This window comes from Pristiophorus japonicus, chromosome 2 (genome assembly GCF_044704955.1).
Source record: "Pristiophorus japonicus isolate sPriJap1 chromosome 2, sPriJap1.hap1, whole genome shotgun sequence".
In the NCBI taxonomy this organism is placed as follows: Eukaryota; Metazoa; Chordata; class Chondrichthyes; family Pristiophoridae; genus Pristiophorus; species Pristiophorus japonicus.
This window is the reverse complement of record NC_091978.1, coordinates 313,726,940-313,840,889: the sequence shown is the minus strand read 5'-3', so window position 1 is coordinate 313,840,889 and position 113,950 is coordinate 313,726,940. Positions and strand designations below refer to the sequence as shown.

The window sequence follows — 113,950 nt, the reverse complement described above, 5'->3', positions numbered from 1 at the left end:
GAGAAAGGGCGGGGGAGTGGGACTAGTTGATGTGCTCTTGCAGAGAGCCGGGAGGGGCCAAATGGCCTCCTGTGCTGTAACCATTCTATATCATTTCAACACTGGGTCGTTGGGGTATAAGTTTTTTGGGAGGTGGTGCAAAACCTGGTGATAACGAATTGACAGCCTGTTCTGACTTAAAGGAAAAGATGATCAAGCAGAGTGTAAAATGCTGTTCAGATTCACTATTGCCTGTTTAGCGTTACTCCACAAGACACTTTCATACCACTTCTGTCTTTGATAACGCTGCCTCAAAACAGTGTTTCCGTTTTGGGCTGGCAACCAATTTTGCTCTTCTACCTCCAATAGCTTTGGAGAAGATATTTACCTTTTGTGTTTTGTGCTCTGATGCTCACAAGTCTAGTATTCACCTATCTTCTGAATTAATTAGGCTGTATTACATTGGATGGTTAGTTAAGGGACATTGAGAAGATTATGACTTCATTTCATTGACATTGGAACACTTTCTTGCAAGAGGTCAGGTCTTGCAATTAGAAGTTGTCTAGAAAGAAAAGTAATGCCAACAACAAGTCAGTCAGTCCATAAAAGGAACAGGATATGTGTTTTTTTTTCTGAGGAGAAAAGTAAGATTAAGTTAAGTAAGTGCAATTGCTTTGACTGTTACTCCGTGGACAGAATTTCTTGAAAGGACAAAATTCATTAATGTAACTTCTGGTTTGCAAATGGGATTATCCAGACTCTGATTTCATAACTTTTCAGAAAACAATCCTTCCAGTTTTTTTATAAGATCTGGGGCAGTTGAGATACTGCGAAAGACAGTTTCTCAATCTTCTTGACTGAAGTTTCTAAATGGATTTGCACTGTGTCATCGGTCACAATTAATGAGGAAGACTACTTGAACAGAGTACTGACTGCAACAACACTTGCATTTATATGACTGTTTGATAGGGTAGCTGTAGCGAAGATTTTTCCACTTGTGTGGAGTCCAAAACTAGGGCCCATAATATAAGATAGTCACTAATCAATCCAATAGGCAATTCAGGCGAAACTTCTTGATCCAGAGAGTGGTTTGAATGTTGAATTCGCTACCACCAATAGCAGTTGAGGCGGATAGTATAGTTGCATTTAAAAGGGAAGCTAGATAAACATGAGGGAGAAAGGGATAGAAGGTTATGCTGATAGATGAAGAGGGGTGGGCATAAGCACCGGCATGGACCAGTTGGGCTGAATGGCCTGGTTTTGTGCTATACATTCTACATAATTGTATATAGTAGCTTTTATATGAATAAAACACCTCATGGTGCTGCACACAGTAAAAAGGAATATATGCTGAACCTTTTGAGTTGAGAGAAGTGACTGGTGGATCTACTGTGACCCAAGGAGTTTCTTGACCTGGAAAACCCCAGATCCAATGTGTGACAGACAGTACCCCACAGAGGCGAGGAAACAGCTGGTAATAACAAAAACTCAGCTTCTCCCATCCATGTTGCCCAGAGAAACCATCAAGAAGCAGATTACTGCTCCCAAACTGTGTGGTAACCCCAAGCATGCTATTCTAGGCTTCTGCACCGAACTATGAGATACTCTGGAAAAACCCTCCTGCTGCCTTCCTATTCAGCTCTCCACACAAACAAGATCAGCAATTGTAACGGCTGATTTTCTTGCTTTCTCATTCCTGTCTAGCTACTGCAACTAATTAAGATAGTCCCCAAGGACATTGACAGCAGAGCTGACTGAAGTGCTAATAGTACCTGCTGACTTAACTGCTGCAGCTGGTACCAATACTTCCAGCTATAGAAGTGAGCACTAGGGCTGAAATGCACTCACTTCTTAGTATCCAAACAGCACTGTCAGCATTTCTTTCTCTCACCAGGAACAATATTCAAAGGACTGAACATGTTTTCCCCCAATACCCCTTCACATAAAGAAGATAGGAGCAGAATTCTACTGCCACCTTTAGCAACACCCCTAGGAAAGACAGGGAAATGGAGCACTACACTATTTAACTCTTCTGTCTGCTAGCTACAAGCGCTTGTGTGAAATGAGTTTCTGTCATCCCAACCCAGTTTCTATGGGGAAGAACCCACAGCACAAAACTGCCTCCATTTGTTACTCATTTGTCAGATCCCAACAGCGACCTGGTACAATGTCAAATGTGATCCTGTTATCAAATTGGCAGGTCATGTGTTCAGATGGAACAAATGAAACAAACTATCAGTTCCTATAAGAAGTAAATGCTGTACATAGAAATACATGGAAGTTAAAGCTCGGAAACAGACTATTTGGCCCAATCAGTTTTCCCTCTATGCAGTATATTTTGTTGTATATAGATAGATGTTGAATATAACCTGGCATAATGTCTGCTTTGAAACACATTTTGACCCCAGGATTTCATTTTAAGAATTAAATCTTGCTTAGTTCTGGGAATATTAATGTGACTCACCCTTTACAAGCGCAATTTGAGAGTAGGAACTTACAACTTAAACTACCAAAGCCACAATATGTTGGGGGTTTATATGCTGTACAATGAACTACCCTCAAATTTCGATCTTAAATTTGAACTTCGTGGCCTAGAAAGTCGATGGCACCATGACGTTTTTGAGACCTTCAGCAGGCCGGTGCCATTAGATGGAGCAGCGTGCGGTGGTGCCGCTGCAGGAGGGCGATGGCTGACTGCAGTGTGGGCAGGAGCAGTGAGGTCGGGACGAAGGAGTGGCAAGAGTTCGTAGAGGGATGTGGTGAGGGCCTAGGGGCAGCATAGGCCAGCCCACACTGATATGTGTGCGCATTAGGTCCGCGCAGCAGAGCTGGTCTCCTGTCGTCTTGGTTAATTCTTGCCACTGGACCAAGACCTAGCTCTGTCAAGCCCGTGTGGTGGCTGGGGTGCAACGGCCACCACACGTTTTTAAAAAAAATCCACGCACAGGCATCTTCCACGCTTCAGGATGTAGTTCGGGATCCGGAATATGGTTGAAACACCTGTGAACTCATCCATTTTTGGCATGGAAGCAAGTCATCCTCATTTCGAGGGACTGCCTATGATGATGATAACACAAGAGACTTAGCAAAAATGAAATAGCATAGAATGGAGGAACCTTTTGACATGGATAGAGAATTGATGGTGAGGTAGGAGGTAGAGAGTAGGGATATTGGGTACGTACTCCAATTGACAGCATTTGCATCTGTACTGAGGCCTCGGCTTTTCACTAGATTTATCAATGCCTTTGATGAAAGAATAGAGAGCCGTATATCCAAATTTGCCAATGATACTAAGGTGGCACAGTAAGCAGTGTAGATGGGAGCAGAAAGTTGCAATGGGGCATTGATAGATTAAGTGAGTGGGCAAAACTGTGGCAAATAGAGTTCAGTGTGGGGAAGCAAGAGGTCATCCACTTTGAACCTCAGAAATATTTTCTATATGGTGGAAGAGCAGAGAGATTTAGAGGTGCATGTATGGAAATCATTGAAATCTAGTGAACAGTTACAAAAAAATAATCAAAAAGGCTAATGGAATGTAGGCCTTTATCTCAAGGGGACTGGAATACAAAGCGGTGGAAATTATGTTGGTTATATAAAGCTCTGGTTAGACCCCATTTAGAGTACTGCACCTCAGGAAGATATATTGACCTTGGAGGGGGTGCAGTGTAGTTTCAACAGAATGATACCTGGACTAAAAGAGTTAAATAACGAGGACAGCTTTATATAGACTAGCCTTGTATTCATTTGCGTATAGCGAATTAAGGAATGAATTAATTGAGGGGTTTAAGATGATGATAGGGTAGATAGAAAGAAACTATTTGCTCTGGCGGTAGAGTTCAGAACAAGAGGGCATAACCTTAAAATTAGAGCTCGGTCATTCAGGGGGGATGTCAGACAGTACTTCTTCATGCAAAGGTAATGAAAATCTGAGACTCTCTTCCCCCCCCTCCCCCCCCCCCCCCCCCCCCAAAGCTGTTGAGGCTAGGTCAATTGAACATTTCAAACCTGAGATTGATAGGTTTTTGTTAGGTATGGGTATTAAGTGTTACAGAACCAAGGCAGGTAGATGCAGTTAAGAGACAGATCAGCCACAATCTGTAATTGAAAGGTGGAACAGGCTCAAGGAGCTGAAGGGCCTGCTCCTGTTCCTATGATCCCAGGTGCCACCCGAGGGCCACGATCGCAGGAAGTGGTTGTCTGCTCCTTCTCCACAGAAGATTCCTGAATCTGCAGTGGCCTCCGTGTCATGTCAGCTTGCTGTCACTTCCCACATTCCATTGGTGTAGTGTAGTGAAGGGGATGACTGGAAAGCTGGCATGTGCTGCTTTCCTGATAGACAGCAATAGAATGCATCTGCGACTCCTGGGTGGCTTAGTACTCATCCTCCTCTTCACAACTATCATCTTCCTCCTCCTGTGCCACTTGTTGCTGTGGTGGATCAGCAGGAAAGGAAGGTAAAAGCTAAGAATGGGTGAGCATCACCCTTTTGGATTAAGGAGAAAGAGAAGGTGCTGAAATGTTGTGTCTATGTGCTGCTTCACAGGGACGCAAGGGCGACAATGGAGGTGCTCAGTCAATAACCTAGGGTGAGGTATTTAAAGGTAGGAATGCCCCTTCCTTTGACGGGCATTGTGTGGCAATCTGTCCTTAAAAAAAAAATAGAACGAATGAAGGTAAGACTGGGAGTTTGCGGCAAGTGGTGTGGGCGAGGTGAAGTAAAACACATGGAGGAGGGGTGGGTCTAAGGATGTTTAATGGAGGAAAGGGTTTTAGGGTTATGCATGTAAATAATTGCTGTGTTTGGAGCTGGGTACTCCTAATGCAAGATGCTGAGATGGAGCCCCTCCCCCATCCACCTCCTTGTGTTGCTTTGAGAGGGTGAAGAGTGTGATGGTAGTCAGGGTGGGTAAGGAAGAGGTATGGAGATCTCTTCTGGAGATCTTCCCTCCACAGTTGTCAACCTCATAATCCCCCAACCCCGCACATCCTGCTTCTATCTCCTTCCCAAGATCCGCAAACAGCACTGCCCTGGTAGTCCCATTGTTTCAGCCGGTTCTTGCCCCACGGTACTGTTTTCTTCCTATCCCAATGCTATTTTTTCTCCCCATGTCCTGTCTCTTCTCACCTACATCCGTGACTCCCTTCCAACGCCCTCTGCCACTTTAGCAGGTTGCAGTTTCCTGGCCCCAACCATTTCCTTTTCACGATGGACATCCAATCTCTCTACACATCCATCTCCCACCAGGGCAGCCTGAGGGTGCTCCGCTTCTTCCTTGAAGGAGGCCCAACCAGTTCCCAGCCATCACCACCCTCCTCTGCGGGGCTGAACTTGTTCTCGCATTGAACAACTTCTCCTTTGACTCCACTCACTTCCTCCAAATTTAAGGTGTTGCTATGCGAACCTGCATGGGTCCTAGCTATGCCTGTCCTTTTTGTGGGATATGTGGAACATTCTTTGTTCCAGTCCAACTCAGATCCCCTCTCTCGCCTCTTTTTCTGGTACATTGACGACAGTATCGGTGCCGTCTCCTGCTCTCGTCCTGAACTAGAAAATTTTATTCACTTTCCTTTCAATTTACACCTTTCCCTCACCTTCAAATGTTCCATCCCCGATTCTTCCCTTCCTCAACTTCTCTCTCACCATTTCTGGGGATAGGCTAGCAACAAACATCCATTACAAGCCCACTGACTCTCACAGCTACATGGACTATACTTCCTCCCAACCCATTTCCTGTAAGGACTCTATTCCATTCTCCAAGTTTCTTCGTTTCTGTCACATCTATTCTGACGACGCCACCTTCCATACTCGTGCTTCTGATATGTCTTCCTTTTTCCTCAACCGAGGATTCCTCTCCACCGTGGTTAACACAGCCCTCGACCGTGTCTGTTCCATTTCCTGCACTTCTGTTCTCACCCCTTCCCCTCCTTCCCTCCTAGAACCGCAATAGGGTTTCCCTTGTCCTCATTTTCCACCCTCCACATTCAACAGATCATAAGAACATAAGAAATAGGAGCAGGAGTCGGCCATTTGGCCCTTCGAGCCTGCTCCGCCATTCAATAAGATCATAGCTAATCTGATCTTGGCCTCAACTCCACTTCCCTGCCCGCTGCCCATAACCCTTGACTCCCTTATCATTCAAAAATCTGTCTACCTCCACCTTAAATATATTTATCCTCCGTCATTTCCCCCACCTTCAGAGTGATCCCACCACCAAACACATCTTCCCTTTCAGCATTCCAAAGGGATCGTTCCTTCCGAGACACCCTGGTCCATTCCTCAATCACCCCAGTACCCCCTCCCCTTCCCAACGCACCTTCCCGTGCAAGCGCAATAGATGCAACACCTGCCCTTTTACCTCCTCCCTTTCCACTGTACAGGACCCCAAACTCCTTCCAGGTGAAACAGCGATTTACTTGTACTTCTTGCCATTTAGTATATATACGCTGCGATTTCCCCTACATTGAGGAGACTAAACGGTGACCGCTTTGTAGAACACCTCAGTTCAGTCCGTAAGCGTGACCCCGAGTGTCCGGTCGCCTGTCACTTTAATTCTCCGCTCCATTCCCACTCTGACCTTTCTGTGCCCGGCCTCTTACACTGTTTCAACGAAGCTCAAAGAACAGCAACCTCGCCTTTCGATTAGGCACTTTACAAGCTTTCTGGACTCAACATAGAGTTCAACAATTTCAGACCATTTATTCACATGGCAGCCGTTGATGTTTTTGCCATTCCCATTTACATCTTTTCTAGACTCATCTTTTGTTTCTTAATTTGTCTTATTACCATCTCCTTTTGCTTTGTACTAGCATACCTTTTTTCATTCAATTTCTCCTGCCTTCCACCCGATCACAGACCTTCCTTTTTGTTCTTTCCTCCCCTCTTCCCTTTCCCTGCCTCTGCACTTGCTTAAAATCTGTCACATCTCTAACTTTTTGCAGTTCTCACAAAATGTCATCATCCTGATACATTAACTCTGTTTCTCTCTCCACAGATGCTGCCTGACCTGCTGAATATTTCCAGCATTTTCTGTTTCTATTTCCGATTTCTAGCATCCGCAGTATTTTGCTGTTGTGGAGTGTTACCTTGCCTGCTCTGCTGAGAATGTGGAATTTTCCAGCAGTTCTGGGATGAGAGAATTGGCAGTGCTAGTGCCACATCCATCAAGGTGGCATAAGTGCTAATTCTAGATGACAACTTCAATTCACATCTTAGCAATATTTTTATTATGAGAGTAAAGTGCAAGAATCAAGCACGGTTTTTTTCTTACCTGTTTGTCTCCCAGTTTGCTGCTGAAAAGTGCTGGCTGAACTGCTTTTTTAAAGTCTGTATAGACGTTTCCAGATAGTTTTAACACCAATGCAAATGAACTCTCAGTAAACTTGTGCGTATCTCCCTCTGGAGGCCACTGGTTCATGCAACACTTTGTTTTAAAAAGGAGCAACAGTGGTGCAAGTCATTTGAGGAAGTTCAAACCAAATACTTTTTAGCAAATTAAAAAAAATTGCATACAACCTTTGAAGCTGCAGAATGTGAGAGTTTGTGGATAGCGAGATTGTCCCAGATTGTCACATCTGCAGGAAACATCTCTCTACCTTGACTCAAGACTCTTTGAGCTGGAGTGCGAGTTCGAGACACATTGACACATATGGGAGGGGGAGGAATTTCTGTATAGTTTGCTCCAGAGTACAGTCACACCTCGGAGGAGAGCACAGGTGCAGCAAGGGGAGAGTGTGACCATCAGTCAGCAGGGTAGGGAGAACCTAGGGGAGGCAGAGGAGGTCCCGCAGACACTGGTTCTATCCAATAGGTGCTTGCTACTTGTGAGGATAAGGATGAAGGCTGCATTGAGGATAGCTAGAATGCTAACCATGGCATTAAGGAGCAGGGGGCTGTTAAAGATGGGGTGGGGGAAGAAGTGAAGTAGTAACAGAAAGGTTGTAGTGATAGGGGATTCAATAATTAGGGGATAGAGGAACGGTTAATATAAATGAATTAAATTACTGTACAGTAATAATGTGCACAGCATCCATAATAAAACACGGGAACTGGAGGCAATAATTCTCAGCAAGAAGTGAGATGTAGTAGGGATATAGCTGCAAAAAGAACAGGACTGGCAGTTAAATACTGCAAGATACACGTAATTAGAATTAGAAAGGATAGGGGAAGGAATGGCGTGGGGTAGCTGTGCTAATTGGAGATAGCATAATGGCAGTAGAAAAAAAGAACATAACTAACAGTAAGATAGAAGCCGAATTCATATGGATTGACAAAGGATAAGAAGGGATCGATCATGTTAATAGGGGTATTCTGCAGACCACTTAACAGTGGAAGGGAAGGGGAGGAAGACATATGTAAGGAAATCTATGAAATGAGAAAAAGACAGAATAATAATCATGGAAGATTTCAACTACTCCCAAATAAACTGGAAACGAGGTAGGGAAAGGGGAAATGGAATGGACTTTTTACAATGTGTTCAGGACTCCTTTCTTACCATGTATGTAAAAATCCTGACCACGGAGTAACTGCTGCTGGATCTAGTACTGGCAAATGAATCGGAGCAGATAAGAGAAGTAAGCATAGCGAACATCTAGGGAATAGCAATCATAAAATAGGTTTAAAATAATGATTGAGAAAGATGCAAGTAAATCAAGGATTAAAGTAGTAGATTTTAAAATAGCTAATTTTGAGGGGGCTGAGAAAGGAACTTGGAAAGATAAACTTGAAAACAAAACAGGAGTGGGAAGTATTTTATTATTTGATCAACAGAGTTCAGGAGAAATATATTCTGCTAAAAACAAACTAACCAAAATGAAACCCCATAGATTAATAAAGAGACATGGGTAACATTAAAACTGAAGGAAAAGGCATACACTAAGTACATAGACGATAAAGGAGAAGACGACAAATGGGAATACAAAGTAAAAAAAAAATTAGGAAAACAAAGAGGAACAATGAAATTAAATTATATATGGTTTCAGGATGGTATGTAGCCTCCCTGGTGCCAGGGTCAAGGGTATCACTGAGCAGCTGCAGGATATCTGAGGGGGGAGGCTGAACAGCCAGAAGTTGTGGTCCATGTAGGTACCAGTGACATAGGTAGAAAGAGGGATGAGATCCTGCAGGCAGATTTTAGGGAGCTAGGAAAGAGATTAATAAGCAGGACATCAAAGGTAGTAATTTCTGGTGCTTAATTAAGAATTTGTGTGTCTTCACAAAAGAGGGAGATGATGCAAACATTGTAGTTAAGGAGGAGCATGAAATATTAGATGAGATAAACATAGTGAGAGAGATATTAAGGGATTTAATATCTTTGGAAGTAGATAAATTGCCAGGCCTGGATGTATCTGTCCCACCTGTGACAGAGTCTGTGGCTCTCGTATTGGACTGTTCAGCCACCAAAGAATTCACTTCAGGAGTGGAAGCAAGTCTTCCTCGATTCCGAGGGACTGCCTATGATGATGATTTGTAGAACAGTAGTCCTCCTGTTGAACTGGTCAGCAGAAACAGTCGTTTATTAATTTGCTGATTGTGGAATTGAGTGTTATGCAAATTAGCTGCACATATACATATTAAAAAAGAGGCTGCATTCTAAATGTATTAAAGTACTTTGGGAGTCCTGACACAAATGCAAATCCTCTTTATGTATTTCCTCCTTTCCCTCTTTCATGCTTTCTTTCTCCTTCAATGTGTTGTGACTTTCTACAAAGCTGTTAGTTTTCTGAAGGACTCTGCTCTCTGATGCCTGTGAATGTTGGTTTCCAAGTGAACAGAAGCTTTTTTAAACTAATGATTGCTCCTTTAAGCCCAGCGCTGTATCCTCATCCTTTAGGGTGCTAGCGGTTATCATTCCTGCACCTCATGACTATCGGAGAGGAGGAATGTTTCTCCTGGACAAGGACTGGCCTTTTAATGAGAAGGAAAATTCTGTGACTGAAATGATCCATCCTGTGTTCCAATCCAGGGACAGTGAGCCACTCTCCCTGGGGGGCAATGTGTGAGCAATAACCAGACCAATATTTGAGCATAGTCCCTCAGAGTTAGGGTAACACACTGCACCATCACACAAGCCGGTGCCAGCAGCCTATGTTTGCAGGTTTGAGAGCTGATGGTTGATCCCATATTATAAAACCCAATATCCAGAGGATCAATTGCCAGAACCTTCTGTTGACCGGTCTTATCTGTTCCTCTTTTGTGAAATGAACTCATCCATGAAAGGGTTTTAAATTGAACAGATAATGAATAATACTTGGCAAAGATTCAACTGATTGATACAATCCAATCCATTGAAAGAGAGAGTCTGAGTAAATAAACTATCATCTGCTTGTAAATGTTAAAAAGAGACCCATTCATTAATAAATTGTATTTAAACATACTTTTCAACTTGTAAATTACTTCAAAGATCCATGAAGTAATAAATTGAGATGCTAGTATCTGAACAGCAGCAAACAGTCTCGGTTCCGAGATTAATTGGCATTAACCGAGGCTCCTGGTGCACCAGGAGGGGGAGGCACAGACTGACTGAACAACAGGCAAGTCTGGAGTGAGCTGGGCCAGTGTTATGAGCAGGAATATCAATCCTGTTGCACTGTTGGGCAGAAAGCATTCTTTTTGTTGTGTCCTAGTTTTGATAAACCTGTATCGAACCCTGGTTAGACCACACTTGGAGCACTGTGCACATTTCTGGTCTGGTTAGACCACACTTGGAGCACTGAGCACATTTCTAGTCTGGTTAGACCACACTTGGAGCACTGTGCGCAGTTCTAGTCTGATTAGACCATACTTGGAGCACTGTGCACAGTTCTGGTCTCCATATTATAAAAAAGGAAATGGAGCAAAAAAGATTTATTAGAATGATACTGAGAGGTTCTACTTATCAGGAAAGATTGAACAGGCTGGAGCTCTTTTCTCTAGAAAAGAGAAGGCTGAGGGGTGACCTGACAGAGGTCTTTACGATTGTGGAAGGGTTTGATAGGGTAGATGGGGAGGGGTTTCCACTTGTGGGGGAGACCAGAATTATGGGCTATAAATGTAAGAGAGTCACTAATAAATCCAATGGGGAATTCAGGCGATGCATCTTTACTCAGAGTGGTGAGAATGTGGAACTCATTCCCACAGGGAGTGGTTGAGGCAAATAGTATCAATGCATTTAAGGATATCATGGTACATCAGTCATTGAAGGTTGGCATGCAGGTGCAGCAGGCGGTTAAGAAAGCAAATGGCATGTTGGCCTTCATAGCAAGGGGATTTGAGTACAGGGGCAGGGAGGTGTTGCTACAGTTGTACAGGGCATTGGTGAGGCCACACCTGGAGTATTGTGTACAGTTTTGGTCTCCTAACCTGAGGAAGGACATTCTTGCTATTGAGGGAGTGCAGCGAAGGTTCACCAGACTGATTCCCGGGATGGCGGGACTGACCTATCAAGAAAGACTGGATCAACTGGGCTTGTATTCACTGGAGTTCAGAAGAATGAGAGGGGACCTCATAGAAACATTTAAAATTCTGACGGGGTTAAACAGGTTAGATGCAGGAAGAATGTTCCCAATGTTGGGGAAGTCCAGAACCAGAGGTCACAGTCTAAGGATAAGGGGTAAGCCATTTAGGACCGAGATGCGGAGGAACTTCTTCACCCAGAGAGTGGTGAACCTGTGGAATTCTCTACCACAGAAAGTTGTTGAGGCCAATTCACTAAATATATTCAAAAAGGAGTTAGATGAGGTCCTTACTACTAGGGGGATCAAGGGGTATGGCGAGAAAGCAGGAATGGGGTACTGAAGTTGAATGTTCAGCCATGAACTCATTGAATGGCGGTGCAGGCTAGAAGGGCCGAATGGCCTACTCCTGCACCTAGTTTCTATGTTTTTAAAGCTTGATAAGCACATGAGTGAGAAAGCAATAGAAGGATAAGTTGATGGGGTGAGAGGAAGAGGGGTGCGAGGAGGCTCGTGTGGAGCATGAACACCAGCATGGACCTGTTGGGCCAAATGGCCTGTTTTTGTGCTGTAAATACCATGTAAATGTATCCCAGCCTGTTAAGAGAAGCAAGGGAGGACATAGTGGAGGCTCTGGCCATTTTCCAACTCTCTCTGGCTACAGGTATGGTGGCGGAGGACTGCTAATGTATCATTGTTTATAAAGAAAGGGATGGACCAAGTAATTACAGACCAGTCAGCCTAACCTTGGTAGTGGGCAAATTATTGGAAAAAATTCTGAGGAATTATATGAATCGTCATTTGGAAAGACATGGATTAATCAATGGCTTTGTTAAGGGAAGGTCATGTCTGATTAACTTGATTCAATTTTTTGAGGAGTAACAAGGAGAGTTGATGATGGTAATGCGTTTGATGTAGCCTACGTGGATTTTAGCATGGCTTTTGACAAGGTCCCAAATGGCAGCCTAGTCAGCAAAGTAAAAGCTCATGGGATCTAAGGGAAAGTGACAAGTTGAATCCAAAATTGACTGAAGGTCAGGAAGCAAAGGGTACTGGTTGACAGGTGTTTTTGTGACAAAGGCTCAGTACTAGGTCCCTTGCTTTTCGTGATTATATATCAACGAGTTGGACTTCAATGGTGGGACATGATTAAGAAGTCTGTAGATGATACAAAATTGGCTTTGTGGTTGATAGTGAGAAATAAAGTTGTAGACTGCAGGAAGAGATCAATGAACTGGTTAGGTGGGCAGAAAAGTGGCAAATGGAATTCAATCTGGAGAAATGTGAGGCAAGGCATTTGGGGAGGGCTAACAAGGCAATTGGGGAGGGCTAACAAGGCACGGAATAAATGGTAGGATACGGAAAAGTGTAAAGGAACAGAAGGACCTTGGAGTGCATGGCCACAGATCCCTGAAGATAGCAGGACAGGTAGATAAGACAGTTAAGGCGGCATATGGGAAGCTTTCCTTTATTAGTCAAGGCATAGAATATAAGAGCAGGGAGGTTATGCTAGCACTGTATAAAGCACAAATTAGGCCACAGCTAGAGTACTGTGTACAGTTCTGGTCACATTACAGGAAATATGTGATTGCATCAGAGATTTACAAGGATGTTGCTAGGACTGGAGAATTTTGGCTATGGAGGAAAGATTGGATAGGCTGGGGTTGTTTTCTTTGGAACAGAGGAGGCGGAGGGGAGATTTAATGAGGTATAAAATTATGAGGGGCCTAGATAGAGTGGATATGAAGGACCTATTTCCCTTAGCAAAGGCGGCAATAACCTGGGGGCATAGATTTAAAGTAATTGGTAGAAGGATTAGAGGGGAGTTGAGCAGAATTATTTTCACCTAGAGGGTGGTGGGGGTCTGGAACTCTGCCTGAAAGGGTGGTGGAGGCATAAGCCCTCATTGCATTTAAAAAGTACTTGGATTTGCACTTGAACCTACAAGGCTACGGACCAAGAGCTGGAAAGTGGGATTAGGCTGGATAGCTCCTTCAGCTGGCACAGACTTGATGGGCTGAATGGTCTCCTGTGCTATAAAAACCTCTGATAATATTGTACAGACACATGAATAACAAAAGATAAGCTAGGCTAGGACAGGGCCACTAATAGATGCGACAAACTACAAGACATTAATAAACTTGCAGAATGGGCATGTAATTGCCAAATTAATTTCAGTATAGAAACTCATGAGGTGGTGCATTTTGGTAGAAAGGTGGCCACATAATGCTTGGATAAGAAGTCTAAATGGGGTAGAGGAGCAAAGGCAGCTTGGAGTACAGATACACAAATCAAAGTAGTGATACAGGTTAATAAGGCCAAAACAAAAGCAAATCAAGTACTTGGGTTCATTTCTAGAGGGATAGAATTGAAAAGCAGAGAACCTATGTTAAACTTGCTGTAACATACACAGTTTTGGCCTCCGTATAATAAAAAGGATGTAGAGGCACCAGAAAAGGTGTGAAATAGAAGATTCACAAGGATGATATGCTGTAGGAAAGATTGAACCAGCCGAGATTGAACAGGCTGGGGCTCTTTTCTAAAGGGATATAGAGGTCTTTAAGATTATGAAAGAGTTTGATGGGGTAGATGTAGAGAAAATGTTTCCACTTGTGGGGAAGTTCAAAACTAGAGGTCATAAATACAAGTTAGTCAATAATAAATCCAATAGGGTATTCAGGAGAAACTTCTTTACCCAAAGACCGGGAAGAATGTGGAACACAGTATTACAAGGAGTAGTTGAGGCATTTAATGGGAAGCTAGATTATTACATGAGGGAGAAAGGAATAGAAAGATATGCTGATAGGGTTAGAGGACGAAGGGTGAAAGGAGTCTCAAACGGAGCATAACCAGTTCGTGTTGTAGACTGGAATATCGTGTAAGCAGATCTTTCATACCATCATTAAAATAAAATTCCCAAACTGAGGAAGAAAATCTACTCCTCGACACTTCCCAACAGTCCTTTTGAATGGGTGACTTGTCTGCCCTTGATCATGACGCATAGGAACCTAAATTCCAGGGAGGGAGAGAATTTACAACATTTTAAACATAGGTCTATTCTGTACACTTTACAGAAAAATTCATATTAATACAAATATGGCACAAATAATTACTTTAATTTTTATTACAGAAACTTAACATTTACAAGTTTTTATTTACAAATGAATAAAATAATCAGATTACATCATAACCAATTATTTTCATATTGAAGTAACCATCAATTTTGGTAATTAAAAGATGCTCTCATCTGTTCCTCCCATCTCCCAATAAGGCTTTGGATTAGTTTACTATTCATTGTTTTTATACTTCATATTTTGTTAAAGGAAGTTCATATTAAATGTAATTTTTTTTGCTAAACAAAATAATAGCTTACAATAATATTTCAACTCAAATATCAGCTGGTCAAAGTTACATGCAAGTATAATGTTATCATCTCGTGTACAGCTGAAGGGTAGCACTGAGCTGAAGGGTAGCACTGTGGGTAAAGGCATGAAGGAACTGTAATTCAAAAGAAAGTTTATGTTCTACTTTTCCTTGTTTATTTGTATTTAGTGTTAAAGTATTTTTACAGCAGCAGTTCCTGTACAAGAATCACTTTTCAATGTTACACAGCAGTCCACTCAAGATCAATTTTGAACAAACAAATGTACAAAGCAATCCCCATTCACTACAATACATGGCTAAAATCAATTTTGAAACCAGAATTTTAATTTGCAGTAGTTTACCAAAAAAAAACATATTCTCATTCTCAATGTGCACATTATTTTTAATTGTAAAAATATTTTATAAGTAGTGAACTGACTAAATTAAAGGTTTCATATTTTGAGGTGCCAATTAACGGTCACTAGATGTCTTCAGCAAATACACAGCTGATCCAGCAACAACAAAAAGGGCAAAGGTTGGGCACAGTTTTATTTTGATCTGTTTGACTGACATTTCTTCCAACTGAACAATTTATTCCAATTTATACAGAGCTGGTGAAATCAGAAATTAATTGCAAAAATGTAATCCTTCAACTTTAGATTTGCAATTGAACACGATTTTTAAAATTCAGTTCTGACCCAACAATGTTGGTACAAGAATACAATTTGTCAGTGCTTAATGTTGTAGCTGCAGTTTAGGACTGGTTGGTTGTTTACATTCCATTATAAGCAGGGCCACCACCTCCTTCAGGTACGACCCAGTTGATATTCTGGCTGGGATCCTTAATATCACACGTCTTGCAATGGACACAGTTTTGGGCATTAATCTGCAACCTCATCCCATTACCAGTTTCCAAAGGAACATACTCATAAACACCTAAGAGGGGGGAAAAAATAAATGATTCATGTGACAAGATATCCACAGGGATGGTGATATGGGAAGTTAAATAATAATATTTGTAGGCACTAAAGTGCAGAAAAATCTCCCAGAACAACAGGATCATCAACAGAGTCACAGAAAGAAAAAAAGTCAAGAGGTTCACCATTGGAATTCTCATATGCATTCTCTTCTTCCACTGCTGAAGAAGGGAGGCGGGGGAAAAATAACTTGCATTTATGTAGTACCTTTCAAGACCTCAGGACATCTCAAAGCGCTTTACAGCCAATGAAGTAATTTTGAATTGTAGTCACTGTTGTAACGTAGGAAATGCTGCAGACAAATTTATGCACACAAACAGCAATAAGAAAATGAACAGATGATCTCGTTTATTGATGTTGGTTGATGGGATAAATATTGTCTAGGACACAGGAGATATTCCACTGTTCTTCTTCGAAATAATGCCTTGGTATCTTTTACCTCCACCCAAGAGGGCGGACAAGGTCTTGGATTAATGTCTCATTCGAAAGACAGCATGTCTGACAGTGCAACACTCATTCAGTACGGTCAGCCTAGATTTTGTGCTCATGCCTCTGGAGTGGGATTTGATTCCTCAACCTTCTGACTCAGAGGCAGGAGTGCTACTAATGGAACCACAGAAGCTCATCGGTGAATTACCCCAGCTCAGCCTGTTTACTCCTTAGTGGGCTACTCAAAAATCTCAGAAGAGGCAGTTGCTGGACCTTCCTTTCATTTACAAAATGCATTCATAACAGAATTAAGATTTTTACATATGTTTGAGTTTTAAAATGAGCAATATCAACCATACAACTTATCATTTCAGAAACCAAATCGGAGGTTGATTTTTAAACTGTTGGTTGTTTTAACAAACCAGTGCAAAATCGAAACATACCTGAGACAGTGCAGCTTTGACATCTCCCATTCCTCTGAACTTAGGAGCAGTAGAGACTTTTACAAGTGTAGCTAACCGAGTTGTGTATGACTCAAGAGAATAACATACCCCCTCCCCACCCCACACCACGTACAAGAGATATATTTTTTTAAGTTGATCTCAGATCTTAACTGAGATAGTGGTTGGTGGTTCAATTAGCCTCAACATCTCTAGGTTAGAAAAAGTAAAATGAACAAAAACAAAGTACTCGAGTTCCTACACAGGATTGTTCATCAGTGACACCTGCTGATGTGCATGTATGGCAAGAACAGGGTCGAATTTGGTTGCAATACTCCTGTGGTTCTATGGTTCACGATGCCCAGACTCATGTATGAAAAATGACAAATTGAGCAAAACACCAAGGAACTTCCATCATTGTGTTCATGAAAAAGAGGCAAGGGGAGAACATTGTATTGGGAGTAGGAAAAAGGAAGGGAGAATAGTTTTTGTTATTCCTCAATTATATAAAGTTTGAATAGAATGAATCATACATGTCATCCTTCGGTACAACTGAAATACCTACATTTTGAGCCCTGAGCCCGAAGAAGTGCTATTTCATATGAACAATAATAGCTTTTACAGGAATTGATTCAAGGTTATTAACCCAGATAGGTTAAAAAGATGAATTTATCAGGCAATTGAAATAATGAGATCACCAAAGCACCCTGGGTTGTGATGAATTCATCTTGTTAACAACTTCAGTAACTCGAGATAACTAGTTCCATTCCCTCCTTGACCCCAGAAATTGGCACAGGACTTCTTACATTCACTTCAATAAAAGCCAAAAATAAAAGGAATACTAATTACAATTCTTTACAATGGTTTGATTTTTCAAAAGGTAAAAAAATAAGCCTATTTAATAACTGCAAGCCATTCAGATTATGATGCAAGGTTTTGCCTATATCTTTATGCAATGACAACACTTTCCGAAAACAGATTAGTTAACAAAAATACCTGCAGGACAGAATCGTTGCTCTGGTCCATCAAACTCAGCTAAGTTCGTGTTTACTGGTATATTATCATCCAATAGGGTCAAGTGTGCTGGTTGATCATGTTCATGATTGGTCCCACTAAGGGCCACAGAGGACAGAAGGTCAAAGCTGATTTTTCCATCTGGCTTGGGGTATTCAATGGGTGTGCAGTCCTTGGCTGGCTTTAATTGAAAATAATCTGCTCCTGTAATTTGATAGAAATATTTTTAGACAAACACTGCATCATCCAAGGTTTTACATTGCATGCGAGAACAAGGGGAGCAAGGAGCTTCTCATTGAAAGTCGCAACTTAGTTTCAATGAGACAAGATAGCTGATCTGCTGGAATTTCTGCCTGAAAGTCATGTCTTGGATCAGATTGGGATTGAGTCCGTAACAGATTGGCCCAGAATTTTGCGGCCGGAGGCTTACATCCGGAATACGCCTCTGACTCACTAATATCTGCACGTACCTTCAGGCACCCAGGCTCCAGAGACTTGGGGTCGAGCCTGCAGGCGTATGCCTGCGTAAAGGCCCATGAATCCCAGGAATGCAAGCAGTTCGGAAGCATCCCTGGGATCATATGGACCAGGTCCTCCAATCAAAAAGGAGGATTCCCAATATGCTTATGGGGATTCCATTTATGAACAGAATCCCCATAATCATAAGGTATCCCCAATAATGAAATAATTTACACAACTGGAATAAAATAAATGTTTCTATTTTCAAATTTAATTAAAAGTCCCATCAATAAAGCATATACAATAAAAACATTTTTGGAAAAATAATTTAAAACATTTTAATCTGGGCCAATATTTGCATAAACTAATTTTAAGTGTTTGTGCATGATTTTTTCTTTCAAATTTTTAATTTAAGATTTATATTAACCCTTACACTAGTGCAAGCAGGCCCTACGCCTGGTTTTACCCAGACGCAAGAGTTTCGTGGGCATTTGCTGGGCAGTAGTTGGGATCTTTGCCAGTGAAAATGAATTTTCAGTCGGTGCAGTAGATGTCAAGGCAAACCATGACAGATCGCAAGTTCTGGGTTTTCGCACGTATGAAACCTGGAACTAGTGGGGCCTTTTAGAAGCCTTACGATGACGTACGCTATGCGTAGACAGTCATCGGCACCACAAATTCTGAGCCAATATGAGCAAACTAGTGATACTGCCAGTCCTGTGATACTGCTCCCAGGCTAAGGAGATTATATACTGTGTATCTGGATGGGCCAAGTGTTGGGCAAGTGAATCTGGGTGGAGACCGGATGCAAGTTGAGGTTCATGGTGTGTGGATGGCAAGTTTGGAGAGGTAGATTGAGTTAGGAGGGGTAGATTGAGTTACAAAAGAAACACAAATTTATATCACATAAAAGTTAAGCTCTGGAAAAGAAAAAAGATAGGTGCTTTTGCAGAGTAGGCCAAGAGCTCCTTAAAATCGAATCTAGAGCTGTGTATCACGGAGACATGGCATCACAGAGACATGGCTCCAGGGTGACCAATGCTGAGAACTCAACATCCAGGGGTATTCAACATTTAGGAAGGATAGACAGAAAGGAAAAGGAGGTGGGGTGGCATTGCTGGTTAAAGAGGAAATTAATGCAATAGTGAGAGAAAGGACATTAGCTTGGATGATGTGGAATCTGTATGGGTGGAGCTACGGAATTCCAAAGGGCAGAAAACGCTAGTGGGAGTTGTGTACAGTAGTAGTGAGGACGGGGACAGCATCAAAGAAGAAATTAAGGTACAGCAATTATCATGGGCGACTTTAATCTACATATTGACTGGGCTAACCAAACTGGTAGCAATGCAGTGGAGGAGGATTTCCTGGAGTGTATTAGGGATGGTTTTCTAGACCAATATGTCGAGCAACCAACTAGAGGGCTGGCCATCCTAGACTGGGTGATGTATAATGAGAAAGGACTAATTAACAATCTTGTTGTGCAAGGCCCCTTGGGGAAGAGTGACCATAATATGGTAGAATTCTTTAAGATGGAGAGTAACACAGTTAATTCAGAGACGAGGGTCCTGAACTTGGGGAAAGGTAACTTCGATGGTATGAGACGTGAATTGGCTAGAATAGACTGGCGAGTGATGCTTAAAGGGTTGACGGTGGATAGGCAATGGCAAACATTTAAAGATCACATGGATATGAACTTCAACAATTGTACATCTCGGTCTGTGGAGTAAAAATAAAACGGGGAAGGTGGCTAACAAGGGAAATTAAGGATAGTGTTAAATCCAAGGAAGAGGCACATAAATTGGCCAGAAAAAGCAGCAAACCTGAGGACTGGGAGAAACATAGAAAATAGGTGCAGGAGTAGGCCATTCGGCCCTTCGAGCCTGCACCGCCATTCAATAAGATCATGGCTGATCATTCCCTCAGTACCCCTTTCCTGCTTTCTCTCCATACCCCTTGATCCCCTTAGCCGTAAGAGCCATATCCAACTCCCTCTTGAAAAGATCCAATGAACTGGCATCAACACTCTGCGGCAGGAAATTCCATAGGTTAACAACTCTGAGTGAAGAAGTTTCTCCTCATCTTAGTCCTAAATGGCCTACCCCTTATCCTAAGACTATGTCCCCTGGTTCTGGACTTCCCCAACATCGGGAACATTCTTCCCGCATCTAACCTATCCAGTCCTGTCAGTATTTTATATGTTTCTATGAGATCCCCTCTCATTCTTCTAAACTCCAGTGAATACAGGCCCAGTTGATCCAGTCTCTCCTCATATGTCAGTCCTGCCATCCCGGGAATCAGTCTGGTGAACCTTCGCTGCACTGCCTCAATAGCAAGAATGTCCTTCCTCAGATTAGGAGACCAAAACTGAACACAATATTCCAGGTGAGGCCTCACCAAGGCCCTGTACAACTGCAGTAAGACCTCCCTGCTCCTATACTCAAATCCCTTAGCTATGAACGGCAACATGCCATTTGCCTTCTTCACCGCCTGCTGTATCTGCATGCCAACTTTCAATGACTGATGTATCATGACACCCAGGTCTCGTTGCACCTCCCCTTTTCCTAATCTGCCACCTTTCAGATAATATTCTGCCTTCCTGTTTTTTCCCCCAAAGTGGATAACCTCACATTTATCCATATTATACTGCATCTGTCATGCATCTGCCCACTCACCTAACCTGTCCATGTCACCCTGCAGCCTCTTAGCATCCTCTGAGTAGGCCATTTGGCCCCTTGAGCCTGCTCCATCATTCAATAAGATCATGGCTGATCTGATCTTGGCCTTAACGCCACTTCCCTGCCTTCTCCCCATAACTCTTGACTCCCTTATCATTCAAAAATCTATTTATCTCCACCTTAAATATATTCAGTGACCCAGCCACCACAGCTCTTTGGAGTAGAGAATCCAAAGATTCATGATCCTCAGAAGAAATTCCTCCTCATTTCCATTTTAAATGAGACATCCCTTATTCTGAAACTATGCACTCTCATTCTCGATTCACCCACAAGGGGAAACATCCTCTCTGCATCTACCCTGTCAAGCCTCTTTAGAATCTAATACGTTTCAATAAGATTACCTCTCATCCTTCTAAACTCCAGTGAGTATAGGCACAACCTGCTCAACCTTTTTTCATAAGACAACCCCTTCATCTCAGGAATCAACCTCGTGAACCTTCTCTGAACTGTCTCCAATGTAAGTATATCCCTCCTAAATAAGGGGACCAAAACTGTACGCAGTACTCCAGATGTGGTCTCCCCAATGCCTTGTGCAGTTGTAGCAAGACTTCCCTATTTTACTCCATCCCTTTGCAATAAAGGCCAACATTCCATTTGTCTTCCTAATTACTTACTGTACCTGCATGCTAACTTCATGTACAAGGACCCCCAGATCCCTCATTTTGTAATCTCTCCCCATTTAAATAATAATTTGCTTTTTTATTTTTCCTACCAAAGTGGATAACCTCACATTTTCCCACATTATGGGCCCAAGTTTCCACATGATTCGCACCTGATTTTTAGGAGCAACTGGTGGAGAACGGACTATTTTAGAAATCGCAATTCTCCACATTTTTTTTTCTGCAGTTCTAGTCAGGTAGAACAGTTCTAGTTTAGAACAGAATTTTTTCTTCAAAAGGGGGCCACTGACGCCTGATTTGAAAGTTTCCACAGTGAAAACGTACTCCAAACTAAAGTAGAATGGCGCCAGTGAAGATTTTTGTAGAACTGAAAAAACCTGTTCTACACATTAAAAAATCAGGCGCAGGTTACAAATTAGGCGTCCAGAACGAGGTGGGGGGGAGCGGGGGGAAGGGAACTCATTAAATTCGACAATAAATCCTTATTTATACTTCTACAAATATTATACAAATAAATCCAACCTGAATAAACATTTATAAACCAAGAAAAGATTAAATAAACCATCTTCCTACCTGTGTGAAAGTGCTTCAGCCAGGGAGAATTCTGCAGCTGTTCGTGCCGCTGAGCGAGAGGGAGGGAGAGAGAGAAGGGGAGAGGGAGAGAGGGAGGGAGAAAGGGAGAGGGAGGGGGGAGAGATGGAGGGGGAGGAGGGGAGAAGAGAGAGGGGAGGGAGGGAGAAGAGAGAGGGGGGGGGGAAGAGAGGGGGAGGTCGGGGAACAGGAGCGGGTGTCGGGAGGGGCGGGGGGAGAGCGGGTGTCGGGTCGGGGGGGGAACGGGTGTCGGGTCGGGGGGGGGGGGGGAACGGGTGTCGGGTCGGGGGGGGAACGGGTGTCGGGTCGGGGGGGGGGGGGGAAAGCGGGTGTCGGGTCGGGGGGGGGTGGGGGAGCGGGTGTCGGGTCGGGAGTGGGTGTTGGGTCGGGGGGGGGGGGGGGGAAACGGGTGTCGGGTCGGGGGGGGAGCGGGAACGGGCCTCGGGTCGGGGAGGGGGGGGCGGGTCTCGGGAGGGGAGCGGGTGTCGGGTCTCGGTCGGGGCGGGGGGGAGCGGGTGTCGGGTCGGGGGCGGGGAGCGAGTGTCGGGTCTGGTCGGGCGGGGAGCAGGAGCTGGCCGTGGGAAGAGCCTTATTCACGCAGCCCCAGTGAGGCCATTGGGCCAGGGCTAGGGGCTGCATGCTTCAGGCCCCTCCCACACAGTTCGGCGCCTGGAGCTACTGCACTTGCGTGCCCACTGTAGCGCGCATGTGCAGAGGTCCCGGCACTGTTTTCAGCCCCGGGACCTGGCTCCGCCCCCCCACAGCTCGTGCTGGCTGCGCCGAGTGCCACAGGACCTGTAAGTCGGTGGAGAATACCGAGGATTTTTTTAGGCGCCGTTTTAGGCGCGAAAAACGGGCGCCCAGCTCGGAGGGGCGCCCGTTTTTTTTCTTGTGGAAACTTGGGCCCTATACTCCATCTGCCAAATTTTTGCCCACTCATTTAGCCTATCTAGATCCCTTTGCAGATTCTTTGCGTCCTCCTCACAACTTGCTTTCCCACCTATCTTTGTATCATCAGCAAATTTGGTTACATCACACTTGATCCCTTCATCCAAGTCATTAATATAGATTGTAAATAGTTGAGGCCCCAGCACGGATCCCTGGTGCACCCCACTAGTTAGTTTGGCAACCTGAAAATTACCCATTTAACCCGACTCTCTGTTCGTTAACCAATCCTCTATCCGTGCTAATATATTACCCCCAACCCCGTGAACTTTCATCTTGTGCAGTAACCTTTTATGTGGCACATTATCGAATGCCTTCTGTAAATCCAAATACACGAGAGCTACTGGTTCCCCTTTATCCATCCTGCTGGTTACATCCTCAAAGACCTCCAGCAAATTTGTCAAACGTGATTTCCCTTTCATAAAACCATGCTGACAGCTTTACTATATTATGATTTTCTAAATGCCCTGCTACTACTTCCTTAATAATGGACTCCAGCATTTTCCCAATGACAGATGTTAGGTTAACTGGTCTATAGTTTCCGACTTTCTGTCTCCCTCTTTTCTTAAATAGGGGCGTTACATTTACAGTTTTCCAATCCACTGGGACCTCTCCAGAATCCAGGGAATTTTGGTAGATTACAATGCATCCACTATCTCTGCAGCCACTTCTTTTAAGACCCTATGATGCATGCCATCAGGTTCAGGGGACTTGTCCACCTTTAGTACCATTAGTTTGCCGAGTACCTTTTCTCTAATGATAGAGATTGTTTTAACTTCCCTCCCCTCCCAATAGCTTCTTGATTATCAATTATTGGGATGCTTTTAGTGTCTTCTACTGTGAAGACTGATACAAAATATTTGTTCAAAGACTCTGCCATTTCCCGGTTTCCCATTATTAATTCCCCAGTTTCATCCTCTAAGAGACCAACGTTTACTTTAGCTACTCTCTTCCCAGACTGTTCGCAACCTTGGGTCATATTTGACCCTGAAATGAGCTTTTGGCCACATAGCCGCAGCATAATTAAGACCACCTATTTCCACCTTCGCAACATCGTTGGATGGGCACTTAAAGTGCCATAACCTGCAGAGTTTCGGATCTACAGCTGGTAATTGGGATTAGACTGGATAACTTCTTGTGGCCGGCACAGATATGATGGTAAGTATTGCATGGAATCGAATACAGCCAGGGTGATCTCCTGGACTAGTTTCGATTGCCTGGATGGGTCGAAGAGGAATTTTGCAAGTTTTTTTCTCCCCAAATTGGCCTGGGTTTTTAAATCTCCCAGGAGATTACATGGCTCCGGTTGGGGTGGAGTGTAGAATGTTTCAGTGTAAGGGGTGTCGCCTTTGTGTGGGGCGGACTGGTTGGATTGGGTACTCTTTACCTTTCCACCATGGTTCATAGATTTATATGAAACCTTCAGGACTGCTAACCGAAGACCGTGCAGTTCTTTGTCGGCCGGCGAGGACACGATGGGCCAAAATGGCCTCCTTCTGCGCTGTAAATTTCTATGTTTCTATCACCCGTCTCCACCCTTGCTTCAGCTCATCTGCGCCTTTGTTACCTCTAGACTTGACTATTCCAACGCACTCCTAGCTGGCCTCCCACATTCTACCCTACATAAACTAGAGGTAATCTAAAACTCGGCTACCCGCGTTCTAACTCGCACCAAGTCCCGCTCATCCTTCATCCCTGTGCTTGCTGACCTGCATTGGCTCCTGGTTAAGCAACGCCTCGATTTACAAATTTTCATCTTGGTTTTCAAATCCGTCCATGGCCTCGCCCCTCCAGATCTCTGTAATCTCCTCCAGCCGCACAACTCCAACACCCCCCCCCCCCAAAGATGTCTGCACTCCTCTAATTCTACCCTCTTGTGCATCCCTCATTATAATCGCTCAACATTGGTGGCCATGCCTTCTGTTGCCTCAGCCCCAAGCTCTGGAATTCCCTGCCTAAATTTCTCCACCTCTCAACCTCTCTTCCCTCCTTCAAGACGTTCCTTAAAACCTACCTCTTTGACCAAGTTTTTGGTCACCTACCCTAATTTCTCTTTATGTAGCTCAGTGTCAATTTTTAAAATCTCAATACTCCTGTGAAGCGCCTTGGGACTTTTCACTACGGTAAAGACGCTATATAAATACAAGTGGTTGTTTTTTTTTTGTACATGATTCCAGATCCATATGCAGTTGGCTCTTAACTGCCCTCTGAAATGGCCTAGCAAGCCACTCAGTTGTACCAAACCACTATGAAAATCAATAAAACTGGACAGACCATCTAGCATCAAGCTCAGCACCGGCTTTGGACATGACAAAGCCACACCCAGCCCAGTCGACCCTGCAAAGTCATCCTCTAGTGACGAGTGCCAAAACTGGGAGAGTTGTTCCACAGACTAAATCAAGCAATAGCCTGACAATCATACTCACAGAATCATACCTTTCAGCCAACGTCCCAAACTCCATCACCAAACCTGGGTACATCCTGTCCCATCGGCAGGACAGACCGTGGGACAGGACAGACCCACTAGAGGTCGCAGCACAGTAGGGAGGGAGTGGTCCTGGGAGTTCTCAACATTGATTCTGGACCAGATGAATTCTCATGGCATTGGGTCAAACAAGGCAAAAAACCCTGCTGATTACCAGCTACCACCCTCCCTCAGCTGATGAACCAGTACTCCATGTTGAACACCACTTCGAAGAAGCACTGCGGGTAGCAAGGGCAGTGAATCTGGGTCGGGGACTTCAATGTCCATCACCAAGAGTGGCTCGGTAGCACCACTATTGACCGAGCTGGCCAAGTGCTGAAGGACATAGCTACCATACTGGGCCTGCGGCAGGTGGCGAGAGTGCCAACACAAGGGAAAAACCTACTTGACTTCATCTTCACCAATCTACCTGTTGCAGATGCAACATCCTTGACAGTATTGGTAGCAGTGACCATCGCACAGTTTTTGTTGAAATAAAGTCCCGTTTTCACACGGAGGACACCTTCCGTTGTGTTGTTTGGCATGACCACCGTGCTAAATGGAAGAGATTCATAACAGATCTAGCAGTTCAAAACTGGCCATTCATGAGGCGCTGTGAGCCATCAGCAGCAACAGATTTGTATTCCACCACTATCTGTAACTTCATGGCCTGGCATATCCCTCACTCTACCAATACCATCAAGCTAGGAGACCAACCCTGGTTTAATGAGTGTAGAAGAAGAACATGTCAAGAGCAGCACCAGGCGTACCTAAAAAAAATATATATATAAATTGCTGGAAACACTCAGCAAATCAGGCAGCAATTATGGAAAGAGAAACCGAGTTAATGTTTTACATTCTGATAAAAGGTCATCGACCTGAAACATTAACTCTGCTTCTCTCTTCTCAGATGCTGCCTGACTTGCTGAGCATTTCCAGCACTTTATGTTCTATCACTCAACTGATGGAGGGCAGGCCGTACATAGTTGTTGGAGAGCTATCTTGCTTTTCTAGGTGATCCTCCACATTAACAGGTAGATGCCACCGTCATGGCTGCACTGGAGCAGCTTGGCTCAGGGAGCCAGCATGCGACGATGTCTGGATCAAATTACACATTCCACACAAACTATTGGGTGTGTCTTGTCCTCCAAGGAGACCAATCAGAAATCTGGTTCAACCCACTTCTGGTGCAAATAAACACAGTCAAATAGGAATGACAATCCCAACCATGTCAGGGTGGTGTGAATCGAACATGCTGTTTAATTCTAATGTTTTTCTAGTGTATAATAAATTATGAGTTTTGGTTTATGCTTGAAGTTAGGAAAGAGATTGCATTAAGTTTCTGCGGTGATAAAAAGTCATTTATCCAAATCTTATCTCTGCACAAATACCCCTGCAGCTCACTGCACTTTAAGTTCTGACACATTGCTAAATCACCTTTATGTTTCAGTGTCCAGGGCTCAAATCCTCGAAATAGCCAGTAAAATATTCCAGTGTAAATCATTCCACCATAAATACCAAATGGTCCATGGCAGGAGGGTCGGATATTCCTCACAGAATAAAGTTCCTTCCAAACCCAGGAGTTTCGCATGTTCACATCATATTCTGGTACATGAAGGCCTAAGTTCAGAAAAAAAAAATTCAATTTCGGAAAAGGAAACAATTTAAAAACCTTTTGATAAAAACCTTTTGAGCAAAAATAAACTAATAGGAGTTGAAGAGTTGTCAAAAAAAAAGTTAAAATCCATTTAATTAAAAAAATAAAGGAATAAAAATCTAAAATCTATATGTAATATGTTTCCACCTCCATAACATCGCCCGTCTCCGCCCTTGCGTCCGCTTATCCGCTGCTGAAATTCTCATCCACTATCTAGACTCGACTATTCCAAAGCACTCCTGGCTGGCCTCCCATATTCTATTCTACGTAAACTTGGTGATCCAAAACTCAGCTGCCGTGTCCTAATTCGTACCAAGTTCCACTCATTCATCACCCCTGTGCTCGCTGACCTACATTGGCTCCCGGTTAAGCAACACCTCGCTTTAAAAATTCTCATCCTGGTTTTCAAATCCCTCCCTATCTCTAATCTCCTCCAGCAACCGCCCCCCACCCCCCCCCCGCCCCATGATGTCTGCGCTTCTCTAATTCTGCCCTCTAGCATCGCTGATTATAATCGCTCAACCATTGGTGGCCATGTCTTCTATTGCCTAGACTCTAGGCTCTGGAATTCTCTGCCTAAACCTCTCCATCTCTCCTTCCTCCTTGAAGACGCTCCTTAAAACCTACCTCTTTGACCGAGCTTTTGCTCACCTGCCCTAATTTCTCCTTCTGCGGCTCGGTGTCAAATGTTTTGTCTCATAACACTCCTGAAGTGCCTTGGGATGTTTCATTATGTTAAATGCGCTATATAAATGCAAGTTGTTGTGGTTATACCTTGTGTGCCATGTATATTGTGAGGAGGGTTTGTAAGGAAATTTGAGTCAAAAGACGATTTGATCCATACCTTGAGTCACAGGCTGGCAATTATCTTCCATTAGTTTCTTAAAGATGGCCTCTGCAGCAATTATGCCACTCTTCATAGCAGTATGTGTTCCTTTAATTTTAGGGACATTCATCAATCCTGGGCTGCAACCAATCAGCAGTCCTCCAGGGAAGGAGAGTCTAGGTATAGACTGTGGAACAATATTGCTTCAGGTCACTAACTTCCTAAAAAATATATTAACATGATCCATACAGATCGGTGACATTATTCTACTCTATCAATAATCTTGCTAAAAAATATTGATAACCAACATGGCCCAATGCAGCAACATTACTAAAGGGAAATACTATGAAGAGGTCAGCTGTGGCTCAGTGGGGAGTACTCTCGCCTCGGAGTCAGAAGGTTGTGGGTTCAAATCCCACTCCAGAGACTTGAAGACAAAAATCTAGGCCGACACTCCAATCCAGTGCTGTACTGTCGGAGTGGCTGTCTTTCGGAGGAGACGTAAACCGAGGCCCCATCAGCTCTCTCAGGTGGATGTAAAAGATTCCATGGCACTATTTCGAAGGGCAATGAAATTACCCCCGCTGAACTGGCCAATATTTATCTCTTAAATCAACACATTACTGTTTGTGGGAGCTTTGTGTGCGCAAATTGGCTGCCGCATTTCCTACGTTACAACAGTGATTACACTTCAAAAGTACTTCAATGGCTATAAATTGCTTTGGGACTTCCTGGGCGTGGAATGTGCTATATAAATGCAAGTCCTTCTATCATCCCCAGAAGATTTTAATATAACCAAAATACTTATTTTCAGAGTTCTACTTTAACCTTCTCCATAATAATGGAGCTTGAGCTGTAACTATTTTCCATGGGGTGGGGAAAACAGTTTGTAATAGCTTATAATGATTTGATGATGATTTTATTTTCTCACTTCCATGTTGATGTTACTTATTTTAATTGGAGAGAGGCAAGGATTACCTAACTATCACTGATCACATTAAGAACCACTGACTGCTCGCAATAATGAAGGCCAGCCTCACCAGAAAACTATCTACATAATATAAGTTAATCCATCATCATCATAGGCAGTGTAATAAGTTATTACACACAATGCAGATATTAGAATGGCACAGTATATTTTACAATACCTGCAAACCACCCTCATTTAAGGCACGGGCTCCATAGGCAATCCTTTTCCCACCAACTAAGGTCGGTGCTACTGAAGAATGGTGCTTCCATCTCTGGAATTCTTTGAATGGGTTCAGATATGGATTTTGATAATCCAAACCTACCTACAGAGAAAAACAAAACCACCAAATATAAACTTCCATATCCAAATCTTTGAGAAATAAAAAATTCAAGTGCAAATAGGAACCAAAAAAAAAATCTTGAACAGCTGACAGTGCTACAGGTAAAAGTGAAATAAATTTAACTATGAGGTGATGTGTTTATTCTATGTGCTTTTTGGAATAAGCATTGGTTTTTCTATTTGGTACAAGTAAATGATGCAAGCATCATCAAAAAATGATTATTGCACACATATAAATACATTTCAGTTATTCTTTGTGTGAAATCATTTCTTCTGAGCTGTGAATTATGATCCACACCCATAGAATAAACACAAGTCACATTTCTGTTTGAACAGGATCGGTTCAAAGGGAATGGACTTATAGATCTGAAAGTCTCCTCCTTTTCCAAATAACATTTTATAATTAACCCAATATCAGTTCCTACCTGTCCTACTTTTTCCAAAATACACACCAGCAGGAAACTGGGTGCAACTAATTATCACACTATCCTTTCAACTATGGTAAATCAGATTGTACAGGTGTGCAGATGATGCCAAAGGGCAGCATGTACATGAGGAAGAGCAGGGAGCAATGGAGAGATCCTTGGGGAAGTCTGGATATAATGGTGCAGTGGCAGGAAGAGAACCCATTGCTAGAGATGCTTCGGCTACGATCGAATAGGTAAGGATGGAAACAAGGGAGGACAAACCCACTGAGCTGGAAAACAGAGGAAAGTCATTAGAGTAGGTCACCTCTTTCAAAGACTGCAGCCAGGTTGAGGAGAGATAATGTACCACACTCAGTCACACGATGTCAATTGTGATTTTAATTATGGCTGTTTTAGTGCTGTGGCAGGGACAGAAGCCAGACTGGAGAGATTCAAACATGCAGTTACATAAATATAGGCATGGATTGAGAGGAAACAACGTTTTCAAAGACTTTTGGGGGCCAGGAAGGGAAGCTGGATGGTCAGAAGTTTAGTGGAAATGGGGTCAGGGAACAGGAGGTTGGTCTCATGGACACAATGAGCTCAAAGAGGGCATGATGGGTCAAATAGAAAGAAACTAGATATGTGGGTTCAGGGCTAAGACAGGGAGAGGTTTGGCTTGGTGAGCAAGGGGAAAGAGGGAAGCAGAAGAGGCAGCTGAATAAGTGGTCTCAACATTAGTGATAAAGAAGTTTATGCTTGTTGGAAGAAAGGCGGAGCAGGCAGGGGAAGAGGGGTTTAAGGAGATAGTTGGTAGTGGAAAAAAGTTTGGGGTTATATTTATTCTGGAGTAATGGACAGCCCGATATCACTTGATGCAGTCCACCAGATCTGATGATGGATAGTTAAACTAGCTGTGCACCAGATACACTAAAGTTTGTGCTCCTTGGACTTCATGGAGGGCAGCAGGGGTATGGGAATACCATCACCTGCAAGTTCCCCTCCAAGTTACACACCATCCTGACTTAGAAGTATATCGCCGTTCCTTCATTGTCGCCGGGTCAATATCATGGAACTCCCTCCGTAACAGCATTGTGGGAGTACCTCCACCACACAGATTGCAGCGGCTCACCACCTCCTTCTCAAGTGCAACAAGGTTGGGCAATAAATGCTGGCCTTTACCAGGGACGTCCACATCCCATGAACGAATTTTAAAAAAAGATGGGGGCCTTACCAAGAAGCTAGACCAGGATGGAAGAGTGTAAAAGATTTTTCTGGGGACAAGGGCATCAAAAGATGGATGTGAAGGAGCGATTGAGCGAACTGTTGGCTGCAGAAGTAATGGGGCGAATGGGAGTGTTAACAGCTAGGCAGTTGGGACAGGGTGGAGAGCTTTTTCCAGGGATGGATACAGAAGGTGGTGGAGTCACCCACAATGAGGCCATGGTTGGCAAGGGCCTTGTTTGCAAGTAAACGCACATTCTGGAGGGGAACGTGGCACGGATGATCATTGCTGGTCTGTTGGCAGAGTCTAAAGCAGTAGTGGTGGATGAGGTGATTGGGACAGGGAAGAGATTGACTAGGTTCGCTCCCAATGGGCACAATGGTTGATAAGAGGAAGATAAACAGTTTGGGTTGCTGCTCTTAAGGAGGCACAATGGGTGTCTAGTCAGGCCCTTCAAAGAATGCTGATGGAGGCACAGAGCATAGCTGTGGGCTTATCCAAAGAGAATTCAAGCCTGGAATATCAGCTGGGTAGTAAGGAAGACAGAGAGTAGTGATGGGCTGGGATGGTGGGGTCAAGGGCAAGGGCTGGTGGAACTAAATACCTACGAGGAGGAAAAATTGAAAGTTGGCATGATTTGGCGACAGGAAGGAGATAGGAAAGAAATGCCAGAAATGGGCCAAAAAAAAAGAGGATAGAAGTAATGGGCTTGGTTCCAGAGCATCAGTCAAAATAGTAATGCAAATGACCAAAGAGAGAATTCAAGTTAATAATCATGAAAGATTAGAAGTGACTCGATTGTAAACAGAGGACCTTATCCCTTAATGCAAGCACACTGTATTGAGTGGTTCGATAGAAATTTTAGTCACTGACGGAGAAAGTTAGGAAGACAGTGCACTAGACCCAGATAGACTGAAGGGTACTTAAAGAAGTGGTAGCAAAATCAATCAGGTCCAAAATCATCAACAATGGGAGTAATGCCCAAGAAATGGAAAGATGTTAATACAACAATCATTAAAAAAAAAAGGCATAGGGACAGTCCAGGGAGCAAAGACCAGTGAGCCCAATATCGGTTTTGGGTCAGAAAGAGGGAATATGAAAACACCGGGATTTTAGAAGAATGAGAGGGGGATCTCATAGAAACATAAAATTCTGACGGGATTGGACAGGTTAGATGCAGGAAGAATGTTCCCGATGTTGGCCAAGTCCAGAACCAGGGGTCACAGTCTAAGGATAAGGGGCAAGCCATTTAGGACCGAGATGAGGAGAAACTTCTTCACTCAGAGAATTGTGAACCTGTGGAATTCTCTACCGCAGAAAGTTGTTGAGGCCAGTTCGTTAGATATATTCAAAAGGGAGTTAGATGTGGCTCTTACAGCTAAAGGGATCAAGGGATATGGAGAAAGCAGGAATGGGGTACTGAAGTGCATGATCAGCCATGATCTTATTGAATGGTGGTGCAGGCTCGAAGGGCCGAATGGCCCACTCCTGCACCTAGTTTCTATGTTATGGTACAGTACCATGAAAGAAAGTCAGCTTGGTCTTATGAGAGGAGAGTTCGTCAGGGAAATGACAAACCCCATTGACAAAATAAATTTTGTGAATGCGATATATTTAGATTTCAAAGAGCCTTTTTATAACATGTCACACAAGAAGGCAATAGATAGAAGGTAAAATTGGTTAAGGCAGCTCCACTGACATGGCAAAGGATCAGTAACAGAATGCTGCAGGGGTTATTGTTATTTACAGTGTATATAAATGATTGAAGTTGGGGGACAGAAACAAAGCTATCCAAGTTTCTATGTGATACCACATTTGGAAGGGGTTAAAACAGGGAAGATGTTAAGTTCAAAGGCATTAAGATAGGTTAGGAAGATGGGCTGTTGAGTGGCAAGTAACATTTAATATAAATAAATAGAAGGCGTTAAGACTACGGAAGGGAAAATGAACTAAATGGCTCCAAGATATAGCACAAGAGATAGATCTAGAAGTGTTGGTGGTTATCTCAGCAATTAGGAAAGCTAACTGAATTGGATCAGGATGTACAAACAGGTTAGAGCATAATTCCCCGGAGAAGGCATTGGTACGGGCATATCTTCAGTAAATAGTTTTGGTTGCCATACTGGAGCAAGGATATCCAGGCATTAGAGGCACTGCAGAAAAAAACAAACTGACAACCAAACAGATACCTAAGTTTAAGGCATCATAGCTAATAGGAGAGGTGAAAGAACCTGGAATTATTTACTCTGGAATGAAAAGGCTCAGGGGAGATTTATTCCAGTATTCAATATTCTTAAGGGAATAGATGAATTGAACTATGATGATATTTTTGATATTGCCACAAACTTTAGAATTAAATACATGGGCTTGAGCTTAGAAGAGGGAAGATGCGTGGACAGCTTGGGACTGAAATTGCCCTCCGCCCCAAAGGGGCGGATAATTCAAATTAAATGGCGAAATACCGCCAGGACAGATGGGGTGGGGAATTGAGGGAAATTGGGCACTTTTGACAGCAAAAATGAACGGGGCAGTGTTGGGGGCGGCAGAGAGTCGGGAGCGGGGCAGAGGGCGGGTGGTGTCATCAGTGCCGCCCTAAGCAAGTCAACGCGATACTGATGACGTGCCGCGTCACGCTGACGCGTAATTACATCCCTCCCCTTCACTTAAAGGGGAGGGATGCTATGAGACCTCCTTACGCCCACTGGGCTACCAGGGAGGACTTCAGCCAAACTCGCGGCCACCACTGTCTGGCCGACTGCAAAGTCAGCCGACAAAACAAAATGGCAGCCACGGCAGTGTGCCCTCCCCTTTAAAGGGTAGACATGCCATCCAGCTACTGGCAGCCTCCCACTGCGCGAAGCTGTTGGGAGCACCAACCAGTGGCGGTTTTCCACCCGCGGGATGGAAAAAGGGTAGTCACCGGGTGGTAAGGGGTCTGCGGCAGCAGACAATGGGTTGGAGTGCCAGACGGGGTGGAAACACGTTTCCACCGCCCCAGCCCGGGGGCAATTCCAGATGGGTTGCACCATCTGCCTGCCCTTGGTCAGAAAGGCTTTTCCACCCCATTGGTAATGGGCCTTAAAAAGAGGGCAATTTCAGCCCCTTTAAATTTAACGGGGGAGAAATTCAGTCGTGCCTCTGTTGCGGCATTAATCCAGGCAGAACGGTACTTTTAGCACCGTGAAAAAGTTTGCGCCTCCCGCCCAGAAATTCAACACAAGATCTGGCATGGGGTGCTAAATCAGCCATTGCACACCAAAGCTGGGGGGCGATAACGAAAGTTTGGTCGGTAAATTTTGAGGACCCATTACGTATGTGCCGAATTCAGATCCCGGAAAAATCAGTCTTAAAGGGGCGGCAAGGTAAGTTAGCGCATGAGCAGCTCCAGTTCCAGTGTCTTCAGAACATGAAAATGGAGGAGCAAGGAATGCCCTCCAGCCTGCAGGGGGGACGAAGGCCACCTCTTGGGGTTTTGACAAGGCTGTGGAAGGAGGTGGCTCAGCACGTTGCAGCCCAGATCACAGTGGCCACAATAGCGACGCAATGTCGCAATAAATTCAACGACCTTACTAGAGTCATCAGGGTGAGTACCGTTTCCATTCACCTTCCAATGCCTTTGTGTGAACCTCATTGTCTCACACAATGTAAATACTTTGCAGTGCCTATCCCTTTTCTATGTCTACCAGGCTATGCTCCTCCTTGCTGAAGCCAGCCTGAGGCCTCTTCATTGCCTCACCAGACATGCCCTGCCCATCCAAGTGTCTCTCATCTTCTAGCTCCTTACCCAGCTTGAGCCCACCTAGCAGCACCTTTCAACTCTTCATATGTGGTCAAATGCCCAAGCTTCATACTTCCTTGTAGTCGCTTGTGCCCCAGACCCACCGTTCACACATCAACTGTGCGATGCCACGCAAGATGAAATACAGATTATGCACACTTTGTCATATTACTCATGAGTACCCTACTGCAGACGTATGTGGCACACCAGCACCGACATAACTACCAACAACTTTTTGTTTTTGTCATTGCAGGACAAACTCATGCACAATATGCACGAGCTGCATTGTAGGAGGTGAGCCCTACCTCCAGGACCTCACTGAAGTGGAGGAGAGTGTCCGCCCTCATGGGCGCTGCAGTTGTGGCGGTTTAGGTGGAGAGGTAGAGTCCCTGCTTGATAGTGACGGTATGTGAATGAGATGGGCGCTGTGTGCGAGTCCCCTTAGCCTGGAGACCACTTGCCTTACATGTTGCAACCAAAATAACGATGCCCCCCTCCTTCTTGCCTTCCTTCCCCCTCCCCAGCTGATAACCGTACTTGTGTTGCTTTGTGCTTACAGATGATGAGCCAGAAGAGTGGCAGCCTGCCCGTGAGTGGACGTCTTCATACGACGGGGATAATGAGGTGGTGGAGAACAGTGCACCGGCACAGCGCGACACATCCTCATTGTAAGCGAGTGGGGAGACCTACTCAGTGGAAGAGGTCATCTTCCCGGGGTTGGATGAAGCTGAGGCTCCTGGCCTCAGTGGCCTGCAGCACGAGGGGAAGCTCTGGCGGTTAAGTCAGCCGATGAGTCCTGTTCACAGACAGGCAGATGAGGACCTGGACTTGGAGGCTATGTCCAGGGAGTCAATGCAAATGCACCGTGAGCTAATGGGTGCATTGGCGAGGATCCCACAGAGCGTGGTTGCACTTGCTTTGAGTGTGGTGGAGGCCACCTCAACCTTTGCATGTGTCTCTCAGGAGCCCATAGATACCAATGGATGATGGATGCCACAAATGACCATGGGGCCCCAGACATGATGGTGTGGGCCATGGCTGACGTGGTAGTAGCAATTGAACAGCAAGCCGAAACCACGCTGCACTTTAAAAAAAATTAGTTCCTGTGGTCTGGGATTTGTCGGCAAGGCCAACATTGATTGCTCATCCCCAACTGCCCTTGAGAAGATAGTGGTGAGCTGCCTTCTTGAACCGCTGTAGTCCTTGTGGTGTTGGTTCTCAAAACAATGCTGTTAGGGAGAGTCCCAGGATTTTGACTCCGACGATGAGGGAATGGCAATATATTTCTAAGTCAGGATGGTGTGTGACTTGGAAGGGAATGTGGAGGTGGTGTTGTTCCCATGTGCCTGCTGCTCTTGGCTATCTTGGTGGTAGAGGTCACGGGTTTGGGAGGTGCTACTGAAGAAGCCTTGGTGAGTTGCTGCAGTGCATCTTGTAGATGGTACACACTGCAGCCATAATACGTCGGTGATAGAGGGAGTGAATGTTTAAGGTGGTGGATGGGATGCCAATCAAGCGGGCTGCTTTGTCCTGGATGGGGGTCAAGCTTCTGGAGTGTTGTTGGAGCTGCATTCAACCAAGCAAGTGGAGAGTATTCCATCACACTCCTGACTTGTGCCTTGTAGATGGTGGAAAGGCTTTGGGCAGTCAGGAGATGAGACACTCACCGCAGAATACCCAGCCTCTGACCTGCTCTTGTTGCCACTTAATGTGGCTGGTCCTGTTAAGTTTCTGGTCAATGGTGACACCCAATATGTTGGTGGCGGCGTGTGGGGCGGAGGAATTCAGCGATGGTAACGCCGTTGTATGTGAAAGGACGGTGGTTAGACGCTTGCTTGTTGGATATAGTCACTGCCTGGTACTTGTGTGGCGCAAATGGTGCTTGCCACTTATCAGCCCAAGCATGAATGTTGTCCAGGACTTGCTGCATGCGGGCATGGACTGCTCCATTATCTGAGGAGTTGCGAATGGCACTGAACACTGTGCAGTTATCAGCGAACATCCCTACTTCTGACCTTATGATGGAGGGAAGGTCATTGATGAAGCAGTTGAAGATGGTTGGGCCTATGACACTGCCCTGAGGAACTCCTGCAGTGATGTCCTGGGACTGTGATGATGGACCTCTAACCACTACAACCATCTTCCTTTGCGCAAGGTATGACTCCAGCCACTGGAGAGTTTTCCCCCCCGATTCCCATTGACTTCAGTTATACTAGGGCTCCTTGATGCCAGACTCAGTCAAATGCTGCCTTGATGTCAAGGGCAGTCACTCTCACCTCACCTCAGGAATTCAACTCTTTTCTTCACGTTTGGACCAAGGCTGTAATGAGGTCTGGAGCCGAGTGGTCCTGGCCGAACTCAAACTGGGCATCGGTAAGCAGGTTATTGGTGAGTAAGTGCTCCTTGATAGCACTGTTGATGACACCTTCCATCACTTTGCTGATGATTGAGAGTAGACTGATGGGGCAATAATTGGCCAGATTGGATTTGTCCTTTTTGTGGACAGGACATACCTGGGCAGTTTTCCACATTGTCGGATAGATGCCAGTGTTGTAGCTGTACTGGAACGGCTTGGCTAGAGGCATGGCTTGTTCTGGAGCACAAATCTTCAGAACAGCAGCCGGGGTGTTGTCAGGGCCCATAGCCTTTGCTGTGTCCATTGCGCTCAGCCATTTCTTGATATCACGTGAAGTGAATCGAATTGGCTGAAGACTGTGTTGGTGGGAACCTCAGGAGGAGGCTGATATGGATCATCCACTCGGCACTTCTGGCTGAAGCTAATTGTAAACGCTTCAGTCTTGTCTTTTGAACTCGTGCTGGGATCCACCATCATTGAGGATGGGGATATTCATGGAGTCTCCTCCTCCAGTTAGTTATTTAATGGTCCACCACCATTCACAACTCAATGTAGCAGCACTAGAGAGCTTTAATCTGATCCGTTGGTTGTGGGATTGCTTTCTGCCATGTGATCAGTGCGTGGAAGCATCAAAGCACTGTGTGCTCTGATGTAGGCTCAAATTGATGCCACACAAGCACTGACTGCTGCCATTGTGTCTGGATCCCTACCAGTCCAATGGGGAACTAACGGTGCTGAAGTAGGCCGCAATCTGCGCTCCAACAGATTGCTCCAGATGCTGAGGCTATGTCCCAAGGGAGTGGCAACCAATTAATCGAGATGGAACCTGATGTCCTCCCTCAGGAGGACATCATTCTGGCTCCCACCACTACCATTCCGGCTTTGCACCCCAGCCATCCAAGACTGGTGCCGCCCATTCTCAGACGATGATGTCAACAGACAGGCGTTCCAGGCACAGAGCGTCATGCTAGACCATCTGTCCTGTCTCCCTCAGAGACATGGCCTTGCTGCAAGCACTGGAGACCCATTGAGGAGGAGCAGTAGGTATGGGGGGGGGTGGGGGGTGGAAAGAGAGGCAGAGGGGTGGGATATATTTAAATGTGTCTCCTATGTACATATGTTGGGAAGTTTCAGCATCTTTTGTGATTTTTGAAAGGGTGGGTGCTCCATATTGTTTTATTGGAGGGTTTAGGATTTTTGGGGTTGTTTGAGGCATGTTTGCCAAATAAAATGTTAGTTGAACTGTTTCCTTCAGCCGCTGGTGTCTGACTGTTCAGTTGTGATGGAGATATGGCATTATCGTGGCACAATGCGTAGTCATTATTAACTGCATCCCTCAGCTATCTCCATTTAAATGAAGTGCTCCCTTATGAGCTGCCGCCGAATAGCCCTGGTGCTGCCAACATTGGCACGCTGCCTCCTCCGTGGCTGCTGCTGGACATTCGGGGTGTCACCAGCACCTGTTCCTCATCCTACTCGTTCTCTTCATCCTCCTGAGGTGGGCCTGCGATCCCCACTGGCAAGGCCTGGGCTCTCATGATGCCCAAGTTGTGCAGCACACCATAATGAATAGCGAGACCTGTTGTGAGGAGTATTGAAGACTGCCTCCAGAGCGGTCCAGGCATTGGAATCGCTGCTTCAGCAACCCTTTTGTCTGCTCTATGATGTTGCAGGTGGTAGCATGGCTCTCATTGCAGCGTTCCTCCGGCTCTGTGGTGGGTTGCTGAGGCGGGCTGGGGGGGGGGGTCATCAGTGAGGTGTCCAGGCCGCATCCCTTGCCCCAGAGCAGCCAGCCTCGGCCTTGCCATGGTGGCTGAAACAGTCGAGGTAGTGCTCTCCCGCAGGATAAAGGCATCATGTGCACTTCTAGGATAGCGAGCACCGTCTGCGAGGATGCGCTGCGTGTGGTCGCAAAGCAGCTGCACATTTAAGGAGTCTTATCCCTTTCTGTTTCTGAAGACCTCTGCATTCTGGAATGGTGCTCACTCCTTGCACCCTCGGGAAGCCCGCAATCCTGGCAAACCCACATGTGTGCTCATCCTCTTTCTCCCTGGTCCTCTGGAAAATAATGGTTCATTCTACATGTGTAGAGTGACTGTATGTCACAGAAGCAGCGACGTGCTGCAAATTGAGAGATGCTGCATATGTCCCCTGATGCAGCCTCGAAGGAGCCAGAGGCATAGAAGGTGAATGCCACCGTGACCTTCACTGCAATGGGCAGTGCAGTCTTGGTGCCGATGTGAGGCTGCAGGTCTGCCTGCAGGAGATGGCACATCTCTGTAACTACTTCCTTTCGGAAGCACAGCCTTCTGATACACTGCTCCTCTGACAGGTCCAGGTATGAGCGTTGCCGCCGGTGAAGCCATAGGGGTTATGGCATCCTACATAGACATCTAGGGGCTGTCCTCCTTCAGCTGCCAACATGGCCAACAGCACTTCTCTGTTGATGCCGCCTTGCTGCATAGTAATGCACCCATCAAAGTTTAGCAAATTACTTTTTCTAACACTGATCTGTTATGTCTGTCATAAGAACATAAGAAATAGGAGCAGGAGCAGGCCATTTGGCCCCTTGAGCCTGCTCCACCATTTAAGGTCATGGCTGATCTGATCATGGGCTCAGCTCCACTTCCCTGCCTACTCCCCATAACCTTTGATTCCCTTATCGCTCAGAAATCTGTCTATCTCTGCCTTAAGTATATTCAATGACCCAGCCTTCACAGCTCTTTGGGGCAGAGAATTCCACAGATTTACAACTTGTAGAAGAAATTCCTCATCTCAGTTTTAAATGGGCGACCCCTTATTCTGGAACTATGCCCCCTAGTTCTAGAAACATCCTCTCTGCATCCATCTTGTCGAACCCCCTCATTATCTTTTGTCCCAATAAGATCATCTTTCATTCTTCTGAACTCCCATGAGTACAGGCCCAACTTGCTCAACCTTTCTTCATAAGTCAACCCCTTCATCTCAGGAAACAACCTAGCGAACCTTCTCTGAACAGTCTCCAATGCAAGTATATCCCTCCTTAAATAAGGAGACCAAAACTGTACGCAGTACTCTAGGTGTGGCCTCACCTATACCCTGTACAATTGTAGCAGGACTTCTCTGCTTTTATACTCCATCCCTCTTGCAATAAAGGCCAACATTCCATTTGCCTTCCTGCTTACTTGCTGTAATACTAACTGTGTGTTTCATGCACAAGGTCCCTCTGTACTGCAGTATTTTGTAATTTTTCTCCATTTAAATAATAATTAGATTTTTTATTTTTTCTGCCAAAGTGGATAACCTCACTGTATCCTGGAACACAGCGCCCAGGTAACTCTACACCTCCCTGATGTGTCGCAGTGTCTGCAGCTTGGACTCCAGCTCATCAACGCGGAGCTGAAGTTCCTCAAGCTGCAAACGCATACTGCAGATGTGGTCGTGGTGGAACTCAATGGTGTCCACCAGCTTCCACATGTTGCATCAGCAACACATCGCCTGCCCTGCCATCTGTAATGTATTTAATTAGATTTTAAAGTTTTAAACAAACCAGTAGTTTCATGGTCACCATTACTGACACCAGCTTTTGATTCCAGATTTACTTAATTAACTGAATGTAAATTCCCCAGCTGTCGCTGAAAACTTGGAGGCTCACGCATCGTGCTATGTTAACGTTGCAATGACTGCGATGAAAATCGGGGATGCGCAAGAGGCCAGAATTGGAAGGAGTGCGGAGATCTCGGAGGGTTGTAAGGCTGGAGGAGGTTACAGAGCTGGGAAGGGGGGAGGGCCGCAAAGCCATAGAGTGATTTGAAAACAAGGATGAGAATTTTAAATTTGAGGTGTTACTGGACCGGGAGCCGATGTAGATGGGTGAATGGTACTTGGTGCGAGTTAAGATAAGTGCAGCAGAGTAGGAGCTCAAATTTATGGAGGATGCAAGGTGAGAGGCCGGCCAGGAGAGCACTGGAATAGTCAAGTCCAAAAGTAACAAAGGCATCAGCCTTTCGTTCAGACGAAGGTTTCAGCAGCAAATGAGCTGAGGAAGGAGCAGAGACGAGCGATGTTACAGAGGTAGAGGTGATCTTGATGATGAACAATATGGGGTCAGAAGCTCAGGGCCAAATGTTGGCAAGGTTAAAACAAAATGCTCCAAAAATGACTAAACCCCTATTATATTATGCTTAGTTACTTGAGAACTATCCCAGAGTTAGTCAAATTTACTCAAAAAATTGGGAAGGAAAACCATTAATGATTAGAAGAAAAGAAGACTAGTTCCATTTAAATTTTTATTCAGCTTACCCAGTAAGTAAACCACCTTACACTACAACTACAATTATAGAAGTGTGACAGTAATTAATATACTTACCACAAAGCCCAAAGCCACCATCGGTTCCCCCTCATTTAAGTGATATAGGAATGACCCACCATATGTATGTCTATCCAGAGGCCACCCCACACTGTGTTCCACTCTGCCAGGTCTCCATTTATTTTCATCAATAATCCAAATCTGCCAGTAAAATGAAAGTCATAAATATATATTACAATTTAAACATTTACTATTACCACAATAAATGCTTCTGTTGGGAGGCAAGACTTTATGCAATACAACAGAGACAAACGGAAAGGAAGAATACTGTAAAAATACACATTTGAAATGAACATACATGGAGCTAAAATTTGGAATTAACATGGCACAACTTAATTAAAATTTCTATCAAACTGAATATATCACCTCCTCCTAGAATAATTCCACTTATTGTGGTACTGAGCCACATGGACCAGGAGAAAACTTAAGATTCAATCTTGGCTAAATCAGCTAATCAAGGTTGACTTCTGGACCCCTGCAGTAGATCAAAAGTGAATGGAATTATATTCAAATACAGGAATTGAGATAACAATATTTAAATATGATACCACCAAAATGAAGGTATGGCAATTTGTGATTAGAATTGTAACAAATTGCAGGAAGACATAGATAGACCAGCATGCTGGGCAGATAGGTGGCAGATGTAGCTCAAGATAGAAAAATGTAAAGTAAAGTAAGCATGGAGAAAGTGAATACAGATACATTGGCCATTAAAGGTGGCAGCACAAGTAGATAGGCTATAAAAAGATGAAATTGGAATCCTTGGTTTTGTAGTCATAGGCTTAGAATACAAAAGCAAAAAGGAGGTAATTTTGAACTTGTGCAAGACTTTAGTTAGTCCACAGTTTGAATATGCTGTGCAGTTTTGAAAGCCCCATTATCAGAAGGATATCATACTAATAGAAAAGGAGCTGCATAGATTCACTAGGATGTTACAAGGAGCGACAGGTTTATAGTTATGAAGAGAGACTGGGGGAAATTAGGGCTCTGTTTACTAAAACTGAGGTTAAAATACTTGATCGAGGTCTCGAAAATTGTGAAGGGCTCTGATAAAGGTGAATAGTAACAAATTATTTCCATAGGCTGGCAATACAGTAACGAGAAGACAGAAAGACAAGACAAATCACAAAATGAAAGCAAGGTTAGAAAAAACACTCTTACACTGAGGGTGGTTAGAATATGCCATTCTTATTCACAAACTGTTGCTGAAGCAGAATCTATGGCCCCGGTATTTACTGGGGCGGGTTTTGTGAGCAGGGGGGGGGAAAGAGATTTGGCCAGGAAACCCGAAAGTCCGCACACTGTGCAGCTCGCGTCTTTTTTATTCCAGCAGGTTCCCCGCTCGGAAGCCAGCCTGATTGACAGGCTTGGCTCCCCGTCAGGTGGGGAACACTCTGGAAGAACAGGTAGGGAGTCTGCAGCTGGTTTAGTAGAGGAGGGGGGGCGGGGGGTGGCGGTGATGGGGAATGAGCTCTGATCCTCAATCCCAGGGATGGGGCCCGATGTAGGGCAGAGAAGCTTGGTGGGCTGGGGGGAAGCACTCCAGCTCTTCTTGGCACACAAGCAGTGTGATAAAGACACTTACCTTTTTCACGAAGCAGTCCTTGCCCCCCTTTAGCTGCCAGGTTTCCAGAGGCCTGGGAAACCCAGCCGACCTGGGTTAAACCTGGAAGATAGATTAAATCTGGGGCATGCAGCCTCATAATATTTAAGCAACCAACTCGGCACCTGGGAGAGGGTCGGTTGCCTGCCCCCCCTCCCACCTCCATTAAAACCGGAAGTAGGCTGGTTAGAGTAGGGTCTGAGATTTTTTTAATTTTTTACTTCTACATTGACCAAAACCCACTTTGAGGTTAAAAATTGCCTGGTGTCTTTTTCTAAAAAGAATGAGTTCCTTAAAAAAAAAGAATTATTAATTGGGGAGGAAGCAGAAGAATGGGATTTAAATGTGGTTCATGTAGATAAAACACTAACACAGGCTTGCCAAAAGATGCATTAATGGGGAAGCTAGATAAGCACATGGGGGAGAAAAGAATAGGATATGCTGATAGGGTTAAATGAAGAGGGGTGGGAGGAGGATCGTGAGAGACCAGTTGGGCCAAATGACTTATTTCGGTGTTGTATTCTCTATGTAACTGTGTAAAAGATCTATTTCTATGCTGTAACATTATGAATTTCCATCTCTGAAAAAGATACTACCACATGTACATTGCTGATGCACTACCAGAGTTTGCCATTATATATGCTGATGCTTGGACAGGTTATTTATTATCACTCCAATCAGCTTTTTATTAAAAAAAAAAGACAATTTCATTGCCTCAAGGACTTTTCAACCCTAAAACAAAGATAAATTGATCATACATCTCATTGCTGTTTATAGCCTATTGCTATATACAAAATGGCCGTCACATCCAGCTATACAACAATGGCTGCATTTTTAAAAAGACATAATTCACTGTATTTAAAAGCACTTTGGGATGTTTGCGAGATATGATAAGGCGCTACATAAATGCAATGTTTTTAATGCAAAGTAACAATCATCATCATCATCATCATCACAGGCGGCCCCTCGAACGAGGATGACTTGCTTCCACGAGCTCACAGGTGTTTTGATGATGGACCAATGTTAACCGTTGCACACTAGCCACCACATGGGCTTGACAGAGCTAGGACTTTATCCAGTGGCAAGGGTTAACCAGGACGACTGGAGATCTGCTTTGCTGTACGGACCTAGCGTGCACACATATCACAGTGTGGGCTAGCCTGTGCTGCCCCTGGGCCCTCGGCTCTTTTAGGCCCCGTACCCTCATCTGTCGCACCTCCTCCACGATCTTTCACCACTCCTCCGCCATAAACATTCACCGCATCTTGCCAGTCATCCGTCCCGAGCTTTCCACTCTTCTGTACCTGGGCCCTGCCGACGTTCCTGCCCACGCTCCAAAACGACGACCAGGGTTTTGATGACGTCACCCAGTCGCCCGTCTCAAAATCGTCACACACTTGGAGCAGCTCGCGCTGGAGGTTGAAGTAGTATGCCGCTCCAGCTCTTATGGCCCGACCTGCAGAACTATTCTCTCGCAGGTCAGGGGGCCATAAAGTAGCAAAACGCTGCTGGCAAATTACATCACGTGTGGCAAATATAAAATTTGCAGAATGTCAGATTGTGCCAGATCATTTAGTCCATTTATTGTCCACAGAACAAATTTTAATGAATTCATATATCGTGGAATGGATTTATTTTGGCTTTGCACATGCGACATTGGTGCATTACCTATAATAAAGCATTACAGGTACAACGTTAAAAATCCGGAGTTCCAGAATCTGTACTGTTCCGGAATCCGGACGATCCATAGCAGGGTTGTCCGGAATCCGGACCCGCCAACCCCCCCCCCCCCCCCCTGCTTGGGCCGCCGGTGACCTCCCCAGGCCCCACCGCCCGCCAGAGCCCCCACTCCTTACCTCAGCCCGCCGGACTCTCCAAGCACCGTTACCCACCGGACTCTCCAGGCCCCTTGGACTCCCCAGGACCCGCTGCCGCACCCACCCCTCCCCCCGCCTTCTTATGTCGACTCTCCGCCTGCTGGACTATCCAAGCTCCGCCACCTGCCGGGTGCTCCTGGCCCCACTGCTTGCTCCTTATCTCGGCCCGCTGCCCCTTCCCCCCCCTCGCCGCCCCCTTACCTCACCACCCCCCATTCGGGACGTCAGAAATACTTTCCGAAGTCGGTAATACCCAGAATCTGGAGTGGCCTCGGTCCCGAGGCTTCCGGATGAGACGCTGTACTACTATAGGTAACATGCTAAATTTCAAATTTTCTTCTTTTGAAATCCCAATAAATTTGAACAGGCAAAATGTTTAAACAGGTAAAGAGTGCTCCAAAGATCAAATGATTATACACTATCTTTATATCTTCTATTGGAGAAAGGTTTGCACCTATTTAAAATAACCTAAAAACTTATTTGGAAAACTTACCACGTTGAATCTCTCAATTGGAAGGGGTGCATGGATAATGTATCTAACCTCCCATCTGCTATCATTTATGAATAATGATCAACACTCGTGCTTCAAAAGTATCTAAAACTCACAGTCAGACCAAAGTCAAAACTTCAGTACCGTGAATGCAAGTTTAAAACAGGTTGTCAGCTATGCCTTTGTAACATCCCAAAGGGGATTCAATTGTAAGGGGAATAGATAGGCGTTTCTGCAGCCACAACCGAGACTCCAAAGTGGTATGTTGCTTCCCTGGTGCAAGGGTCAAGGATGTCTCGGAGCGGGTGCAGGACATTCTGAAAAGGGAGGGTGAACAGCCAGTTGTCGTGGTGCACATTGGTACCAACGATATAGGTAAAAAAAAGGGATGAGGTCCTACGAGACAAATTTAAGGAGCTAGGAGCTAAATTAAAAAGTAGGATCTCAAAAGTAGTAATCTCGGGATTGCTACCAGTGCCATGTGCTAGTCAGAGTAGGAATTGCAGGATAGCTCAGATGAATACGTGGCTTGAGCAGCGGTGCAGCAGGGAGGGATTCAAATTCCTGGGGCATTGGAACCGGTTCTGGGGGAGGTGGGACCAGGACAAACTGGACGGTCTGCACCTAGGCAGGACCGGAACCAATGTCCTAGGGGGAGTGTTTGCTAGTGCTGTTGGGGAGGAGTTAAACTAATATTGCAGGGGGATGGGAACCAATGCAGGGAGACAGCGGGAAACAAAATGGAGACAGAAGCAAAAGACAGAAAGGAGATGAGTAAAAGTGGAGGGCAGAGAAACCGAAGGCAAAAAACAAAAAGGGCCACTGTACAGCAAAATTATAAAGGATCAAAGTGTAATAAAAAGGCAAGCCTGAAAGCTCGGAGCCTCAATGCGAGGAGTATTCGGAACCCAGAAGAGGGCTCTGAGCTAGTTAGAGTGGGTGAGAGCTCAGATGAACAGGACCCCAAGAAAGAATGCAAAAGGCAGGAGGCAACAGAGCAGAGTAGCACTGGGGTAAGTGTAAACCACAAGGTGATAGGAAGGGACAATATGTATGAATATAAAGGGGTGGCAGGAGGGGTCAAAACTAAAAATCATGGTTTAAAAACTAGTATTAAAACACTCTACTTAAACGCACGCAGCATTCGAAATAAAGTAAATGAGTTGACGGCACAAATCATTACAAATGGGTATGATTTGGTGGCCATTACAGAAACGTGGTTGCAGAGTGGCCAAGACTGGGAATTAAACATACAGGGGTATCTGACAATTCGGAGAGATAGACAAGAAGGGAAAGGAGGTGGGGTAGCTCTGTTAATAAAGGATGATATCAGGGCAGTTGTGAGAGACGATATTGGCTCTAATGAACAAAATGTTGACTCATTGTGGGTGGAGATTAGAGATAGTAAGGGGAAAAAGTCACTGGTGGGCGTAGTTTATAGGCCCCCAAATAATAACTTCACAGTGGGGCGGACAATAATCAAGGGAATAATGGAGGCATGTGAAAAAGGAACGGCAGTAATCATGGGGGATTTTAACTTGCATATCGATTGGTCAGATCAAATCGCACGGGGTAGCCTTGAGGAGGAATTCATAGAATGCATACGGGATTGTTTCTTAGAACAGTATGTTACAGAACCTACAAGGGAGCAAGCTATCTTAGATCTGGTCCTGTGTAATGAGACAGGAATAATAAACGATCTCCTAGTAAAAGATCCTCTCGGAATGAGTGATCACAGTATGGTTGAATTTGTAATACAGATTGAGGGTGAGGAAGTAGTGTCTCAAACGAGTGTACTATGCTTAAATAAAGGGGACTACAGTGGGATGAGCGCGGAGTTGGCTAAAGTAGACTGGGAACATAGATTAAAGGGTGGCACAATTGAGGAAGAGTGGAGGACTTTTAGGAGCTCTTTCATAGTGCTCAACAAAAGAAGAGCGGTAAGAGAAGGGATAACCATGGATAACCAAGGAAATTGAGAGTATCAAATTAAAAACCAATGCGTATAAAGTGGCCAAGGTTAGTGGGAAACTAGAAGATTTTAAACGACAGCAAAGAATGACTAAGAAAGCAATAAAGAAAGGAAAGATAGATTACGAAAGTAAACTTGCGCAAAACATAAAAACAGGTAGTAAAAGCTTTCACCGATATATAAAACGGAAAAGAGTGACCAAAGTAAATGTTGGTCCCTTAGAAGATGAGAAGGGGGATTTAATAATGGGAAATGTGGAAATGGCTGAGACCTTAAACAATTATTTTGTTTCGGTCTTCACAGTGGAAGACACAAAAACCATGCCAAAAATTGCTGGTCACGGGAATGTGGGAAGGGAGGACCTTGAGACAATCACTATCACTAGAGAGTAGTGTTGGACAGGCTAATGGGACTCAAGGTAGACAAGTCCCCTGGTCCTGATGAAATGCATCCCAGGATATTAAAAGAGATGGCGGAAGTTATAGCAGATGCATTCGTTATAATCTACCAAAATTCTCTGGACTCTGGGGAGGTACCAATGGATTGGAAAGCAGCTAATGTAACGCCTCGGTTTAAAAAAAAGGGGCCAGACAAAAGGCAGGTAACTATAGGCCGGTTAGTTTAACATCTGTAGTGGGGAAAATGCTTGAAGCTATCATTAAGGAAGAAATAGCGGGACATCTAGATAGGAATAGTGCAATCAAGCAGACGCAACATGGATTCATGAAGGGAAAATCACGTTTAACTAATTTACTGGAATTCTTTGAGGATATAACGAGCATGGTGGATAGAGGTGTACCGATGGATGTGGTGTATTTAGATTTCCAAAAGGCATTCGATAGGGTGCCACACAAAAGGTTACTGCAGAAGATAAAGGTACGCGGAGTCAGAGGAAATGTATTAGCATGGATCGAGAATTGGCTGGCTAACAGAAAGCAGAGAGTCGGGATAAATGGGTCCTTTTCCGGTTGGAAATCGGTGGTTAGTGGTGTGCCACAGGGATCGGTGCTGGGACCACAACTGTTTACAATATACATAGATGACCTGGAAGAGGGGACAGAGTGTAGTGTAACAAAATTTGCAGATGACACAAAGATTAGTGAGAAAGCGGATTGTGTAGAGGACACAGAGAGGCTGCAAAGAGATTTAGATAGGTTAAGCGAATGGGCTAAGGTTTGGCAGATGGAATACAATGTCAGAAAATGTGAGGTCATCCACCTTGGGGAAAAAAAAAAAACAGTAAAAGGGAATATTATTTGAATGTGGAGAAATTACAACATGCTGCGATGCAGAGGGACCTGGGGGTCCTTGTGCATGAAACTCTTTTAGATCCTTGTGCATGAAACTCAAAAAGTTAGTTTGCAGGTGCAGCAGGTAATCAGGTAATCAGGAAGGCGAATGAAATGTTGGCCTTCATTGCGAGAGGGATGGAGTACAAAAGCAGGGAGGTCCTGCTGCAACTGTACAGGGTATTGGTGAGGCCGCACCTGGAGTACTGTGTGCAGTTTTGGTCACCTTACTTGAGGAAGGATATACTAGCTTTGGAGGGGGTACAGAGACGATTCACTAGGCTGATACCGGTGATGAGGGGGTAACCTTATGATGCTAGATTGAGTAGACTGGGTCTTTACTCGTTGGAGTTCAGAAGGATGAGGGGTGATCTTATAGAAACATTTAAAATAATGAAAGGGATTGACATGATAGAGGCAGAGAGGTTGTTTCCACTGGTCGGGCAGACTAGAACTAGGGGGCACAGCCTCAAAATACGGGGGAGCCAATTTAAAACCGAGTTGAGAAGGAATTTCTTCTCTGAGGGTTGTGATTCTGTGGAATTCTCTGTCCAAGGAAGCAGTTGAGGCTAACTCATTGAATGTATTCAAATCACAGATAGATAGATTTTTAACCAATAAGGGAATTAAGGATTATGGGGAGCGGGTGGGTAAGTGGAGCTGAGTCCACGGCCAGATCAGCCATGATCTTGTTGAATGGCGGAGCAGGCTCAAGGGGCTAGATGGCCTACTCCTGTTCCTAATTCTTATGGTCTTATTACTGAATTTGGAACACGACATAGAAACATAGAAAATAGGTGCAGGAGTAGGCCATTCGGCCCTTCTAGCCTGCACCGCCATTCAATGAGTTCATGGCTGAACATTCAACTTCAGTACCCCATTCCTGCTTTCTCGCCATACCCCTTGATCCCCCTAGTAGTAAGGACCTCATCTAACTCCTTTTTGAATATATTTAGTGAATTGGCCTCAACAACTTTCTGTGGTAGAGAATTCCACAGGTTCACCACTCTCTGGGTGAAGAAGTTCCTCCGCATCTCGGTCCTAAATGGCTTACCCCTTATCCTTAGACTGTGACCTCTGGTTCTGGACTTCCCCAACATTGGGAACATTCTTCCTGCATCTAACCTGTCTAACCCCGTCAGAATTTTAAATGTTTCTATGAGGTCCCCTCTCATTCTTCTGAACTCCAGTGAATACAAGCCCAGTTGATCCAGTCTTTCTTGATAGGTCAGTCCCGCCATCCCGGGAATCAGTCTGGTGAACCTTCGCTGCACTCCCTCAATAGCAAGAATGTCCTTCCTCAGGTTAGGAGACCAAAACTGTACACAATACTCCAGGTGTGGCCTCACCAATGCCCTGTACAACTGTAGCAACACCTCCCTGCCCCTGTACTCAAATCCCCTTGCTATGAAGGCCAACATGCCATTTGCTTTCTTAACCGCCTGCTGCACCTGCATGCCAACCTTCAATGACTGATGTACCATGACACCCAGGTCTCGTTGCACCTCCCCTTTTCCTAATCTATCACCATTCAGATAATAGTCTGTCTCTCTGTTTTTACCACCAAAGTGGATAACCTCACATTTATCCACATTATACTTCATCTGCCATGCATTTGCCCACTCACCTAACCTATCCAAGTCGCTCTGCAGCCTCACAGCATCCTCCTCGCAGCTCACACTGCCACCCAACTTAGTGTCATCCGCAAATTTGGAGATACTACATTTAATCCCCTCATCTAAATCATTAATGTACAGTGTAAACAGCTGGGGCCCCAGCACAGAACCTTGCGGTACCCCACTAGTCACTGCCTGCCATTCTGAAAAGTCCCCATTTACTCCTACTCTTTGCTTCCTGTCTGACAACCAGTTTTCAATCCATGTCAGAACACTACCCCCAATCCCATGTGCTCTAACTTTGCACATCAATCTCTTGTGTGGGACCTTGTCAAACGCCTTCTGAAAGTCCAAATATACCACATCAACTGGTTCTCCCTTATCCACTCTACTGGAAACATCCTCAAAAAATTCCAGAAGATTTGTCAAGCATGATTTCCCTTTCACAAATCCATGCTGACTTGGACCGATCATGTCACCTCTTTCCAAATGCACTGCTATGACATCCTTAATAATTGATTCCATCATTTTACCCACTACCGATGTCAGGCTGACCGGTCTATAATTCCCTGTTTTCTCTCTCCCTCCTTTTTTAAAAAGTGGGGTTACATTGGCTACCCTCCACTCCATAGGAACTGATCCAGAGTCAATGGAATGTTGGAAAATGACTGTCAACGCATCCACTATTTCCAAGGCCACCTCCTTAAGTACTCTGGGATGCAGTCCATCAGGCCCTGGGGATTTATCGGTCTTCAATCCCATCAATTTCCCCAACACAATTTCCCGGCTAATAAGGATTTCCCTCAGTTCCTCCTCCTTACTAGACCCCCCGACCCCTTTTATAACCGGAAGGTTGTTCGTGTCCTCCTTCGTGAATACCGAACCAAAGTACTTGTTCAATTGGTCCGCCATTTCTTTGTTCCCCGTTATGACTTCCCCTGATTCTGACTGCAGGGGACCTACGTTTGTCTTTACTAACCTTTTTCTCTTTACATATCTATAGAAACTTTTGCAATCCGTCTTAATGTTCCCTGCAAGCTTCTTCTCATACTCCATTTTCCCTGCCCTAATCAAACCCTTTGTCCTCCTCTGCTGAGTTCTAAATTTCTCCCAGTCCCCAGGTTCGCTGCTATTTCTGGCCAATTTGTATGCCACTTCCTTGGCTTTAATACTATCCCTGATTTCCCTTGATAGCCACGGTTGAGCCACCTTCCCTTTTTTATTTCTATGCCAGACAGGAATGTACAATTGTTGTAGTTCATCCATGCGGTCTCTAAATGTCTGCCATTGCCCAGCCACAATCAACCCCTTAAGTATCATTCGCCAATCCATCCCAGCCAATTCACGCCTCATACCTTCAAAGTTACCCTTCTTTAAGTTCTGGACCATGGTCTCTGAATTAACTGTTTCATTCTCCATCCCAATGCAGAATTCCACCATATTATGGTCACTCTTCCCCAAGGGGCCTCGCACAACGAGATTGCTAATTAATCCTCTCTCATTACATAACACCCAGTCTAAGATGGCCTCCCCCCTAGTTGGTTCCTCGACATATTGGTCTAAAAAACCATCCCTTATGCACTCCAGAAAATCCTCCTCCACCGTATTGCTTCCAGTTTGGTTAGCCCAATCTATGTGCATATTAAAGTCACCCATTATAACTGCTGCACCTTTATTGCACGCACCCCTAATTTACTGTTTGATGCCCTCCCCAACATCACTACTACTGTTTCGAGGTCTGTACACAACTCCCACTAACGTTTTTTGCCCTTTGGTGTTCTGCAGCTCTACCCATATAGATTCCACATCATCCAAGCTAATGTCCTTCCTAACTATTGCCTTAATCTCCTCCTTAACCAGCAATGCTACCCCACCTCCTTTTCCTTTTATTCTATCCTTCCTGAATGTTGAATACCCCTGGATGTTGAGTTCCCAGCCCTGCTCATCCTGGAGCCACGTCTCCGTAATCCCAATCACATCATATTTGTTAACATCTATTTGCACAGTTAATTCATCCACCTTATTGCGGATACTCCTTGCATTAAGACACAAAGCCTTTAGGCTTGTTTTTTTTAACACCCTCTGTCCTTTTAGAATTTTGCTGCACAATGGCCCTTTTTGTTCTTTGCCTTGGGTTTCTCTGCCCTCCACTTTTCCTCATCTCCTTTCTGTCTTTTGTTTTTGCCTCCTTTTTGTTTCCCTCTATCTCCCTGCATTGGTTCCCATCCCCCTGCCATATTAGTTTAACTCCTCCCCAACAGCACTAGCAAACACTCCCCCGAGGACATTGGTTCCGATTCTGCCCAGGTGCAGACCGTCCGGATTGTACTGGTCCCACCTCCCCCAGAACCGGTTCCAATGCCCCAGGAATTTGAATCCCTCCCTGCTGCACCATTGCTCAAGCCACGTATTCATCTGAGCTATCCTGCGATTCCTACTCTGACTAGCACGTGGCACTGGTAGCAATCCCGAGATTACTACTTTTGAGGTCCTACTTTTTAATTTAGCTCCTAGCTCCTTATCATTGCATAAAACATAATTCACTTCAAATTCAAAAATCAAAAGATTCAGCCCGTCATGCCTGTTCTGGCTCTTTGACAGATGCAGAGGGACCTGGGGTCCTTGTGCATGAATCCCAAAAAGTTAGTTTGCAGGGGCAGCAGGTAATCAGGTAATCAGGAAGGCGAATGAAATGTTGGCCTTCATTGCGAGAGGGCCATCCCTGCTTTTTCCCCATAGCCCTGAAATGTTTCCACTTAATATATATCTATTTTGCTAAGACGTCCCTTGTGCATATACACATCATCTGCACTACACTCATCAACCGTCTCCAATACTTCATCAAAGAACTCAATCAAGTTGGTCAAACATGCTTTGCCTTTAACACGTAGAAACATAGAAAATAAGTGCAGGAGTCGGCCATTCGAGCCTGCACTGCCATTCAATAAGATCATGGCTGATCATTCCCTCAGTATCCCTTTCCTGCTTTCTCTCCATACCCCTTGATCCCCTTAGTCATAACGGCCATATCTAACTGGCTTTTGAATATATCCAATGAACTGGCATCAACAACACTCTGCGGCAGGGAATTCCACAGGCTAACAACTCTCTGAGTGAAGAAGTTTCTCCTCATCTCAGTCCTAAATGGCCTACCCCTTATCCTAAGACTATGTCCCCTGGTTCTGGACATCCCCAACATCGGGAACATTCTTCCCACATCTAACCTGTCCAGTCCCGTCAGAATCTTATACGTTTCTATGAGATCCCCTCTCATCCTTCTAAACTCCAGTGAATAAAGGTCTAGTTGATCCAGTCTCTCCTTATATGATAGCCCAGCCATCCCTGGAATCAGTCTGGTGAACCTTCGCTGCACTCCCTCAATAGCAAGAACGTCCTTCCTCAGATTAGGAGACCAAAACTGAACACAATATTCCAGGTGAGGCCTCACTAAGGCCATGTACAACTGCAAGAATACCTCCCTGCTCCTGAATTCAGCTATGAAGGCCAACATACCATTTGCTTTCTTCACCGCCTGCACACTTTCAGTGACTGATGAATCACGTCACCCAGGTCTCATTGCACCTCCCCTTTTCCTAATCTGCCACCATTCAGATAATATTCTGCCTTCGTGTTTTTGCCACCAAAGTGGATAACCTCGCATTTATCCACATTATACTGCATCTGCCATGTATTTGCCCACTCGCCTAACCTGTGCAAGTCACCCTGCAGCCTCTTAGCGTCCTCCTCACAGCTCACATCGCCACCCAGTTTAGTGTCATCAGCAAACTTGGCGATATTACACTCAATTCCATCATCTAAATCATTAATATATATTGTAAAGAGCTGGGGTCCCAGCACTGAGCCCTGCGGCACTCCACTAGTCACTTCCTGCCATTCTGAAAAGGACCCGTGTATCCCGACTCTCTGCTTCCTGCCAACCAGTTCTCTATCCAAGTCAGTGCATTACCCCCAATACCATGTGCTTTGATTTTGCACACCAATCTCTTGTGTGGGACCTTGTCAAAAGCCTTTTGAAAGTCCAAATACACCACATCCACTGGTTTTCATTTATAACCCATATTTATCCATGTGCCAATTAATTCTATCTCCGCTGAATGTCTCAAAGTTTCCGCACCACCAACATTTGGCTGACTGGCCTACAGTTGCTTGGTTTGATCTTCTCCCCTTTTTTGAACAGGGGTGCAACATTTGCAATCTTCCAGTCCTCTGGCACCATTCCTATAGCTAAAGAAGGCTGGAAAGTTGTGGCCACAGCCTCATAATTTCCACCCTTACTTCCCTTAGCAACCCAAGACGCATCCCATCCGGACTGGGTGACATCTACTTTGAGCGCTGCCAACCGCTTTAGTTTTTTTTCATCCACTTGGCACTTCTGGCTGAAGATGGTTGCAAATGGTCCGTCATCATTGAGGTGCGGTGATAACTGCTACCAATGCTGTTATGGACAGTTACATCTGCGACAGGCAGATTAGTGAGAAGTCAAGTAGGTTTTTCCCCTCGTGTTGATTCTCTCACCACCTGCTGCAGGCCCAGTGTGGCACCCATGTCCTTCAGTATAAATACCTCCGCTTTATCTACTTTTATCCTATCCAATGTCTCTACTAGCTTCTCCTTTACTGTGACATTGGCAGCATCCTCTTCTTTAATGAAGATAGATGCAACGTACTCATTTAGTACTTCAGCCATACCCTCCACCTCCACAAGATAATTTCCTTTTTGGTACCTAATTGGCCTTACCTTTCGTTTGACTACTCTTACTATTCATATGTTTATAAAATAAGTTTTTGTTCCCCTTTATGTTAGCCGCTAATCTATTCTCATACTCTCTATGCCCCTCTTATTTCCTTTTTCAGTTCTCCCTTGCACATTTTGTATTCAGCTTGGACCTCTACCGAATTATGAACCCAACATTCATCATAAGCCTCCTTTTTCGGTTTCATTTTAATCACTATGGCCTAGAAATTGGAGATCATTAATGGCCTGCTGGTGTTAATGGCAGCCGAAATTGATGGCGCCAACAGTACCAGTAACTTGGCGCGAGTTGCTAATTAAATTAGCCCAGCGCTAAACTTACCATGCAAGGCCGTTTTCATGGCATTAGTCTCAGCAGGGGGCCCAATGTAGCGTGGCCGTAGTGTCATTGCAGCAAGAACGGCCTTCTCTTAAAGCAAGACTGTCATTTCAGAAAGCAGTTCCTGCATTGCCCGTCTCTTCCAGATGGCCACACATTTGCTATCCTCCTGAACTCTCTGTAGCTGCGGGGAGACCATCTCCTGGAACGTGTGCTCCAGGAAATTCTCAGCCTCTCGCAAATCCGACAGTGACTCCAACCAGTCCACAAGTTCAAAATCCCTGAACTTGAATTCGAGCAACTGGAGGCACTTCCTGCAGACGTACTATCCAGGACACATGAAGTGTTATATCGAACATGGAATATAAATATAAATATAGGTTATCGCCTCAATTTTAAAATTCTCATCCTAGTTTTCAAATCTCTCCATGGCCTTGCACCTCCCTATCTCTGTAACCTCCTCCAGCCCTACAACCCTGTGAGATCTCTGTGCTCCTCCAATTCTGGCCTCTTGCACATACCCAATTTTAATCGGTTCACCATTGGCAGCCGCGCCTTCAGCTGCCGTGGACCCAAGCTCTGGAATTTTTCCCTAAACCCCTCTGCTTCTCTCTCCTCCTTTAAGACGCTCCTTAAAACCTACCTCTTTGACCAAGCTCTGTCCTATTATCTCCTTATGTGGTTCGGTGTCAAATTTTGTTTGGTAACGCTCCTATGAAGCGCCTTGGACGTTTTACGACGTTAGAGGCGCAATATAAATGTTAGTTGTTGTTGTTGCCTCCTCTACTTAGATCATTTTAATGCTATCCCCTTATAATCATTTATATATTTACTCATTTACTGTTGCCCCTTGGTTTAAATTACTTAAGTTCCCACTCTCACCAAATTTCCGTCATCACCCTGTGTAGCAAGCCACTTGGTTAAGCAGACAATTCTCACCAAGCTTCCTGCTTAAAGCTCAAAAATATGAACAAAGTGGCTATAAGTGGCTATACACACTGTTGTGGAGAAATTTAAAGTGTATTTACCTCTTTTAATCCTATACCATAAGTCTGTGGTTCACAGTTCTCCCTTAGTTTGAACTGTCTGTACAATTGCTTGGCAAGGTGTCCATGGCAACCCTCACCAAATATTGTTGCTTTGGCATGAAGTTCCATTCCTCTTTCAAATGTGCCCTTTGTAAAAGTGTGAAGAAATACATTTCAATTATTGCCTTTGGAATATTATACATTGCATCTTATGAAGCTTTCAGGAGAATACGTGATCTTTAGTTCATTGAAACAAAGGAACCCATTTTACAGCACAATCTAGAATACCAAAGACACTATTGAATCTTATCCAAATGGTCTCCTTTTGAATTTATAAATACAATTAATTAAAATATAACATATTCAAATTAGAACTAAAGGGTTGACTGACTTCTCCAAAAAAAAATGCACAAAATGTAAAAGTAGTTCAAATTTGAGCTATCATTCACCCTGCAATGCTGCTATTTTGACCAGATTTTCAAAGAAACTTTGAAATGCCACATCAAAGGAGAATAATTGGGGTTTATCATGGAAAAATGCCACACAGTGAATGTAATTTCCAATAACTTTGGGGAGTGTCAAAAAAAAATCTAACTCCAAATGATCAGAAATATATACATGACCAGCACTGCCCATATTCTGCCTTCAGTCCTTCTGGATGATGATCCAGAAGGTCACCACCAGGACTATTATGATCATATCACTAATTCCTGATGCCACCCCATGCCTACTGGGTTTGCTCTTGTTGGTAGGGCCTACTGCAGCTTGTAAACTCACTCAGCTCATGTGAGAAAGATATGGTGTAACACAACATCTAAGACAAATTCATGGACAAAGCAAAAGCAACTGTTTTCCAACTGAAGGACATTTTCTGATTGAAGGAAGTGAAACACAGAATGTCTTCTATTGCACTGGGATTTTAAGCTTCTTGCGATTTAATTTAAAAATGACATTTTGAAATGGGTAAGTTTTACATAATTTTAAAATAAATTGGTTTAGTATAGATTTGAGAGCAGTTGTATTTGACATTAAGGCAGCATTCGGCAAGTTATGACATCGAGGAGCCCTAGCTAAACAGAGATCAATGAGAGGTCAAGAGGAAAACTATCTAGGAATACCGGAGACAAAGGAAGATGGTTGTGGTTGTTGGGTGCCAAACCCCTCCATTATAATATAAAGAATGCGACTGTTAACTGACAATTCTATGTTCAGTTCCATTCACAACTCCTCTGATAATGGAACAGCCCATGCCAGCCGACAGCATGACCTGGATAACATTCAGATTTGGGCTATCATGTGCTAGGTAATGATCATCTTCAACTAGATAAGACCCAACCACCCTGTCTCCTCTCCCCCCCCACCTGACCTTCAATGGCACCACCATCAGCAAGTCCTCCTCCATCAACATCTTGAGAGTCACCACTGAGTAGAAGCTTAACTAGCCACATCAATTACGTAGCTACAAAAGCAGGGCAGAGGTTGGGTACTCTGGTGAGTGGCTCACCTCCAGACACCTCAAAGCCTCTCCATATTCTAGAAATCTCAAGTCAGGAGTATGATGGATTACTCATTACCTGCATGGGTGTGTGCAGGTGCAGCAATACTCAAGAAGCTCAACACCACCCAGGACAAGGCAGTCTGCTTGACCGGCACCTCTGCTATTGGACTCAGTATCTAGCCCCTCCACCACTGATGCACTCTTGTTGCAATATGTTCTAACTACAGGATGCAGTGCAGCAACTAACCATGCTTCCTTCAACAGCAGTTCTCAAACCCACGACTTCTACCAGCAGGAAGAACAAGAGCAACATGATCATGGAAACATCATCTCCTCCAAGTTACACACCATCCAGAAGTGGACTTCACCTTCAAGTTGCATACCACAGTGACTCGAGTCAAAATCTCAGAATTGTCTAGCCAACACCATCAGCACAAAGACTGTAGGAGTCCAATGGCTCACCACCACCTTTTTAGGCAACTAGGTATAGGCAATTAAAAAAAATTGTGTTTTGACAGCATCAGCCACATCCCAAGAACAATTTTTTTTAAATGTGAGCTGCACAAGGATGAAAAACCTTTGGAAGAAAAGACACAGTTGAATTAACAATATAGTCACCCTTTGATTAGTAGCATAAACAGGTATAAAATTCAGAAACCCCACCTTTGGTGATCCATCTTTATGAATACCAACATCATTGGTAGAAATTCCTTTAACACTCCCATCTTCATGGAATAAAACCTGTATTATTTAAAAAAAGGAACACAGTCAAAGATGATACAAGCTTTTGCAAACTGGCAAAGAACAAAAGATATAGGAATAGGCTAGATGGGGCACCTTAAGTCTGCTCTGCCAATCAATATGATCATAGCTGAACTTCTACATCAACTCCGCCTGTCCGCCCTATTACCATATCCATTGATTCCCTCAGTGCCCAAAAATGTATCAACCTCTGTCTTGAATATAGTCATCGACTGAGTATCCACAGCCTCTGGGGTCGAGAGTTCCAAAGATTCACAACCCTGAGTGAAAACGTTTCTCCTCATCCTAGTCCTAAAGGGCCGATCCCTTATCCTGAGACTATGTTCCCTAGTTTTAGACTCTCCAGCCAAGAGAAACAGCCTGTCAGCATCTACCCAGTCAAGCCCTTTAAGAATTTTGTGTTTCAATGAGATCATCTTATTCAGGTTTGAATTTCTTTGGCAAGCAGATGCAGGCTCAGCATAGATCAGGAAATGATTTAACAGAATTTATTATAAAGACATCCTACAGCAATAAAAAAATGTAAATAAAATATGCTTTTTTTGTTTTGATCACATTTATTAATGCACTATTAAAGATACTCTATGCATTCCCAGATATGGATTGAATAATCCAGCCTGTACAACACCAAAAGCAGGACTGACCAAAATCAGTACTGGTACATGAAATCTAGCTTAATAATATTGCAAAGATCCATTAAAATATTCAATCAAAATAAACCTTAGGTGGGACTGTGATAGAAAAATATTTTTTTCAAAACCAAATCAGAGAAATGGGTGCAGGATGTATTGTCCATTTTCACAAAATTCTTGTTTGGGCAGTTTGAATGGTCAATTGGGAAAACTTGCCAACAAACTAGTCCATATGAAAAAGTCCTTATGACACAGAACTCGCAAAGTGGTTCACTGGATAAATGCATATGTGGTATGATACTAAACGACACAGACCTGGAAAATCCTATGTAGAACAGGTTTAAAATACATTAAAAAAGCAACTAAATCTACAGGGTTTTACAACACCTTGATTTATATAGCACTTTTAATGTAGTAACACATCCCAAGGCGTGTTTTAGGAGCGTTATAAAACAAAATTTGACACTGAGCCACACAAGGAGAAATTAGGGCAAATAACCAAAAGCTTGGTCAAAGAGGTAGCTTTTAAAGCATGTCTTAAAAGGAGGAAAGGGAGGTAGAGAGGCGGTGAGGCTTAGGAAGGGAATTCCAGAGCTTAGGGTCTTGGCAGCTGAACGCATGGCCACCAATGGTTGAGCGATTACATTTAGGGATGCTCAAGAGGACAGAATTAGAGCGGCGCAAATATCTCGGAGTTGAAGGGCTGGAGATTAGAGAAGGCCGAGGCCAGGGATTTGAAAACAAGGAGAATTTTTAAATCGAGGCGGAGATAGACAAATTTTTGAGCGATAAGGGAATAAAGGGTTATGGGGAGTGGGCAGGCAAGTGGAGCTGAGTCCATGATCAGATCAGCCATGATCTTATTCAATGGCAGAGCAGGCTTGAGGGGCCAGGTGGCCTACTCCTGCTCCTATTTCTTATGTTTTTATGCTTAATAATGTAGGTCAGCGAGGAGAGGCATAATGGGTGAACGGGATTTGTTGCGAATTAGGACATGGGCAGCAGTGTTATGGATAATCTCAAGTTTATGTAGCGATGAACGCAGTTGGCCAGCCAGGAGTGTGTTGGAATAGTCAAGTCTAGAGGTAACAAAGACGGATCAGGGGAAAAGGAGCGGTTCCGGGAGCAGGTGCGGGAGAAAAGGAGCGGTTCCGGGAAAAAGGAGCGGGTGTGGTGCGGAGGTTGTTATATATGTAAATTTATATTTACTCTGTACAGCCACCAGAGGACTCATTCCTTGGAGTCCCAAGGGATGGGAGCACAGGTATTTAAGGAGGCTTCACAAGTTGGAGAGGCACTCTGGAGACCTGCAATAAAAGACTAAGGTCACACTTTACTTTGAGCTCACAGTATTCAATCTGATTCTTTCTCCATGCACAACAACTAGCGACAAGATACAGATAGCGAACCCAAAGATGCAGAGAACAGTGGGCATCCTGGAGAAATTCTCGGAGGGAGAGGATTGGGAACCTTTTGTGGAACGACTCGACCAATACTTCGTGGCCAACGAGCTAGATGGGGAAGAGAGCGCTGCCAAACGAAGGGCGATCCTCCTCACCGTCTGTGGGGCACCAACGTATGGCCTCATGAAGAATCTGCTCACTCCAGCGAAACCCACGGAGAAATTGTACGACAATTTGTGCACACTGGTCCGATAGCATTTGAACCCAGGAGGAAAGCGCTCTGATGGCGAGGTACCGGTTCTACACCTACAAAAGGTCTGAAGGCCAGGAAGTGGCGAGTTATGTCGCCGAGCTATGACGCTTTGCAGGACATTGCGAATTTGAAGGGCATTTGGAGACTTTTTTGTACTTGGCATTGGCCATGAAACCATACTTCGCAAACTTTTGACTGTAGAGACCCAAACCTTGAGTAAGGCCATAGCGATAGCCCAGGCATTCATTGCCACCAGTAACAATATGAAGCAAATCTCTCAGCACACAAGTGCTGCTACAAGTACGGTGAACAAAGTGATGTTTTCGAATCGTAACGTATAGGGCAAGTCACATACCTGCAGCTACACGTCCTCAAATGTCTCAGAGTCCACCATCAAGAGTGATGAATGCATTAACACTAACGCTAGAACTGGGATGACATCAGAGCGCTATTGCCCGTTAACGACACCTCGCATGCCCAGGTCTTAAACAAATTTCCTTCGCTGTTCGAACCAGGCATCGGGAAATTCCAAGGAGCAAAAATGCAGATCCACCTAATTCCAGGGTACGGCCCATCCATCACAAGGCAAGAGCAGTGCCGTACATGATGAGAAAAAGAATAGAGGTCAAGCTAGACCAGCTGCAAAGAAAGGGCATCATTTCCCCGATCGAGTGCAACGAGTGGGCCAGTCCTATCGTCCCAGTCCTCAAGGGAGACGGCACTGTCAGAATCTGTGGCGATTACAAAGTAACTATCAATCGTTTCTCCCTGCAGGACCAATACCCAGTACCAAAGGCCGACGACCTCTTTGCAACGATGGAGGTAGGAAAGACGTTTACAAAGCTGGATCTGACTTCAGCCTACATGGACGCAGGAACTGGAGGAATCATCGCAGGTCCTCACCTGCATCAACACGCACAAAGGTCTTTTTGTTTACAACAGATGCCCGTTTGGAATCCGATCGGTGGCAGCAATATTCTAGCGAAACATGGAAAGCTCACTGAAGTCGTTCCTGCACACCATGGTCTTCCAGGACGACATCTTGGTCACAGGTCGGAACACAGTCGAGCATCTGCAGAACCTCAACCGCGTGGGGCTCAGGATAAAACACTCGAAGTGCGTTTTCCTGGCGCCTGAAGCGGAGTTCTTGGGAAGGAGGATTGTGGCGGACGGCATCAGGCCCACCAATGCGAAGACGGAGGCAATCGAGAATGCACCGAGACCACAGAACGTGATGGAGCTGTGGTCGTTTCTCGGACTTCTGAGCTACTTTGGTAACTTCTTACCAGGTCTCAGCACACTGTTAGAACCACTGCATGTCTTACTACGAAAAGGGGGCGAATGGGTTTGGGGCAAAAGCCAAGAAAATGCCTTTGTAAAAGTGAGAAAATTGTTATGCTCAAACAAATTGCTTGTGTTGTATGATCCATGTAAGCGTTTGGGACTATCATGCGATGCGTCATCATATGGCGTCGGGTGCGTATTGCAACAAGCTAATGATTTCCGGAAACTGCAACCGGTTGCTTATGTATCCAGAAGTCTGTCTAAGGCTGAGCGAGCCGACAGCATGATTGAGAAAGATGCGTTAGCGTGTGTCTATGGGGTAAAGAAAATGCATCAATACCCGTTTGGAATAAAATTCGAATTAGAAACTGACCATAAGCCAATTATATCCCTGTTCTCCGAGAGCAAAGGGATAAATACCAACGCATTGGCCCGCATCCAGAGATGGGCGCTCACGTTGTCCGCATACAACTACGCCATCCGCCACAGAAAACTGTGCCGATGCTCTCAGTAGGCTGCCCACCACGGGGGTGTAAATGGCGCAGCCCGGAGATCTAGCCATGATTATGGAAGCATTTGAGAGTGAGCAATCACCAGTCACTGCCCGGCAGATCAAAACCTGGACAAGCCAGGACCCCGTATTATCTCTAGTCAAAAGCTGTGTGCTTCACGGGAGCTGGTCCAGTGTCCCAGTGGAAATGCAGGAAGAGATAAAGCCGTTCCAGCGGTGCAAAGATGAAATGTCTATAGAGACACACTGCCTTCTGTGGGGCAATCGAGTAGTGGTCCTCAAGAAGGGCAGAGACACCTTCATCAATGACCTCCACAGTACCCACCCAGGCATCGTAATGATGAAAGCGATAGCCAGATCCCACGTGTGGTGGCCTGGTATCGTTGCGGACTTAAGAGTCCTGCGTTCACAGATGTAATACGTGCTTGCAGTTAAGCAACGTACCTAGGGAGGCGTCGCTAAGTTTATGGTCTTGGCCCTCCAAACCGTGGTCTAGGGTACACGTCGACTATGCAGGCCCATTCTTGGGTAAAATATTGCTTGTGGTTGTAGAGGCATACTCCAAGTGGATTGAATGTGAGATAATGTCGGCTAGCACGTCCGCTGCCACTACTGAAAGCCTGCGGGCCATGTTTGCCACACACAGCCTACCCGATGTCCTGGTGAGCGACAACAGGCCATGTTTTACCAGTGCTGAGTTCAAAGAATTCATGACCCGTAACGTGATCAAACATGTCACATCTGCCCCGTTTAAACCAGTGTCCAATGGACAAGCAGAGGGAGCAGTGCAAACCATCAAGCAAGGCTTGAAGAGGGTAACTGAAGGCTCACTGCAGACTCGCCTATCCCGAATCCTGCCTAGCTGCCGCACGAGACCCCACTCGCTCACTGGAATCCCACCTGCTGAATTGCTCATGGAGAGCACTTAAGACATGGCTCTCGTTAGTTCACCCGGATCTACATGAACAGGTAGAGAGCAGGTGGCTTCAACAAAGTGCATACCATGATAGCGCAAATGTGTCATGCGAGATTGAAATCAATGATCCTGTATTTGTATTAAATTATGGACAAGGTCCCAAGTGGCTTCCCAGCACTGTCGTGGCCAAAGAGGGGAGCAGAGTGTTTTGGGTCAAACTTTCAAATGGACTCATTCACCGGAAACACTTGGACCAAATCAAACTCAGATTCACGGACTATCCTGATGACCACGGAGCAGAACCCATCATCCACAGCATCCCAGCAGGGCCCAGCAAGGCCAGCTACACAGCAGCCCAGTGAGGGCCCAACAAAATGATTCAACAACATCAGCTTTCACACCGAGACGATCAACCAGGGCAAGGGCCCCAGTTTGACTCACATTGTAAATAGTTATACTACTGACTTTTGTGGGGGGGAAAAAGTGTTGTTATATATGTAAAGTTGTATTTACTCTGTACAGCCACCAGAGGGCTCATCCCCTGGAGTCCCAAGGGATCCCATAATCCCTTGGGAGCACAGGTATTTAAGGAGGCTTCACAGGTTGGAGAGGCACTCTGGAGAACTGCAATAAAAGACTACGGTCACATTTTACTTTGAGCTTACACAGTGTTCAGTCTGACTCTTTCTCCATACACAACAGAGAGGGAAAAGGAAAGGGAAAAGAAAAGACTGAAGCATTTATATAGCATCTTTCGCAACCACAGCATGTCCCAAAGGAGCGTCACAGCCAATGAAGTATAATGAGGAGGATGGAGTGGTCAAGGCTGCAGACAGGTTGAGAAGGACGAAGAGTGATTGTTTGTAACGGGATGTAATTTGTGACTTTGATGAGAGCCGTTTTAGTGCTGTGGCAGGGGCGGAAACTTGATTGGAGGAATTCAAACATGGAGTTCCGGGAAAGATTTGGGAGACGACAACTTGTTGAAGGACTCGAGAGGAAAGGGAGGTTGGAGATGGGGCGGTACAGTAGTTCGCAAAGACGGAGGGGTCAAGAGTTGTTTTTCTGAGAGGGGTGTTGACAGCAGATTTGAAGCGGGACAATACCTGAGGAGAGTGAACAGTTAACAATATCAGCTAACATGGGAGCCAGATTTAGACCTAATCACTATTCACCTCAGAAGCTGCATATCCTGGATACAATTCCACACCAAGTTCTTCTGCCTGTTCACCCAACCATCTTACCAAGTGACCCAAACGGACAATATAATTTCCATGATTGTTCATAGGAAGACCTGCACAGAAGCCAGAAGGGGGAGACAAAGCAGAATTTTATGAGAAAAGTTGAATTTAGATGCATACATTGAAGGTAGTGAAGCCTGCAGCATCATTTTGTGGTGTTACAGGATATCTGACTGAGGAATACTTTTTGCAATTACCAGTACATGCAACAGGAAATAAAAGTTCCCTATTACAGCTCCACAAATTGACATACACAAGAATTCCTAATAAAATATGTTCACTATACCTGGTAACAATGGAATGGGAATTCTGTACTTCTCGGTTAAAATACCAAATACATCTTCCTTTACTGGAGTGTGCAGTGGAGCCTGTTACATACATACATGTACACACAAATCATTACATCACATAAAAATTATAAAGAAGCTCTGAATCAATTCTAGAAATAAATTCCTTAATAACTTGATTATAATAGAGATTCTAAGGTAATTCTGAGCCAATTAACAATCCCTGGATCAACTTCGGTTATGAGACATTTTGGATCCGAATGTCAAAATAAGTGCAGATCCACTTAGTAACACACCGTACTTGATTTAACTTAATGGGGACTGCTGTCAAGTAATGAAAATGTTATAGCTGCCTAACTGAAAGTTTAGGGGGGGGGGGATATGTAGAAAATTGTATTTTTTCAAAATTAATTTAATTCCCAGATCTGACTAACCAATTGTTTAAAAAAAAAATCAGCAAGATACAGAAAGTTGATTTTGTTTTCAATCCCTCAACATTGCCATCCCCCATTTGTTATCTAGGCTCTACGCAGCTAGGAATTCTGCTTTTGGAATTGCACCACAGGATTCCACCACTGCAAATTGTTTTAGGTAAGCATACCAGCAATTTTGTTACAAAGGCATTAAGCTCAGCTATATTCATAGTATAGAACTCCAACATTAGATAGATACCCATCGCATATCCTTGCACTGCTAAATAGTCAACAAAAAAAACTACTGATCACCTTATTGTATTTATATTGTAATATTAATGTATAGTTAGCAAAATTGAAATAAAAACTGTTGCACATCAATTGATCAGGGACATTTTCTCCAACCCTTCCTAAATGTTTAATTTAAAGAATCAGAAGGTAGTTTATCAAAAATGAGATAGCTCCAGTATGTTCCTCCAAGGGTAGGTAAGAAATAGTAATAAATAAAAGGATATACATTTATATAGCGTATTGCATGACCTCAGGACACCCCGAAGTGTTTTGCAGCCAATTACATTTTTTTAAAGCGATGTCACTATTGTAATGCAAGAAAATGTGGTACCCAATTTGCATACAACAAGGTCCCTCAAACAGCAATAAAATAGTGTCTAGTTAATCTGTTTCAGCGATGTTGGCTGAAAGATAAATATTGGCCAGGGCACCATGCAGAACTAAGTTGCTCTTCCTCAAAATAGTGCCATGAGATCTTTTAACCCACTTGATAGGAAACAGTATCATATTACTGGACTAGTAATCCACAGGCCTGGATTAATAACCCAGAGACAAGAGTTCAAATTCTACCACGGCAGCTGGGGCATTTAAATTCAGATAATTAAATAAATCTGGAATAAAGGCTAGAATCAGTAATGGTAATGGTGACCATTAAACTACCAGATTGTAGTCAAAACCCATATGGTTCACTAATGTCCTTTAGGGAAAGAAATCTGCCATCCTTACCTGGTCTGGCCTATAGGTGACTCTAGGCCCACAGCAATTTGCTTGACTTGTAACAGCCCTCGGAAATGGCCTAGCAAATCACTCAAGGACAATTAGGGATGGGCAATAAATATTGGCCTCGCCAGCAATGCCCATATCCCGTGAATGAATATAGAAAAAGAGGCCTCGGTTTAACGCCTCAGTACTGCACTGGAGTGTCAGCCAGGACCTTGTAACTGTCCTGCTTCTGAGATTTTAGCACAAAGTTCCAAGACTGAGTAGTCATCAGAAGTTTAAGATTAGAGGACAGTACCGTAATCAGAAATCTGTTACTTTATCCCTTGTCACAGTCATAGTTTGCCTGTGCCAAAAATGCTGTCACTGCTGCCAAAGGGGAATTGATCCTCCTGCCCACCACCAAAGTATGTTATAAAGCAACCTTTGATCTTTTACATACATTAGGTAGAATTGCATTGCTACATTAACTCCAAATTGTACTTTTTCAGTAAGCTGTTTTTGGAGGAAAACAATAACTCATGTTCAACATAAAACTACTTCCTCACCCCTCTGTCTTTCCAATCTGGGAACAACTCCTCCAGAGCTTTTGGATCCAGGCAGGCCCCCGAAAGGATATGTCCACCAATCTGTGCAGCTTTCTCCACCAAACACACTCGTAGTTCCTTGTCATGTTTATCAGCCAACTGTTTAAGATGGATTGCGGCAGACAGACCAGCAGGTCCTCCACCCACTATCACCACATCAGCTTCATCTGCAAACCGCTCCATGTTGACCCCTTGAAATAGGATGCAATACTAGAATAAGAAATGTGAATCCATCATATGAACTGCTTCGAAGGTTCAGGCAGATTTGATATTATTAATCATGAGGAAACAGATAACTTAAGGATTTTCAACACACAACTATCAGTTATATATAGATAACAATAGACACTAGGGATGTTTGAGATATAAATGATATAAATGCAAGTTTCTTTTTTATATATAAAAAAGCACAGCTATTAAAATATCAGTGCACCAATTTTTTTCAGTACAATTATAGCAATATGAAACATAGCAGAATACTTCAAATTGTAAGAAATTAAACAGTAATGTGATACTGCACTATTTGAAGAACACAATTCATATAAATGCATCATAATGCACATTGTAACACAAAGTCCAGCAACTTACAGCTTTCGCCAATGAATTTGGGGTATGTCTCAGATGCATGTATTTTGTTCAGTTAATTCTGGAGAATGAATTATGTCCATTGTGGTGGACTGGGGACTTGGTACAGACCCACTCCTTCAACATTAGACTTCTGTGCATAACACTCACTTCCAAAATAAGGTATTTCTTGCATTATCTTTTTTCTGTTGGAACCAGTTTTTCTTGGTGAACCATCTCCAATGGCAATTTTCAGTACCTTTAAAAATTGTATAAAAAACTTCCACAACACTAGATTTAAGTGCAGTGTGAACCTGTAATGACTTTATATCAACCAAACTACTGAAAGCTCTTCTTAGGCAGTCCCTCGGAGTCGAGGATGACTTGCTTCCACACTAAAATGAGTTCTCAGGTGCCTGATAAGTCCAATGCAGGACCTATCGTCTCGGTCACAGGTGGGGCAGACGGTGGTTGAAGGGACTGGTTGGTGGGATGCTTGGGTTGTTGTGTGCTCCTTCCGTTGTTTGCACTTGGCTTGCTCCCGGCAAGCAGACTCTAGGTGTTTGGAGCCTTCCCAGATGCTTTTCCTCCACTTTGAGCGGTCTTAGGCCAGGGATTCCCAGGTGTCGGTGGGGATGTTGCACTTTTTCCAAGGAGGCCTTGAGGGTGTCCTTGAAGCATTTCCTCTGCCCACCTGGGGCTCGCTTGCCGTGTCGGAGCTCCGAGTAGAGCGCTTGTTTTGGGAGTTTCGTATCGGGCATGCGGACAATTTGTCCCGTCCATCGGAGCGCGGTCAATGCTTCGATGCTGGGGATGTTGGCCTGAGCGAGAACACTGATGTTGGTACGCCTATCCTGCCAATGGATTTATTATCTGAATGGCGGCAGATTAGGAGATTAGCAGATTAACGAGACCTGGGTGTCATGGTTCATCAGTCATTGAAAGTTGGCATACAGGTACAGCAGGCGGTGATGAAAGCAAATGATATGTTGGCCTTCATAGCTAGGGGATTTGAGTATAGGAGCAGGGAGGTCTTACTGCAGTTGTACAGGGCCTTGGTGAGGCCTCACCTGGAATAGTGTGTTCAATTTTGGTCTACTAATCTGAGGAAGGACGTTCTTGCTATTGAAGGAGTGCAGCGAAGGTTCACCAGACTGATTGCCGGGATGGCTGGACTGACATATGAGGAGAGACCTGGATCTACTGGGCCTTTATACATGGGAGTTTAGATGGATGAGAGGGGATCTCATAGAAACATAAGATTCTGACGGGACTGGACAGGTTAGATGCGGGTAGAATGTTCCCGATGTTGGGGAAGTTCAGAACCAGGGGACACAGTCGTAGGATAAAGGGTAGGCGATTTAGGACTGAGATGAGGAGAAACTTCTTCACTCAGAGTTGTTAACCTGTGGAATTCCCTGCCGCAGAGAGTTGTTGATGCCAGTTCATTGGATATATTCAAGAGGGAGTTAGATATGGCCCTTACGGCTAAGGGGATCAAGGGGTATGGAGAGAAAGCAAGAAAGGGGTACTGAGGGAATGATCAGCCATGATCTTATTGGATGGTGGTGCAGGCTCAAAGGGCCGAATGGCCTGCTCCTGCACCTATTTTCTATGTTTCTATATAAAACATTGGTGGGAGTTGTCTATAGGCCTCCAAACAGTAGCGGTAGTGCAGGGGATGGCATCAAACAGGAAATGACACCAGTTATTGAAAGCAAACATGCAGGTGCAGCAAGCAGTTAGGAAGATAAATGGTATGTTGGCCTTCATTGCAAGAGGATTTGAGTACAGGAGCAAGGATGTCTTACTACAGTTATACAGGGCTTTGTGAGACCACACCTGGAGTATTGTGTGCAGTTTTGGTCTCCTTACCAAAGAAAGGATATACTTGTCATCGAGGGAGTGCAGCAAACGTTCACCAGACTGATTCCTGGGATGGCAGGACTGTCGTATGAGGAGAGATTGGGTCGACTAGGCCTGTATTCACTAAAGTTTAGAAGAATCATTGAAACAAATAAAATTCTGACTGGGTTGGATAGACTGGATGCGGGGAGGATGTTTCTTTTGGCTGGGAAGTCGAAAACAAGGGGTCACAGTCTCCGGATACGGGGTTTGAAATTTAGGACCGAGATGAGGAGAAATTCTTTCACTGAGGGTGGTGAACTTGTGGAATTCTCTACTACAGAAGACTGTGGAGGCCAAGTCACCAAATATATTTAAGAGGGAGATAGATAGATTTCTAGAAACAAAAGGCATCAAAGGGTATGGGGAAAAAGCGGGAAGATGGTGTTAAGATAGAGGTTCAGCCATGATCATATTGAATGGCGGTGTAGGCTCAAAGGGCCAAATTGCCTATTACTGCTCATATTTTCTATATGCCTGCTGTACGTAGTCCATGTCTCTAAAGCATATAGGAGTGCAGGAATCACTACTGCTCTGTACCAGGTTTGAGGTACTGGTCTTCAAACACTCTTCCTCAGGCGACCGAAGGCTGTACTGACACACTGAAGACGGTGTTGGACTTAGTCATCGATGTCTACCCTCGTTAACAGTAGGCTCCCGAGGTATGGAAAATGGTTCATGTTGTCAAAGGCCTCATCGTGGATTTTGATGATCGAGAGGTAGTACTGTGGCGGGGGCTGGTTGGTAGTGGATCTCTGTCTTACAGATGTTTAGTGGAGGGCCTGTGCTCTTGTATGCTTTGGTAAAGATGTTGACGATGGTTTGGAGTTCGGCCTCAGTGTGCGCAAACTCAAGCATCGCCTGCATACTGTAATTCAATAACAGAGGATGGGACGACCTTGGATCTGGACTGGAGGTGACGGAGGTTGAACAGTTTCCCCATTTGTTCTGTAGATTAGCTCCACTTCAGTGAGGAGCTTACTGAGGGCAAGATGGAGCATTGCAGCAAGAAAGATAGAGAAGAAGAGCCTTGCTTGACCCCGGTCCATACGCGAATTGGATCTGTGGTGGATCAGGATCACTGCTTGCATGTCATCGTGAAGCAGGCGGAGGATGGTGACAAACTTTTGAGGGCAGCCGTTTTTGAGAGGGACACTCCATAATCCCTCATGGTTGACAGTGTCAAAGGCCTTTGTGAGGTCAAAGAAAGCCATGTAGAGGTTAGTGCTGTTCTCAGCATTTCTCTTGAATTTGACACACAGTGAAGGTCATGTCCATTGTGCCCCTTAGTGGGCAGCATTCGCATTGCAACTCTGGGAGGAGCTTTTCAGCCACAGGGAGAAGGCGATTGAGGAGGATTATTGCGATGACTTTCCCTGTGGCAGATAGCAGGGAAACTCCTCTGTAATTACCGCAATCGGACATCCCCTTTCTTGAAAATGGGCACGATTACAGCATCTCTCCTCCTTCCAAAGAAGAGAAATGAGTTCATGTATTCGCGCCAATAGTGCTTCTCCACTATGTTTTAGTGCTTCGGCGGGAATTCCATCTGCTCCCGAGGCCTTGTTCTTTAGTTGTCGGACGGCCATTCAACCTCATGCCGGGCTGGAGTTGTACTGAGGTGGTGGGGGCGGGTGACGTGCTGCGGGATGGACTCGAGGACACTCACGTCGAAGACAGAGTCTCTGCTAAAGGTGATCTTCCAAGTGCTCTTTCCTGTGGGCATTGACTGCCTCTGTGTCCTTGATGAGTACCTCTCTGTTCTTGGCCCACAGTGAATAGGACCTTGAGTGCTTGGGCCGTAGATGGTCTTGACTGCGCTAAAGAATCCACGCACGTGGTGTTGTCGGCTAGTTGCTGGATCCCCTACACTTTCTCCACCTACCTTCTATTCTTTAGGTCATGAGTTTTTTGTTGGACCTCGGCCTTCAGACGTCTGTAGAGCTGCTTTCTTGCTCTCAAGTTGTGTTGCTGTTTCCAGTTCAAGAATGCCTTGCGCTTGTGGCTTATTAGCTCCTGGATCTCCTGGTCATTCTCATCGAACCAGTCTTGGTGTCTTCACAGGTGCTAATTATGGAGGCCTTGAGAACAGACCAGGCGCTGTCGACACTCTGCGTATCTGGATCACTGGGAGTCGTCAGGTTGGTTGTGAGGTGCTGGCTCAATAGAGCTTGCTTATCAGGGTCTTGGATGCTTTGATTTTCCTGTGGCATAGTTTCGGTTTCCGCTGCTGTTTTGGAGTTACATTGATGGGAGATGACAGAGCGGATTAGGCGATGGTCCGTCCAGCAGTCGTCAGCTTCTGTCATTAGCGGGTGATGCGCACGTCGCATGTCCTTGTGGTCCCTTGCTCGAATTATGACATAGTCTAGCAGTGCTTGGAGCGGGGTGTTGCCATGAAGCATTGTACTTGTCTTTCTGACGGAACAAGGTGTTAGTTATGACAAGGCCATGTTCTAAGCATTGCAGGAGGAGGGTACCGTTGGAGTTGGTTTTCCCTACCCCCTCTCTACCGATCACACATCCCCAGAGGTCTGTATCCTTTCCAACTCTGGTGTTAAAGTCACTAAGGAGGATCAGCTTGTCGCCCTTGGGACTTGGAACAGGGATTGTTCAAGGCTGGAGTAGAATTCCTCTTTGGTCTCGTCTGTAGTTTCCAGTGTTGGGGCGTATGCACTGATGACCATCGTGCACTCATTCTGGGCTAGGGTGAGCCGAAGAGTCATGAGGCATTCGTTTATCCCGCAAGCGGAGTCTCTGAGACAGCCATCCAGCTGATTTTTTATGCCGAAGCCTACCCCATGGAGGCGGTGTTCTTCTTCTGGTTTACCTTTCCAGAAGAAGATGTAACCACCACCTTATTCCTTGAGCTGGCCTTCCCCTGCCCACGGAGTCTCGCTTAGGATGGCGATGTCTACATCAAAATGTCTGAGTTCCCGAGCAACGATAGCAGTTCGGCATTCTGGTCTGTGGCTATTGGGGCTGTCCATGAGGGTCCTGACGTTCCAGGTCCCGAACTTTATTTTAAAGGGTGGAAGATGCTAGAGAGTAAAAGAAAGCCTATTCTATTCTCTGCCTGATGTGCAAGGTCTCGACATCCTTAGGGTTATTTATTTTGGTGGTGGCTGGTGTACAACGGCTGCCCCACGCACAGGCATCTTCCACCCTTCAGGATGTTGTTCAGGATCTGGAATATTAGGTCCTTTATTGAAACACCTGTGAACTCATCCCTTTTTGGCGTGGAAGCAAGTCATCCTCATTTCGAGGGACCGCCTATGATGAAGAATTTATTTTGTACCTCATTAGAAAGGAGGCTCTCTTTGAAAAGGAGATAGGTTTCATCAATGCTATTTTGCCTAACCTTCCTTTAGAACATAATGAAAAATTTAGCAATATGAAAAATAACATTCATGGCTTCCTCTGACCTGGTGCTGAACAGGCACAGCTGAACTGAGGGAGTCACTAGCACAGGGACCAACATGGCCCAACATTTGGGCACCCAATCGGACAAGTCTCATTTAAAAAGATTACATCTATTGCAGACATATGCCCTGCTCTGCCACATGGAAATTCTCAGTCTATAGAAAAAGGGTAGAAACCTACATAACGGGTTTCTCCACCCTGAACTTTGTGCTCAGAGCACAGGCGTTCCTGGGGGCAAAGCATAGGAAAATCAAACTCATCATCTATTTCAATCCCCAGAAAAGAAAAGAAATTGCACAATTACCGGGATGTTTTTTTCCCCCACCGTGTTTGCTTCTCCTAGTTTGTGCATCTCCATCATATTTACCCAGACAACTCCAATTTTGCCACTAAAACTTTTGAAATGGTCTCCTTTTTCCCTCAACTGGATCGTCCCATCACCTGTATTTGACAGTGGGCTTTAACATGCCTGACCTATTTTCCGTACTTCCGCTCTCGCTCCCCTAATATCCCTTCCCCTCGTCACCATCTTACACCCCCCTGCCCCGCAACTAGGCTTCACATTAGCAGATTATTTTCTGCTAAATACAACATGATCTCATCACCAAGCACATTTCCCCTCCCCCTAGACTATTCCTTTTGGTATATGCTTGCTCATTTGTCCACCATCCTAACTTCTGGATGCTGTTCCCCAGATAAATACCATTGCAACTGTAGCAGGTGCAGTAACTGTTCAATTACTTCTTCACACATTAATATCCAGGATCTAAATTGATGCGAGACAGCAAGTTAATTTACATGCACGTTCTTTAATATAGTCTATTTACTGCTCATGGTGTGATCTCCTCGATATTAGGGAAATCAAACGCAGTGGTTTTTTTTGGATGCTTTGCTGACTGTCTCTGTTCTAGCCACAAACGTGAACTGGACCCAAGTAGTTTACCACTTCAACTCCTCCTCCAATTTCCACTCTGACCTCGGTCTTTGGCCTCTTACATGGTTTCAGCTAAGATCATAAAATTCAGGAAAATATTTCATCTTTCTCTTGGAAACTATGGAGCTTTCTGGTCTGAACTTGGATTTTAGCAACATCAGACCTCAGCTATGACTTCCACTCAGAAGCGGAAATGTTTGGGTCCATCAGCAAGGGAGGAGAAGGAATGTGGCAAACTCACCTTGCAAATGCAGACCATTCACCATAACACAATTCTGGCAGGTGAAAACATCTGTGCTTTTGCCTGTTTTTCCCCTTTTCAGGTGTTAGAGCACAGCAAATGCACTGTTGCCATATAATTTCCCTGTCATTTTTAACAATTATCACCACTTTTGGGTCTTCCTACTGTCTCACTAAGATAATCTACCAGTTTTTAACCACATTCTAGCTTTTTAGACATTAAATCCATTATTTTTTTCCTATCTCTCCTCTTGTTTGTTCAATTAATGGGCTCACTAACCTTCCAATTTCTAGTCCTGACAACATGCTAATCAATCTTTTCTCTTTATAGATGTTGACATGCTGTTTTCCTTATTTCAGATTCTAACATTTGGAAATTCTTCCCATTTTTATTTGAACTCTTAAACATAGAAACATAGAAAATACGTGCAGGAGTAGGTCATTCGGCCCTTCGAGCCTGCACCACTATTCAATACGATCATGGCTGATCATTCACCTCAGTACCCCTTTCCCGCTTTCTTGCCATACCCCTTGATCCCTTTAGCCGTAAGGGCCACATCTAACTCCCTCTTGAATATATCGAATGAACTGGCATCAACGGCTCTCTGCGGCAGGGAGTTCCACAGGTTAACAACTCTGAGTGAAGAAGTTTCTCCTCATCTCGGTCCTAAATGGCCTATCCCTTATCCTAAGACTATGTCCCCTGGTTCTGGACTTCCCCAACATCGGGAACATTCTTCCCGCATCTAACCGGTCCCATCCCGTCAAAACTCGTGTGTATAAAGGCCCAGTTGATCCAGTCTCTCCTCATACGTCCGTCCAGCCATCCCTGGAATCAGTCTGGTGAACCTTCGCTGCACTCCCTCAATAGCAAGAACATCCTTCCTCAAATTAGGAGACCAAAACTGAACACAATATTCCAGGTGAGGCCTCACCAAGGCCCTGTACAATTGCAGTATGACCTCCCTGCTCCTATACTCAAATCCCCTAGCTATGAAGGCCAACATGCCATTTGCCTTCTTCACCGCCTGCTGTACCTGCATGCCAACTTTCAATGACTGATGAACCATGACACCCAGGTCTCGTTGCACCTCCCCTTTCCTTAATCTGCCGTCATTTAGATAATATTCTGCCTTTGTGTTTTTGCCACCAAAGTGGATAACCTCACATTTATCCACATTATACTGCATCTGCCATGCATTTGCCCACTCACCTAAACTGTCCAAATCACCCTGCAGCCTCTTAGCATCCTTCCCTCAGCTCACACCGCCACCCGGTTTAGTGTCATCTGCAAACTTGGAGATATTACACTCAATTCCTTCATCCAAATCATTAATGTATATTGTGAAGAACTGGGGTCCCAGCACTGAGCCCGGCGGTACTCTACTACTCACTGCCTCCCATTCCGAAAAGGACCCGTTTATCCCGACTCTCTGCTTCCTGCCTGCCAACCAATTCTCTATCCACGCCAGTACATTACCCCCAATACCATGTGCTTTGATCTTGTACACCAATCTCTTATGTGGGACCTTGTCAAAGGCCTTTTGAAAGTCCAAATACACCACATCCACTGGTTCTCCCTTGTCCACTCTACTCGTTACATCCTTAAAAAATTCTAGAAGATTGGTCAAACATGATTTCCCCTTCATAAATCCATGCTGACTTGGACTGATCCGGTCACCACTTTCCAAATGCGTTGCTATTTCATCTTTAATAGGTTCCAACATTTTCCCCACTACTGATGTCAAGCTAACCGTCTATAATTACCCGTTTTCTCTCTCCCTCCTTTTTTAAAAAGTGGTGTTACATTAGCTACCCTCCAGTCCATAGGATCTGATCCAGAGTCAATAGACTGTTGGAAAATGATCACCAATGCATCCATTATTTCTAGAGCCACCTCAAGTACTCTGGGATGCAGACAATCAGGCCCTGGGGATTTATTGGCCTTCAATCCCATCAATTTCCCTAATACAATTTCCCGCCTAATAAGGATATCCTTCAGTTCCTCCTTCTCACTAGACCCTCGGTCCCCTAGTACATCCGGAAGGTCATTTGTGTCTTCCTTCGTGAAGACAGAACCAAAGTATTTGTTCAATTGGTCTGTCATTTCTTTGTTCCCCATTATTAACTCACCTGAGTCCGACTGCAAGGGACCTAAGTTTGTTTTCACTAATCTTTTTCTCTTCACATATCTAAAGAAGCTTTTGCAGTTAGTTTTTATGTTCCCGGCAAGCTTCCTCTCGTACTCTATTTTCCCCCTAATTAAACCTTTTGTCTTCCTCTGCTGAATTCTAAATTTCTCCCAGTCCTCTGGTTTGCTACTTTTTCTGGCCAATTTATATGCCTCTTCCTTGGATCTAACACTATCCTTAATTTCCCTTGTTAGCCGTGGTTGAGCCACCTTCCCCGTTTTATTTTTACTCCAGACAGGGATGTACAACTGTTGAAGTTCTTCCATGTGATCTATAAATGTTTGCCATTGCCTATCCACCGTCAACCCTTTAAGTATCATTTGCCAGTCTATTCTAGCCTAAAATATGTTCATTAGGGATAACTTAGTTTGAATGCCAGTTAAGATAGAGATTTAGGTGTACATCACTAAATCTACTGAGCCATCAGTGACAGTTTCTTCTTTAAATATCCATTGATAGGATAAAGATTTTGAGGCGGTAATTGCCCTCACCCGATACACATCAGGTGGAATGGAATCAATGGTTGAAATGGCAGGAAGATGGTTGATGGTCAGGTCCTTTGTCATAAAATCAGTGAGAGAACAACAAGATTGGTCGGCGCTCCACACACAAAGAAAAGCTTTTCGATCAGCCAGATCTGTTGGAGCCTTAGATGAAACAGCCCAGTAATAAAGGAACAGGCCGAAGACATGATCGTACTGCCTCATGCGGAAGGACAGTCGAACTTTTGGCGTGAGAAGCAGCATTTTTGCAGGTATAAGTTCTCTCGCTCTCTCATGGAGCACTCAGTCTGGGACAGAGAGAAGAAACACCATCTACAAACAAAGAGAGCCTCGCTATTTCGACTGGGAAGCTGACTTCGAGACTGGACTTGAATACCACAGATTGGTACAGAATCAGAAGATACACTTCATCAGGAGAAGCAGCGAGTAAGCCAGAGGGGTAATTGGTGAGCACTTATCCCAGCCCACACATCTTTAAGACTACCGCATAGTGTGAAAGGATGTCATGTGTCCCAACCAAGCCTTAGGGGTCTAGTGGGGAGGTTTTTGCATGCATCATAAGCGTACGCACAATTCTATTGGACAGATTTGGTGGTGTACTGTTGAATCCAAACAGGGGTGTTTTAGACGTGAGTACTTCGCATTAGGGGCCTGTTCAGACGGGCCAGGGTTGTGTGTTGTACTGTGTTTGTTTGTTTTACACCACCAGGGTGTGTTTTTACTGGGTGCAGGTGTGTGCTTTAACTTGAATAAAAGCATTGTGACGGTTGAGACCGAAAGATCTGACTATAACTGTGTATTTCTGTTCACCACTATAATTCCAGTGTCTAGAACTGTTGTAAGAGGGGTGATTCGAAACCACCAAGGACAAAACCACTTACAGAAAATGGCGACTGCGGCAGGACACTGGTATTTGAGTGAACAGACAGTTATGGAAGATCTCAAGGTCACGAGATCGGCAATGGGGGATAAGATTTCCTCGTACGTAGAGGGGCGGAATAGAGGGCGGGTCGGAACAGCCATCGCTCCAAGTCATCAGCAAGTCGTTGATGACATCAGCACGATGCAGACGTGCCGCGTGACAATGTCCCTCCCCTTTAGTTAAAGGGGAGGGCCACTGCAAATTCTGCAGCCACGTTAGTGGCAAACACTGGGGCACCAGGGAGGATTTCGGCCAGGCCAATGCATGGGGTGCCAGGCTGCCAATCGAGCCAGTGGTTATAATTGTCGGCCAACAATAAAAAAATACAACGGAGTCGCCGGCAGCGCAACTTCCCCTTTTAAGGGTGGACGCATCGCCCAGCTGCAGGCAGCTCCCCGTCGGGGAAAGCCATCAATGGCACCAACGCCGTTCCCGCGGGGCAATTTCACGCGGGGTTCGGAAAGGAGGTCGCCGCTGGTCGATAAGGGGCCGACGTGTGCCCAACGCAGCAGGAACACGGGTGGAGCAGAAACCCGTTCTCGCTGCTCCCGGCCCGGGTGAAATTTCGGATGGATCAGCCCATCCGTCTGCCCCTAGTCGGTAAGGCCTCTCCGCTCCATTCTTGCCTCTTAGAGGTGGTAATGGAGCTTATGGAGGGGGCCAATTCTGGCCCCTTTGTGTCTAGCTCACATTTTTCTGTTTGTTATACTTTGTTGCCTGGCTCAAAGCAAAATATAACTGAAGGTAGGGAATGAACACCAAAAAAAGTGAGGAAGGAGGTTAGAAAACTACCAATTAGAAACTGTTAAGGGCTCATGAAAACAACTGCTCTTGAATGACAAGTCAGGAGAATCCACTAATTAAAAAAATGCATAAGTCAACTATTCAACATGGTTTTTCAAAAATATTTTAATCTCCCATTTTTCAGAGAGAAAAGGAGGCAAGAAAGAGATAATAACAATGGGACCCATTTCAAATATGAGACTATTAATTACACATTTGTTGTAATTTTTATATTCAAATCATAAACTTATTTTTCTCAGTGGAAAAGTTAAATTGTGACAATTAGTATTTCAGTTTATGTTGCAAACTGGATAATAAAATTGAGCAAATATGTTACTTTTTTTTTTAAACTTCAGCAAATTCATCAAGCGGAGAGGAAACAAGAGAAAAAGAGACAAAGACTGAGAGCATCTTTCCTCATTCTAATTTGAGTATTTCTCCCCACCCCCACTACCCGCCCCGCCCCCAAACAAAGTTGAATTTTGAAAGCTTTTCAGACAAAGGCTCTGATCATCATTACCTGTATTTTTTATAGAAACATAGAAAATAGGTGCAGGAGTAGGCCATTCGGCCATTCGAGCCTGCACCACCATTCGCTAAGATCATGGCTGATCATTCTCTCAGTAACCCTTTCCTGCTTTCTCTCCATATCCCTTGATCCCCTTATCCGTAAGGGCCATATCTAACTCCCTCTTGAATATATCCAATGAACTGGCATCAACAACTCTCTGCGGCAGGGAATTCCACAGGTTAATAACGCTGAGTGAAGAAGTTTCTCCTCATCTCAGTCCTAAATGGCCTACCCCTTATCCTAAGACTGTGTCCCCTGGTTCTGGACTTCAACATCGGGAACAATCTACCCACATCTAACCTGTCCCATCCCATCAGAATCTTGTATGTTTCTATGAGATCCCCTCTCATCCTTCTAAACTCCAATGTATAAAGGCTCAGTTGATCCAGTCTCTCCTCATATGTCAGTCCAGCCATCACGGGAATCGGTCTGGTGAACCTTCGCTGCACTCCCTCAATAGCAAGAATGTCCTTCCTCAGATTAGGAGACCAAAACTGAACACAATATTCCAGTTGAGGCCTCACCAAGGCCCTGTACAACTGCAGTAAGACCTCCCTACTCCTATACTCAAATCCCCTAGCCAGCAAGGCCAACATGCCATTTGCCTTTTTCACTGCATTCTGTACCTGCAGGTCAACCTTCAATGACTGATGTACCATGATACCCAGGTCTCGTTGTACCTCCCCTTTTCCTAATCTGCTGCCATTCAGATAATATTCTGCCTTCATGTTTTTGCCACCAAAGTGGATAACCTCACATTTATCCACATTATACTGCATCTGCCATGCATTTGCCCACTCACCTAACCTGTCCAAGTCACCCTGCAGCCTCTTAGTGCGTCCCCCTCACAGCTCACACCACCACCCAGTTTAGTGTCATCTCCAAACTTGGAGATATTCCACTCAATTCCTTCATCTAAATCATTGATGTATATTGTAAAGAGCTGGGGTCCCAGCACTGAGCCCTGCGGCACCGCACTAGTCACTGCCTGCCATTCTGAAAAGGACCCGTTTATCCCGACTCTGCTTCCTGTCTGCCAACCAGTTCTCTATCCACATCAATACATTATCCCCAATAGAAACATAGAAAATAGATGCAGGACTAGGCCGTTCGGCCCTTCAAGCCTGCACCGCCATTCAATGAGTTCATGGCTGAACATGCAACTTCAATACCCCATTCCTGCTTTCGCGCCATACCCCTTGATCCCCCTAGTAGCAAGGACTACATCTAACTCCTTTTTGAATATATTTAGTGACTTGGCCTCAACAACTTTCTGTGGTAGAGAATTCCACAGGTTCACCACTCTTTGGGTGAAGAAGTTTCTCCTCATCTCGGTCCTAAATGGCTTACCCCTTATCCTTAGACGGTGACCCCTGGTTCTGGACTTCCCCAACATTGGGAACATTCTTCCTGCATCTAACCTGTCTAAACCCGTCAGGTGAGGTGCAACGAGACCTGGGTATCATGGTACATCAGTCATGTGCCTTAATTTTGCACATCAATCTCTTGTGTAGGACCTTGTCAAAAGCTTTTTCAAAATCCAAATACACATCCACTGGTTCTCCCTTGTCCACTCTACTGGTTACATCCTCAAATAATTCTAGAACATTTGTCAAGCATGATTTCCCCTTCATAAATCCATGCTGACTTGGACTAATCCTGTCACTGTTTTCCAAATGCACTGCTATTTCATCTTTAATAATTGATTCCAACATTTTCCCCACTACTGATGTCAGGCTAACCGGTCTATAATTCCCAGTTTTCTCGCTCCCTCCTTTTTAAAAAAGTGGTGTTACATGAGCAACCCTCCAGTCCATAGGAACTGATCCAGAGTCGATGGACTGTTGGAAAATGATCACCAATGCATCCATTATTTCTAGGGCCACTTCCTTAAGTACTCTGGGATGCAGACTATCAGGCCCTGGGGATTGATTGGTCTTCAATCCCATCAATTTCCCTAACACAATTTCCTGATGAAATAAGGATTTAGAAACAGAAACATAGAAAATAGGTGCAGGAGTAGGCCATTCGGCCCTTCACCGCCATTCAACAAGATCATGGCTGATCACCCACCCCAGCACCTTCCCCCCCCCCCCCCCGCCCCCCCCAGCCGCAAGGACCACATCCAACTCCCTCCCGAACACATCCAATGAACTGGCATCAACAACTCTCCGCGGCAGGGAACCCCACAGGCCAACAACTCCCCGAGTGAAGAAGTCTCTCCCCATCCCAGCCCCAAACAGCCCACCCCAAGAGCGTGCCACCCCCCGGCTCCGGACCCACCCAACACCGGGAACACTCCCCCCGCACCCAACCCGCCCCGTCCCGTCAGAATCCTTCCCAAATGCCGAACACCCAGCCCTTGCCACCCCCCCACGACGCCAACCACACCACATCCACCAACCGCCATCTGCGCAGTCAACCCGTCCACCCCACTCAACACTCCCCGCACCGAGGCACAGAGCCCTCAGGCCCGCCCCCAACACACTTCACCCCCCCAGACCTTTTCTTTTTTTTCCCTTCAGTTTCTCCTTCTCACTAGACCCTCGGTCCCCTAGTATTTCCGGAAGGTTATTTGTGTCTTCCTTCGTGAAGAGAAAACCAAAGTATTTGTTCAATTGGTCTGCCATTTCTTTGTTCCCCAATATAAATTCACCTGATGCTGACTGCAAGGGACCTACATTTGTCTTCACTAATCTTTTTCTCTTCACATATCTAAAGAAGCTTTTGCAGTCAATTTTTATGTTCCCAGCAAGCTTCTTCTCATACTCGATTTTCCCCCTCCTAATTAAACCCTTTGTCCTCCTCTGCTGAATTCTAAATTTTTCCCAGTCCTCAGGTTTGCTGCTTTTTCTGGCCAAATAATATGCCTCTTCCTTGAATTTAACACTATCCCTAATTTCCGTTGTTAGCCACGGTTGAGCCACCTTCGCCAATTTATTTTTGCTCCAGACAGGGATGTACAATTGTTGAAGTTCATCTATGTGATCTTTAAATGTTTGCCATTGCCTATCCACCATCAACCCTTTAAGTATCATTCGCCAATCTATTTTAGCCAATTCACATCTCATACCATTGAAGTTACCTTTCCTTAAGTTCAGGGTCCTAGTCTCTGAATGAACAGTGTCACTCTCCATCTTAATAAAGAATTCTACTATATTAGTCACTCTTCCCTAACAGGCCTCGCACAACAAGATTGCTAATTAGTCCTTTCTCATTACACATCACCCAGTCTAGGATGGCCAGCCCTCTAGTTGGTTCCTCGACATATTGGTCTAGAAAGCCATCCCTAATACACTCCAGGAAATCCCTCTCCACCATACCAGTTTGGTTAGCCCAATCTATATGTAGATTAAAGTCGCCCATGATAACTGCTGTACCTTTATTGCATGCATCCCTAATTTCTTGTTTGACGCTGTCCCCAACCTCACTACTTCTGTTTGGTGGTCTACACAACTCCCACTAGCGATTTCTGCCCTTTGGTATTCCGCAGCGCTACTCATACAGATTCCACATCATCCAACCTAATGTCCTTCCTTACTATTGCATTAATTTCCTCTTTAACCAGCAACGCTACCCCATCTTCTTTTCCTTTATGTCTACCCTTCCTGAATGTTGAATACCCCTGGATGTTGAGTTCCCAGCCTTGGTCACCCTGGAGCCATGTCTCCATAATCCTAATTCATCATCATAGGCAGTCCCTTGGAATCGAGGAAGATTTGCTTCCACTATTAACATAAGTTCTTAGGTGGCTGTACAGTCTAATACGAAAACCACAGTCTCTGTCGCAGGTGGGACAGATAGTCATTGAGGGAAAGGGTGGGCAGGGAGCCTGGTTTGCCGCACGCTCCTTCCGCTGCCTGTGCTTGATTTCTGCATGCTCTTGACGACGATACTCAAGGAGCTCAGCTCTCTCCCAAATGCACTTCCTCCACTTAGGGCGGCCTGTGGCCAGGGACTCCCAGGTGTCAGTGGGGATGGCGCACTTTATCAGGGAGGCTTTGAGGGTGTCCTTGGAACGTTTCCTCTGCCCACCTTTGGCTCGTTTGCTGTGGACGAGTTCTGAGTAGAGCGCTTGCTTTGGGAGTCTCGTGTCTGGCATGTGAACTATGTGGCCTGCCCAGTGGAGCTGATCAAGTGTGGTCTGTGCTTCAATGCTGGGGATGTTGGCCTGGACGAGGACGCTAATGTTTGTGCATCTGTCCTCCCAGAGGATTTGCAGGATCTTGCGGAGACATCGCTGGTGGTATTTCTCCAACGACTTGAGGTGTCTACTGTACATGGTCCACGTCTGAGCCATACAGGAGAGCGGGTATTACTACGGCCCTGTAGACAATGAGCTTGGTGACAGTTTTGAGGGCCTGGTCTTCAAACACTCTTTTCCTCAGGCGGCCGAAGGCTGCACTGACGCATTGGAAGCGGTGTTGGATCTCGTCATCAGTGCCTGCTCTTGTTGATAGGAGGCTCCCGAGATAGGGGAAGTGATCCATGTTGTCCGGGGTCACGCCGTGAATCTTGATGTCTGGGGGACAGTGCTGTGCGGCGAGGATAGGCTGGTGTTTAGCATAAGGCCCATGCTTTCATACGCCTCGGTAAATACGTCGACTATGTCCTGGAGTTCAGCCTGTGTGTGTGCACAGACGCAGGCATCGTCTGCGTACTATAGCTCGACGACAGAGGTTGGAGTGGTCTTGGACCTAGCCTGGAGACATCTCCAATCCCAATTATATCATATTCGTTAAATACTCCTTTGAAGCGCCTTGGGACGTTTTACTACATTAAAGGTGCTATACAAATACAAGTTGTTGTTGTACAGAATATCGTCAGCCTAAAGTAGACTTTGTTGATTAGATTTTCCTCAAGATGCAAGTTTCGGTTCACACAATAGAAGTGGGGGGAGGGCAATGCGAAATGTCTGAGGTGTTAATTAATCATCCACATAAAGGACCAACATTGAGATGGCTCCATTGTCCTACAGGAGAACCATTGAGTCCTTTGAAGAAAGAGAAAGGTCCTTATTGGCTGGAGTCTTCTGAGACTGCCAGCTTGATAGACAGAGACTTCATCTCACAGAATTAAAGGTGGTAGTTTTCCAAGAGAGCCATAAAAAGCAAAAAGGCCATTTCTAATAGAGTACTGTAGTTTTAAAGTTTAAACAGCATTAGACTATTCTGGCTTATAACAGGCTAATCCAAGGTTAAAAATAAACTTCTGGTTAGACACTGCATTTAGAGTGAAAGTGAATTGTATCATTATTTACATATATCAAGAAGTGCTGGGAAACATAACTCCTCATTGTATTAAACGGTGTACTGTGTCTCAGTGGGATGCTTATTTAATTTGCTGTACGTAAAGTGATAAATAAAGTGGAGGCATGTGATACTCTGTACACTGGCTACAGAAACGTAAGAGTTCTCTGTTACTATCCCGGTCATGCTGTCTATTAATATGTTGGGCACAGAAAGGTACACTCCAGATTGTAGGGGGACACAAGATCCACATTGGATGTTACTGCTGACGCCGAACCCAAGGAAATTGCCAGTATAAAAATCCAACATCCATGACAGTTACCTTTCCATCGTGGATCTTTCTCCCGAGGATGGACTGAGTAGTGTGTAGTGATACGGGAAATTGAAGAGGAGGAAACACATCTTTCAGCACACACAAAGGATGGAAGAGATTCCTTCTGTACAGTGTTCAAAGAATGTAGACACCTGTGCACTATAGAGGAAAAGCAGATTTTTAAAGAAATCCATACAATTGTCTCAAAATATTGCACACCTAGCAGCTAACATAAGAATGTTAGTTAATAGCCTAATGTTCTGTGAACATTTATCTAATAGCAATCATAACATGATCAAGTTCAATATAGGGTTTAAAAGGAAGAAACGTGAAACGGCTCCTAAGATTCTAGATTTGGTAAGGCCGACTTCAATGTGATGAGACAGAGACTGTCCACAGTAAACTGGGCAAATCTGTTAATCTGGGGAATTGAATGTTCCCCAGAACCAGTTTATACCCCTAAGGGGCAGGAGCTCTACTCGCCAAGAAAGACAAGGCATGGATGACTCCGGGGGAATGGGAAAGATACAAAGAACAGCAAAGGGTGACAAAACAGATGGTAAGAGCTCCAAAAAGGGAGTATGAAAAGAAACTCGCAAGGGATATCAAAATCAGCACAATTTTTTTTTAACAATTATAATCAGGAAAAAGAGGGTGGTCAGGAGCAATGTTAGCCCCTTGAAAACTGATATCATTGACTATCACTGTTAAGATGGAAATGGTGGACATGTTAAATAATTACTTTGCGTCAGTATTTACAGTAGAGGAAGAGGATAGCATGCCAGAAATTCCAACAAAACTAATTGAATCAGGGACAGGAACTCAACAAAATTAACATAAGCAAAATAACAGTAATGAAGAAAATAATGACACTTAAAAAGGTGACAAATCCCCAGGACCAGATGGCTTCCACCCCAGGTTTTTAAAGGAAGTAGGTGAGCACATTGGAAGATTATAGTTAGGGCATCTGCAAAATTCTCTCGATTCAGGAACCGTTCCTTTAGATTGGAAAATAGTACATGTCGCTCCGCTATTTAAGAATAGTAAGAGAGGGAAACCAGGGAATTAGAGACCAGTTACCCTAACATTGTTCGGCCGCCTGAGGAAAAGTGTGTTCGAAGACCAGGCCCTTAAATCTACCACCAAGCGCATGGACTACAGGGCTGTAGTAATACCCGCCCTCCTGTATGGATCAGAGGCATGGACGATATACAGAAGATACCTCAAGTCGCTGCAGATATATCACCAACGATGTCTCCGCAAGATCCTACAAATCCCCTGGGAGGACAGGTGCACCAACATTAGTGTCCTCGCTCAGGCTAACATCCCCAGCATTGAAGCACTGACCATACTCAATCAGCTTCACTGGGCAGGCCACATGGTTCGCATGCCAGACACGAGACTCCCGAAGCAAATGCTCTATGTGGAGCTCCTTCACGGCAAACGAGCCAAAGGTGGGTAGCGGAAACATTACAAGGACACCCTCAAAGGCTCCCTGGTAAAGTACGACATCACCACTGACACCTGGGAGTCCCTGGCCGAAGACCGCCCTAGGTGGAGAAAGTGCATCCTGGAGGGCGTTGAGCTCTTCAAATCTCAATGCAGAGAGCATGAAGAAGAGGTCAAGCGCAGGCAGCGGAAGGAGCATGCGGCACACCAGTCTCACCCAACCCTTCCCTCGGCAAATGTCTGTCCCACCTGTAACAGGGTCTGTGGCTCTCGTATTGGACTGTTCAGCCACCAAAGAACTCACTTCAGGAGTGGAAGCAAGTCTTCCTCAATTCCGAGGGACTGCCTATGATGATGATGAGGATGATGATTAGAGTCTATAATTAAGAATAAAGTGACTGAACACATCAAAAATTTTCAGCTGATGAGAGAGAGCCAGCATGGATCTGTAAAAGGTAGGTCATGCCGACGAACCCAATTTAATTTTTTGAAGAGGTGACTAAAGTCAAGGACAGGGAATGTCTATGGATGTTACTTATATGGACTTCCAGAAGGTATTTGATAAAGTCCCTCATAAGAGACTGTTAACTAAGGTTGAAGCCCATGGGATTGAAGGCAAATTATTGACCTGGTTAGGAAATTGGCTGAGCAGCAGGAGACAGAGAGTAGAGATAATGGGCAGGTACTCAAATTGGCAGAATGTGACTAGTGGTGTCCCGCAGGGTTGTGTTGGGGCCTCACTGTATGTATTAATGACTTAAATGATGGCACAGAAAGTCACATATCCAAATTTAGAAGGTTAACAGTGATCTGATCAAAGGTTTCAAAATATTTAGGGGAACAGATAGGGTAGATAGAGAAACTATTTCCGCTAAATTGGGAATTCTAGGACTGGGGGCATAATCTAAAAATTAGAGCCAGACCTTTCAGGAGTGAAATTAGGAAACACTTCTACACACAAAGGGTGATAGAGGTTTGGCATTCTCTTCTGTAAACGGAAATTGATGCTCGGTCAATTGTTAATTTTAAATCTGAGATTGATTGCTTTTTGTTAATCAAAGGTATTGAAGGATATGGGGCAAAGGCGGGTACATGGAGTCAGATCGCAGATCAGCCATGATTTCATTGAATGGCAGAACAGGCTTGAGGGGCACAATGGCCTACTCCTGTTTCTATGTTTCTAAGAATACAAGTAAGGAATTTGGGCTCTGTGTCAAATTAGAGTTCACATCAACTATACCTCCATACCAGAAGCTATTATACATATCTAAAATGGCTGTGCAGTTGCCTACCCACTCTCCTTGTCCAACTGTAGGTCCCCCCGGTCAATGTCTAAAATCAGGCGTCAGTCTCAGAATAAGTGGTTGGCCATTTAGGACTGAGATGAGGAAACATAGAAACATAGAAAATAGGTGCAGGAGCAGGCCATTCAGCCCTTCTAGCCTGCACCGCCATTCAATGAGTTCATGGCTGAACATGAAACTTCAGTACCCCCTTCCTGCTTTCTCGCCATACCCCTTGATCCCCCAAGTAGTAAGGACTTCATCTAACTCCCTTTTGAATATATTTAGTGAATTGGCCTCAACTACTTTCTGTGGTAGAGAATTCCACAGGTTCACCGCTCTCTGGGTGAAGAAGTTTCTCCTCATCTCGGTCCTAAATGGCTTACCCCTTATCCTCAGACTGTGACCCCTGGTTCGGGACTTCCCCAACATTGGGAACATTCTTCCTGCATCTAACCTGTCTAAACCCGTCAGAATTTTAAACGTTTCTATGAGGTCCCCTCTCATTCTTCTGAACTCCAGTGAATACAAGCCCAGTTGATCCAGTCTTTCTTGATAGGTCAGTCCCGCCATCCCGGGAATCAGTCTGGTGAACCTTCGCTGCACTCCCTCAATAGCAAGAATGTCCTTCCTCAAGTTAGGAGACCAAAACTGTACACAATACTCCAGGTGTGGCCTCACCAAGGCCCTGTACAACTGTAGCAACACCTCCCTGCCCCTGTATTCAAATCCCCTCGCTATGAAGGCCAACATGCCATTTGCTTTCTTAACTGCCTGCTGTACCTGCATGCTAACCTTCAATGACTGATGTACCATGACACCCAGGTCTCGTTGCACCTTCCCTTTTCCTAATCTATCACCATTCAGATAATAGTTCTTGGAGAAACTTGTTCACTCAGAGGGTGGTGAATCTTTGGAATTCTCTATCCCAGATAATAGTTCTTGGAGAAACTTGTTCACTCAGAGGGTGGTGAATCTTTGGAATTCTCTATCCCAGAGGGCTGTGGAGGCCCAGTCGTTAAATATATAAAGATTTTTGAATATTAAGAGTATCAAGGGATATGAGGACAGTGAAGGAAAGTGGAGTTGAGGTAGATCAGCCATGGTCTTACTGAATGGCAGAGCATGCTCGACGGGCTTGCTCCTTGTTTTTAAGTAATGTAGTCATTTTTTTTAAACCCAAGAGTGGAGCAAATTATTCAAATACAAAATTACAATTTTTTCAACACGAGCATAAATAGCTATAGCTGAAGTTTAGCTGCAGTCATTCATCACATAAAGAATTTTGTTTAAGACTAGGTCAGGTGGCACTTTTTCCTTTCTCACCCAAATTCAGTGGCACTGGGCATAACTGCATTAACACACCCACAACACAGCATCAGTCTGATTCTTTTTTAACTTGAACCTCAAATATCTTAGCAGATGGCAATCCTTATAAGCCCAAAGCACACTACAATTAAATTATTAGTATTGTGGGTAATTCAGTAGTTTTCTTTCAGATTACTAATAAAATTCAGGGTAGCCAGTTCAACCATGGAATCATTTAACTGAACTATAAACAAGTTTTTGATTTGATTAAGTCAACAACAATAACATTTAATTGTTCTTGAACTTGATATGGAGTTGAAACACGCTGCACCTAGCAATCAATCTGAACTGCAACTCTGGCAATTTAAATCAGACACTAGCACTAACCTTTGACATACTTCCAATCAGAGCAGTGCGATGAAAGTTTCTACCCAACTCCAACGTTCATTAACTGTGTAGATGTTATATGTACTATAAAAATAGTGCCTTAATCGTGATTCAAATGAAACCTTTTCATTGTAACTTTCAAGCCACAAGACTGCACGTGTAGTTTTACAATAATGTATGAGCGGTAGACATTGCATGGTTTTTCCTCATTTTTAGGGATGTGCGGATTGTTTGCATTGGCTCTACATCTGCTGTTCTCAACCTTTACCCTACATTCAGGATTAGGAAGAGAGGCACTGAAGACAACCCTCTAAAAACTTCCTGCTTTTAATCACATCATTATCGATTCCCACCCTCGTGATGAACTGGGCTAAATTTATTGCACTGGCCACAATTGGTTTAGATAATTTTAAAAAGACCTGTGTGGCAGGCTACGGTTTAAAAGTCAGTCTGTCAGCCCCTTTGCTGTCTTTTGCTGGGGGAGGTGCTCTTACCTCGCGCTATAAACCTACAGCCTGCAGACCACATCCCGGAGCCGCCTGTCACCAACTGACAACAAAACGGCTCTCCCCGGCCGTTGTGTCGAATCACTGAGAGTCCTGGTCGCTGCTGCTGAACTCTCGCTCTCGCTCTCGCTCTCCGGTTGACCTGCCTGTTGCTGCGCCGAATGGTACAAAGCACTCTGGGAAATGCAGTCCTTGGGACGTGAAGGACGGAACTGTCTGATCACGTGCCAAGCTGGCGCTGGCAGTGCTGCGCATGCCCACTGGCTTCAGCCCGTCACCAGCCAGGTGGACAATTCACTTTTGGTGACGTTTAGCGTTATCTGGCTGCAGCTCAGCAAGGGAGGTTGAATGGGGAGTGGAGCGTGTAAAGTAACGGTTTATATAGTCTCTCCCCAAAATCTTAAAATTGATACAGAATGTATTTTTTAGTAAGTAGGAGTTTTTTTTAACTCTTCATTTTCACTTATATGGCGATCACTATTTGAGTTTCCTGCCTACGTCCACCTCCATAACATCATCCGTCTCCTACCCTGCCTCAGCTCATCCGCTGCTGAAACCCTCATCCATGCCTTTGTTACCTCCAGACTTGACTATTCCACTGCACATCCTCCACCCTCTGTAAACTTGACCTGAAACTCTGCTGCCCGTATCCTAACTTGCACCGATCCGTTCACACATGACTTACATTGGCTGCCAGTCCGGCAAAGACTTCATTTAAAAATGATAATCCTTCTTTCCTCATCCTTCCATGGACTTGCTCCTCCCTATCTCGGTAATCTCCTCCGACCCTCTGCTCTGCGCTCGTTCAATTTTGGCCTCTTGCGTATCCCTGGGGAGTGGAGACTGGGTAGGGGAGAGAGGAGATAGGAGCGGGGAGAGAGAGGGGATGGGAGAGTAGGGGAGAGAGGGGGTGGGAGAGTAGGGGAGAGAGGGGGTGGGAGAGTAGGGGAGAGAGGGGGTGGGAGAGTAGGGGAGAGAGAGGGTGGGAGAGTAGGGGAGAGAGGGGGTGGAAGGTGGGGAGAGGGTAAAAGGCAGTGGGGAAAGAGGGTGGGAATGAGGGACGAGAGAGTGGGAATGAGGGACGAAAGGGTGGGGATTGGAAATGAGGGGGAGAGAGTGGGGATTGGAAATGAGGGGGAGGGTGGGGATGGATGATGGGGAGAGAGCATGGGGGTAGATGAGGGGGAGAGTGGTTGGAGGTGGATGAGGGGCAGTGAGGGTGGGGGAGGAAGAGAGCTGGTAGGGAGAGAGGTTGGGGTGAAGGAGAGGGTTGGGATGGATGAGGGAGAGAGCATGGGGTGGATGAGGGGGAGAGGAGGTGGATGAGGGGCAGTGAGGGTGGGGGAGGAAGAGAGCTGGTATGGAGAGAGGGTGATAATGAGGGGGTGGGGTGGGGTGGGGTGGGTGAGGGTGGGGGAGGAAGAGAGCTGGTAGGGAGAGAGGGTGTGAAGATGAGGGGCTTGGGTGGATGAGGGGAAGAGAGGAAGGGAAGGGAAGGGAAGGGGATGGAGACCGGAGTGGGGATGGGGGAGAGTGGGGAGGGCAGAGTGGGGGTAAGGAGAGAGGTGGTCAGGGGAAGGGGAAGGGGAGAGGGAGGGGAAAGAGGGAAACGGGAAGGGGAGGGGGAAAGCGGGAGGAGGGGGTATGGGAAGAGAGGGAGGGGGAAGGTGAAAAAGGGAGGAGGGAGGAAAGAGGGGATAGGGAAGGGAGAAAGAAGGTAGGGGAAAAGAGGGGAAGTAATGTGGTGAGGGGCAAAAAGGTAGGAGGCAAAGAGGAGCTAGGGGAGGAGATGGGGAAAGAGAGAAAACAAGTGGGGTGGGGAGCGAGAAAGAGGGAGGGGAGGTAAAAAGGGGATGGGGAGGGGTTGGGGTAGAAGAGGGAGATGAGGTGAGGGGAGGTAGGGGATTGGGGAGAGGTTATGGGGTGGGGCTAGGGAATTGGGAGGAGGGGTTAGGAGATGGGGAGGGGTTAGTGGATTGGGGAGGGTTAATGGCTTGAGGAGGAGTTAGGGGATTGGGGAATGTGTTAAGGGATGGGGAGGGAGTTCATGGATGGGAGGGAATTGGGGTGGTGTTAGGGGATGGGTTAGATGATTGGGGAGGGGGTTGGGGATGGGGGTGGTTAGGATATTGGGGATGGCTTAGGGTATGGGGAGGGGTTATTGGATTGGGAAGGGGTTGGGGAATTGTGGGAGGGGTTAGGTGATTGGGGTGAGGTTAGGGGATGGGGGAGGGTGTAGAGAATAGGGATGTTTAGAGGATTGGGGACAGGTATTTGTGGATAGGGGGTTTGGGAATTGGGGTCGGGATTAGTGGTTAAGGGGTTTAGGGGAAGGGGGAGTGGTTAATGAGGTGGGAAGGGGTTAGGGGGATGGAGTTGTAGGGTGGGATGAGGGGTTGGTTGAAGGGGTTGGGGAATTAGAGAGGGGTTAGGGAATGGAGTTGGGGCAGGGTTAGCAGGGAAGGGCTGGAGTTGGGGGGGTGGTGGAGTGAGGGGGTGAGGTTAGCAGGGGTGGGAGAATGGTTAGTGGGTATGGGAGGGATTAGCGGGCTGAAGATGGGGATGGTGTTTTGGGCCTGGTGTTTGGGGGAAGGGGTTGGTGGGGGGTGGGGCTGGGGAGGGTTTTGGGGAGGATTTCCAACTGGTGTTGGGGGTGGGGTTAGCGGACTGGAGTTGGGGGGAGGGTTGTGTGGTGGGATTTTGGGGAATGGTTAGTGGGCTAGAGTTGGGGGTGGGGTTAGTGGTGGGAGGGGTTAGCGTGGTAGGGTGAGGGGTTAGCGGACCGAAGTCGGGGTGGGGTTAGGGAAGGTGGGCGAGGGGATAGGGTTTGTGAGAGGGTTAAGCGGGCTGGAGTTGGGGGTGCGGTGAGGGGATGGAGTTAGGGGGAGGGGTTAGTAGGGTAGGTTTTGGGGTTAGCGGCCTGGAGTTAGGGGTGCGGTGAGAGGGGTTAGTTGGGCTAGGGGAGGGGTTAGTGGGTTGAGGGGGGTAGGGGTGCCCATCCTCCTGTATGGTTCAGAGATGTGGACCATATACAGTAGACACCTCAAATCGCTGGAGAAATACCACCAATGATGTCTCCGCAAGATCCTGCAAATCCCCTGGGAGGACAGACGCACCAACGTTAGTGTCCTCAATCAGGCCAACAAAGCACTGACCACACTCGACCAGTTCGCTTGCCTGACACAAGACTCCCAAAGCAAGCGCTCAGAATTCCTACACGGCAAGCGAGCCCCAGGTGGGCAGAGGAAACATTTCAAGGACTCCCTCAAAGCCTCCTTGATAAAATGCAACATCCCCACCGACATCTGGGAGTCCCTGGCCAAAGACCACCCTAAGTGGAGGAATTGCAAATGGGAGTGCGCTGAGCACCTCGAGTCGCCGAGGGCATGCAGAAAGCAAGCGCAGGCAGCAGAAAGAGCGTGCGGCAAACCAGACTCCCCTCCCACCCTTTCCTTCAACGACTGTCTGTCCCACCTGTGACAGAGACTGTAATTCCCGTACTGGAATGTTTAGTCACCTAAGAACTCAAGGGACTGTCTATGATGATGATTATAGCAACACCCCAAAAAGTGACCCAAAACCAGCATGAACCAGCATGCTTACAGCAACTGTAAAGAGCTCCTGCAGGTTCTAATGCTTATCTAGTATCCTGTAACAAACAAATAGAGTATGAACACAACATATTTCCCCCCTTCTGAAAACCCAGTCGATGAACAGACAAAGTCCTTGAGCTAGCCAGGCCGTGTCCTGATACGCTGAGACCGGCATGGCGCTTGCGGTGTTTGATTGAGGTTTTCAGTTGGGGAACAGCACGGTGCCTCTGTTCCATCCTGCTGGTCTGTTGGCCTGTGAGTTGGGATCAGTCTACAAGCATTCCATTGAATTCCATCATTGAGCTAGTAGGTGTGAGGGCTGAACTTTCGCCCGATCTGTTTTGGAGGCGAAAGTGAAGATGCGAGCTTATGACTCCGGTTTGGGCGCTTAACTCTGACCCAATCTCCGTTCTTCAGTTGGGGCTTTTGAGTGTGTCGTTTTGTGTCAGTGTACGACTTCGCTTTTTGTTGGCATTCCGAAATCTGGGATGCGAGTGTGGTTATCTTTGTGCTAGCTTTGGCTGGGGGTTTGAGAATGTCCAGTAGCCAGCGAAGATTCCGCCCAATCATGAGCTCAGCAGGTGTCTTCCCCGTTAACATGTGCTTTGTCGAACAGTATGTGTGGAGAATGGTTTGAACTGCTTCGTTGAATGTTTGGCCTGCTGCGAGATTGGCTTTCAAACCCTCTTTGATGACGCGGTTAAATCGCTCACACCTCCGTTGCTTTGAGAATTGTACCGAGCAGTAAGGCGATGCTCGATACCATGATGAGTGAGGAAATCCGCGAACTGGTCGGACACAAACTGTGGTCCCTTGTCAGTGATAATTGTCATGTATTCAACCAGCATTGTAACCCATGTATAATCTGACCTAAGTTGTACACTGTGAGAACAATGACCACAAGGTGGTGAACTTGTGGGAGACACTCCTAACCTGGACTTTCAGATATAAAAGGGGAAGCTCCACCCACTTCCATCACTTGAGTGCTATGGAATAAAGGACAGGTCACAGACTGACCTTCTCTCAGGCATGGGCCTCGTGTGCATTTATACTGTATAGTAAGGATGTATCAATGGCGACGAGGATGGGATTTAATCCATGCGAGCATGGCCACGAGCAGAACAGACGAGAGGTACTGTGTGAAGGAATGGTTGGGACAGAGATTCAACATTGTTAAAGCAGCACACAGTTCTCCAGGCAGACAAGGGCAATTGGGTATGCCTCAACATGTAGTCGAACCCAGAAGGGGAGTTCGACAGAGACAATGGCAAGCTGAACGGCGATTCACGCCATTGCAAGGGACAATGCAGCCAGTAATGGGGCCATCAACACCTGTTAATGGTGCACTCAAGGACAATAACAGGGGCAGTCAGGGACGATCGACTGGCAAGGGACCTTTTGTTTCAAACAGCAGCTCATGTTGGAGGCGTGGAGGCACACACTCAGCCGGAGTTTGCAGAGATGAGCAAAATACCTGCAGAAATTGCAGAAATGAACGCTGGGGGAAATCGCTGGAAGCTGAAGTTCTGTGAGTTCATGTGGAGCACGTATACAGTTCATACACCAGGATGCTACCGATAATGATGAACGTGCTCCTCAATGGCATCCCAGTATCAATGGAGCTGGACACGGGGGCCAGCCAGTCCCTGATGGGTATCAAACAGTTCGAAAAGTTGTGGCCGTCCAAGGCCAGGAAGCCAAAATTATCGCCGATTGACGCACAGCTACGGACTTACACAAAGCAGATCATTCCAGTGCTAGGCAGCGCCACAGTAATCGTGACCCACAAAGATTCGGAGAACAGGTTGCCACTCTGGGTTGTCCCAGGGGACAGTCCCGCACTACTGGGGAGGAGTTGGCTTGCTGTCATGAACTGGAAATGGGACGATGTCAATGCAATTTCCTCTGTGGAGCGAGTATCATGCTCACAGATCCTGGACAAATTTGACTCATTATTTCAACCCGGCATTGGCACTTTCATGGGGGCCAAGGTAGTGATTCACATAAACCCGTACAACAGATGTCCGTTCGTGATTCGCTCGTCTGCCGCGATCTTCCAATGAAATATGGAAAGCCTCCTCGAGTCGATTCCAGGGACGATGGTTTTTCAGGACGACATCCTCATCACAGGTTACGATACTGAAGAACACCTCCACAACCTGGAGGAGGTGCTACGCAGACTGCGTAGGGCTGTGACTGAAAAAGGCGAAGTGCGTCTTCCTAGCTCCACAGATAGAATTCCTGGGGATGAGGGTAGCAGCAGACGGGATCAGCCCTACTGCGTCCAAGACGGAAGCGATCCAGAAAGCATCCAGACCCCATAACACGACGGAGCTGCGTTCATTCCTGGGGCTCCTGAACTATCTTGGTAACTTTCTTCCCAAACTGAGCACGCTGCTAGAGCCACTACACGTGCTCCTATGCAAAGGTCGCGAATGTGTCTGGGGGGACAGCCAGGAAATGGCTTTTAATAGAGCACGCAATTTGTTATGTTCCAACAATCTGTTCACGCTATATGACCCATGTAAGAAACTTGTGTTAACGTGCGATGCGTCGTTCTATGGTGTCGGGTGTGTGTTGCAGCATGTCAATGCCAAGGGTCAGTTACAGCTGGTAGCTTATGACTCCAGAAATCTGTCCCAGGCAGAAAGGGGCTACGGGATGGTAGAAAAGGAGGCGCTCACATGTGTATATGTGGTAAAGAAAATGCACCAGTACCTGTTTGGCAGGAAATTTGAGCTGGAGACAGATCACAAACTCCTAATGTCCCTTTTGGCCGAGAACAAGGCCATAAATGCAAACGCATCGGCCCGCATACAGAGGTGGGCACTTACGTTAGCTGCCTATGACTACACAATTCGGCACAGACCGGGCACCGAAAATTGCGCGATGCACTCAGCAGGCTCCCACTTGCCACCACTGAGGGGGCTACTGAGCACGCTGCTGAGATGGTCATGGCTGTTGAAGCTTTCGGAAGCAAAGGCTCACCCGTGACAGCCCGTCAGATTAAAGTCAGGACAAATAGAGATCCGCTATTGTCTCTAGTCAAGAAATGTGTCCTGAATAGGGACTGGGCAGCCACGTACAGGGCATGCCCTGAGGAATTTAAACCATTTCACAGGCGCAGGGATGAACTCTCGATTCAGGCCGATTGCCTACTGTGGGGAAACTGCATAGTCATGCCCCAGATGGGCAGAGAGGTGTTCATCAGAGAACTCTACAATGAGCACCCGGGTATTATCACAATAAAGGCAATTGCCAGGTCACACGTTTGGTGGCCAGGGATAGACGCAGATCTGGAACTTTGTGTTCGCAGGTGCAACACGTGTGCCCAGCTGGGCAATGTGCCCAGGGAAGCCCCCCTTAGCCCCTGGCCATGGCCCGCCAAGCCTTGGTCACGCATCCCTGTGACTACGCTGGTCCTTTCATGGGAAAAATGTTTTTGGTTGTAGTAGACGCCTACTCCAAATGGATCCAGTGTGACATTTTAAATTCAAGCACATCCTCTGCCACGGTAGAAAGTCTACGGGCAATGTTCGCTGCTCACGGTCTACCGGACATCTTGGTCAGCGACAATGGCCCATGCTTCACAAGCACTGAATTCCAGGACTTCATGACAGGCAATGGAATTAACCATGTCAGAACGGCACCGTTCAAGCCGGCCTCAAACGGCCAGGCAGAACGAGCAGTGCAGATAATCAAACAGGGGATGCTCAGAATCCAAGGGGGTTCCCTACAAAGCCGCTTATCACACCTGTTGGCCTACAGGTCCCGACCACACTCGCTCACAGGGGTTCCACCTGCAGAGCTGCTAATGAAAAGGACGCTCAAAACCCGGTTATCCCTTATACACCCCACCATGAAAGAAATTGTCGAGAGCACATTATGACCACCATGACAGGAATGCGAGGGCCCGATGTAATTATGTAAATTACCCTGTTTTTGTCCTCAACTACGCTGCAGGGCCCAAATGGCTCGCAGGCACTGTGGTTGCCAAAGAGGGTAATAGGATTCTGGTAGTTAAACTTACCAATGGACAAATCTGCCGCAAACATGTGGATCAAACAAAAAAGAGGTTCAGCAACCCCATAGAAGAAGCAGAGGAAGAACACGATATTGAGTTCACTCCTCCACAGGTGACCGAACACAGGAACCAAAGGGAGGAGAGCCCAGTCACTATGGGCAGTCCGGACAGGCCTGAGGCACCACAAACAGCAGACACTCAAGCCAGTGCCCAACAACCGGAGCCCCAACTCAGGCGCTCTACAAGAGAGCGTAAACCACAGAGAGACTCAATCTGTGATCCCAATAAGACTTTTGGGGGGGGAGCAGCAAGGCGATGCTCGATACCACGATGAGTGAGGAAATCCACGAACTGGTCGGACACAAACTGTGGTCCCTTGTCAGTGATTATGACCTCTGGGTGGCCCCACTTCGTGAACATACGCTACAGAATAATGACGATCATTGATGAGGTCACTGAACTTTTAGCGATTTCTGGCCATTTGGAATGCAGGTCATGTACTACATCATCATCATCATTGTAAAGTCCTGTCCCCTCAGTACAGATTCACATGAGGCATGCAGTGAAGTCAAGGTCATTCTGGACCTGCACCTTTATTTCACAGCTCTGGAATGCTGCACTTGCCTGAGACCTGTCCTTATGTACCTGTCTCTTGCAAGTGCACCCCTGGTGGTAAGGTATGCTGGTGGTTACAGGTCATATCTTATTACAGTCATGTATAGCATGTTAGGATACAGTTATATATAATAATGTAAGATACATGACATCACCCTCCCCCAAGGTCTTATTGTCTTTATAGCTTCAGTCTCTCAGGTGGTCTACGCTCTCACGTGGAGCGTCTGAGTTATGGTTCAGTTGTTTGCCTTGGTGTCTGTTTTTCTTTGTGTGTAGTTGCTGGTATCTCGCCTGGGCTGTCTGTTTCGATTGGTGTGATTGTTGTTGACTCGCCTGGGCTGTCTGTTGGGATTGCCTCAGGTTGTTCCCTCTGTCTGTCCACCAGGTGTGGTGCGAGTTCCACATTGTAGTCTGCCTCTGGTTCTGCAGTGTTGATGCTAAATCTGCTTTTGACTTGGTCTACCTGCCTCCGGCAGGTTTTGCCATTGTCCATTTGTACTACCAGTAGCCTGTTTCTTTCCTTGCCCGTTACTGTCCCTGCAAGCCATTTGGGACACCTGTCATCATTTAGTACAAATACTTTGTCCCCTATCTCATTCCATCTCCCCCTCGAATTTCTGACATGGTACTCAATCAGCTTACGGCGCTTTGCCTCAACGATTTCGTGCATGTCTGGGAGGATTAATGAGAGCCTTGTTTTTAAAGTCCTTTTTATCAACAGTTGCGCAGGGGGGAATCCCAGTCAATGAGTGCGGACAAGATCTGTATGCCAGCAGCAGTCGCGACAGGCGACCCTGCAGCGTGGGACCTTGGATTTTAAGCATGCTTTGTTTAGTGATTTGCACTGCTCTCTCCGCCTGGACGTTGGAGGCCGGCTTGAACGGTGCCATCTTGACGTGATTTATGCCGTGGTCAATTATAAACTCTTGGAATCCTGTGCTGGTGAAGCACGGACCATTGTCACTGACCAATATGTTAGGGATTCCGTGCGTTGCAAACATGGTTGCGAGGCTCTCCACAGTGGTGGAGGTTGTGCTCAAGTTTAAAATGGTGCATTCGATCCACTTTGAAAATGCATCTACAACTACGAGGAACATTTTGCCCATGAATGGGCCCGCACAGTTTACGTGCACCCGCGACCACGGTTTGGTAGGCCAGGGCCAGGGGCTCAGTGGAGCCTCCCTGGGGGCATTGCTGAGTTGGGCACAAATGGTGCATCTTCGGACGCAGAGCTCCAAGTCCGTGTCAATACCAGGCCACCAGACGTGGGATCTGGCTATGGCCTTCATGTGAACGATCCCCGGGTGCTCGTGGTGGATCTCCCGGACAAATGCCTCTCTGCCTCGCAGAGGCATGACTACTTGGCTGCCCCACATCAGGCAGTCTGCTTGTAGTGATAGCTCATGCATGTGCCTGTGAAAGCGTTTTAATTCCTCGGGGCAGGCATCGCGAGCCTCTGCCCAGTCACCGGTTAGGACACATCTTTTTACTAAGGATAACATGGGGTCGCTGGCCCTCCAGGCTCTGATTTGGCGAGCCGTCATGGGCGAACCTGTGGACTCAAAGGCATTGATTACCATGGCTATCTCACAGTCCTGTTCGTCAGACCCTTCCGTGGTCGCCAGGGGTAGCCTGCTGAGCGCGTTGGCACAGTTGTCTGTGCCTGGTCTGTGCCTTATGGTATAGTCGTAGGACGCCAGCATGAGTGCCCACCGTTGAATTCACGCCGAGGCGTTGGCGTTTATTGCCTTGCTCTCGGATAGGAGGGACGTGAGGGGCTTGTGGTCGGTTTCTAATGCGAACTTTGCCCCGAAAAGGTATCGGTGCATCTTTTTGACAGCGTACACGCACGCGAACGCCTCCTTCTCTACCATTCCGTACCCGCGCTCCGCCCGCGAAAGTCACCTGGAGGCATAAGCTATGGGTTGTAATTTGCCCGCACTATTGACATGTTGCAAAACGCACCCGACCCCATACGCTGACACATTGCATGTGAGAACTAGCTTTTTACCTGGATCAAAGAAAGTCAAAACACTGTTGGAACACAGAAGGTTGCGTGCCTTATTGAAGGCGCGTTCCTGGGCATCCCCCCAAAACCAATCGCACCCCTTTCTGAGTAGCACGTGGAGAGGCTCCAGCAGCGTGCTTAAGTTCTGCATTAAGTTCCCAAAGTAATTGAGTAGCCTGAGAAAGGTGCGCAGTTCTGAGACATTCCGGGGCCTGGGTGCCAGGCGAATTGCTTGTTTTGGACTCTGTTGGGCGGATTCCATCAGCGGCAATCCTTCTGCCCAAAAATTCAACCTCAGGTGCGAGAAACAGGCACTTGGATTTCTTGACTCGTAGGCCTACCCGATCCAGCCACTTTAGTACTTCCTCCAAATTACGGAGATGGGAGTCGGTGTCCCTGCCCGTGATAAGTAAGCCGTCTTGAAATACAACCATCCCCGGGATGGACTTGAGCAGACTCTCCATGTTGCGCTAGAATATAGCAGCTTCCGACCTGATGCCGAATGGGCATCGATTGTACATGAAAAGGCCTCGATGTGTGTTGATGGTGGTGAGTAGCTTTGATTCCTCGGTCAATTCTTGCGTCATATACGCAGATGTGAGATCTAGTTTTGAGAAAAGTTTTCCTCCAGCCAATGTGGCAAATAGGTCCTCCGCTCTGGGCAGCGGGCATTGGTCATGGAGGGAGACTCTGTTTATGGTAGACTTATAATCCCCACAGATTCGCACGGATCCATCAGGCTTCATGACGGGGACGATGGGACTTTCCCAGTCGCTAAATTCCACGGTTGAGATAATGCCTTCCCGCAATGCAAATTTTTACTGGTCTTCCCCTTTAACAATGATGCTCCAGAATCCATTGGCGATGTCGAGGGTGTGAAAGTACTTGGAACCAACAGGAATTTAAGATAAGATGGTGGGAGTTTCTCTTACTATCGATGAACAGGCTGGTGTTTCAGAATTTAACTTTCTGTAACCAATAACCAGTCGCCATCTGCTATCAGGCTTTTTAACCGGCCATGCGAGTGAATTGGTCGTGAAAGTGCCTGTCCTAAGAACACCCTACTCGACTAGGGCTTTTATGGTGTCTCGGATGTAAGGGTGACTCTCCCTTGGGATGGGGTACTGTTTAATGAATGAGTGGGTGGGTCCCTCAATAGATTCCTCGTCCTGCCATTTTTCCACAGTCATGCTTGCATGTGGCAAACACCGCTAGATGTTCCTGAATTAGTTTTGCCACAACTTCATTTTCGCTCCCTGGAGCGTCATACTCAGATGGTTTTTTAATAGCTAAAACTGAGTGAGCATCTGAAATTTCTATCATTCTTGCCTTATCTCCCAATCCCATCCAAACATAGTCCTGATTATAATCTATCACCGCGCCATACTGATCCAACACATCAGTCCCTAAAATTCCTCTTCCGTCGTGGGTGGTCATCAGCATAGGTGCTGGGACCTTACAGGTGAGGCCTCCCAACTGAAGTTCAGTGGCCTTCCCTGTAGACGCGGTGGTTGTATCACCGTTAAACCCTTTAAGGGTCATATAACCCTTGCGCCGCTGCATGGCGTTCAGGGTGTGGGGTGTGGATGATGGTAACGGCTGAGCCAATATTGATTAGCATAATCTGCTTCCTGCCCCCTTTTAAGACAACAAGGACTACTGGTCTCCCTCTACCATCATGTCGGAACCCCACTTCCGACCAATCTTTGGGAGCCGAACCCAGTCATAGGGTCGATCCTTGAATGGATCCCTCTAATGAGTGTGTATCGGCGATTGCGTGCACCGGTAAATGATTTTGGATCCTCCCTGTGACAATTTGGGTTTGTATAAGGGTTATCAATTGATACAATCGTTGATCTATCCCAGAGGGCTTGGATTCGTCCCTCGGGAGGTATCTATGCATTGCAACATGGTTCGGTGCTGGTCTGGGTCTGCTGCAGTCTTTTTCTAGGTGGCCTACCTTCTTACAATTAAAGCACTGTCCCTTAAAGAGGTAGTTTCAAGATTCCTCCACCATTGACACTGGTTTATTTGCAGGGGGTGGTGACTTCACCTTTAACTGGTCTTTTACCATCTCCCAGGCTATTTGAGCGCTGGTCTCTATATCTGTCCACTGATTGGTGGGCCTCATGGCTATTCCCAGGATGGTTTTAACTAAAGGATGGAGTTGGGTCAGAAACATCGATTTAAATTGTTCCTGATTCTTTCCTACTGTAGCATTTGCGGGTGTCTGGTTCTGCGTACGTTGAGAGATATCGTACAGACGATTACTGAAGGCTCTAGGGATCTGTTCTGGGTGCTGCTTGGTCTGATTAAGCAGAGCCACTAAGTTCAAGCTTCAGATCCCTAAATGGTTTAGGATCTCTGTCATGAGTGCATCGGCCACTGCGCCAGGCTAGAGGATTGCTTCTGTCAGATTATCTTTTAGGGAAGTGGAACAGGCCAAGAGGAGGACTCGTGTTAAGTCTCTCTCTTCCAACTCGGGGTGACCCCTCCTGAAATTTGCCCACCTCCTATTAACTTCCAGTGGGTCTTCCCCATCATTAATGGGCCCCAACTCGTGGCTACACGCCTTGACGTCAGCACCAGATATGGGCCGTGAGTCGGTATGATTACTGGTGATGTGGCCGTGCGCATTACGTGAAGAAGTGGTTACTACGGCTACGATTGGCTCGTGTCTCCAAGGTATCCCATTCTACACCACTCTCCTGGGGATTATACTAACTTCCTTTCTCTTCCCAATCTGTCTCCCTCTCGTCCCCTTCTGCTGTCTCTGTTATGGCTCCCCATGTTACTACGGATACCAGGGCCTGCTGCTCCCCTAACTTACTTTTTAGCCTTGCTATTTCTAGTTGGCACTGGGAGTGATCTGCCTCCCTATTTGGCTTTTTAATTACTTCCCTTAATGTCCCCTAGCATTTTCTATCTCTTGCTGGAGCCTCAAGTTTTCCAATTTATATATGTTTTTTAACTCTAATTTGTTTTCATTTGCTTCAACAATGGCTGCTGTGGCATTTAAGTTTGAGAGACTTTGTTGTTGTAGCAATGAAGCTGCCTGTTCGCCCCCTCTTTCTAATTGCTTAATACTATGGTTTAATTGGCCAATTTCTTGTCTTAAATGCTGTATTTCTCCCTCTTTTGACTGCTTCACAAGTTGGAGGCCTTCTTCCTTTTGTTGTTTTATACCTTCAATCTCTTTTTTTAGTTGAATCTCTTTTACTTGCAATTCTTTCAAATCTTGTATCACTTTGGCGCCCTGTCTCATTAATTCCTCATCTCTCCGGGCACAATAAAATGTGCTGAATGCCACGAGACTGTTTGCCCACTTTGGCCTTAGCTCTCCCTTATCTTCCCTCTCTTGGATAAGTTTCACCATCTCCCCAAATGACGCAGGTTGACCCTCGTGGATGTGCCGTGCCTGTGCCTTTAACTCTTCTGTGTCTTGTATCGGGAACTTTTTGGACAACTTCTCCTGATAAACTAGCTCAACATTTCTTTTTACTGTTGGCTTTCTGTCCATGACCGATCCCTTCATCCTGTGTTTTTTGAATATAACTACTGGTGGGTCCCCGCTTAAACAGTTCCAACCCACCCTAAACAGTTACAATTATCGAGACGACTGCTCCTTAGGATGCAATTTCTCCCAATCCGTTTAATTGTATCAAGCTATATTTTGCAACACAGTTTGGAATCACAATTCCCGAGATTTCCAATTGTTCAAAAGAATCATCAAAAAGCTGTCTCGCCAGTTGCTCGCATTCTCCACCAATTGTAAGATTTCTAAATCTCTGGCATTAAATTTGACAGCGAGACAATTCTTTTAGAACAATTGGAACAGTTTATTAAAAAACACACACATATGCACATCCACCTTAGTTACAACAGATACAATGAGGTTATAATAAAGAGTGATATACGTTTCTTCCCTTTGGCTGGCTGGTTCAGGAAGTCTTGTGCCGTGTGTCCAAAAGACAAAAGTCTTTGGCTGAGTTCTTTATACTTCTCAAAGCCACTGTCCCTCAGAAAGCCTCAGGATTGGACCTTGGTTCCAGAGCAGTTCCTTATTGGCTCTCCTCACACATGTGGCTGTCTGGCCTGGCTCAGCCATCTCTTGATTAGTTTAAATGACTTTCCAATACACAAAACCCATGCGGCAGCTCTGTGGGCTTCCATTTTGTTTCTTTCAAAACTCAGCACATGCTGGCAACCTGTGGGCTTTCATTTTGTTTCAACACAAACAGGCCTTTCTGTATAACCTACACTTTTAACATTTATACATACAAAGAATCAATTTTAATCATTAAAAAACACTTTTATTCGTACAGCGCTTCAAGCTCGTACACTTTTCGCAGTCAAAGGTCACAGTTCAAAAGTCCATATTAGAGAGCCCGCCTATCTTCATACATACATTCCTAAACATTAATTCATTAGCAAGCTTCGACACATATTAATTCCTAACCACACCTCTCACAGACTCCTCACCTTGAGGGAGAAATATCCTTATTGATCCCTCATCGTCATGGCACACTCAAATAGCTGGACATTTCCAGAATTCGCACTTTGCGGTGTAACATTTTAACAAGTTTTTTTTTAAAGTAACAGAGCAAGATAATTCCTATGATAATTAATATTACTTGGACTAGTATCATGATCATTAAGAGGGTTCGAAGCCAAGGGCGTTTTTTTACGTTGTAGACTGTCTCCCACCACGCACGGTCACCTAGTTTCTGTATGGCCTTGTTAACGTCATTATTTTGCATCATTTGCACCAGATGCCTCTGCGAGGTCAATGATTTCAGACTTGAGAAGAGAGGAGAAAATGGATGACCAAAATTATTTACCGCTTTCAAAGCTTCTGCTTGCACTAGGAAATCTACTCTAAGCTCGGTAACATTATGAATATTCACTGGGAGTAGCCGTTGGTCTCTCAATATGGACGGAGCAGTTGATGTGAAACAGAATGTGGGCATGCTAATGGGGCACTCCTGTCTTCCATGTCTCATTTTGTTAGCATTAGTGGTCACACAATAGGCCCCATGACCTATATGTATATATCGGGCCTGGTTCTGCCCAACCTCATAAGGTGTACGCTACATGCCCAAGATTCACCATCTAGGGTGGAACCGCAGGCCGGATGACCCTGGTTTCTGATGTCACATCTGCATAGGTTTGCCCCATTTCTCTCAGAACAGCATTCAGTGTTGGGGCTTTCCCAAGTCTTGTCCCTCTTGATCAGGATTGATGGTTAGCTGACATAGCCTAAATATACCTCATCCTGCATGTTGTCGTGGAGCAGGCAGAGGATGGTGATGAACTTTTGGGGGCTTCCGAAACGGAGGAGGATGCTCCATAGATCCTCGTGGTTGACAGTGTCAAAGGCCTTTGTAAGGTTGAAGAAGGCCATGTATAAAGGCTGATGCTGTTCCCTGCATTTTTCTTGCAGCTGTCGTGATCCTTGCCAACGGATCCATTACAGACCCAATCCACGTCCGGACCGCGGTCAAACAGGGCTGCTTCATCGCCCCAACCGTCTTCTCAATCTTCCTCGCTGCCATGCTCCACCTCACAGTTGACAAGTTCCCCGCTGGAGTGGAATTAAACTACAGAACCAGTGGGAACCTGTTCAACCTTCGCCGTCTCTAGGCCAGGTCCAAGACCACCCCAACCTCTGTCGTCGAGCTACAGTACGCGGACGACGCCTGCGTCTGCGTACATACAGAGGCTGAACTCCAGGACATAGTCGACAATATTTACTGAGGCGTACGAAAGCATGGGCCTTATGCTAAACATCAGCAAAACAAAGGTCCTCCACCAGCCTATCTTTATCGCACAGCACTGTCCCCCAGTCATCAAGATCCAGGGCTCGGCCCTGGACAACATGGACCACTTCCTTTATCTTGGGAGCCTCCTATCAACAAGAGCAGGCATTGACAATGACATCCAACACTGCCTCCAGTGCGCCAGTGAAGCCTTCGGCCGCCTGAGGAAAAGAATGTTTGAAGACCAGGTCCTCAAAACTGCCACCAAGCTCATGGTCTACAGGGCTGTAGTAATACCCGCTCTCCTGTATGGCTCAGAAACATGGACCATATACAGTAGACACCTCAAGTCGCTGGAGAAATACCACCAACGATGTCTCCGCAAGATCCTACAAATCCCCTGGGAGGACAGACACACCAACATTAGCGTCCTCGTCCAGGCCAACATCCCCAACATTGAAGCACTGACCATACTTAATCAGCTCTGCTGGGCAGGCCACATAGTTCGCATGCCAGACACGAGACTCCCAAAGCAAGCGCTCTACTCTGAACTCCTTCACAGCAAATGAGCCAAAGATGGGCAGCAGAAACGTTACAAAGACACCCTCAAAGCCTCCCTAATAAAGTGCAACATCCCCACTGACAACTGGGAGACCCTGGCCAAAGACCGCCCTAAGTGGAGGAAGCGCATCCAGGAGCACCTCGAGTCTCGTCGCTGAGAGCGTGCAGAAATCAAGCGCAGGCAGCGGAAAGAGCATGCGGCAAACCAGTCCCACCCACCCCTTCCCTCAACGACTATCTGCCCCACCTGTGACAGACTGTGGTTCTCATATTGGACTGTACAGCCACCTAAGAACTCATGTTAAGAGTGGGGTGACGCAAGGATCGGTCTTGGGCCTCAGCTATTCACAATCAATGTCAATGATTTGGATGAGGGGACCAAATATAAAAAATCCAAGTTTGCTGATGATACAAAGCTAGGTGGGAATGTAAGTTGTGGGAAAGTAAGGATATAAAGAGACTTCAAGGGGATATAGATAGGCTAAATGAGTGGGCAAGAACATGGCAAATGGAATATAATGTGGAGAAATGTGAAGTTATCCACTTTGGTAGGAAAAACAGAAAAGCAGAGTATCTTTTAAATGTTGGTGTACACAGAGACCTGGGTGTCCCTACAAATCCCCTGGGAGGACAGATGCACCAACGTTAGCGTCCTCAACCAGGCCAACATCCCCAGCATTGAAGCACTGACCACACTTGATCAGCTCCGCTAGGCAGGCCACATAGTTCGCATGCCAAAGCAAGCGCTCTACTTGGAACTCCTTCACGGCAAACGAGCCAAAGGTGGGCAGAGGAAACGTTACAAGGACACCCTCAAAGCCTCCCTGATAAAGTGCGACATCCCCACTGACACCTCGGAGTCCCTGGCCAAAGACAGCCCTAAGTGGAGGAAGTGCATCTGGGAGGGCACTGAGCTCCTCGAGTCTTGTCGCTGAGAGCATGCAGAAATCAAGCGCAGGCAGCGGAAAGAGCGTGCGGCAATCCAGTCCCACTCACCCCTTCCCTCAACGACTATCTGTCCCACCTGTGACAGAGACTGTGGTTCTCAGCCACCTAAGAACTCATGTTACGAGTGGAAGCAAATCTTCCTCGATTCCGAGGGACTGCCTATGATACTGTTGGATGATGTACATGAATCACTAAAAGTTAACATGCAGGTACAGCAAGCAATTAAGAAAACAAATGGTATGTTGGTCTTTATTACTGATAATTTGAGTATAAGAATAAAGACGTCCTATTGCAATTATATAAGGTCTTGGTGAGACCGAACCTGGAGTATTGTATATAGTGTTGGTCTCCTTACCTAAGGAAGGATATAGTTGCTGTAGAGGGAGTGCAACAAAGGTTCACCAGACAGATTCCTCGGATGGGGGGGGGGATTGGCGTATGAGCTGAGATTGACTAGACTAGGCCTATATTCTCTAGCATTTAGAAGAATGAGAGGTGATCTAATTGAAACATACAAAATTCTTACAGGGCTAGACAGGGTAGATGCAGGGAAGATGTTTCCTCTGGTTGGGGTGTCTAGAACCAGGGGTCACAGTCTCAGAATAAGGGGCCGGCGACTTAGGACTGAGATGAGGAGAAACTTCTTCACTCAGAGGATGGTGAATCTTTGGAATTCTCTACCCCAGAGGGCTGTGGAAGCTTAGTATATTCAAGACCGAGATCACTAGATTTTCGAATATTAAGCGAATCAAGGGATAAGAACATAAAAACATAAGAAATAGGAGCAGGAGTAGATCATTTAGCCCCTCGAGCCTGCTCCGCTATTTAATAAGATCATGGCTGATCTGATCATGGACTCAGCTCCACTTCCCTGCCCACACCTCATAACCCTTTACTCCCTTATCGCTCAAAAATTTGTCTCTCTCCGCCTTAAATATATTCAATGATCCAGCCTCCACAGATCTCTGGGGCAGAGAATTCCATAGATTTACAACCCTCTGAGAGAAGAAATTTCTCCTCATCTCAGTTTTAAATTCTGAAACTATGTCCCCTAGTTTTAGCTTCCACTATGAGTAGAAATATCCTCTCTGCATCCACCTTGTCGAGCCCACTCATTATCTTATAAGTTTCAATAAGATCACCTCCCATTCTTCTGAACTCCAATGTGTATAGGCCCAACCTACTCAACCTATCCCGATAAGTCAACCCTCTCATCTCCGGAATCAACCACGTGAACCTTCTCTGAATAGCCTCCAATGCAAGTATATCCTTCCTTAAATATAGAGACCAAAACTGTATGCAGTACTCCAGGTGTGGCCTCACCAATACCCTGTACAGTTTTATCAGGACTTATACTCTATCCCCCTTGCAATAAAGGCCAACATTCCATTTGCCTTCCTGATTACTTGTACCTGCATACTAACTTTTTGTGTTTCATGCATAAGGATCTCCAGGTCTCTCTATACTGCAGCACTTTGCAATTTTTCTCCCTTTAAATTATAATTTGCTTTTCTATTATTTCTGCCAAAGTGGATAACCTCACATTTTCCCACTTTATACTCCATCTGCCAAATTTTTGTGCACTCACTTAGCCTGTCTATATCCCTCATGGGGATAGTGCAGGAAAGTGGAGTTGAGGTAGAAGATCAGCCATGATCTTATTGAATGGCAGAGCAGGCTCGAGGGGCTGAATGGCCTACTCCTGCTCCTAATTCTTATGTTCTCATGAATGGTTTTCTCTGGCAGCACCATGGCATATCTGGTGCGGAGCATTCCTTGGACGTGATATGAGGAGCCATTGATGTAAACGTCAGATGCTCCCTCTATGGGTTCCTTCTGGACAGGATGGGACTTGAAGGCTATCAGGGGCAGCGGGCACTTGTGCGGGTCTCCCTCATATGCCAAGAACTGCGGCAGCAATGTGGTGGCCTTGGGGGTGATGTTGATATCTCTTTGCAGGAGCTCCAGTGTCCATTTGCTGAGACATTGTGAGGAGATCAGGGAATCCCCTAATTTCATGAGCAAACTCAGTGGGGCACGGGGGCTGTGTAAGATAGTTGCCTGTAGCCCCATGATGTATGTACAACGATGTACCACCCAGAAGAGCCAACAAGTGGCGTTCGCAGGCTGTGTAGCTCTTTCTGCTTCCTGCAGTATCCTTGATGCGTACGCGATGGGTTGCAGTTGATCAGCTCGCCTCTGACAGAGGACGGCAGTGAGGCTTTGTTCCGTAGCTCCAACTTCCAGATGAAAGGGCTGTGTGGGATCTGGGGAAATGAGACATGATGTCTCACCATCGCTTTCAGCTTGGCTACCGACTGGGTGTGGGTATCGGTCCATCCTGGGCGTATGTTGTCGCCCTTGAGTTTCAGGAGCTCACAAAGGGGTTTTGCACATTCTGCAAAGCCTGGAATAAAATTCCTAACAAACTGAGGAATGACCATAGGGCTGCTTTGGATGTTGGCAAGGGCAGTCTCTGAATGATCTCCACCTTATGAGAGTCCGGAGACGATCCCTCAGAGGAGATAAGACACCCTAGCAAGATAACCCTTTCTCTTCTCAACTGAGCCTTGCGAGAATTTACTTTCAGTCCGGACTGTGTTAACAATGTGAACAATTCATCCAGGAGGGACAAGTGCTCTTCCATGCTTCTGGTTGGCAGCAGTAGATCATCTACATACTGCAGCAAGCATTCAGTCCGAGAGAAGGCTTTTAGGGCTGCAACCATGCGCTTGTGGAATATCGTCGTGGAAGCCCTGTGGCATGCAGGTCCAGGTGTAGCTTTGATCTTCAAAGGTAAAAGCAAATTTATATTGATCTTCCTTCCGGACTGGGATGCTCCAAAAACTGTTGGAGATGTCGAGGGTGAAGAAATATTTAGAGCCGATGGGAATTTGCGATAACAGAGTGATCCTTCCCTCACCACTGGCGAGCAGGCTGGTGTCACCGAATTTAACTTTCTGTAATCAATAGTCAACCTCCAGCTGCTATCCGGCTTCTTGATGGGCCAGGTAGGTGAATTGGTTTTGAAAGTGCCTGGTCTAACAACACCCTGCTCGACAAGAGACCATATAGAATCCCAGACATAAGGGTGGCTTTCTTTTGGGATGGGGTCCTGTTCGGTGGAATGAGGAGGCCCATCAATAGACTCCTCTCCGCTCATCCTTTCACAGTCATGCTTTCCTGTGGCGAACACCATGGGGTGCTTTTGGATGAGTTGGCCTACACATTCATTCTCATATTCGGAGAGGTCATATATTGCTGGTTTCTTAATGGCAAAAACAGAATGAGCATCTGAAATCTCCACCACACTACCCGTGGTTCCCGATCCCATCCATATGCAATCCCGATTATAATCGATTACTGCACCATATTGATTAAGTACATCTGTCCCCAAAATTCCTCTACCATCTGGGGTGGGCATTAGCATAGATGACAAGACTTTACAGGTGAGATCTCCCAGCCGCTGTTTGGAGGCCTTACCTGTATATGTGACAGTAGTTTCACCACTAAATTTTTGGAGTGGTGAACAACCCTTGCCCGCCGTTGCGTTGCGTTCAGGGTGTTGCGTATGGATGATGGTAATGGCGGAACATAGTTTGCTTCCAGCTCCCTTGGGCCGGATCACTGGTCGCCCCCCACGTCGGAACCCCACTTCCGATCATTCGAAGGGGGACGAACCCCTTCATTGGGGACCCTTCAAATGTTTTTCCGATGGAGGTGCACTAGCGCCCGTTATCGTACACACATGCCGATTGCTCTGCCCTCCCATATTCATCTGGGTTGTCATAAGGGCAATTAGTTGGGCCAATTGTTGTTCTATCCCCGAGGGCCTAGAGTCCTCTCTAGGGTAGCATTTAGGTGGTGCATCTTGGTGACCCAATGGGTCTTTGTTTGGCGCTTGACTGAGTCCCCAACAGTCTTTTGCGATGTAGCCAATGCTCCTGCAATTATAGCAGGGGCCTGATGATCTTTTGCCAAATTGTCGGGGGCCTTCTACAAGCGCAACCGTTTTCTCAGCGGTGACTGCCATAGGGGTTCGGGGGCAGATCCTATCCTTTTCCAGTTCCCAAGCCCAGGTGGCATTTGCCTCCACCACCGTCCAATCGTTGGCAGCTCAGGTGGATATGCCCAGAGCTGTCTTGACTTGGGGGTGAAGCTGATTTAAAAACATGGATTTAAACGGTTTGGATTTTTCCCCTGGTTGTGTCTGCGGGAGCCTGGTGCTGTGTTCTCTCATAGAGATCGTACAGACGATTGGCAAATGCCCGAGGGATTTCATCCGGTCGCTGTTTGTTCTGGTGCAATAGCACTACTAAGTTAAGCTCTTGGATACCCAGGCAGTTAAGGACATGGTTCACTATCTCAGCTGGAGTAGTGGTGGCCCGATGGACCGCCTCGGGCAGGGCACTCCTAAAACTGTTGGTGCAACTCATGAGGTGGACTTGCTTAAGGTCCGAAGCCTCTAGCTCTCAGTGAGCTCACCTAAAATCCGCTCAACGTCTGTTAACCTTGAGTGGATCGCCAGTGGAATTGATAGGGCCTATCTCCTGGCTCAATGCTTCCCTTTCACAAGGATTAAGGGGCTTGGAAATTCTATGTAGTCCCACGATTTGCTCATACTCATCGTAATGTGCACTGGCGGAAATCACAGCCACTGCCGTACCCGAGTTATCGGGCCCCGGAGGCTCCCCTCCATCAGGCCAGCCACCCTGGTATCCATATCTAAGTGCTTTCTTCTTTAAATGGCTCCAATCTACCTCATCTCCCGGGTCCTAGGTGTCTACGCCCATCACCATCCCAGCCGTAACAGCTGATACTGGTGCCTGTTATTCTCCCAATTTTCCCATCAGTTCTAATATTCCGAGTTTACAAAGAGAGTGGTCCGCTCCCTAGTGGGGCTTTTTGACCGCCTCTCTCAACGCCCCCTCACGTCTTCCAATTCCTGTTTCATCTGCCTATTTTCCTTTTGATACCTTTTCAACTCCTGTAAGGCCTGTTGTGCCTCAGCCAGGACAGCTCTTGCATTTAAACTAGAGAGACTTTGTTACTGCAATAGTGTGGCTGACTGTTCAGCCCCCAGCTCCAATGCGTGAACTTGTCAGTTGAGTCGGTCTATATCTTGGTATTTCTGTGACTTAACCTCCTGTAACTGTTGATTAAGGTTCTCAATTTCTTGTTCCTTTTCTTTAAACAACTCAGTGTCTCTTCAAGCACAGTAGTGAGCTTCATAAGCTAAAAGGTTCTTTGCCTTATCAACCTACAACTTTCTCTGGTCTATCCGTTCCTGGATAAACATTATTACTTCCTCAAACTAGGAGTTCCTGTAAGTCGCTCACGGGCAACTTTTCTAACTTTTCTTTATAGGTTGACTCTATTTGGACACCATTTTACTGATTCCGAGTCTTAAGGATGCGCCTTTCATTACTGGTGGGTCTCACAATGAGTCTCCGTGCTTCCTTTAAGTGTTTTCCCTTCCCGAGATGTGTGTTGGCCGGACTTGCAACCCCAAGATTCCTAATTGTCACAAAGAATAATCTGTGTCTTTGCCAGGTCCTGCCATGGTTGCCAATTTGTAAGAGATTTTTAGTTCTTTTGGACGGCTTAAATTGACAACGAGACCACTGATTTGTGCAAGTCGGAAAAGTTTATTAAGCATACAAATACATGTATCTTAACAAAACTAGGCAGCAATTAACCAGTTCAGACAGGCTTTGCTTCCTGTTATATATGTAAACTTGTATATACCCTGTACAGCCACCAGAGGGCTCATCCCTTGGAGTCCCAAGGGATCCCATAATCCCTTGGGAGCACAGGTACTTAAGGAGGCCTCACAGGTTGGTGAGGCACTCTGGAGACCTGCAATAAAGGACTAAGGTCACACTTTACTTTGAGCTCACAGTATCCAGTCAGACTCTTTCTTTTTACACAACAACTGGCGACGTGATACAGATAACGAACCCAATGATGCAGAGAACAGTGGGCATCCTGGAGAAATTCTCAGAGGGAGATGATTGGAAAACCTTTGTGGAGTGACTCGACCAATACTTCGTGGCCAATGAGCTGGAAGGATAAGTGAATGCTGCTAAATGGAGGGCGATTCTCCTCACCGTCTGCAGGGCACCACGTATGGCCTCATGAAAAATCTGCTTGCTCCAGCGAAACCCACAGAGAGATCGTACGATGATTTGTGCACACTGGTCCGAGAGCATTTGAACCCGAAGGAAGTGTTCTGATGGCGAGGTACCGGTTCTACACCTATAAAAGGTCTGAAGGCCAGGAAGTGACGAGTTATGTCGCTGAGCTAAGACGCCTTGCAGGACATTGCGAATTTGAAGGATATTTGGAGCACATGCTCAGAGACTTTTTTTGTACTTGGTATTGGCCATGAAATGATACTTCACAAACTTTTGACTGTAGAGACCCCAACCTTGAGTAAGGCCATAGTGATAGCCCAGGAGTTCATTGCCACCAGTGACCATACTAAGCAAATCTCTCAGCACACAAGTGCTGCTACAAGTACTGTGAACAAAGTGATGTTGTTTTCAAATTGCAACGTACAGGGCAAGCCCCACATGCCTGCAGCTGCACGCCCGCAGATGTCTCAGAGTCCACCATCAAGGGTGATGAATGCAAGGCCATTAACACCTTGTTGGCGCTGCGGGGGTGATCATTGTTTCCATTCATGCTGCTTCAAAGGGTATGTTTGCAAGGGCTGTGGAACAATGGGACACCTCCTAGGTATGTGCAGGCGAGCTGCTAATCCTGTTAATCCTGCAAACCACCACTTTGC

The 113,950-nt window shown here is 45.7% G+C and overlaps 1 protein-coding gene across 1 annotated transcript; it reads right to left on the bottom strand.

Annotated features, from left to right (window-relative positions):
- Positions 1–14,925: 14,925 nt before the first annotated feature.
- Positions 14,926–89,803, bottom strand: etfdh (electron transfer flavoprotein dehydrogenase). The gene is made up of 13 exons (XM_070871779.1): positions 89,638–89,803; positions 84,726–84,875; positions 67,079–67,308; positions 65,106–65,187; positions 64,754–64,872; positions 58,481–58,558; positions 56,320–56,466; positions 41,353–41,493; positions 29,078–29,221; positions 27,948–28,116; positions 26,884–27,066; positions 17,615–17,836; positions 14,926–15,708 (listed from the first exon to the last, which is right to left on the bottom strand). Exons 1-13 carry the CDS (start codon positions 89,669–89,671, stop codon positions 15,545–15,547), a joined length of 1,863 nt encoding a protein of 620 aa, XP_070727880.1. The 5' UTR covers positions 89,672–89,803; the 3' UTR covers positions 14,926–15,544.
- Positions 89,804–113,950: the final 24,147 nt, after the last annotated feature.

Bases quoted from the DNA above. Each gene is read 5' to 3' on its own strand.
- etfdh (XM_070871779.1), bottom strand. From the start codon at position 89,671: ATGTGGTCTGCAGGCTGTAGGTTTATAGCGCGAG. The intron at 64,873-65,105 runs GTATAGTGAACA...GCTTCTGTGCAG, and splicing joins TCCCATTCCATTGTTACCAG to GTCTTCCTATGAACAATCAT. The intron at 56,467-58,480 runs GTGGGGTTTCTG...ACTTTTACAAAG, and splicing joins ATAAAGATGGATCACCAAAG to GGCACATTTGAAAGAGGAAT.